A 144,179-nucleotide genomic window follows, 5' to 3' on the forward strand; every position below is an offset into this window, starting at 1 on the left:
CACCAAGTGAATATTTATTTGCCTCAATCACCACGTAAATCTATGTTTTATTGAAGGACGTAACAGCATTTAAATTCTATTAGCGATCTCTCCTAAAGTGGAGCAGATTAAATGAAAATCAATCTAAATTTGTCCTTTCTAAATGCCTATAGAGTGACATCCTGCAGTGAAATGTGAATTTAAACGTGCCTGAGGGCAGTGAAGTTGGAGTAATGACATTTTAAGTTGACTCTGATGAGTTTCTAATCTTTCGGCCTCCCAGATGTGAACCTCCAGATGAGTCACTTTAAAAGTATTTTAACACGCGTCCTGTCTTCGTTTCATTGTTAAGAAGCTCTGAACTTCCAGCTTCTGTCGTCAGGGAGCAGACGCCTCTCCGCTCGGCCTCTGGGCCTCCTCCCCTCCGCCCCTCTCGGGGGAGTTGTGGCCCACATTCGGGGCCTCCCCTGCGGACACCGAGTTACATGAACCTGACCAGTCAATCAGGGGTGGAAACAAAAAACCAGTGCAACCAAACACAAGCATCGCGTGCAGCCTCAGCCCTGAGCCAATAAACGCCTCCAAAGCATATGACATATATGACGTACGCACCTGGGATTACTCTGACTGGTTGATTACTCGTTACTTTATTACTGTTTTTTTTTCTCCATCTCACATCATTAGCTGCTATTTTTAATGTGCTGTTAATTATACTGCTACTCGCAGTATTACTGCAGCTATGGTCACCAGTACTTTTATAGTTTATTACATCCACACACCTCAGAAGAAGACTTTTTAAAGAAAAACTAGTGGGAAAAAAAACGACATCATCGAGCTAAACTGATCAATTTAACAGTAACATTTCTCTCATAACCTGCTGACTCAGTTACTTTGGATAACTTTTCAGCTTAAACTCAACCCACAGTGTGTTTTAAAACACACAAAAGTACTTCAAATGCTTTGAATCATGATTTATGTGAGTGGTGGAGGAAGTTCTTACATCTTTTTCCTGAGTAAAAGCAGCAGTAGCACAATGTAGAAATACTAATTACTAGAAGTAAGAGTATACACAAAATATACTAAAATACTCATTATGCAGTATGAGCCATTTCAGAGTCCTACATATAATATTATTGGATTGTGAGCATTGATACATTCATGTGTTCATGACTTAAATGCTACAGATGAATGTGTCTAATTTTAATTACTTCACACCCCAGAATAAAAAAAAAATCTTATCTTAACTAATAAAAGATATTTTAATTAATTTGTTTATTATACTCTCTATTATTAATCTGAATCTGCAAAGTAACCTGTAACTAAAATTATTAAATTAATGCAGTAAAAAGTACAACTTGTCTCTGTGCTGTGGAGCAGAAGTACAAAGGAGGAGAAAATGCAAATACTCAAAGTACCTCGAATTAGTACTTAAACACAGTACTTCACTAGATCTGATGGGTTTTACTACAAAAGAAAGTTCAGCTAAAAATTCTGTAACTACATTTTCTTCCTCTTCCGCCGAACGGACGCAGAGTCTGTGGATAAACACATAGTTTTCCTTTCAAAAGTTGAACTTCTGGACACAAGATGTCTCCTGTCTCCTCCACTGAAGCGTCCGCTCTGTGTTTGAAGCTGCCACGTGAGATAAACCTGCACCCGTCTGTTTTTGAGGGGATGGGAGCTGATCCTGACGTCCAGTGCGCTCCGATGATCTCCTCAAGGTTCAGATTTATTGATTTATTCCCTGAAAGAAAATCCTTGAAGTGTATTTATTGCCCCGCTTCACCTGTTGCTCAGCTTGCTCTTTTCATATCAGATGAATAAATTAATTAATAAATAAACTCACCTTCCCTTTGCTCTCTCCACACAGGTGATGACTCGAGTCCGCTTTTTGAGACATTTGTCCCCGTGTGAAGGATGTTTATTGGACAGCTGCGTGCTTGTGCCTGAGGACTGAGAGCTGTAGGCTGCATCGTGTGTCACATATATGCATCAGCCAGCCTTTATAGGATTTACTGTCAGTCTGTAGCTGCTTAAATCAAGTTTTAATTAAAAAATAAACATGTGACCAGCAGCTCCTCGAGGTGCTGTGAAGACAGTAATGCACCGGAGGAGTGAAATAGATGATATATGAATACATTTGATTTGAGCATGACTTTTCTACACTTTCCCCTGATAATAAAAAGAGCTTGAAACTCGTGTCACTGCTGCTTCTCGGATCCTGCAGACCTGCCTCTCTGCTGGCTTTCCTCTCAAGCCTTTGATCTGATGCAAAAAATGTGAGTCGCGCATCGTGTGTTCGGTGGTGGAGCAGCTTCCTTTTAGCTTTGGGGCAAAACACACTCGTCTCTTTCATCAATTAGCCTACCTCCCACCACGATGCAGCCCCACATGGAGTTTCCTCCCTCCCTAAAAACATATTTAGTTCAGTTCATGGGAAAACAAAACATCCATTTTTAAAGAGATTTTTCATCAACGTGACTGTTCTGCATTAATATTTTACTTGTGATGGTAAAGCCAAGCAGCGCAGTTTACACCACTGAGTCAGATGTGTTTGCTTGGGAGCGAATGAGCCTCAACAAATCTGTTCAGTCACTCTAGGTGGCGAGTTTCGGCAATTTATGAAATTGTGACATTTTGCCAAGCCTCTTGCACGGAAAGCATTGTTTCTTTCTTTTTTTTTTATTTCCCCCGCAGGGCATTATGAATAATTAGAGGCCAAACGCACAATCCTGCTTAAGGGACACCAGGAAAGACCTGCTCCGCGCTGAGGCGCTTGTGCCTTAATGCCAAACCATAAATCATAAGCAGCTGTGAGCGATCAATAATTCATATCGACCGGTGGCGCGCGGGCGACGTCCACTGGACTTCCTGGGATCGCCTTATTTCCAATATATATGTGCATATAATAACCAGATCCTGAAGTAAAGCAACACCGCACTGGAGAAATACTCAATTACAGGCAAAGTAACGCGTTCAAGCAAAGCAAAAGCATGAAAGTATTATCAACTAAATGCACTTAAAGTATTAAAAATACAGATGATGCACTTCTATATCATCAATTATTATTGCACCCTGCAGCATTTTACTGTTCTAACAATGTTTAGTTGAAGCATTTTGCAGCAATTTGCACAAATAGAAATATTCAAGGAAGGTGCAAGTACTTAAGCACAGTACTCGAGTAAATGTACTCCGTTACACTCCCCCACTCGGTATAATGTGATTGCATGTACATGTCCTTCTTGTCATCTCATCGTGCTGAGTGAAGTCTGATCAGCCTCTTTCTCTTGTTTAGAGAAATTTCAAATTAAATCAAATGTGTGCGTTAAAAAGGCATCAGAGGGTGACTTTAATGTCCAGTGCATTATGTCTCATTATGGGTTTCACAAACTCATTCTGACCCTTTTATTCATTTTTTTACCTTCACTTGTGGCGCTTAAGACTCGCTTTAAGAGGCCTTTAAGATAGAAATAAAGTACAAAGCATTGGGAACAAATAGGCTCCATCCTCCGTTCAGGAGCAGGTCCAGGGGAAAGGATTCACAGCTCGCTTTGGCTCCACTCACTAAGATCTGCTAAAGTCCTAATCAGGCCAGTTTGCAGAGTTTGAACTGGAAAGCCTCCAGTCAGCAGGTTTACCTCAGTTGAACTAAACGAGCTTGTGGGTCCGGTGCTGCGACCGCTCCGCCTCTGGAAATAATGTGAACAAAAAACTACACATGCAAACATGGTGAGGATGCTGAGAAATGACCGCAGATTAAAGCTGAAGACAGTTTGTGGTGTTTTGCATTGCTGGAAGTTTTAGAGCATTTTAGAAAAAATGATTAAAAAGTGATCATTTAAGGAACATTCAGATTGATGATGCTCAACTCCAAATGTTATTGGTTTAAGTAAAAAATAAAAAATAATATTTAAGTGGTTAAAATCTGAATAAAACTTTTTTAATATTCAGCTCATTTAGGTTTTTAATTTAGAATAAAGTCTGGATATATTTTAAGTGCGTGCGGTTTTAATTGTGCCACCAGGTGTTTGCAGACACAAGCCAGTGATGTGTCTGTTTCTCAGCCATTTGTCACACACTTGTTTCCACTTTCTGAAACACATAAAATGACACCAAAAAAACGATCAGCTTTTTTTTTTTCCTTTAGAGAAAGTTTTTGGAGTTTGGTAAGAGCTTGAAATAACTTGTAAAATGAGCGTTTTTGCCGCAGGACTTTGGTGTGGAGATTTTTTCTCTCCTCTCGCTTTTGCACAGTTTTCAGCTCCGTGCGCGGTGATGTTGAAGGCTGTGACAAAGCATGAAGGAAATTCCCATTTTCCCCTGTGGGAGCCCACGGCTGCCCGCTCACAGGAGCGATCTGCTGTAGTTTGCAAGAAGAAACGTTCCCAAGATTTTTATCGCTGAAATGATCCAGTGGATCCAGTCCTGGCCAGCAGATGACTTCAGGCTATCTGATAGAGTTTCTGCAGCCAAATGGCATCGCTGCCGACTGAGAAGATAAGGTGCGTTTGGGAAATGTTTGTTTCTGTGTTTAGTCAGATTTAATGACAACATAAACTTATCTTGAAAACCATAATGAATGGCCATTAGAACTACAAAGCTCTCCAAATGGTGCGCGTTCAAGGGAATATTTTAGTGTCATATCAAAATTACAACTCGAGTAAACCAATTTTCTCCACACAGGAATAAACACAGACTCAAGTGAACCGCAGAGATCAAGCTCAGGGAATATCACAAAGTGTTTTCCAAACTGCAGCAGACTTCTTGTGCAATTAAGAGCGCTTGGCTTTGAATGCTAAAGGAAATAGCTTTGCTTGCTGTTAAATGTCACCAGAAACGCGCCTGGAGCATAAAGTGACCACTTTGTTTTTGTTTTGTGTGATTAAATCCCTCTCAGTTTCAGCGATTTGGGATATCACAGGACACGAGTTTAGGTCAAACCAAAGCCTCTGCACAGAGTTCAATTTTCTGATTTTAATTAAACAAACTGAATTAATCAATAGTTGTTTACTTCACATATTTTTTATTTATTTCCCTCCAACATTATTTTTGTCCTCTTAGTTTAATGACTTTATGGCATTAAAATGTCCTTTTTTTGTTTTCACAATAAAACCAAATTATTTCAACTTTGACCCAAAAAGCAAATGTTCTCTTTTATTTCCCCCTGAGCCCCAAATTCAGAAATTATTATGATTATAATAAACTTTGTGAGAATCATTATTTTTAAGACAATAATGCAACAAGATGGGGAGCTTCATTAGAAAGATTTGATTTGTAGGCAAATTACTGGAAAAGAAAATAATAAGAAATGAGAAAATAATAAGAAATAAATGGATGCAGTGAATGGGGGTGACACAGAGCCACGTGCATAAATAGAAGTATTTTTAGATTTTAGTAAGTCTCGCTGAAAGCTAACTTTCTTTTTCTTTTGCTTTTCTGCTTTGTTGTATTCGCTTTAACCTGCAGGAGTCTCCCAGAAGGCAAGCAGCTCCTCTCAGACTTTTCCTCAAACCAGCATCACATTTCCATGAGCTCCTCAGTGTTTCTTGGCATATCCTCGCACCTCTTTTTACAGCAAGTTTTACGCTGCAACGGACTTGGGTCACGAGTACAAAGAGTGGTGTCTGCAGGAATTCCCTCAGGTCAGAGAGAAAGCTGTGTTTTGAGGACCTTCTTAGCAGCCTTTGCCTCACTGGCCTTTGACCCCAGCCAGCCCTCTTTAGTGAAGGAGCATAATCCACCTAACATGGATTTAAACAAACAGTGTAATCCATAACACTCAGCCGTTGCACACCATCTCATTCAGGTTATGAGCCCTGCTGCTGTTATGACTGCGTTGCTTGGAGTGGGTGATTTGTCTCACGGACTTTATTGTCCTCTGGCAGCAGGAGCGAGTTCTCGCTGTAATTTCACGTGTGATTCCCTGCAGTAACGTCGAATTTAAGTGGGATTGAGCTGCCTGTGTCCGCGAAGGTGTGCTCCCTTCGGTAACTCGCACACCTGCATCCTAACTTCGACGTGAGAAACCGTGGCCGTAAAAAAAACATGGTGGTTCAGTTTTCCCAGTGCACGGCCCGGCTGGCTCTCTGTGTGCTCCGGTACAGCTGTGTTTGTGGCCCTTGCACCTCTGCCCTCGCCTGCCTCCCCACCGCTTCAAGCCTCACTGCTCCCCCCTCCTTCCTTAAAAAAGTTCATCAATATTTTGGTTGACCTTTGACTTGACCCGCACAATTAAACAATGGGATTTTGGGTACACTAAATGGCCTGGCTTTGCTACAGAGGGCAGACTAATGAGAGGATGTCGTCTTTAGTTTATAGTTGAGTCCAGAAAGCACTGGAGCGGAAAAACAACCCGACGTTCCGTTAAGCTGCCTCACGCAAACTTTCAAAGCGGGGGCACTTGGAATCAGACTGGGCTTTCCAATGTCATTTACCTCACTCATATGGAAAAGCCGGCCCATGCACCTTCATCGCCTCCTCTCGCTTTATCTTGAGTTTTCTTTTTTAAATGTAGGTGCCTCTTAACTGCATTTCCCCGCCTGCTGTTGTGCGCAACAAGAGAAAAACACATTCTGCAGGTTTACATGAACAGATGTAGAACAGTGCTGACAGTACTCAGACTGCGTGTGTGTGTGTGTGTGTGCGTGTGTGTGTGTGTGTGAGGAAAAGGCTGTTTTTGTATGTTTAGCTGTGTTGTTCATGTACTTTTCCCTCGGCCTTGTCAGTGTTGCTTTTTCAGTCTCCCAGCTGGAGTAACAACTGACTGCTGAGCCACTTTTTTATTAAAAAGTCTGACGGTGGCTCCTCCTGACCAGCAGTCACACAGGTCTAAAAACACCTTGTAACTAATTATAGTACTGTACTTTAGTACATTTGGAGGTACTTTTGCATCGGTTTCATACCACGTTATACTTATACTCCACTAAATATCAGCAGCAAATATCCCATTCTTTACTCCACTGCATTTATTTGACGGCTAGAATTGCTATGAAACTTTGCAGATGAAGATTATATCTAAAACCTATGATGAGCTTATAAAATACAATACAGTGTTGCAGATTAAACCAGAGGGTCCTGACCTTTTCGGCTTGTGAATCCTTGAAATGAAGACAGAATATAAAGTAGTTTAAATCAGCTCCAAATCCATGTGAAAATACGGCTTGCAGTGATAATTATACAATAAACAGATATATAATACTAAACACTGTCAGGGGCCGTTCTGCTTCATGTCTACTTTATTTTGGGCACTTTGGTGGAAGGCTGGACGCCCTGGTAGCTCACCTGAACATGTCGCATACAGCAGGGCTGAGTCCTTACTGCAGCGGCTCGGGTTTGATCCCAGCCCGGGGGCTTTGCTGCATGACGTCCCCTCCGTCTCCTGCCTTTCCTGTCTCTTTCCAGCTGTCACTGTCTTAATTTTAAAGGCAGAAATGCCCCCCAAATAATCTAAAATAATAAAACATGTGGGATGTTACGGTCAACAAAAAGCAAAACAACAAAAACAAATGGAAAGATGAGGTAAATATTTCCAGTAAACTTAAAGACGAATGTTGCTTTCTTAGTGTCTCTGCACGTACTTCGTTCTGCACAGTGAAGCTCAAACATCCAAGCAAAGCAACAAAAAGACAAACACAGGGGGACGTTAAATTGGACTATTTTAAGGTTAGTAAAAATATGTATAGAACTACAGATGAACATCTCCTCAGCAAAATCATGTTTATTCATCATAGTGTGAAAATAAAATTTCTGGAAATGCACTTGAAGAGTTAACTGAATAAAGTATGAAAAATCCAATTGACGTTTATATTTTGGGGGGTGGACACATGCTCTCATGCACTCCTGCATTTAAAGAGCAAAACATTTTAAAATGCAAACCTCATAATAATGACATGGATGGCATGTATTCATTCAGTTTCTGTGTGCAGGCCTACATTCATTGATTTAGTGCTCGATGACATTCTTGTTTTGTCAAAATCAGCTCTTGAGTGTTAAAACGTTAAAGGCGACGCGCCCAAACTGCAATTCTGCACTCTGACGGCTTTCAAGAGTGAAGCTGAACAGGCGCTGCTCTGCACTTCAGTGATTTATTAGAGCATCAGCTGTGTGTTTATGTAGTATAATGGCACTGAATCTATCACTGCCATAATATTGTCACAATGGAAACCTGTGTGTTGTTACTGTTATATATCTGAATGCCAGTAATGCTGTTACTTGGAGCCCCTCCCCCGCCTCTCTATACAAACACACACACACTTCAACCCTATGGTGCACATACACATACTGGCTCCATCTCCATTCATTGGTTCAATCTTTCGAGGAACCTCCTCCCAGAGCGGCAGACTCGATATCTTTCGCTCTAATAATCTCTCACAAACGCTGCGTGTGGCTTCAGTGTCCCCGAGTGCTCTACGCACGAGATGGCTCGTATTGGACTCGCCGTGTGACCACGCAGGCAAACACACTGTCCACACTCATAAACAGCACCTCGGCTCTAATGTCCCTCCTGCGCTGCGCTCATATGTGTTTTTACATCACCATCTTGGCAACTTAGCAGCAGCTCTGCTGTTTGCCTTCATGTTATCCTGTAAAATAGGAATTTGCTCATCTTGAGGACGTGCATGAAGGGACTTTCCTTTATTTTGATCACGATCAAAAGCCCTGAAATATCACCTGATGTGTTGGATGAGGGGACGGCATGAGAAATAGCAGTGACAAAGGATTTGAGATGAATGGGTTTGGGAGAGGAGGACCTGCTGTGGCAAAAGCAGAGGGAGGAGGGCTGTGTCATGCACGAAATGTGTGTGCGTGTGGACATGTATTACTCATGCTGTGGGGACATAAATCTGTTTACGCAGTCACATTGTGGGGGCTTCCCTTCCTTATGGGGACAAAACGCAAGTCCCCATAACATGAATCATTCAATTTCAGAGTGAAGACTTGGGTTAAGGTTAGGTTTAGGTTCAGCTTAGGGTTAGAATTGGGCCAGTAGTGGTTGTGGTTGGGGTAAGCCTCCAGGAAATTAATGTAAGTCTTTGTAATGTCCACAAAATTGATGGAAATATGAGTCTGTGTGTGTGTCTGAGACGGGCATGCAGACACATTACAGGATTACGGATGTGATTTTGGACTCAGGGGGAGGTTAGAGGACCTGGCTGTCTTGGAGTGACAGGAAGCGGGGGGAGCGATGACTCGTGAGTCCTCAGTGCAGCCCTGGAGGAGTTTCACACCAGGTCAACAACAGCGCTCGGAGGGGAGCGACACAGCCCGCAGATTCCTGCAGACATGAGCAACAGGAAGATGAAATATTCGAGAGAGAGAGAGTGTGTTTGGAGAGTAAGGAAATGTGTCGTTTTTGGCCCATCGTGACGACAGCTGAGGAGGTTCAGACTGGATGATTTGCTGGTGGCTCTGCGCTCACTGGCGCTTTGCCCAAGCAGCGGGTTCATTACCACTGAGTCAGTTACAGCAGACTGACACCCAGACTGAAACGAGTACACCTCGCAGCTCTGATGAGACTGCCCTCCTCCTCCTCTGTGCCAAGATGGTTTGAGACCTCCTCTTTGTGATGCAGGCGGCTTACAGTCCTGTGACCTCTGGAGCAGGAAAAACACACCTAAAAGTGCTCGCAGGTTGTTTTTGCTTTATCCACCCTGGAGAGCGCATCTTTTTAAGTCTTCTCACAGAGAATCAGACAAATTCTCCTTTATCTCTACGTGCAGTTTACTGTAAAGACACTGTATCATAAAAGTTAGCATGTTTATGGATATCTATGCCATCAAAATGTGTTATTAATTAAGGAAATGCAGCAGAAAGTACAGTGGCTGGTATTACCAAACTTCATGCGCAGAGCAAATAAAAAGGTCCAATTAGAGCACAGAGCCATGGCGAACAGCCACACTGTCTGAACGGACGTGAGTGGATGGATCTGCACGTTCCTGTGAAAAAAAGCTGGAACTGAACCTTGAAAATTCGATCTGTCTGGAAAAAGAGGCTCCTCTGAAACAAATCACGACTTTGTTGCACATTACAGTGCACTTAATTACCGAGCAGAACCACTGTTTTATTGGATGCCAAGTTGGAAAAAGTTGTGGCTCTTAAACTAATAATTTAAACTAATATGTTGATGAAATGAGGTTATTCGCTTTCGATGAGAAGACTGATCCTCTCATGTGTGTATGAAGAAAAACCAAACTGCAAAAACAGCAATTTGTCATTTTACAGGAGGTTATGGAGCTGACTATTTCTTGGAGTCTCCACTGGTTGGCTGACAGAGCCAAGAAACTGTCCGACATATAACCCCCAATAAAACGGTGAATTGGCATTTTTACACTTTGGGTTTTGTATGAAATAAACAAACGAGATATAACACGGTAATTAGCGAGTTTTAGAGGTGCTTTAAGGCAGGTTTTGTTATCTTTGGACAGAGCCATGACTGCTGTTTCCAGTCTTCACTCTAAGCTAAGTTTGCCTGCTACTGGTGGTAGAGGCACGAGAGCGGTAGCTTTCTTTCTAACTCCACAATAAAGCAAATTATATTTTACATTTTTTTAAACTAATACTAAAACCGCCCTTTAAAGTTTTACACTTTGGTTTTTGTGTGGACAAATCAGATATGGTGTGTGAATTATGAATGCTAGTGGGTGGAGTATTTTGATCCAGGTTAGCTGTTTCTTCATGTTTTCAGTCTACGTGCTAAGCTAATCATGTGCTAAGCTAAGTCAGCTGATGCTGGTAGCTTCATATTTGGTGCACAGACATTGCAGGTGGTATCTCAATAACTCAGCAACAAATGAGCATATTTCCCAACATGTCAACATATCATTTTACCGTGTTTGCTGTGTGGATGCACAAAATAAAAAAGAAAATGTGCAAAATTCACTTTGCAGCAAGTGAACAGCTGTCCCATAAATGAAAACACGTGCATCCGGCCGTTTAGAGGCGAAAATGACCGAGAGCCGCAATTGAAAGAGGAAGTAACGAAGGTCAAAAAGTGATCTTTATTTTCTTAAGCATCCCTACTTCTGTTATTAGCCAGTGGTAGTTTCTTAACCTTTCTGGTCTTGAATCAAGGGCCTGCTCAGTTGAGTTCCCCCCCCAAATGGAATTAGACTAAAATTACAGCATGAGGTCATGGCTCCCTGGCAATGAACTGAGAGAAAAGGGGTTAGCAAAAAGATTTCAAACCTTTGAAGAGCATGGCTTGGTATAGAAATAATCATAAAAAATAAAGTAAATTATATTTACTGAAGTATGTCAGAGCACATTAAAGCCAGAAACCTCAAAGTGGGAGGACTATAGCAGGAGTTTTATGGAAGTGGCCAGTTTCGGCATTCTTGTGATATTCCCAAGGAACTAAAGATAGCAGGGCTGTAAAGCACACATAAATGCTCGTGTCCGACTAAGACATACATACAGAGCGAGGAAGTTAGTTAAAGTTTGTTCAGATAGCGACCTAAAATATCAGATGTGCTTCATTGTTTTTACAATCACGGCCGCTCGCCTTCTAATTACGTGATCCTGCAAAACGGTTGTGGTTCTGCGTAAAGTGAATATTGTGAGGACGGCAGCAAGTAGGAAACACCAAAAGGGAGGGAAAAAAATCATCACCGTCCTCAACTTGGTGTAAGAAGTTCAACAAAATGCCAAATTGTGTGCGGGTTATGATAGCTGTGTGTGCTGTTTTCTCATCATGCTGAGTCTGGTCTTTAACATCCTTAAAGTACAGCTTCCTTTGCTTTGCTTGTGGTTCGGCTTTGTCCAACGGCTTCACTTATGGGGCTTTTAAAACAAACGTCCTGGGGCATCATTCAAACCACAGTACCTTCATACGGAGCAGACTCTCTCTGCACGCTGAGATCTTTAAAAGCCATGCTGGATGTTACAGGAGGAGAGGACTGTACGCGTTACCTCATGTTGTATCTGCTCAGTTGTAGAAATGCGTGTTTTTCCTCAGCCGTGAGGAAGATTGTGACTCACCAGTTGTGTGACACGATGGGTCCCACAGAGCTGAGGTGGGTGGTAAGTTTGGAGGAAGGTTTTTAATGTGGCAGCAACAACATGGCAACACGCCTGCAACAACAGCAGCAACAACAAACAATGCTACTGCTGAGAAACAACACGTCATAATGATAATAATAATCTGTATTCAAAACCTTACTGAAGTCCAATGAGCAACGTTTACTTCAAAGTAAAAGTAAAATGTTCCCTGTTAGTGTCTGATGTTTGTGGATTAATATTACTGCTGAATTAATGTGTATGTTGCATTTTACTGCTGTGGATGTTTAAGTTTGGCCTCATTTTAACTATTATATATACTGTTGGCTAGTTTAATCTACAGCAATGCATCATATTTTATAAGATCATCATATGTTTAAGGTGTTGCTGTCCTGTGAGAACCACATATCTCTAAAATCTTTTCATGACTTCATAAAAAGCGTGTTTTCAGCTTTGTGACGATCCAAAAAGCACTAAATTTGGACATACATGCTTTTCATTGGACAGAAATGGTAAAAAAAAATTATAATCTTAAAAGTAACTAGTAACTAAAGCTGTCAGATGAATGTACAGGAGTAAAAAGTCCAATATATGCTTCTGAGAAGCATAAAGCTGTACGAAACTGCAATATTCAACTGAAGTACAAGTACTTCAGCTTTGTTCTTAAAGGACCAGTGAGTAGAATTTAGTCTAGTGGTGAAGTTGTAAATGCAGTGGCTGTGAAATTTGAAGAAAGGCAACAGGCCAGTGTTTGGCTTGTCCCTTCTGGGCTACTGTAGAAACTCCATGGAAGAGGAAACCTCCCTCTGTAGATATAAAGAGCTCATTCCAAAGTAACAAAAACAGAAGCTTTCTTATTTTCAGGTGATTACACATTAATGAAAACACAATTATTCATTTTAGATTCCACTCGTGACAGCAGATCCTCCTAAATCTCACACACTGGTCCTTTAAATAACTTGCCTCGCAGTAATTGGGCATCAATAATGAAATAAAGTCAGAGAAACCACATGTGGCAATTAAAGCATCAGCAGGCAGTAAGCGAAATATATGCAGAACATACATATGTGATATATAAATACAGAACTTAAACATGATGAGCTGTTTCAGAGTTCAGGAGCCACAACTGCCAAAGCTGAATTTAAGTTTAGCTGGTGAGACGGTTAGGGGGCCTTAGTCAGGTGACCACAGACAAAATGTACTGTGGGGCTTTGCTGAGTAATGGTAATTAAAGTAATTTAAAAATTGATTTTAATGCAGAGTGGGAGCCAGTGTAATGAGACGGAGTAATGTGAGCAGGCTGTTCTGGTGTTTGTTAGATGTCGTCTGTTCGCTCTCCAGTGCGCACACAGGACAAACAACCTCCAACAGAGATGAACCCAAAAAAACAATTCCAGCATGTCCGTTCATCACGATAACACTCTGTAATGGACCTGTGTTCAGCCGCTAACCGGCATCAGCTGGAACATGACAAAGCATTCAATTTGGAGTTTTTCAGCTGAAGCAGATACAGAACAAAGTCAGAAGTTTGGTCACACCCTCTTGTTCAATGGCGTTTCTGTTTATTATTTTATTGTTTTCAACATCGGAGATCCATACAGAAGGCATCAGAGCTATGAAATAATAATGAACAGGCTCGCCCTGTCAAAGGTTCATTCGTCTCGGTTTCTTCATGCGTTTCAGAGCATCCGTTGTGCAGAGGTAGTGTTGGCATGCAAGAAGTCCTCGGATTAACACAGTGAATGAGAAGGTGCGTCCAAACTTTTGCCTTGAATTGAACTTTTAACTCGTAGTGGAATATTTTCACAGTGTGGTTTTACTACTTTTATCAAGGCAAAGGATCTGATGTAGTGATACGGTGGTAGAATATCACTGAAATTACTTAAATGCATATGTCCATTGCTGAATCAGTATTACAGTAAATGTCTGTTGAGTATCTCAAAGGGGGCATTGTGACCTTCGACGTCAGACGAGGTTCAGACTGTCTAATCCTAAAGATTAGAAGACCCTGGCGTGTCTCAGTTTATTGAGAAATACTAGTATACCGAGCTTATTGGAAGTGTTTTTGTCAAGCAAGACCTCTGTAGCCTCTGTTGAGGAGACTTGGTGGACGTCTTAAGGTTACATTATGCAACACATACGAGCTAAATAAGAAGGGTCATACAGTAGAGAGGATGCAAACATGAAAATCAACTGGAAAACATGTCAAGGGATGGTACTGGTGGTGCTCTGGGATTAGCTAAACATTGAATCACCTGGCTGATGGCAGTGTGGGTGGTCGATCTATACGTCACACCTCGGTCAGGCTCGCACACCCTGCACACGTCCACTAAGCAAAGCACGGTGAATGTATGTACGCAAGCAATCCCACGCATGCTGCAGATTACTCACATCGTTCTGCGGGGTGCGTGTTCATGTGTCATGAGTTTGCAAATTCTTTCCAATGGATGTGGGTCCGTCTCAAGACATCGCCAAGCTCGTTCTGCTCTTTGTCTAATCCTGCACGTACAACTTCAATGACCTCAGCTGTAAAAACAAAGCGTGTACGCGACTCCTCCTCCTCCTCCTCCTCCTCCTCCTCCGCGCCCTGTCCTGCGGCAGGTCCCTGGAGGCCGGCGTTGGCGAAGGGGGAGATCGCAGGAGTCGGGTTCGGGGGGATCCAGATGCTTGGATCGAGGGAAGCTAAATAACTTCAAGGTTCACTTGGTTAAGCGCCCTAAGACATATTTCAACACTTCCTCCGCTCTCTGCCTCACACTCTCGGTGGGTGCGCCTCCACTGTATGTTTGTCTAAGGCAGTGTGAGAGAGTGAAAGTTTGTGTTATTCTTCAGCGCATATCAATCCTTCTACATTTATGCAGCCAGAAGGTGTCTCGTTGAAGCAAAGAATATCAGGAATCAAGTGCATTATGACGCCATTGTAGAGCAAGGAGAAGAAAAACAAACAAAGGGGTGAACAGAAATGTTACTGTGAGTAAGTGTGAGTGAAGTAGTTAAACGCTTCCATTGCTCTCCCTTTCTCTCTGCTTCTGCCCCTCAGGCTCCATAAAATGGCAGTGGATAGCGGGCCGTCCCTGCGGAGCATCACTTGCATAAACACGCGCTCATGAATGGCCCGCATTGAGCCAGGGCTGGAAGGGGATGCGGGGGAATACAGGGGTCACCAGTGGACCCCTCCTACTGGGGAGAGGTCACCACACTGACCGCCCTCATGGCAGCCAAAGACAAGGAGGATAAATTCTTTGCTACACCCCGTCTGCGCTCCTCCACCGCCATCAGCCTCCATCCCTCCCTGCTACACCCCTAAAGAGTGAATTGATAGCCCCATGAATCCCCCTGCTCTGCTACCGAGAGACTGATTATTTGTTTAGACTGGGAAAGCCATTAACGAGAGCGTATGAATCTGTCAGGCTGTTTAACTGTCGGCTCGAGCTTCTAGGAACTGGAAATCAGGTAACAATGGTGGAAAGTACTTTCATAGGTGCATCCTGAGCTGAAGAACAGGAAGTGAACTGAGCGTATTTCCAAAGGCCAAAATGCAAAAGCAAACTGAACTCCTGGTCAGTCGCCAGCATGGCGGTAATGTGATGAATGCATTGTGCAGCTAACGTTTCAGGCTTGTCTGTTTTTATAAGACAATGCTTTCTTACTTCCTGGTTTAGCTTGGATGGAGTTGCAGGTCAGGTTTGTCTGCTACCTGATGCCCTCAGAAGAATGATGCTGACAGGAAGGAATAGTTCGACAGTTTGGGGAAATATGCATGTTGTGTTAATGAGTGATCCTTCGAGGTGCTGGTAGGAGGGTTTGTTTTTATCTTGGACAGCGCTAAGCTAATCGTTATGTTGCTGAGCTGAACTTAGCACCAGTTTGCACCACATTCAATGTAAGTCATAGAGCGACAATTGGATTGCCTAAAAAAATAATTACCTGATGATGTGTCCAGAAACCTTAAAGACTCTTCTAACCTTCTGGATCCAAATGTCATTTCTAGCTGCCAGAGTTTAACCATACAGTTAAAAATTGCTCTTTTTTTGATTTAAACTGATTTTAACAAGTGATTTTTTCATCCATTCGAGCAGACGATTCTGGAGATACCTTTTCCATCCTTCAGGGTTTTCCGAAGATACCCAGGTATTGGGTACCTGTGTTGTGCTAAGCACAAACTGGGGTTAAGCTAAGCTAACTGGCTCCAGCTACATATTCACTGTCTTCTCAGGACAAGAAAGCAAATCAGAGTATTTCCTAAAGTATTAGTTAAAGAGCAGATGGATTTAAGTAGTTTGCACTGCAACTTTTCCTCCATGTGGTAACCAATAAAACCAATATTACATATGTTGTAATGCACAACAAATTGAGCCGTAATCTGTTGCAGGGACACATGCTTTTCCGGATAGATCTAATTTTCAGGGTCCAGCTCAGTCGGCTGCTTTAACCGATATTTTATACTTCTACATAATAAACAATAATATTGTACTTTTGACGCTACTTACCATCACTTAATTAATACGAAACATTATGAACTGCTAAATTCAATGTATTATTAAAGATTGCTGTAAGATACCCAGCAATCAGTCGAAACTGGCCCCACCTTCACCAGCTGCAGCAATGCAGTGATGCTAACACATAATGCATCACATATGATTCCAAAATGGACCATACTGTGCAGAATAAGTAAGACGTTTGTACTTAGATGACTTTTTGAAAGAATAATTTACTACTATTTTTACGCTGCTCTGCTGCTACTTCTACTTAGGTGAAAGATCTAGGTACGTCTTCCACCTCTGGATACCATAAACTAAGCTAATCTCAACTTTTATACGTATACTGTACTTCCAACCTGCATGAGGAGACGTAGAAAAGGTATTGATGAATGTGTCTGACTCTGGGAAAAGAGGAAAAACTTCCCCCAGAAAATGCCCCAGCCTGTTCAACAGTTGCAAACGTAGGAGGCTGGTTAAAGAGCTTTGAGGTACATGTGGGAGGAAAAGTCCCATAGCTAACAAATGACCGACGTTAGGATGCAAAGATTTATGCGCTCACTCTGTGACATCCTAGCACCATCCCACCACCACTACATTTCACCCCTCTTCCCTCATCGGCACACGGTAACCCTATCCCCTCTGGTGACGGGCAGAGAAATGGAAACACGCTGATCTGTGTAGCATATGTGCTCACGCTGGACCGAGACCAACATCCCGGACCCCCTCCCGCCTCGTTCCACCTGAGCGCAGAGTGACGGGAGAGGATGGAGAGATCAAGAAGAGGAGACCGGTGTGGCCAGTGAATCAATTAAGCTCCTGTAAAAACAAGGAACAGCACAGGCAGGGCAGAGGAGTCCCAGCTGTCAGAGCTGCTGCTACTGTCTGCATCCTGTCACTTGGATTATGGGTTTGTTGTCATGTTGGTTTTGTGAGTTTCTCTCATTAGAGAACACGTGGTGGGTTCCTTCTGGTGCCTTTCAGGAAATACACCAGGCCCTGTCTCACTTATATGTTCATCTGGCACCTAGCATCTTTGCTTTTAAAGCAAGAACTCACTCTGTAACCCAGTTTTGTTGAAGGTTTCCAAATGTATTATTCTATCATGTTTGAGTTGGCTGCATGGGTGCATGAATCAGTAAAGAATCAGCAGCCACTGAAGACCATCCAGGGCATCCTTTGAGAAACTTCCACAGCTAAAGAAACAAATACAGGCTTTAAACAAATTAAGATATTGTTGTCTTAGGCTGCACATACAGCAGACCACAGTTCACGATGCCCTGCATATGTTCAGCATAAAAATATTGTTCAAGGAAGATGAAAACATGTCAAAATGTTTCAGATGCTGTGTATAGTTCGGGGTCAAGTTGTTGCCATTCATTTGGCTTTTTTTCCCTTTTCTTTGGTTAATTGAAAAGAAACAAGGAAAATACAGTAGAGAGCTGAATGTGCATGAGCCCACGAGGAACACCTGACCAAACACTGCACATGAAAGGCCGGAGCTGACCCCTGGACTTCTTCTCATTATCTTCCAGTTCACTTATACACACCAGGCACTTATTCTCCTCAGAAAAAAAGATACCAGAACAGATCAAGGGGACCAATCACATATATTCAGGGATTGCCCAAAACTACAAGAGGAGATTGATAAAATCATGGGAATTGCAGCTCCACTGGAACCAGTGATATATCACGCGTACTCCTGCTGATCGCCATGAAAATAATCACTTTAAACTGGAAGAGGGAACACCCACTGACCACAAATCAGTGGTTGCAGAGACTGAAGCAGGTTTACATAATGATGATGGTAATCCTGCAACTGAGAATGGACGCTTTTCTACCAACTCCTATTATATTGTATCTGGATGTATAAATGATAACTTAATGTTATGACTTGTACTTCTAAATGAGGGTCCTCGCCAGTTTTTAGACATACTGACATAAATCCAAATTTCCCTGTGCCCAACACGCCCCCAAAGAAATTTTTGATCTGGGTTTCCATCATTAATTACCAATTTTTATCAATAATTACCTTTTTTTCCAGGAAATCTGTTAAAGTCCAGCATAAGGACAGTTTGAATTGTTTGAGAATTATCTATCTTCTATCAAAAAATGTATCTTTTTTTTTTAATAAGTAGACTATTGGCTACCCTGTGTGATGAATGAAATGAGCTTTGCATTTGTTTCACTGTGGTAAAGCACATGCTCTGCTTACGTGCCGTTTCCTGTCTAACCACCTTAACAGCAAACAGAGCGACAGAGATCAGACGTGGCCAAACAGGCAAACATTAACAAATATTGTCCTTGTTACTGACTAGTTACCATAGACTGTGTTATTATTAGCAGATGGAGCTGTTTGAAGCCTCAAGTTTGGCCGTCATCTTGGCTTTTGGTGCCAGAAGTGACATATTTTGGCTGGAAGCTGGAGCTGGGGAGGATTAGCATTGCTACGCTTCTATCCGGATTGACAGGTTGCTGTGGCAGCGACTTCTCAACTCCTCTAAAGCACAGCCTGCTGTATCACTGATTTTACCCTAAACTGGACCATAATTTACAAAATGGACATCATGCTGTTTATTGAAGAAGACTTAAAACAAGTGATTTTGACCATAAAGTCATTAGGAAAATGTTTACTGAAGTAATAAATGAAGTGAGAAGTAAGTTTGTTTTCTCATAGGCTTCTATACGATCACGCTTCTTTGTGCAACCAGTGGAGTCGCCCACTGCTGTAATTAGATGCAGACTAGAATAGAATTCACAAAGAAACACAAAATTTAAAGATTTTTAGTCAAAAATGATCAGAATCGTGCTTCTAAATCCCTCCTCGGGTTGTCACTACTGATTATTGGATTGTTTTATTGATTATTATGTTGTAATATCAACAGTGTGAACATGAAATGAAATTTTACAGTTGGTACAGTTGGCTGCTGCTTTAGTGGACACATCATCAGTATCACAGAGTCACTGAATTCTGCTAAAACAGATATTTTGCTGTTTGGAGAACTCCGCTCACATAACGATCGCACTGAATTACCGCTATTGGGTGGTGGTAATTAGTCTTGGTGTTCACATTTAAGAGTGTGTGTGCACTGAGGCTATGTGGGTGTGTAAAAGCCACTTTTCCAGCTTTGCCGTGTACGAGAGGGCAAAATGGAAGCATAAGTGAGCCACTCTAAGCATTGGAGATAAAACATGTGAAAAAGCGGCTAACCAGAGCGATTGCAGATTCAACTGGGATCCATGAAGTGAGTTCACATGATGGAACTTCAGTAAACACACAAGATGGACCTCTTTACTACTTTGTGAACCGTTGCAGTTTGTGTGAGTTGAGCTGGAGTGCAGCTTTTTGGTCCTGATCAGGTATATTTAGCTTGCCTTAGTGGGAGAATGACATTAAAATTCAGCCGGTAAATGTAGCCTGTGCTAACACTGGAGTTAGGCTACATTTCAGCAGGTCTGCGGCTCCCTGCTGTGCTCTGAATGTGTATCCAGTTACCTGCCAGTGGAGCCACTTCATATATCCAACAGAGATCCGCTCAGAATTGGCGGGCTTGACCACCCTGAAGCACGGGGGCCGCTGGACACCCCCTGTGTCGAAGTTAAACTTTGATAGAGGCCCCTGAAAATGTTGTGACTGGGAACAGGAAGTGCCTACTGCCTTGGGAGGAAGTATCAAATAGAACAGCATCTTTCTTCCACTTTGGTGAGATCTTGCCAGTTAGATGTTTTCTATGGTGAGTTTCACCACTGGCACTCCAGACAAAAGGAGGCTTTCAGCGGGACCTCGCTAGGATACACCGTGTTTTTACAGTTTCTCTCCTCCCTTTGAGAGAGTCAACATTGTTGTTGCACACTAGGTGTATGTTTTCTTTTGTTAGTCTATTGAACCTGTGGAGGAAAAAGAGGAAAATGGAGAAGGGGTTGGTGAAAAAAATCTTCCGTCAATCTCCAGAAAATGTCTCTAAAAGGAGTCTGGCTGCAGGCCACAGTGAGCTGCACATGCACACATACAGTAGATGTGGGGAAATGAACACTCAGATACAGATTCTGTATTTCCTGTCACCCCCCCCCCCCCCCCCCAGTAATTGTTCTTTTTCCAGGCATTACCGAGTCATGACTCAGAGGGCAGTTGACAATTTAAGAACGTGTCTTTCTAAGGGATTTTCCTCACCTCGACAATGTCATACATAACCATGCAGTGTGTGATCGGGAAATCAAAGCTCAGATCCTTAATATGTTGCAGAGGGTCATGGTTTTGTCTTTTATGTGGTGCACATTTTGGCAAAGGCTGTATCCAAGCTGGGGCCAGAAGGGTGCTTGTGAGTGCATCCTAAAACCTCTGGATCTAATTGTAGGCTGCTGTGCGAGAAGAAGCACGTATGTCAAATATGGAGACAGATTCGGGCAAACGTCCAAAAGCTCAGAGAAGACACAGCGACAAGCAGAAAGAGGTGGGGTGCCTCGATCCGACCACTTAAATGCTCAGCTCCAGGGTCTCCCTGTTCCCTTCAGAGATCATCTGCCATAGACACTTTGTGGTCGAGTCAATGAGGCGGAGAGCTGGAGAAAGAGGAGGATGGAGGGAAAGAAATATACAAACAGAAGGGAATGTTCGGGGGAGGAGAGGGGAGGGAGATTTAGGGAAGGAAAAGTGAGGAGTGAATGGGCCTACATGGGTGGCTTCCACTGCTGATGGGTTTTTTCTGCTCTTGAGTGACAAGGCCATCATCATTGAGAAATCAATGACATAACGCAGAGGATGAAGACTGAAATTTCAAACTTGGAAGCTGCTTGAGGAAGCCAGAGTCTGAACTACCCTCCACCTCATCTCTCCACCCATCTGCACACACACAGAAATGATCGACACACAAACAAGAGCTCCTCATCGATCTGGTTTGCTGGGTTTAAATGCATCCTGTATTTACTGTGAGTGTGATGCTCTGCGTTTGCTGTAGAGGCTGCTGGCGGTCTGTGTTTGGAAGCGGGTCCCGCTCAGAGGAAATGTTTGGGTTCTGCCTTGTGTCAGCTGCAGCCGTTGGTGTAGATTACCTGCGGGTGTCACGATGATGAACGGGCTGCTGCGGCTCGATGAAGTGTTTATGACCGAAAGGCGTTGTTGCATGTAACTAATCAAGCCTGAAACTGGTAGTCACAAGCAGTGCTTCTTTGGCAGACCACTCTGAACGGTAATGCGATGATGCTTAATGATGTGTAGGATGCAAACGGTCAGCGGATGTTGCGGTGACATCATGCAGCTGCTGGACTCAGAAGTCTTTGGAGTGACCAGGATTTGGGACTTTCCATCTGGCTGATACGCCGTGGCTGTGTGCAGCCAATTTTTTGTTCTATTTATTGTTGTAACCTAAGTAGGAGATGTCTAGGTAACCTCTGTACTTTGTTTCATGTGGACAGAATAATAAATTCTGCTGTAACAAATGGTTTGTTTCAAGCCGCCTGTTATTTTATCATCACATTCTGCACAAGCGTGATGGATAAGCTACGGGCCCCAGTTGTTTGTATGAGCGGATAGCATGCCAAAGCAAACACGTGCAGGGCTAAAAAAGTGAAAAATGCAGCGAGAGGCAGCAACATAATTCTGCAGCAGATCCCGGATCTGCGGGTTCACACTGAGGTGAGACAGGCAAGATGTAGAACAAATAAAAACACCCCCGAAAGCCTTCAGCTAAATAAATTATGTGCAAGGATGCGTAAGCTTGCACTTCATGAAGTGGTGAAAGCTCGGTGTTTCTCTCTGGCCTGTCTGGAGCGAGGTGGCCCAGAGCCAGAGTCTTTAATTCCTCTGTCAAACGGCACTTGATGCATCTCTACAGCTGTTACTGTAACTGTAAGTCTCACCATGTGTACTCATCAGTGCTATAAGCTGCAGGCACTGCACTTCCACCATCACTGTGCCCCTGCAGGGGTGGATCAAAAAGTGCTAAAAAACGAGGGAAGCTTTGTTCTCCTTTTTGTTAGCGAGCTCTGATTGGAGGACGCAAAGAAAGAAAGAAAGAAAGAAAGAAAGAAAGAAAGAAAGAAAGAAAGAAAGAAAGAAAGAAAGAAAGTTGTAATGGGTCAGAAAAAGAAAGAGCAAAACGATGGCATTACAAAAGGGGAAAAGCAGAATCTATCCCAAAGCCACTCTTGTGTAGCAGGTCCTTGCAATTCTGAGCAGCCTCTAATTAGGGTAGTATTCAGGGGTGGCATTAGTTCCCAAACTTTTTAATGGGGTGGAAAGCAGAGCTCCTTTTAGAGAGAGGGGATAAGTGTAGCGACTGTTCCATACACTGAATAGCAGATGTAGAGATTCTGCACCTCCCTGGGAGGTATTCACTCTTTTTACTCCTTTTTTTTTATTCCATTCTTACTCACCCCCTCTTCCAATTGCTCTCTTTTTCCTCATATTTCTCCTCTGTTTTCCACATTTCACATCAACGCTTTGTTAAAGGTTTAGACACATTATTATTGGTTCCAATTTAAATAAAATGATCAGAGGGAAAACAGCTGAGGTTCACTGGCTGTTGATCCAGGTGCAATGTCCCTGTGATTAATTAATCAATTAATTAACAGATGTACAAGAATGACATAGCTCAATTTCATTTTCATTATTTATTTATTTTTATATTATAAATTATAGGTAACTACTAAATATATTTAAAAGTTGTGTCAATATGTACAGATAGAAACATTTATTTTAATGCATCTTTGGATTGGAGTTTTTACTGATGTTCGACTTTAATGTTCGACATGAAAATGTTACACTAAATTACTTTGTATGATTTGTCCTATAAATAAAGCTCGTTATGGTAATGATGGTGGTTGTTTTTTATTTATTATTATAGAGAACAATAAAAGAAAGCACATAAATAGCTGGGTTCATCTCGCTGAGGACTTCTGGTTACACTTCACGCACCTGGGGTTGTAAATAATTGAACATTTTACAGAGGCATTATGAGGCCAGAAACATTTTTACTATTACACTGTTGCGTAAACTGTTTCAGCTCCAGTGATCCTACGGGTCAGCTTGTATTTATTATTTATTCATGAACAGTTTAAAAAGTGTGGTTTTTATATGTTTTCATATCACAGTATTTGTAATTTTAATGACCTTAAAATATGTCTTACTGCAGGAAAAACTTTTTTTATAGCACAAGGTCATAAATATGTTCAATTCCTGCTGTGTTGATGCTAAAAAAGCTCATTAAAACAACACTGATGCATATTAGTGTAAGTCATATATTATAGTATAATATACATATTTTAAGCATTCAGCAATAGTTGAACACATTTTTCCATTTTTACGACTGGACACATTTATTTTTCCTATTTCTCTTTTTTTTTCTTAATGAATTAATTTTTTACAGTTTGAATCCAAGTCCAACTTGTATAACTATTAAACTTATTTCCAGTATTTGTTGTCAGTTTTCTAACATTTATGCTGCTTTGTCAGCTGATGAGGTCAGCATGAGACTTATTATTCAGTAAGGGCCGGAAAGGTGTCCAAACGTGGGCCAAATGACCTGTTTAGTGGCCCTAAGTTTAGTAGCCAAAGTCTTTATGACTTCCTTTGAAATATAGATTATTCTCACAGCCCCGAAAGCCCAAACACATTCAGCCAAAGCCCAGTGTCGTTTATGGGCTGAGTGTTGTGCTTTATCCCCTCTCCTCATGACCTGTGACCCAGCAGGATAAACTGCTAACTGAGCTTCAGTCATGCTCAAGGAGGCTGATGCCCACATGATCCATGACATTTCATGAAAAGACCCTTTTTTTCACTGCAGGACTACCTACCTAATAAACTGCTGTTCTTAATTCTGTCCATGACAAAACACTCAATGGGCCGAGTTATGAGCTCCATGATCATAGCAGACTTTTAAAAATGGGGTTTAGAAGTTGCACATGCCTTTTTTTTCTTCTTGGTGAATCCATCAAAATCAGTATCTTTAACATTTTAGGCTCCTACGACTTTCTCTGCTCTTTATTTTAAATTTCATGAACCACGTTGTTTGATCAGTGTGCTGAATTATTCACTACATTTATTTCAGAGTGATCTGCACATTTGAATAATAATAATAATAATAATAATAATAATAATAATAATAATAATAATAATAATAAAGAGTATCGGGAGAGTTCTTCTGACAACCGTGTTGGTTAAACGTGTTTCTGTTAAGTTCAAAGATGTAAAACAGATTTATGGAGTTTGTTACTCTGGTTATCAGACGGCACCAGCACTCGGAAATGTGTTTTTAACCTACAATAGATAGATAGATAGATAGATAGATAGATAGATAGATAGATAGATAGATAGATAGATAGATAGATAGATTCTCGGTCGTCAACTGTGCGCGCACGTATTTTATGTTTGTGTTGCGTCTTTTTAAGTCTCTTATTGGTCAAAATGGGAATTTAGCCCATCACGTTTAACACAACAACGTACAGACCAGGCCTGGGAGGCATAAAGAAGCGAGCCTGACCCTTTCAAACACTTCCTCCATTCCTCCTGAAACATGTCCGCTCGGTGAGGTGTCTCCAAATGAAGTTTGTAAATTATTCAAAGGCCAGGACGCGCCCGGATACATGCATACATATTAACACTAACAGCCCCCCAACTATTATTTAACAAAAGAAGATATTATGAGAGCAATTACGCGGAGGCAATGCAGGTTAGAAAAAAAAAAAACTGAATTATGTTATGTCCCATAGGAAATCCTGCAGTGACACAGGGCCGTAAACACACCACGTTACAGAGAGGTGGTATTTCAGATATTCCACATGTATTTAATATAATGACTAATGCGCACTACTGGTGTATCAAACTGTATGAATCACCCAGCTATTTTATAGAGGCCAAAAAAACATAAATTGCAATTCACTATTGAGCACACAGTGTGAAACAGGACTCTTATTGTGATAGTACAGCCATGACGCGCGACAACACGAGTTATTATAACGCGTCTTATCGCATGAATTATTCCTGTGTTTCCCCTGTTTAACCTTCTCTATTTGTAAACAAGCCCATATACAGTAAAACTGACCTCCTTCCCTGCTGCTCTCTTTCTCCCTCTCTTCTCTCTCTGTGTGTGTGTGTGTGTGTGTGTGTGTGTGTGCCCGTCTGTCTCTCATTGCGTGTTACATCATCACGCAATAGCTGTCCTCCCGTGGCCTAGTGAACTGGCTCTAAGCGCTGCACCAATTTAGCTATCTACTACGCACACGTTGCTCTGAATCAGGGGAGGCAGACACGCGCAGTCGGCCGGGCGCACACATCCAGTCACGGAAGCAGCGGGGCTGTACAGTAAAGGGCGGTAAAGGCTGCATACACCGCGACAGAGCTCATGAAAAATGAAAGGGAAGAGGTCTGACACACGCAGCATCACGGCAGCACAGGTGTAGCAGCCCTGAGCTTCCGCACCTGAGTATTAGTTTGTCATTTACGGTTCTTCTTTAGCTCCTCTAATCACCTGCACACTGCGTAAAAGCAGCCCTCTTTTGGCTTTTTGTGCCGACGGCTACGTGCATGTTAAAAAATGTCACACTTCTTCCCGTGTGGGGAAATAAAGGCCAAAATAAAGGTGAGTCATCACCAAAAGTGGTCAGCGGATGAAGGTGGCTTTAACCTCCTCTTCATCTCCATCCACGAGCCCCTCTGGCCCCGTGGCACACCAGCGCGAGAATTTCGGAGCCAACATCTCAATTTTCTCTGGGGAAAGCTGTGCCACATGAGAGCAGATAATGAAATATTGGGTGAGGAGCGTTTTCTCAAGAGCCGGCCAGCTGTCACATCGGCACCGGTATAATCACCCAAAATACAGCCCCTGTCTCACCCCGCTGACACCTTCCTGTCCGCTCACCGTAATTACGAGGATGAGTGTGAGAGAGGTCAGGTGGACGCGCAGGCCTCGTGTGCGCATGTTCCAAAGTGTGCAGCACTGATGGCGGAGAGCGTGCAACATCTCAGCAAACTGATCACAAAATGCATAATGTCCCGTTTTTGAGGCTCGTGCCGTGCGCGCACACACGCCTTCCCAAACTCAAACTCTTTTCAGCCCCAGTCAAAGCCATGCAGCCAGAGCATGATAGCCTGTTTGGACAGCCGTTACTGTATCAGCTGATTCATCTGCACATCCCAATGTAAAGCCCCCAAAAAGTCACTAAACACCTCCAACTTCACGTTTTTGGCAACGTTATTTATCCTAATTCGCCCCTCGGCGGAAACCCTGGGGTGGCAGTACAGGCCCAGGATCCTCAAACTCATTTAAAAAATTCATTTCCAAACAAATTCTTATAATTATTATTATTTTTTTTTTGCAAAACGAAATTTATTCTTGTTGAAAAAACAAACTGTGTAAAAATATCACACTTCAATTACACAATACTTGCCAAAAATGTACAATGTTTTATTACTGAAATAAACACACACTGCATATTATTATTATAAATGTATGACTTTGCTCTCTGTGTTTTTTTTAATACAACGTTCAAATCAAAACTGTAAGAAAAAAGAAGTTTTGATTTGCCAAACTAATTAAAAAAAAACAAAAACATGGACGTGTTTGACACAGATACATTATTAGCCTATTTTTAAACATGTGATCATTTATAACCTGCCCGTTAAGTCGTTATCCTGAGACGCCCTAAACAGTGACTGAAACGAATTACTTGATGGAAAATACAAGGAAAGTTCGTGGTCAAAAGTCTGATTCACACCGAAAAGAAGGAACATAAATATATCTTTTTTAAAACAGCATGAATATAGGCACAAATAGTGTTGTTCATGTCCATCATTCAGCTGCGTGCTATCAAACAAACATACAAAAATAATCCTACCTTCAAAGAGGGGCGTTTTTTGTTTTTGTTGCTGTTTCTTTCTTTTTTTTTATATAGTTTCTTGGAAAGTTTGTTAAGACATTTAACAGCCGCTAGAGCCGCTGACAACTCTGTTCGGAAAGTTTTCAACCGGGTGTAAAACAGCTCCGGGGTGGACGCTCTGCGGCTGGCCGGCCGCTGCAGGGCCCAGAGAGGACGGTAAGACCGGGACAACGACCGGGGAAGTCCTGGAGGGGCTCAGTGACCCCCCGATGATACTCTCTATGGAGAAGGGTGACCGCTGCACCGGGGAGCTGGACTTCTGCACCGGGGCTGCAGCCTGCACGCTGGCTGAGCCCAGGCTGGAGCTGAGCTGGGGATAAAACCTACTCCTGGCTAAGTCCGTGGTGGTGGGCATCAAAGACGGCGCGGGGATAATGGTTCCCGTGTGTGAATGTGAATGCCTGGAGTGCTGCTGCTGCTGTTGCTGCTGCTGAAAAGCAAAAAGTGCAGAGTGTGTGTGGTAGGACTGGAGCTGGATGCCGTATCCTCCGCAGCCGTACGGTCCGTACCCGTACGCAGCAGCGGCGGGGATAAAGCTGTTGTGTTCCCGCAGCAAGTCCTGCGCCTGCTGCCGCTTGAAGCGTTTCCTCCGCCTCAGAAAGCTCCCGTTGTCGAACATATCAGCCGACTCCGGGTCCAAAGTCCAGTAGTTGCCTTTCCCAGGGTTCCCGGGCTCCCTCGGTATCTTCACGAAGCAGTCGTTGAGGGACAAGTTGTGCCTGATGGAGTTCTGCCAGGCCGGGAACTTCTCCCTGTAGTACGGGAAGCGGTTGCTGATGAAGTCGCAGATCTCGCTGAGGGTGAGCCTCTTTTTGGGACTCTGCAGGATGGCCATGGTGATTAAGGCGATGTAGGAGTAAGGGGGCTTCACCAGGGTGTTCTTGCCCGCCGGCTTGTAGGCATCCCTTGAGGAGGTGGAGCTGTCCAGGCACGGAGGAGGAGAGCCGGCCAGGAGGATGCCGTCGTGCATCTGTGCCACCTCGTCCACGTAGGAGCGCGTCTGGCCGTCTCCATCCTCCCCTTCGCCGACCACGTCTATGTCGGTCTCTTCCGAAAGGATGGAGGCATCCGACATCTCTGAGCTCAGAGTCATGGCTCACACACGGCTGTGCCCTCCGACGCCAGATGATGAAGACGATGAGATGCACCCTGCCCTCCCTCTTCAAAAACTCATATGAGGAGGGGGAGCGGAGAGGAGCACGTGTCGCCGTCGGTGAAAGATGTCCTCCTGTCTTCTCGCTATTTCCATATGTTTTCAGGGGAATTGGCTTTTTTTTATCGCCGACTGACGAGCGGCTCCGTCGATGCCAGGCTGAGAAATGTGCAGGGAAACCCGCAAAGGGTCCAAACCTTGACTCACAGAGGGGGCGGACCTTCTCTCGCCATTTATACCCCCGCCCTGATCACATGGGGAGGAAACGTCACAGAGGCGAATGAAAAGAGAGAGAGAGAAAAAAATTAAATAACAAAAAAAAAGGTCTTTGAAAATTAACTGTGAGTGGTTTAAAAAAAAAAAAAAAGTTTGGTGTGGCCTACATCCTTTTTAGTGGTCATTCATGGTGGCCTGTCGTCCACACTGATCTGAAGCTTTTATTCCACCCCAGTGTTTTGCGCAAAAATAGATTTTGGAAGATATATATATATAAAAAAAAATCTTTAGCAAACTCTAATTGCTGGTCTGGTCATTGCTCAGATCGAAGTGGATATTTTGACAACCGTTTTATTTATTCAGGCTTAGTTAGTGTGATGCATGAAAGGAGCGCGTGCGTATTTTAATACACAGCGTGTATGACACAACACCTCAAAAAAAACAAAAAACAAAAAACAAACCTGAGATTAAAAATTAGGTTGTTCCAGATTTTTTCCTTCTTTCCGGAATTTAAGGAATACCTGTGATGTTCAGCACGAATGCCTCCTCGCAGTCGTGCCTGAGACTGGTGCACCACATCCAGGCAGCTCAGTTTGCGTGATCCGGTAGTTATCTAGATTATCCGCGAGCCATTTGTAATGGAAAAGAGTCAGCTGTTAACTCGAATCAGTCACGGGTCACGCAGAGCATGCAAGCTCCACATACAAGGCCTCTGCCGTGCGTCCTGAGCAGGGTGCTGTGTGTGCGAGTGTGTGTGTCTGTGTGTGTGTAGACATCTCTATTCATTTTATTTTATTTCAGAGGGTTAGGAGGATGGGATGCATTAAAGCACAAAAAAGCTAAGAAAAAAAATCTCAAAAGGTTTTCAGGATAAAAGAAAAAGTGTTGATGTTCAGTGAGCATCGAGTGAGAACTGCAGTGTGTGTAGGCCTGTTAAAGAGCATGCTGGAAGAGAATAATCGACCTTAATTGTCTAGATTGAATGTTAAAATCGAGCCTATATAAAAGACACATTCATATCTGATGACTTTGCATTTATTATTATTGGGTTCAGTCTTATTAGATTAGTGAGTAAAAGTAAAAGAGGCAATAAAGTGTGAATACAGATTCTATTTTATTCTGATTTTATTGTGAAAAAATATCATGTTCTGCAGCTTTGCTTCCAAATGTGTCTGTTGTTGATGATTCAGGCTCATTTTGTTCTTTCCTTTTTAATATTATTATTATTTCTTTTTTGTTAATTATGTCAGGGGGCTCAGCTTAAATGATCCCAAATATTTTAGCAAAAGCAATTCAAACTATGTAAGCACATTTGCTAAAATATTCCACTCTGCTGAGTTTAACCAAATCATTTAAAATAAATAAATAAATAAAACTTTCTCAAAGTTTGTGCATTTTACTTCTGACATTTTCTGTCTTAAAATTAGAAACTATCAGCCAGCTTTCATGAATGAAGCAGGCCTGAAAACACGTGTGGACTTAAAGAAAAATGTGTGGCTCATCATGACTTTGCTTCATGCTGAGGGTTTGCTCAGGTACTGTGTGGCCCATCAGGAACTCCTCAGAGGTTCCCATTTGGCCAGCGCCATCTAGCGGCGGAGTTGTCTCACAATTAAAACGCTTAACGCAGAAGGTGTCACAACCAGGAATTTACTATGAACTGCCCTTAAAAGAACTCTTTTTTTGTGTGTGTGTTTTTGTATAGAGTTTGGTGTAAAGTATAGAGTTTATCTGACTCCTCGTGAAGCTCTAAACTGCACTGACTTCTGTAAATGATAATTTATTTTTATTCATAGGCCAATAAACGTGACTGTGCTGTATTGTAAAATTAATGAGGAAGAAAAATACAAATATTTTCAGTAATTTCTGTTTCCACTGGAGGTTATTTGCCTCGATTAGCCTGTAAATGGTTGAAGGCTTTGTTTCATTTATTATTCATCACTTCTGCCACTTTGAAATGTCAAACTAGTCTGCTCTGTCACCATATAATAAACTTTATATACATTATATTGATCATTGGTTGTTGGTTAATTGACGAAATATAATCTGACAAAAAAAAAACACGTCAGAGAAAGTTAGACACACTGGCTCCTCGCGCTTTATATGAATTAATTAGGTTGTTTTTAATTAGTAATTAAAAAAAAGTGAATGAATAAGTGTTGTTCATAAATGTGGAGAAGCAGGAACGAGAGGACTGTTGTTTTAGCTGAATCCGTTTTATGAGCCACTCACTTCACTGATGTGAGGCCACCTCAATAATCAATAACCAGCCGATACTGATTGTTCGATTATTTAAGCTGTGTCGTGTTTGTTCAGGAGTGAGGGCTCGTGCGTGCGTTTATCTGAGAACACTTCAGCCTCTGCTCCTGTTCTCCATTAGTTTTATTTCTCAGACCTGTTTTCTAATGAGCCATCCTGCATGTGGAAATCCAAACAGGCACCATCAAGCCTTCAGTTTTACAGCTGATCAGGACCTGCTCTGTGCAGCTGTGGCACGTGAAGCCTGGAGTTGCTTTAATTGTTCATTTAGTCATTATTTATAGAATCTGTCCAAAACTGAAAGCTTAATAAAGCGAATATTACAGAGCCGAAAGCAAACCAAATAAAATCTAAACACTCTCAAGAAGTCTTATTCAAAGCTCTGGATGCATCAGAAGAAAAGCATTAAATGAATGAACTCTGAGCCGACACTCGCAGCAGCAGCAGCAGCAGCAGCAGCAGCAGCAGCAGCAGCAGCAGCAGCAGCAGCAGCAGCAGCAGCAGCAGCAGCGCGTCGCATGTGCGCTGAACCGCCTCTGAAGTGTTTCTAAATTCCGCCTCTGCGATCCGAGGGTGTTTCCGTGCCACCGGGTACCGAGAAAGCACTTAGCCGTTTAAACGCGATCCCTGCCCGCCTGCTGCTCCGGCAGAACCCCCGAGTGTCACCAAAACCGGTCCGTGTGAGAGGGGAGTCTGTGGGCCATGTGATTAATGTGCATCCCGTGCAGAAAAGGCGAGAGCAAGCACGCGCAAAGACCCTGCGCGTGGAGCGGAGAGAGAATTTATACCCACGTAAAATTAAAATAAAAAACAGCTTAATTATTGTTAGATAGTTTCCCCGTTGTATTAAACCTCAATGGGAATATTTGGAAATACATAAAATGGTCAAAACGTGCTGAGGTTAGAAAAACACAGACTTCTGCAGACTTTTTGGTTTCTCCGTTTCTTCAAAAATGTGGCCTGAAATGTTTCATCTACCTTTTTAAATATTTCATATTTAGTGAATCTGACTCTCAATTGAACGATCAGAAATGTGTCACCTGAACACTGTGACAGGAAAGGCAATAAAGAACCGAGGCAGTGACACATCACTGGTTTAAGCCTCTTTAAGGTAGAAGGGGATGATTAAATACTGGTGCTTTTATTTTGTCTGTTATATCTAGTTGTTTATATGGAAAACATGCTTATTTGTTATGTTTATTTATTAATTTGTTTGTTGTTTCAGTCTTGTAGGTTGCTTTTATGTGCAAAAAGAAAAAAAAAAAGGAAAAACCTCCTCCACCACCATCATTATCATCAATATGTCACTGTGGTCATTCATTATTTATTTATGAGTTGCATGGAAAATAATATGGAATAGACGGTGGGATATGGAAAATAATACACCTTTAGGGGCATGCACCCATGATATGCCTTGCCTGACATATATGTGTGTTATTTTAATGAATTAAACAGCTGTTATGTTGTGATATCATATATATAGGCAATGGCTCCATTGGTATGTTCTAACCAATGTTTCTTTCTAGATTTACTGTGTTGTGTTATAATGTTCAATATCCTACAGAAAACTGAGAAAACTCTCAAGACGCTTTACAGTTTCTCAGCTAGCAGCACCCTCAATAGACCAGAATGCAATGCAGTCACAAGACTGGTTTATTATCTCTCCCTGACTCACGTCTGCTTCCTCAAGGCAACAACCTGGAAACCTTGAAACTACCTGAAAGGCAAACAGACAAAGCTGGTTGAGATGAAATGCTCACTCACACTCACATACACACTCACACATACACACAGACAAACCAAACTACAGCACATAATCTCAAGATAACTGTCGTAGTGCACCAAAACTTCACAGAAGGCTGATCTACCGGATTAAAGATGGTGGGAAGAAAGGGGGTGATTTTTCAAAGGGAGAGCGAAAGCTGATATCATAGCCTGCTGTTTGACCCGACGAGCACAGCACACTTACACTGGCTGCCGGTGCCATGTGCACATTTGAATATGATGGACATAATTTGCCTTTATGTGCTTATGCAGTTTATGAAGAGTAGAGCAAAAGCAGCATTTGATGATTTCAGCACAAAACATGTGAAGTTACTGTGATGAAATACTCCAATAAACAAATTAAAGAGCTATTTGGGCCATAAAAAGATATATGTGACTATAAATCACATCACATTTTTCCAAGCTGAAGGACCATTTTGTGTTTTTAAGCTTTAAATCTGATGTAGAGTCAATCCATCTGTTGAGTAATATTGATGCGCTTCAACAAGTGGATAAAAACATAAGTGTGTCCTCCTCTTTCTTGCTTGAAAAAAATATAAATGGTTAATAAATGGGGTCTACTCAAGCCCACCGATTGAACTCATCCATCTTTTAAAAGTTTTATAGCAAAAAGTAATCACACCAGTATAACTGGCGCTCATCATGACACAATTATCTCTGGTAAATGGGCTTTGTCCTGCAAAAACAGGCAGCATGCCAGCACCGCACTGTAAAATGCAAATTTTACCCTCATCAGCACACTCAGTGAGACACTGGTCTGGATGAAATGCCTTGTGCTCTGTCCACAGGTGCCTGTCCATGTCTTACGGCCACTCCACTGGTGACTGTGATAAATATAGATCCCTCTAAAGGAAGCTGCAGCCTGAGCCTTGAGCTCCTCCGTCAGCAGTGAAAACTGTGATCATTTGACAACATCCCATCAGCTGATTTATTCCCCACCCCTCCTATTTGGAATTCCACAAATGGCAAATGATCCTGAGGATCTTGTTGCCCTGAACAGGATCCCAGTTCCTCATCTTTGTCTGTTCATTGCAATGACCTGACAAAAGAGCACTGAAAATACCTGAATACAAGACTTGCTCGACTTGACTTCAGCCAGCAATCAGCTCACAGTAAAAGCCTTCCACTCTTGGAGGTGGAGAACCAGACAAAAGCAATGAATTAGATAAGGAGGCATTGCTGGAAGGCTTTTACAGTGCTGCAGCTGAATGAAAATTACCTTAATAGTATACAGACCTACTTGGGGTTGCCTTGTGTGTTTGTTGCTTGATGAAGATTAGTTTAATCTAATTAATTGAATGAAGCCTTCTGGCTATTTTTTTAATATGAATACTTCTCAATGTCAATTGAGTTGTTGAGTTGTCAATGTTTTGCCTGGTGAAGGTGTTGCCTGCGAAGATCAGCTGAGGGCCGTAAAAACCCACGCAGCATTGCGCTTTTTGCCGTACGTCACTTCCTCCCTCCTCTCTCGCTTCCATTTTGCTCCCCGCATGTGTCTGCTGTTAGTTTACAGGTCAGTGAGGAGCTTTAAATACCTTCTTCCCTGCACTGTCCCCCCCCGATCCGACGTCAAGAGGTAAACGAAAGCCTTTTCTGACTAGGTGGCTGAACTCTGCCGGGGTTTGACCTTAACTTCACTGGCGGTTTTGTGTGGCTGTGCGAGAGGCTGTGGGTGACAGGCCGGACACTCCAGTCTCCCAGTTAGCTAAGAAGCTAGCTAAAGTTAGCCTACTAGTTCTTTCACAAAAGCTGAACCACACCTTGTTTCGGTACAGTCGCTGGCTGAATTAGTCAGCAAATGCTAGCTTAAAGCTACCTGGCGTCACCTGTGGTGCTTTTCGCCCGTTTTTTGGCCTACCACAGCCCCTTTTTATGTGGCTTTTGGTTGTTGTCCACAGTACAGATAACATACTAGCTAAACTGCTAGCTTGCAGTAGCTAACGCGCTAACGCACCTAGCTCTGCGCATTTGCCTGTCCCACCGTTTGCTCCTTATCGGCTTTTAAAAGTCTGATTACCGCGTTGGAAACGGTCTTGCCGCCGACCACCACACCCACACCACGGCCTCTGCTCCCCGCTTGTGTGTGCTTACGTGTGTGTGTCGTTGAAGCAGGATTTCCCCAAGACTTCATCACTTGTTTACACCTTGTTTGTCACGAGTGTGCGTCGTTGCCAGTTTCCCAGAGACACAGGAAGAGTTTGTGAGGTATTAGCAGGCAGTGGCATCGTATGCAAATACTGATGCATGTATTAGAGAGCACATAATGTTTGGGTCAAAATCGGGATTTCTGTACTTGTTTAGATTTAGGTTTTGTATAGAGTAAGGTGTGTCTCTCTAGGCTGGCAAGGAAAGGTGAACAAAACTTGGAAAAAGTAAAGTAACATGTCTCTGTCATGAAGTAGTGACGAGTTATTGCATATTTATTGTAATACCGCGGTGGCTGCTGGTGTTGTGATTTGCCAGAGAGGCTGAGCAACGAAGCATAAAAACAAAACAGGCCTTATCTTTGTCATCACACCACATATCAGCTGCACCAGGTGTGTTTGCTGTCTGAAGGCTGAGATCAGGCACACAGCCGTTTAGAGAAAGCCCAGAGGAAGAGGCCATAGATCATCATCATCATCATCATCACTGGACGTCTGTCACAGCGTCCTCGTACGTTTTCCCTTTCCACACCTGTATCGTTTGTCTGCCGGCTTACATTTTCCAACAACATTCAGTCGATTGTGTTCACAGTGCTCGATGAGATCAGAGTCTCCCGATGAGCACACGGATGAGCCAGATCACTCAAAGCTCGCGCTCGTCACTAAATGCACTCAAGTGGCGCGAGTGCTTCATGAGTTCATCTGTGACAGCAGGCTGGCGAAGGAGCTGCAGAGCGTTCAGAGAAACTGTAAACCCTGTGTTCAGCTGCACGTCAAACATCTCAAAAGCATACGAACGATGTCAATCTGTGAATTAGTAGAAGAAAGGAAATGTGGTCTCACTAACTTTAATTTCATGCTTTTTGGTTATTTGTTGTGAGACAGCTGAGATTGTCAGTGTGGCAGTTCTTCAGTTGCGCATGTGCTTTGCTGTATTTTCAGCAACCTGCTGCAACATGACATTTTGTGAATCACCCCGAACGTGTTTTTCCTGTCTGGAAAGTGATGCTAATGTAATATTTGGGAGATGTACAATATTGTGGTATAACATGAGTTAATTTCTAAATAGCCAAAACGCTTGTTAAACCTGTAGGCCGTTGGTGTAAAGATCAGCTGTGCTGGTGACGCCTGATCTGATCTAATGTCCTTTCCTTTTTTCAGATGAAAGAAACAATAATGAATCAAGAAAAACTCGCTAAGCTACAGGCACAAGTGCGCATCGGTGGAAAGGTAATCGTCAAGATAAATGCTTTATCGCAGGTTACATGAAAAGTTGATTTCCTGCAAAGCGTTCTCTGCTGTTTTCTTATTGCATTTCTGCATGCTTAGTTTTCAGGGTTTAGAAAGAAAAAGGGTTAGAAAGGGGTGCACATCAACTATCATACCTACAGTTTCTGTTGCATAGCAGTGATCATTTAGCAGGACTGAAATAAATGGACAAAGCCTGGACGTTTCTGTGGATACAGAAGTTGATGGATTGATGTATCATTAAGAGCTGATAGTTTACTCAGAAATATGTCTGTGTGACTCTGTAGGGTAGCGCTCGCAGAAAGAAGAAGGTTGTACACAGAACAGCGACCGCAGATGACAAGAAGCTCCAGTTCTCCTTAAAGAAACTTGGTGTCAACAATATCTCTGGTATCGAAGAGGTAGGCATGAACGCTCATCTCAGCGTGGTTTAAGATGAATCTGTGTCCGCCCTGCCTGCGATCTCGTCGTTAACGGCGTAAAACTTTGGGCCGTTGCAGGTCAACATGTTTACAAATCAAGGAACAGTCATCCACTTCAACAACCCCAAAGTGCAGGCCTCCCTCGCGGCCAACACCTTCACCATCACCGGCCACGCCGAGACCAAGCAGCTGACCGAGATGCTGCCGGGTATCCTGAACCAGCTGGGAGCCGACAGCCTGACGAGCCTCAGGAGACTCGCCGAGGCCCTGCCCAAACAGGGTCAGGAACCGCTAATGCACGAACACGTTGAATCAAGTCCCAGTGTTGAGTTAAATCGCGCTGTAGAGTCACAGCTGTAGCCTGTGCTCAGTCAGACTTGTTTAAAGAGACGCTGGCCGCTTCTCACGGATCTTTTCTGTTCTCACAGCTGCGGATGGAAAAGCGCCGATCGCAACAGTAGAAGAAGAAGATGACGACGTTCCAGGTGAGCGCTTAAACGTCTCGTTCGGCATTACGCTCACAGCTGTTTGTTCCAGCAAAATACTTCAGCATGTCTCAAGCCGTGGTCGTCCGGCGTCCAACAAAAAGCTGCTTCACACTCGTGTTATCAGGCGAGGGTTTTTTTTGTTTTCATCTCCATTCGATAATCATGGCAGGTTTGTTGTCTTCTGGCCTGTGCGAGGGGTCACGCGAAGGGGATTCATCACAGACCTTACACGATGGTGCGACGCGGCGTTGTGTGTTTGAATCTCACGTTCATAATGTTTATAAGACCCAGTTTGCTTTTCTTTGGGAGTAAAATGGGCCAAACACATGAGGTTGCCATTACAATAATCTCAGCTTTTCCCAGGACTTCTCTCCCCGTAGCCTTACTTCTCACTAATTTAACAAACGATTACACATGTATTGAGCAATAGGAGCAGCCGAGGCCTGATGGCACAGGGTTAACAGCCCAGGCCGCCGTGTTGTTGTTGGACTTAAGTTTCCTTTTTGTTCTCCCACTGAAGGAACATGTTTACTCAGACCTTTTGGATTGTTTCCAGTTTAACCCTCGACCCCTCCAGCCAAAACTTCGAAAGGCGGATTTCTCACATTTCAAGGAGTAATTGCAGCCAACTTTTTGATGCTTTACTCCGCAATTTTTACAGCTGCTTTCAGTAGTTTTGAGGGTCCCGCATGCCGAGCACATTGCAGTCTATAGAAGAGAGGGGCTAGATGAGGAAAGGAAGGAGGATCACGTTACTCCCATTATCATGTTTCAGATAAACACAGTTTTCCTGTATTGTCATCTGGCACCTCTGAGAGCCCCCCCCACCCCCCGCCCTAGCCCCGCCACCCCCATGACTCAATCAATTTACCACAAAAATCTTCTGTTGTTTCAGATCTGGTGGAGAATTTCGACGAGGCATCCAAGGATGAGGCTAACTAGAGGAAAACGGACTCCCCGGGGTGTCAAACCTTGACAGGACCATGTGGGGCACAAGATGCTTTTCTGTCTTTGGAGAGGTGGGAAGTTAATCGTTAAAGTACCTGAGAAGATGGATGATCTGTCAACTCTTGGCTGTGAGCATTCTGTGACTTGTGCACCACCTGAACAAAGTACTTGCATCCTCTCAAGTGAATTATTTTTGAGTAATTTTCTAGAATAGTACTCTGAAGTATTAAGAGCTGGGGGTAGCAGTATTTTTAGCGCAAGGTATTTTAGTCCTCATTCCACCTCTTCTTTTCCACCAGACTCTCCAAACGCTTGTTGTGCTCTGTGTGTGCAGTCAGAGTGAGAGATTGTGTCTGAAATGTGGCGTTCAAGGCTCCCTGCTGTACATGTTTCCTCCATGTTACTGAACCATAACTCTTTGTGGCCTCGCTCAAACCACCATATCTGGAATAAACCTTTGCTACTGTCAATAAATAACCCAAATTTCTGATTTTCTTCTTCCCTCAAGTCTTATTTTCACAGCTGAAATAGTGCGATTTTCCTTCTTTGAATTAGTTAGGATGCTCAACGTTATTGTAGGACTCACTTCACTGAAAAACCTCAAATAGATCTGAAGGAAGGATTACAGTGTTTTCTTCTCACGCCTCATCAGCAGATGTAGGATTTCTCTTGATGCACCCATGAGCTTAAAGCATTTTCATCCACAGCATAACAGTGTAGATACAAGATGCGAGACATTATGATAAAATCAGATGAATAAACAGACAGAACATACAACCACAAAGCTGTGAAATATGTTTTGCTTTAGCCGTGCGAGCAGTGTGGGGGTGGCGGCGCGGCGCGGCTCGGCTGGTCGAATCCTGCTGACTGTGGTGATCTGACGTTTCCTCCAGTGCCACCATGAGGTCGACATTTGTGGGTTTTTGTGAAATGTCTCAGCTATTGGATGGATTGCCATAAAATTTGGTTCAGACCCTGTCAGTGACAGACTCTCCTGCCCTCTCTGCAGTACCCAGCAGATACTAAATAAGTGTATATTATCCCCATAACTGTGACTCCGTGAAATGCCTTTTCAAGAGATCTTTTAATTAAATAACAACTTCATTTCAATGACTATAAACAGTAGTTTGACCTTTTTGACTTGCAATCATAAATATCTGTACAGAGCGATGTCTTATACTGAGATCAATACAAGTTATTTGTTGACACAGACGGTGTGATTGGTAGAAAACACAGGCACCCTCACACAGAGGCAAACAGCACCACCGTCACCGTGTGGGACACTTGAATGAGGCATGAGATCACAGCACATTAGTATCACAACACAGAGGAACAAAACAGACACACTGTACGTCAATGTACAACACAATCCAGAATATTCAAATAAATAAACAGTACAACAGACAGCTTGGCAGCGTCATAAAAGCGGTCTATAACGTGTGCGTTCCCGTCTGTAGACGGATTTTCAATCCACCCACCGGAGTCTGCTCACTGTAGACCAGACAGCATGAAGTGAGGCGATTTGACGAATTACTTTTACTATTAGGATCAATGTGTAGGTTTGAAAAACACTTGCCGTGACAGGAAAAGGATGGAACAGCCAATGATGGCGTTTAATACAAGATTGGAAACAAAACCTCCATGCTTAGTCAAAGCAAACTCAATCCTACACTGCGTGTTGTGCAGTGCAGTGCCTGCTGGGTTGCAGTGAAGAACTCAACCGTACACGTCCGCTCTTTGAAGATCTGCCGGTTCGTCTCGATCAGATTTGCTACTCCATGTGCGATGTGGAAAAGTGCAGTCAAACAGTTTCAAAGAGGGTTTAAAATTTTAAATTCACACAGCTCAAACCTTCGTGTGCATCACACCGACAGCATGCCGTCGATGCGGTGCGACGCTGCTGAAATGTCACTGAACGGAACAAAATGTTCCCGCTGGGTGCGCTGCGTGATTGTCCGGAGCCCAGCGTTGTGCCTTTGGTATCCGTTTTCCTCAAGTGTCACGGTTCATTCTCTGATTCCCATCAGCAACTTCAGTAAGTGTGCCTCCATCACCTGTTGGACTAAACACAAACATTCAGTGTTTTAATACGAATGGAAACATTTTCTTCCCCAAGAGGTCGTCCTTCACCTCCACAAGGGAGAAAACCGGCTGTGTTTTTGGCATGATTGTGAGATGATTTATTGAGGAATTTAGAAATTTTTACACATGCTGCTCAAGGTGGGAATGTTGCGCCTTTATTAAAACGTACAAACACAGAATGGGGGGGCACTGTTATTCCGCCTTTAAACCAGCAGCGGATGGAATATTAGACCTGAATCAACAGCTGTGTTCAAAGGGTGACGCTGTTGTGTCTCACATCATGTCTGTTTTGCTTCTGGAAGGCTAGCATGTTATCTAAAATCACATGCCAACATATCTAATTATACTTCTTATACATAGTAATTTATGCGTCTAATTAACACTTACCATTCCGGTGGCCCATAGCCACAGCCATGTCCATCGCATTGAAGCCAGAATCTGACTCAATGGTAGGATCAGCACCACTCTCTGGAAGAGACACAAACATGCTGCATTACTGTAACGGTTCATGTCGAACACAACATTTCCTAAACTCAAAAGAACTGTGATGTTTAGCGTTTTTAAAGAAAGTATCACAGGCGGATATCCCTCACCTAACAAGATCTCCACACAGCGCACGTGGTTCCCGTGGACAGCGTACAGCAGAGGGGCTCCTCCGTTCTGAAACCCACAGAGCGAACATCACAACAGGCAGAACAGTTTGACACCTCCAGGGGGCGCCATTTGACAGCCAGAGCAACATCAAGCCCCCGCACGAAGTGAGTGAAGAAAATCACGTCATGTTCTACTTAACCAGATCAAATGGATGCGATAAAGGCTTCGTATTGTTACCCAGTCATATTCATTGACATCCACACCGCAGTCAATGAGCATCTTCACAATGTCAGTGTATCCCTTACTGCAGGCCAGGGACAACGCACTTTCCCTCCCTTTGGCCAGGAGGTTGGGGTCAGCACCCTGCAGCGAAGAACGATACAGACTGGTGAGTAAATAAAGCCGGCGTGCTCGATTACAATAAAACAACGAGACCTGGATGAAACAGCAAGTTTTTCGTACATTCTGGAGCAGAAACTCGACGACAGCGATTTGTCCATGTGCAGCCGCCCACATCAGCGGGGTAAAGCCTTCCTCATCTTGAAGATTGATCACTGTCTCTATTAAAATGATACATAAAAAGATTAAAAAATAAATAAATGAGGATTTGTCCAATCTTTACAAAAATTGTCACTATTTCCAACATTTTCTAGACGAAATTATTAATCAAGACAAAAAAATCTGCAGATTAATCTATGATGAAAATCACTGCTAGCTGCAGCTCTAAACATTATTCCTCTATGGCTTTCACACCTGTTTGACGACCCAGGTGGGCTGCCTACCTTGTTCAATCCTGCTGGCGAGAAACACCATTTCACCTTGAGCTGCCAGCTGATGAATGGACAAAGCTGAGAGGAAAAACGTGCATGTGCCCATTAATATTTTGACTTGACTGCTGACATGTTTAATAAGGTAAGATAAGCCAACTGTGGTACTTACAATGCACCAAAAGAGGTGTGGAGGAAACCTCGTTGCCGCGGTGTTTATTGGTGAGTGTGGTGGACTGTTTGATGGGGGAGAAATGTTTGGTGGTGGATGGCGTGTAAACATGGCGCACCTGTATGCCCGGGGAAGGTGAGGTCTGGATATTGCACTCAGCTGAAAGTGAAGGACAACGTTAAACTTGATAGGACGCTATCACAGGAAGGCTTAATTCAAATGAAAGCGCTTTATCGAGTTACTGTGACTTTAGAGGCAAACGGACGGCTTCTCTAACCTTTAAATAGAACAGAAGCCACCTCCAGATCTGAGTTGACCTGGTCCTGGATGTTCTTGCTATCCTCCTCGTTGAGCGACTTCACAAATCTGGAGCAAACGTTCATGTCAAAGCGGTTGGGCAGGATGAATTTGATGCCCATGGCCACATTTTGGGTGCCCGGGTCATCTCCCGTCGACTGCTCAGTCTTGATCGCACCCAAATCCGGCATTACACAGATCCCCTCCATGTCCTCAGAAACCAGGGGACACTCTGCTGTCCCATCTGAGGCTGACACGGTATCGTTGTCCATCCTCTGCTCACACTCCAAACTGTCACACTGAGGTTAAACTGAAACCACTGCACGCCTGAAATATGGAGACAAATCGGTGTTTAGTCTTAGTTAACATTAGCATGGCGCTGACATCAGGTCCTGACGTTAAATATCAAACTGTGTTAGCTACCAGTTAGCATGCTAGCTATTGTTATCGTAACCTTCCGTTGGTTCACTCACTCTGTGGCAATTACACTTGATGTGTTTACATTAAGCGTAGACGTGAAGAAAGACCATTTAAAAATAAAAAAAAAACAAAGACATTTCTTACTCGAAACTGCATTGTTTTACTTGAATTCCCTCATGCGGTCATTTCTCTTATTTCGGTGTTTTGATAAATGTACGCATGCGCACTTTGTCGCATCCACAACGGGGTGCATCCACAATTAACGTCCCTCTTTCTTTCTTTTCTTTTTTTTTTTTTTTAGTTCCGGAACCTTTGTATTATACTGCCATTATATTAACATAGCAGAATGGCAAAATAAGTTACCCAGAGTGCTTTTACATAAGGTGTTCTTGATATTTTCATGGACTTAATAAGGCAATCTACAACAAGTATTATTTTCCAATAAAGCAGTAACCTCATTAACAAATGACAGACTGAACAAATAAGACAATTCAATTTACACCTTATTTTAAACAGTTATCTGAAGTCATAACTGAGGCTGATAATTCTCTAAGAATCACACAGCAAGAAAATGTGTCATTGCTCAAATTCCCTAATTTTAACAAAAGTATACATATATAGTTATAGTATATACTATATAGTCAACACAAATGTTCAAGGAGCCCCAAAATAGAACTGTGATTCACACTACCCAGACTTGGTAAACTAACTTCAATTTTACTTTACTCTCCAGCAAATGGGAGAAATCTTTTATTTTCTAATTTGTCATTAAAGTTTCTTTTTATTGAACTTGTACAATGTACAAAACTTGTGCACAAACATAGCAAAATTCATTCTTTTCGTAAACTTAAAATACATGCAAACAATGGTGAACAAATATAACATACATCATCTATAATACAAGGGGGTAGAGTTTCATATTAAAAATAAATCATCTCATAAACAAAGGGACATACAATCTCACATAAAAAATAAAGAGTGGAAAAAAACTTTTAGACTGTCAAACATTTTTTGTGCTATTTTACTCTTTATTAACTATAAAGATTTTAAGTACAACTTATACTCGTTCAAAAAGGGAACAAAAATAAGGGATGATTGAAGTTCTATTTTCAAACATGAGAAATAAAAGAGACAAGGGAACTTCGTTGAGCAGAATACGGAAATGAGCCACAGTACCCACCGGAAACCATAGATATATCTATGCCGGAAACCGACTCTCCTGCCGTAAAGACGTCATGAGTGAAGTAAAGCGTCACACTGCCCCCTGCTGGCTACAGGTATTAATGTACATAGAATACAAAGCGTTAATGAGGTTAAAAATACTCACGAAATGAGCACTGAAATGAATTTAATGCGCTGTAATAAACGATAAGAAGGAAGAGGTACAACAAACAGTAGACGCATGACTATTTATGTTTTATATATTTTTGTTTATTTTCAATATATTTCAAGTTTGGTCATTTGAGTTTGTTTATTGATTAATGGACAATTTTCTTCAATACTCAACTGTCACATTTGATTTAACCTGTTAAAGAAAAGGTGAGTAATGATGTTATACTTAACTGTTTACTTACTTCTAAAGTGAGAGAAGAAAAGTATGTTTAAGTTGACTATGAAAGAGAGATTTTTTAAAAAAATGTTGTGTACTAAGAGAACTTTTGTACCTTTTGTAAATTATTTTGAAAATAATACATTCCCAATGAAGCTGCTGAAGAGGAAGCATTGTATTCCTTCCTTCCTTCCTTCCTTCCTTCCTTCCTTCCTTCCTTCCTTCCTTCCTTCCTTCCCTTTTCAGGGTGTAACATCAGCACACATCAGATGGACAGTCAGACCATGTCCCACCACACATTCAGTCTCACAGTCTTTGGACTTTTTAGAAAGATCATCCATACACAGACTGAACAGAACAGGTGACAATATTCCACCTTACTTTGATGCATCCAGGAAGCACAATACCTTGAATAGGATACTAGCCAGGGCAAATGGTCTGCAGTTTTCTATGCTGGATATTTTACCGGCTTTGTGTTCGTCTACTGGCACTAATAAGATAGACGGGGCACGGTGGTAACACTGTCGCCTCACAGCTATAAGGTCCTGGGTTCAATTCCTGCCTGGAGTGCCCTTTAGGGGCCTTTCTGTGTGGAGTTTGCATGTTCTCCCCATGTTCACCTGGGGTATCCTCCACAAAAAAACACTAAAAACATGCAAGAAGATCACCACCTGACCAATGGTGACAAAAAAGGAACTGGGTCCCCGGCGCCGCCATTGGCTGGCAGCCCACCGCTCCTGGATGGGTCAAATGTGGAGGAACAATTTCAGCAAAAGCATGGCGTGTGCATGTTGTGCTGTTGTGTTGACATGGGCGTGTTGTGCGGTGATTAATAAAGTATGTCTTACTAATAAAACAGACAGCACAGAGTCAGAGAATATGCCACGCATGATTAATCCAGACAAACGCAAAGCAAGTGGCGCTGAGATCCTGTGGCTAGCATACTTCAGATGTTCTGCGTTTTTTTGGTCAGAGCCACATGCTTTGTTCACTGTCAGTTTCCCAGTGGCTCAGCAGCACACGTCACCAGGTCTAATAACCACATCATCACCTTTAGGAACATCAACATGAGTGCTGCTCTCAGCGTCCTGCACTGAAAACACGATGAAAGCACACCACGTTACACCTGACCCGGTGTGAACGGCACTTTGGGGAGCATTTGAAAATGTATTCAGAAAAACAGTGACTGTAAAGGTGATGCATGTGGCATGTTGTTTGGAAAGCCTCCACACGATGGCAGTGTTGTTCGTTCAGTCTCTTTTCACTCTGAGTTTACCAAATGATGACACCACAGTCTCAAAGGTCATGCAGTGCATTGCTGCAAATAAGATGGGCTTTGTTCCACAGTCACATTATCTACAGTCCTCTCTCACTGTCTCCCAAACTGAAGGTTTGGGGCTTTAAAGAAGTGTCCATTTAGAAGACGGGTCCATAAAAATATATTATTAAGTTGACTGTTATTAACCACCTTGGATACAAACAAATCTCGTGGCTAAAAGTGACTAAATATATGTTTCCTGTGACAAATACTGACACAGTATAAATACACAGGAGATAATAATAACATCTGCTTAATGATATAACAGCGCAGAGCTCAGAGTTGTGTGAAACACACTTCTGAGTTCTGTTTCATACTGTTATTATCTCTGAGTCGACGTTTTCTCAGAAACACTAAAAATGCTGTGGTGGAAGAGGTACTATATGTGATAAGTCACAGTTTAAACACAATACTCTTTTACAAGTAAAAAGTATGAAGATTGCCAGCAAAATGTAATTACAGTATCAAAAGTGAAGCATTTTGTAAGCAGAGTCACACCTTCAGGGAGTTCTTTTATGATAGATGTGAATTATTGATATTGTAATGAGTAAGCTGCATTTTAATGGTGCAGGTGGTTGACTGAATGTCAAGTACTCGTGTTGTTGGTAATTGTTGCTTTTTATAGTCATGTACACCTACCTACTTGCACGTATATGTACGTAAGTACATTGCATGTTGTGTATTCACCAGCTGCTGTTCAGCTTTTAGCTGTATGTCTGTTTCTATCTTCCTGTAAATTGTTTTTGGCAACTTTCAGACGGAGTCAGATTCCTTGTACTTGTACACACACAGCAGGCCTATTTGGCAGATAAAGCTGATTTTGATTTAATATTCTGTTTAACCTGTAGCTGAGGGTTATGCACGCTTGTACTTGGGGGAAATAATGAAGTAATAACACAAGGCTCAGCAGTATAAAACAAGAACTTTTTCACTGCTTTCACCTTCACCAGGTTCATCCAATTTGTGTATCTTTCACAATAAAAGCCCTCGACATGGTGGCAGATTAAACTCACTCAGGACCTTCCACTAACAGGCAAATCTGACAAATCTCTGAAACGACATTAGATTTTATTTGTCAGTCACATGTTGTGTTAAGTAGTAACTCAAGCTGAGGAATAAATGTAGTAGAGACATAAAATATATATATATATATATATATATATATATATATATATATATATATATATATATATATAAAATATGGAAAAGTTACAGTCAAGTACTACTCTGAGGTACTTGTAGTCTACTTTACTTGAGTATTTCCACTTTCTGTTACTTCATACTTCTACCCTGCAACATTTTCGAGGCAAATATTTCACTTTTAATTCCTCTTTATTTATTTCAAAGCTTGGCTCACCAGTTAATTCACATTTTCAGATCATTAATACAACATGTAATTAACAAGTAAATGATGTTATATTATTATAGATAAGGCATAAAATCATTAAACTGAACTCCTCTGATCAGCTGCAACATTAAAGTGATGATTCAGTAAAGTGTGTTTTATTCTGACATAATCCTGCATTAGGAGTACTTTTGGTACACTGGAAAGTATATTTTGATGCTAATATTTAAGGTCTTTTACTCAGGTTACATTTTTGAATGCAGCTCTTTCACTTGAGTATTTATATTGCTAACATAACATAACATTGCTAATAGTACTTTTACTTGAGTAAAACTTCTTCTTGCACCACTGATTACACCATAAAGTCCAGTAAAAGTAGCGCATGTAAGGTGTGAAATGTCACCATGAAGTCATTATATAAATAAAAATACAAGCACGTGTCACATCACGGGAGCATCGCATCCTCCCGCCGCCGCTCCCGTCCTGCAGGCCCGGTGTGTGAGGGGGGGGCTGGACCAGAGGACGCAGAGAGGAGACGCAACTCCGGCGACACCCACAAACAAACTCCCAACCGACTCCCTCCCGGAGCGCACAGAGGACTGAAGCTGGGACAGACAAATGCGGAGGAAAGGTGGGGAAGGTGTCTTCTTAAGCCTCTTCAGCGGAGAAGCAGCAGAGAAACTTTTGTTCTTGTTTTTTTTTTTTTTTTTTTTTAATTTTAGATTACAAGTGGTGCGATTTCAGCTGTCGACGGATCGGACGGAGCGCTGCGGGCTGAGAGACGACGGCAGGTAACGACAGGACTGGAGGACTCATCTGTGGGGACAAGTTCAGATATCTTTTAAGGAAAGCTCGAAGGAGACGGCACCGTGCAGTCAGATCATCGAGGTGACACTCACTCGTACTTTTTTTTGGTTTTAAATCTGTCGGTTTATTGATGTGTAGAGCATGAAATGCTGGTGCGTTCATAGGTAAACCGTAAAACACGGAGCTTCAACGTGTCCATTCAAACCCCCGCTTTAACACCGCTGCGGTGTTTTTACTCTGGTGCGTTCACTGACCGTCGTTGACTGCAGGAGTTAAAGCAGTGCATGCCATTGATTGTTCTTTGAGGGTATGTTTGGATGCTGATGATGTTTGGAAGTCCTGTTGTCACCTCTTTGAAGCGAGGTCACATCCCATTATGTCTCACCATAGGGTATGGAAGAGGTGGCTGACTGTTGACACATGACCTTATTTTAAGATTTTTATATTTGTGTTCCTGTCTATATAATCAATAAGTCGTCTGAAAGAAAGTTTTCATGCCTTTTCATCTCAATGACACTGCTGAGAGATGAGCATCACTGTATTTCCGGGCACCAAGTGACAACGTTAACCTGTCGTAAGCAAAGAGCTGAAAGCAGAGCAGCACCTTTTCATCCAGCCTATAACTGATCGCAGCTCGTCATGTGAGAGGAATTAGATTATTCAATCATGCATCACCTGAAAAAATGTTCAGGACAACAGGATCAGCTTGTTCGCGTCTGAAAATATGTGCATCAGTATGGAGATGTCAGCGCGGGCTTCCTAAATGCTCTTTGACAGCGTGCGTTCTCTTGTTATGTGTAATCTCTTTTCTCACGCTCTGCTCTGGATCGCGTGGCCACCAGCCAGGTCAGGTCTCTTATTCACATCCAGCATTTCAGAGGCTGAAGTCCCGCCGGGGACAATGACTGACACCGATTCTTGTGCAAAGTCGAAAAACTGGACTCGGGATTTAAGATGTGTCCTTACAAGCAGCTCCGGCGTCTTATTTAGGTCACTGCGGTTTGCTCACGGATGACTCAAAAGTTGTTTTTGACCTTTGAACTCAAGAAGCTGAAATCAAGACGGATCTGGATCCGTCCTCTGCGTGGAGTCAGATTATGGCTTTAAACCTTGCGCAAACAAGAGCATAGCAGAATATGAACATCTGTTGATGTAATGGGGCGCAACCTGCCAGCCGAGCACAATGTTTATTCTACAGTGTGACACATAAACCTCCTGAAGTCCTGCTTTACAATAGTGTGACCCCTTTGAGACGAGCGGGATTAAACACACGGAAAGACGCCCAGGCCCGGGGCATTGCACTCCTTTATTGATAAGATGTCCTTTGGAGACAGTATTAGAGCATGCAAACGTGATAGTGATATTACTGTTAGATGCACACAAAGGACCTCATCAGTTCGTTTGGTAGAGAGTGAGCTGCTGTAACGACACTGGATCCTGATCTTGGTGTTGGTCACCTCTGTCATTTTATGGTTTTATTTTCATTTAATGACATAAAGTAATCTTGGGTTTAACCCAGATTCAGAGGACAGAACCTCCTGCAACTGGAACTGTGGTGTTAAATGCACTGACTTTATACACTTATGAAGCATACAATCAGTCTTTTAATCACCTTTTAAGTCATTTTTTCAACATGAAATGCCAAATATTCTCCAATTCCAGCTTCTTCGATGTGAGGAGGGCTGAGGTTTTTCTCTTTTTCTCTGTTTAATTGTAATATTTATTTATGCATACAGTATATTCTGGGTTGTGAGCAGTTAGTCAGACAAAACATGTCTCAAGATTTCGGCCTGTGAATGATTGATACACTGAGTGATTCATCGATGAACAGAGAAAACTATCGTCACATTCACTGACTGGGACCTGGCTGCGACTCACCAGCTCATGCGAGCAGCCTGCAGAGCTGACACCACTGTGCAGCTTTGAAGTCATGCACTATTCACAGCTGCGAGTGAAGTCACAGCGGATCAGGTGTGTGCTGATGATACAGTTACCCTTTCTTCCTCTGCCGCGTCCTGCCCGAAGAGCCGGACGTTGACTGTGCTGCAGTCAGCGCAGCTTCATCTGTGCGCTGATCTCAGTCGCCTGCAGGCTGGAAGCAGAGCCGGACTGCTTCCATCTTACATTTCACCGGAAAGTGACCTCAGAGTCTGCTGCGTTTGAAATCATCATCAGTTATCACCTGAGCATCTGTGTTCACCTGCTGCAGCAGTTTCTGACCAAACTGTTCCAGACTTTAGAAACAGTTTCGACGAAATCAATGCAATGCAAAAAACAGAAGAAGGTTGAAAAGTTTTTTTTATTATCTTCACTTTTCAGTAACATGACTGTTTCCTCTGCAGGCCTCTGGTGGATGGAGAGGAAGATGGAGGCGAACAGAAGAGAGGTGCCTCTATATGTAAGTGTTTCTCCAGTCTGTGAGCATGTGGTGTGTTGGTGGTCCAGTCGAGGGGTCTTTTGGGGTATTTTTCTGGGTGCGGTTGAACTCTGAGAAGCATTTTCCCATTTTCGAGCCAATCCTGTTTTTCTTTTTGCCCAGAATTAGAGCGCTCTAGTCTCTCCCTCTGTGCAGCGGTTGACTGGCAAGCCTTGTGTCGCAGGTGAAACCCAAGCCAGGAGGGTTTCAGTCCCCGGGGAGGCCAGGCCTCACACAGCCTGCTCCCCACACGACGCGGCCCTCTGAAAGCATGGCTTCCACTGCGAACACGGGAGCCAGAGCGACCCACTTTGTTTCTTGGTGCTGGAGGGAGCTCGGCAGCGTATGAGTTGAATAAACACATCTTTGTGGAAGCGTGTTAGAGTGCAGGCAGGACAGGTGTGTTTGAGTGATTGTTGTTTCATGACATTGTAGAACTCTGTTTCTCTCAACTACTTTCATTTCTTCCATCTGTCTTCCTTTTCTCCTTCAGTCCACCGTCTCTCTCTCTCTCTCTCTCTCTCTCTCTCTCTCTCTCTCTCTCTCTCTCTCTCTCTCTCACCCTCATTCTCCCCTGTGTGTGGAAGCCTGGGTGGGCCAGTCACTGAAGCGTTGCCAGATTTCTGGTAAGCAGAGTGTCTGCTTGTTTTGCTGTGTCACCAGTTTCAGAGGCGGGGGGTGGGGGGGTGGGGGGGTGGAGGGGTCCTAAACATTTGCCTCCTCTCGTTCATAGAGGCTGATTGAGGCCCAGTCTGAAACCCAGGCATGTGAATCATTACGAGCTCTACCACTTACACCTACACCTCTCCATTAAGAGGAAGTGGCGTCTCCACCCTCTAAGGTCACAGCTCAACAGGAGCAACTCTCACTGCTGAATGAGATCCAGATTTCAATGCCGGCTTTGTGTGGGCAAGCCACGGCACACTGCTGTCATATAAAGGCTGTTATTGTAACAGCCATGGTAAAATGTTATGGTGCACCTCCACAAATACAACACAGTGTCAGGCCCATAGCAGGCACTGTTAGGCCACATCAGTGGATAAAAGGTTGCATTGAATTGCAGGCAGAGAGTGTGGGAGTTCCTGCCTTTGAGGAGGTTTAATTGCGCTCTGGTGCGGGACTTCACGTCAAAGTGATTTTGTTCGTCCAGGTGTGTATGTGTGAGTTAAAGTGATCCCCCTGCGTTCATGTTCGTGGGCTGAAATGCGAGAAGTCCAAATCTGCTGCGAGAGAAAAACAAACAAAGCAAAGAAAAGAAAAACACAAACTTGTTTTTCAGTTTTTCGCCATCTCTAGTCCAGTGATCAGTCCACTGCTTTGGTTCAGACTCAAATATCTGATTGCATAAATTGTCATGTCTCTTGGCTTTTCCCTTAGTGCCACAACAAAGGTAACATTTTCAGTTACGAGTCCAAACCTCAGTAACTAGAAGACCTCCACAAAGGCCACTAGGCCACTCTTGTATGATATGCAAATGTGCAAGCGCAAACTTCGTCTATGCTGCCGCTTGGTCTCGAGAAGTTTAAACTTTTTTCCTTAATATCACTGGTGGAGTTTATTTCAGCCAGTTCACATTTGAATGTGGGAAAGAGGATAATGAGTTGCAGCTGTAAACATCTGCACCTTTACCTGGCTGCACTGTTCTGTACTGGAGAACAGGTGCTAATTAGCACATGGTAGCATGCTAACACACAAAACAAAGATGATCATGGTAAACGTCACACCTGCTACACATCAACCTGTTAGCATGACGTTAGCATTGTGCTTGAAGTCACCACGGTGGCTGAGTACAGTCTCTGTAGACCCTTTGTCTTGCTTCTTTATGGCAGCTATTACCTCAACGCAGCACAGCACTGTGTTCACAAACGGAGACAGATTGGCTTTATCCTTGTTCCATGTTTGTTCATTTGCTCGTACGGTGTGGCGGTGACAGTTATCACAGTGCTGTTTGAACTATTGGGTTTCTCTGTGTCGTGGTTTATGATTTTCTCCCTCTTTAAGTGCTGCAGCGATTGTGTTTGCCATGCTTTCCACATGTCAAACCAACAGACAGCCTGGCCCTGCCGCTCGTTTATTGATGTTTGATAAGACAGTCATTGAATAGCAAACAGCCATGTGATCTTAATACAGAGGCTTTCTCAAATATTGAAGACCTAAAACTTCAATATGAGTCTTAATAGTGATTAATTTCTGTCATTTCGCACAAAATTGATGCACTTCCTGGTACTATTACGCAACAATGAGTCTATACATGGCAGCTCTGGTCTTTGAAATGAAATGTTTGTGGCAGCACTCCAGTTTTACTGACAGCATTTTCTGACATGTAGACCCGTTATTAGTGTCTCATTTGCACAGCAGATTAAATCAGAGGTATGTGTCTCAGCTGAGTATGAGAAAAAGCCTGCAGCACAGTTCCCGCTATCACCCTCAAGACTCCAATCAGATTCTGGTACACAGTTTCTGTTACCCCCATATACTGCATGTCACTGTGGTGGTGTTTGACTGAGAAATATTCAAAGTATTTTCACTGGGAATCTTTGTCGGGGGTTTGAAAACGGCGTTTCTTCATGTATTAGCTTGTTTGAATGTTTGTGAAATCGATTGAGCGTGTGGAAGGTGGAGGAATGATCCGGGCATGTTTCTCAGCCCTCTGTTGATTTTTTTGAAGTCAAACCTCTCAGTTCTAATGATTTATAATGAGTCTTTCTGTGTGATTTTACACCAGGATTTCAGCACACTTCATTGTTCAATAACTTTTCTTATGGACACAGTATGTCATTTATGTTGGCTTCTCATCTTAAAACAAAAACAGCCCGTCCCCGCTGACGTCACGCTGTCTTCTCACGGAGAGGACTGACTGTTATTGGAGCTGTTTTTGTTGTTGCACTGGCAGTGATCTCGCTCCCCTGACGTCACCCACGTGTAGCACTCAGGAGATCATGGCAAAGAGCTCTGAAGCTGATGACTGCTGGTTTCCTGGAGACCACAGGCTGCAGATCTAGTGTTGTTTTTCCCCTCTGAATGGCCAAAAACATGAGGAGATTATAATCATGTCACCGGCGTATGCTTGGATGTGTTGTTCTACTGAAAACAGATATTAATACCCACCAGTTATTATGTTATATTAAGATATTCTACGGAGCGCAAATGTCTTTTAGATGTGTATCAAACTCCTTTTGCATTTGTGAGACACTTCCTCATGTTTATGTTCCATAATTAACTGCCCATATGGGAGGCGTGAAGTGAAACCACAAGGTGCTGAATATTTCATTGTTACTGGATCAGTTTGTGTCATGATAAGGCTGCAGGGAGAAGGTCACAGATCACATCTGTCTGACGTCTTATCGCCAGCCAGCCGTCCTCCTTCCTCTTCCCCAGGGCGCCGCTGATACAGTTAGGATCAAGCAAATTCTGTCAAAGATCAAATTGCACCTGTGTAAACCAATATTACCTGAGGTTGGGACAATTGAGTGGGAACTACAGCCTGCTTGGAGGAGGGAAAACAAAATCAGAAGATATTAAAAATAAGTGTTCACATATGTTTCTGTGTCTTTTAAAGGCATCTAAATCTGATAGTGGAAGGACAATTTCAAAGAATGAAACAGCAAAGATAGAGAACAGATGAAGCTCCTTTATGCTGGTATTATATATCAGAATACAACTTGTCCAGAAAGTCCCTCCAGTGCAAACGATGAATAACATGCAGTTGTTAAATTTGAAAACATAAAGATATTCAGTTGCATTTTAATCAAAGTGTAAAGTAACTACTGATGTCTAGCCGGCCTTGTAAGAAATCAGTAAGGCTGCACAAACCACAGCCTCTTATCTTCTTGTTAGGCGGAAAAACAATCATTGATAACATTAACAGTGATAAGTGTGCACTAAGTGGCACTGCAGCGGACCACTTAGTGCGCACAAGAAGCTGAGAAACTGCAGGGTGAGACTTCCATTATCAGTCCAGACCAGCAGCCTGCTGGCGCAAGAGGTCAGTCACATTTCCACCTTTGAACCGCTACAGACTGGACTCAAGCAGCGACTCTCGAAAGCTCCAGGAGTCCAGGGGCAAAGCAGTACTGATACCAGTTTGGAGGCTCAGTCAGAGTCGCAGACTTTATGCCAGCTCTATTATTGATTGGTTAGCCAGGAGCAAGATGGTATTTCCTTATGAGGTTATGTAAGATTACATTAACAAGATGCATTTTGAAAATAACATCATGTAGCCCTTATCTGTGTCCTTTTCCAGGCAGCTTGCTTTCTCACTGCGCTGGATCTAGAAGAATCCCAGAGTAGGAATCTGTTCATACTTGCATTCAGTAAATCTTAGTCTCGTATCTTGTTTTTATTGAACTGGCTGAGGGCGCCAATCTTGGTCTGACAGTCAGTCCATGTCTTCAGTTTTCTTTATGATCACATACCTACAAGACTAATGACATTTCCATCAGCCTCATGTTAAGTCCACATGTTCATGGGTGTGTTTTCAAAAAGGGTTTTTCCTCCTTCGCTCTCCAAAAAAAAAATTAAAAAAAATCCTGTCCACACAAGCACTGTTTAAAAAGGAAACTTTGTCCATATGAAAACACAACTGAAGCAATGTCAAGAAACCAACAGGTGGTGACATATCCAGAACCATGTTGGCCAAAACCATTTCAGCCAATCAGAACAAGCTATACCTTCAACTGGAGGCCTGACCACTAAATTCTGCTTAACTACCCGAAATTACTGCCATAATGAAGGCATGACCCATCTTCATCGTAGTAAGATTGGTAAATTCGTGACTGGGAGCATATTAGCATGTGGATGTTAGCATTTGCTGCAGTACAGCCTCACAGCTTCTAGTGTGGATGTAGACTCTCTCCTCCATACACTGTCTTAGCTGTAATTATCCACTGTATATGCATTTGTTCATTGTTCTTTCATCCAAAATGTTGCAATAATTAAGACTCAGTAGTCTACTGAGAAGCCACCAAATGCTGGCTGTCTTGAGAAATCCTTCATGCGTAAAGCAAAACTGACGTAGGCCCTAAAAATCCATTTTAACATGATGGATGCCGCTGCCTAAAGTATGGCTAACAGTAAAGACAAATTAAGGATGACCCCATCAGTCACAAGATAATACCCAGAACTGAGCACAAGAAAACAGAAGATAAGGATATTGCACAAGCGTGGAACTCCAAGTATGCGGTCCCTCTTGAACTTGAAAGATACACTCTGAGCTGACCCTCCTCTAAACGTCAGGCTGTGGAGAAACGAATGCTGGGCAGGGGAAGTAAATCTTGTGGTTCCCGTGTGTGGTAATCTGTATTGCTATTGAGGAGAAAAACATTTACTTTGTTATGTCAGTGATGAAGAGGCACCACTTTCACTCCTCCAGCATGTTGCAATGCTGATGTGAAACGCTGCAGAAACATAGCGGATGCAGTCAAACTGCAGTTTGGGCTCACGAACACGAGCTTCTTCTCTATGAAATCTCTGCTCCTCTCGGCCCTCCACGTCCTCAGCAAATGGTGGACTCTTTGGGGCGATGCTGGAGAAGGCAGGATTTGGATGAGGTCGATAAAAAACAAGGTCAGTGATGTAACAGAACTAATGAATGTCATTATGGAGGTGGATCATGAAGTAGACGCTCAGTGGGATGCAGCTCGCTCCCGCTGTGAGAAAAGAGGTTTTCTTTTCTCCCTGCTGCCCCATTTTTACTCCTTCCATCCAGCACAGTGAACCAGACTTAAACGTGTCAGCGGGGTGACACGAAAACACACTTTCCTTCGGGAGAAAGCTGCATGTTCAACGCCTCTTACTCATTTCACTTCCATTTTGAGCTATTACGATATCATAGCTCCGTGTGTGATGATCTTGACTTCACATTGGCTGTAAGTGACGATCGAGACTACGGATCATCCACTTCTGTTGTGTTGTGAAGGCACTTAAGTGTATTGATTTTCCTCTTCTCATCTCAGGGACAGGTGGAGGCCCGTGTGAGGCTACAAGCCAACGCTCCTGAAGATGCAGAGCTTTATGTTGTTCTACAAGGTTCTACACTCACACATGTGACGGCGGCTAAAAGAGGAGACGATGGGCTGACCCTCTGCTTCACAGCACCCGGTATGTCCTCAGTAGACCTCTAACAACGCTCAGCTGTCTCTCTTGCCTGCCACTGTCTCACTGCTCCCCACCACGCTCTATCTCCCATAGGCCACCCCCTTGTGGAAGCTGTCACTGTCACATCCTACTTCTACGCAGAGGACCAAGTCAAGCCGTTAGATGGTGAAGCGTCTCTTGACTACCTCAGGGACGTTGCCCAGGAGGCCGCAGAGTACCTCTGTGCAAACAGGGACCAGCTCGGCCCCCGGAGCTACCGAGAAGTCCTGAAGAGGTTTTCCACGTGGGCTGACGGGGAGCTCTCTGCTGAAAGGTCGGGCCGCAGCGAGGAGGAGGTGCGGCTCAGACGACGTTCAGGTGATGAAGCTGGCCTCAGGGAGCTGGATGAGAAGATCACGCAGGCCGTGGCTAACATGGATTATCCGCAGCGGTGGAAAAACACTGACGGCGAGCCAAGAGAAGGTAACAGGAAGTGAGAGTGTAACTCACAAGGTGGTTTTTACTGAGCTCATCTTGAAGCCCCCCCGGTGCTTGCCTGTTACCGACACTTTTAAAGCACACTCACGTCCTAGTTTGTGCTCCACTGCATCCTGAAAAACCACAGAGGTCAAATATCAGGGATTCCCCTCCGCTCAGCAGATATGAGGAAATCTGCTGGCTTTTTTTTTTTTTTCTTTTCATGGAGATCTTCCAAACAGCTGCTTCACTAAATTCAGAAACATGATCTGTGGTTTAACTCCGGTGTTATCTAGTCACAGTTTTGGTCTTGTTTGCCCAGGTTTTGAGATATCCGTCCTGTTTTCATGAGCTGGCCGGTCTGTCCGTTGTTCACAGTCAAGGGGACACTGTCGCAAAGATAAATTAATGTTGGTTTTTTTAACCCTTACATGCAGACATCATTCAGACCTACACGCTTCCACAAGGTGCTCATAAGTGACCTGTATTAGAATGAAAGTTTTTTGGTTCATAGTGAAAATATATCTTCATATTTTTGCTGATTTTCACACGAGCATAATTTGTTTATTCATCATTTTCATCATCAAACGATAACACTTGAAATTATTAGTGTGTGAGTTATGCCATTAAGCTGCAAGACTACTTAGGTATGGCAATCTGCAACATCAGCTAGCAGGCTAATGTTAGCGCTCTGTGGAGTAGGGTGATTTAATTATGACTGAAGATTTTCTTTTTTCATGAGTAAACCTACCAAACAGCTGTCAATTTGTGAGGTAAGAAGAGAATCACATTTAAGTTGTCTTGCTGTGTAGAATGATGAGGGGCAGCGGTAATGTGAATTGAGTCGTGGTCCACAGTAAATACTGCTTACACCTAACAAAGGTGACAAATCCCTCAAATCTCACAACCTCAGATATCCCAAAACTTGGTCCTTCAGGTTAATGTCATTGCAGCTGTGCTCTGGTGTTCAGGAGGTTTCAACCCGGACCTGAGCTCTGACTGCACAGCCCGACCCTTTGATCACATGACGAGCGGGACCAGCCAGCCGGCCGGACAGAGGCCGCTGTGCTCCAGAGGAGCAGCAATTACTGCCATTATGCCTTCTCGGTCAGATTAGAGTTGTCTTGCAGACCTCTGTGTCTATTAAATCAACTCCCACGATCCTCCTCTGCTCTGCACTCCTGCAACTCTGCACAGCTGTGTCAGAGCTTTGTTATTTATGATGTTTCATTTCAAAGCAGTGCAGTCTCTCCTCATCATGAAGAGAGGAGGGTGGAACACTCGCAGCATGCCAAGGCATTACTGAACATATTGAACATACTGTAGGTGCATTTTCAGTGAGATTTAAAGACATCACATGCCCTAGTATGGAAAGGTAGAGGTGGTGCAGTTCTACAATGTTTTTTTATTTAGCTTGCGAGGATAAAAGAAATCAGATCAATAAATGTAAATGTCCTGTTCAGCCTTCTGCTGATGGCTGCATACGCATGCAGGTTAGTGGGCTCATTAGACAGCAGTGCAGTGCATACAGTACATGGCCTGTTTGGAAAAAAGCAAATGTCCATGCAAAACATGGGCGAGGTTCAGATGCAAAGTGGCTGTCAGCCTCTTGTCCCTCAGCGCACTATTTACTGGTCTGTTTGACAATGACGTTGTTGTTTGCTGAACTTTGCCTGAAGAGCACGTTCAGCGTTCATTCCTCCTCTCAGTCGGATGAAACTGGGTCACAATTAACAGCGCCATTGTGGAGGTGACGGGCCGTTTCAGTTCATCTCAGGGCTCCGGGAGCAAATTGGAGGGAAAAGAGAAAATAAGAGTTGAATTCTTCTGCGCATTGTTCGTGCGTTTGAGAGATGGCACCATGGCAACCTTCAGCTCTCACCCACACTTACAGGGAAGGCCCGAAGATAAAGTACCTCTGCTCTCTAAAACAGCCTTTCATCCCGAGCGCACAGAGCAACAAGTGCAGGTTAAAGCATCACTCAGTCACAGCGAACCAGGATTGCATATACGCCCTTAAACGTACTGCGTCTGCTGCCTTAGACTCTCCTGCACACGAAGCCAAAGGCAGCAGTTTTACAGCAGGCGTTGACTCGGTGAAACATCCAGTTTTTCTGGCTCGTAATTTTTTTTAATATACTGCAGAACTTGCGTAACCCAGAGCGCTACATTCCTCCATCTGTACAGGTTGTAACTGTCTTACATTCCGTACATGTGCAGCAGACGATCTGTACGTCTCACAGAGCAAAGGCAGCATGTGAATGCCACACCGCGATCAACGTGAGCACTGAGGGCAGGGTTTGCTTTACACACGTCTAATTAGCCAATACTGGATTTTTGTGCCTGATGCTGATATTCGGGATGTACAGAAAGTTTTTTTTTTTTTTTTTTTTACATTAACACATAACATGATCAACAGTATTGATACAGATACCTCTTTTTTTTTCTTTTTTTTTTTTTCTTAAGGAATCGTGACCAAGACACATACCAAGCGGGCTATTTTACATTTGGAAAATCAATTTGTCAGCGCTCTCTGGTGGACAAACTATGTAATGCTGACACTGTTTAATTTGGCATTTCTCGTCACTTGTTGAATTATTTAGCCCATAAATGTGCAGGCGATTTGGACATGCACTCATCCACTGAGGGGCCCATGGCCCATAATAGAATCATGGTTTTACTGCTAATAAAAGTTTCCCACCCCCCCGGTTTGCAGTTGGGACAGAGCGTGAGGCCGAGGGGAACATGTGCGGGAATGTGGGAGCAGACAGGTGTCGGTGCTTGAAATGTAACAATGCTGCAACCTTGTGCAGGAGCATAAAGACAAGACACACACACACACACACACACACACACACACACACACACACACACACACACACACACACACACACACACACACACACACACACACACACACACACACACACACACACAGAGCAGGCCCACTTAGTTATGGCAGGCCACTCAGAAATATGTAAAGTTTCTTAATTACCTCAAGCTTAGTTTAGCATTTTTTATGATGAGCAAATATCGGCTGATGTATACTGACCTGGCTTATTCATCAGTCTAGCTATAAATGCTAGTTTTGAATATAGTCCATGGGCTTGCCACATAGCAGTTAGGTTGCAGATGTTCAACATGGTTCCTCATTGATTTCAGGTAAAACCACAGTTGACATTATGCCTCCTCCTGAACGTCATTCCCTCCTCTCTCTTTGTCTCCTCTCCAGCGGCTGAGCTTCAGCCTAAAGAAACCCTCCTTCACCTCGCAGTGCGCTTGGGTTTGGTCCATCTCTCCCGTTTCTTAATTCACCAGCCGAGAGGTCAGAGGGCATTGACCCTACCCAATCAGGAGGGGGACACGCCGCTCCAGCTGGCTCAGAGGGACGGACAGCATGCCATGTTCAGGGTGCTGACAGCGTAAGGCCACCGTTCAATCTGCTGTCTCGACTGTAAAGTACATATTTCGAGTAGTATGTTCGTCAGTTTATCAGTTAAGCAGCGCCCAGAAGCAGAAGAGGCTCCTATCTCATTAAATTCCCTCCATGCTGACCTCTCTTCCTGTAGTTTGCATTCTGATTGTGGGTCCTTCGTTGTCTCTCCTCGTTAGTCCTCCAGGCCCTGCAGTCGGCCCTGTTCCAGGTGTGTGGTGTGTGTGGTCCGACAGCTCCTGCATGCTCAGGTTTTGCCCTGCGACGGACTCCCTGACCCTGACTGTGCGACAGACACCCGGCAGCTGCCCTCAGGACGCCATCACAGTCCTCCGAGACAGACTGGGAGACCACGGCGTCCTCAAACTGGTGAGAGCAAACTGTTATCACGTCTATGATATAATATAGGACAGAAACGACTTAAATATTCCCACACGTTCTTGCACTTGATGTAACATCTGTTGCTGTGGAGATAAGGCCATTTGCACAGGTTTTGTTCGGGCTTGCGTAAACAGCGAACCCTTGACTCTCACACTCTTTAACACACAGTCAGACATTTTGATAAGAGTTGAGCAACGAACCGCAAACAAAACGCTGCAGCTATTGCAGCTGGTGAGTCAGAGGGTGACATGAGAAGGACAGACAGGATGCAGAGACAGTAACATGTCCACAATGAACTTCTTGCTTTGAGTCATTGATGCCTTTGTTGTGCGACAATGTGAACATAAGATCTGTTTGTGCTCCAGATCAAAGTTCTCAAAGCCGATCACGAGGTAGACGAGACATGCAGAGATGAATTCCCTCCTAGTGATGAAGGTAAGGTGACTTACACTGGACACTCTGCACCCTCAGACTTATTTGCCGCCATCTGATATTGAGGTTTGGTTATCAGTGAGTCAGAGATGTGCCACGAGCTGCTTTTTGTCAAAAATTTCTCAGTAGAATCAGTGATTTTTGGAATAGATTGCATGATCTTCACACAGGATTCAACTATAATCACTGTAAATAAGTACGACTCAGTTGTAATCTAGAGTGTGTTTACCCACGATGCTCCTCCATGAGGCAACACCTGCATACTCCCTCATGTGCCGCACGCTAGCTGTCACATGGGTGTACCAGCTGTGTAACATAAGCTGCGACAAACAAACACCACACACGCACACACACACACACACATGCAGTGACACTGGGCATCTAATTGGCAGTAATTTGGATCATCAATTAATATTCTAATTCACTTACAAAGCAGCTTCTCTGTGCTGATTTCCTCTGTTTTATGTTCATGGAAATTGAATTTATTTTTGTCATTTTGTCTGAGAAAACAAACTATTAGAAGACGTCCCCCTCGGGCTCTGGGAAATTGTGCTGGGCCTTTTTTTCCCAGCTCTTTTCTTTCACTTAATGATGAACAGATTGTTCAATAATAGAGATAATAATGAGTTGCAGCCCCGGTTCTGCCGTCACAGTGGTCCCTGCGCTGAGGAGCGGTGGAAAAGGAGCCACCACAGATCCACTTGAGCTAACGTTTGCGTGGTCAGACATCCATCACTTCCAACCTAAAGAGACTAAGAAAACACTTCCAGCAGACACCATAAAAGGCACCGTCTCCTTCTCCGTCCTCCTTGCAGAGTACAAAGAAAACTTAAGAGGCAGACTGCTTTTTTTTTGTTTTGGTTTCTCCTGAGGTGACATGCTCAGCCTGGCATGCAACCACACACACACACACACACACACACACACACACACACACACACACACACACACACACACACACACACACACACACACACACACACACACACACACACACACACACACACACACACACTACCTGCCACTACCTTTTCATTTCTCTGTCTGTCTCCTCCTGGCATGCACACACACATTTGGTAACTCTCAATTAACCCGTGGCCACTGTTTTTGGTAGCCATGGAGATGGCAGATGGCAGTATCGACTCATAAACAGAAGCAGGAAGCGTACCTCTGTATTGACCTTAACCCTGGCCCGACTTGCGGCAGCCGTCCATTAATCCTCTCGAAATAACAACCTCACGGCGGGGAGTATGTGCTCTTCCTCTGGACCTGCTGCTTTGCACGAGCACAACATCTCACTGGCCAGTTTTCCATTCCTGGAGAGTCGAGTCATATCCAGAGGACCTGACTCCTCTTGGGAGTAGGAGGAGAGTATGTCATGCATCAGCTCCTGGTAAAATATTTTTATTTTGCACAGGCATTGGGAAGGAGCTCCGGGTGGAAGAGCATGTGCTGGTGGACAACGTGAGTACACATACACACACACACACATGTGGGCTTGTGGCGCAGAGCGTGTTGTGTGTTTATAGACTTGCCTCTTCGGTTCGTTGCTGCCTCTTTGCATGTAACGTGTGTCTGTGTTGTTTTAAAGTAAACAATACTTGAATTTCGCTAAGAGCCACGCTTCCTCTGTGTGTGTCTTTTCCTGGTTTGTCTGAAGGTTTTTGAAGAACAGCTTGTTCTGTCTTTGGACGATGAAGATGATGTAGAAGAGTGCTCGTCCACATTATCTGGTAAGACTTCGCTTCTTGCTCTCGATCTGTCAGCGTCAATCTAACGATCTACCGGAAGGATTTATGATGAATGAGTGATTTATTTTCTCAACATCTTGGCCTGGCAAGCACATTAGCTACACATCACGACAGAATAGTTTCCATTTTTAGTATTATGGCAATAATATTTAAGCATCTGTCTTCCATTGCTGGAGAGTGAAGTCCTCCAGAGGACCTGATGTTGTGCTGTCAACACGACTCTTCTTTGGAGGAGTGTGAGTATGTCGTGCAGCAACTTCTGGTTACACATTTTTATTTTGCACAGGCATTAGCAAGGAGCTCCATGTGGCTTAAATGATGGAGCAGTAATCCATAAAAAAAACAAAAACAACAACAACTACATATTTGTGGCTGTTCGGAGCAGCAGGGTGTGGGAACAGCACATAATGAGCTGGTTGAGAAGCCCTGACTGGAATCCTTTCTCTTGTGGCGCTGGCACAATATGCAGAGCTCTGTTTTGAATCACGTCATAGGAAATCAATACACATTACTGCTTCACCAACGGGGATCCGCTTCTGTCTGAGGCCGATGGGCTTGTGGAGACAGAGGGGACAACGTGGTGAAGGGCTGCTGCAGGAGGACGCAGGTTTGGTACACGAGGTGCGCGCTCCTCCAGGTGAGCTGACTCCGACGAGCGGTTTTCTTTGGTTTTTGCTGGATCTTCAGGCGGTGCGGGTTGAGGTCTTTGCCCGTTTGGCTTCCACTCTCACTCACTCTGAGCGTCCAGGAATCTGCCCTGTCACTGGGACAAAGACAGGAATGGGGTCAGGCTTGTCCCACTCAGACTCTGTCTGAGCTTCGAGATGCCCCCTCTCTGGCCTGTCGCCCTGAACTCCCCTCCCCCGACTCCCCCTGGACAGTGGAGCTCTGTGCTTGAATCGAGAGGGGGGATGTTAACAAGCTCAAATGTCGGAGGCTTACAAAAGCTGACATTTTAGGTGAGCCTCATGCGTTCACCCTGAATTCTCAGGGCTGTATAAGCTCAGCCAGCACAAACGCTCAGTAAAAACTTTGAGGATGCTCAGATGTTTGAGGCATCGCCACGGTTACTGTGAGTGCTAACTTCCTGTGTGTTGTTGTGGAAGAATGAGGAGTTTGTTGTAAACTCTAGAGGGACTCTGCTGCTGCTGAACGGAGCCCGTAAACATTGTGAGCATTAACTGAAGTGTGTGTATGATGACGCGTGCTGAGTGACGCCACGGGGCCGTTGATCCCAGTGTTTCCCCCATAAGCACACTGCAGATCCTTCAGCGTTGCTCAAGTCGTCAAACTCACTGCAGAGCTGAATATTTTTGTTGTGATGAGAGTGCCTCGAGGTCGCTGTGGTGCAAACTTGTCATTCAGAGTTATTGTTTTTTCCAGATCTGTTGAAATGATCGTGAGGCTTTTGCCGGTTTCACTGACATAACTCAGTGTGCGTCAGTTATTGTTGGAGCTCGCCGGTGTGACAATTAGTCTAGCAGCTGAGACCGGAGCTGCTTCACTCTGTCGCCGTCCTCTAAGCTCAACAGAGAGCAGGCTTTTGTGTCTGCGTGTAAAGAAACCTGGCAGATAGAGACATACAGAGAAAAGACGTATGGAAGACGTCTGCCTCGCATGTTTCAGCTCCATGCTGGCGGCTTCGCTGTGTGCGAGCAGCAGGGAGGAAATGCCTCTGTGATGCCCAGGATTTCCCTTACATTAGTGCAGGCATGACTGTTCAGACATCAAAGTGTGGGTGGAAAGGGCACAGAGAGCTATGAAAATGGCTCCTCATCAACAGAGGTAATTTTCCACATTGTGAAAGTAGAAATACCATCCACCACCCAGTGGTACATATAACTGTACATATACTGTACACATTTACTTTACTCAGGCACTTTAAGTACATTTGTAGATGCTTTAATTTGACTTTATTCTTCTCTGTAGACCTACTTGTACTTTTCAGAGAGAAATATTGTACTTTTTATACTTTTTAGCTGCACTCTATGCATTTTAAAACTATGGTTACTAGTTGCTTCACAGATTAAGATTTTATGTACCGCAAAATGTGTATGGATGAAAATACCCAACAGCACAGAAAGGAGTTAAACTTAGCTCCACCTTGACCAGGTTTAACATTAAAACACTGGTTACATGTTAATGCATATAAATCCATTCTAATATATGTGATTCCCATGTTAAGCACTTAGCTAGACAACAAATTTACAGGCATGCTAACAGCTCTGTGAAGGCAGCACTGCTTCAAGCTGAATGCTAATATTAGCATGCTAACATGCTCCCAACATACTGCTGTGTAGCAGGTAATGTTCAAGTTGCAGCCTCTAAGGCTGAAAGTGAAGCCAGGAGGCCTGATGATGGCGCTCTGCATGCCATCCCTAGCGCATCGCAGCTAGCGTGGCTAAAAAGAAAGACGATTGTGCACTGAGGAGGTTTCAGTGATACTGATTAACACTGGTTTTAAAGAGTTCAAACACAATCCAGATGTTGAAATCATGTTTTTTTTGTTTTTTTTTATCTATTTATGAATATCACAAAGGGAACGTGTACATAAATATCGTTAAGCAAATAAAAGAGAGCAGAACTCAACTCAAGCCCACAAATAATTTTTTTTTCCAGGCTGCTGGTGATGTCGATATGCGAAAACAAACCTTTAAAGGTCAAACAGGGAGTGGGTGTCTCATCGCGTTTGACATTTAGGCAATGAAAGATCAATGAATTACGGCATAATGATCTCAAATGACTACTACAGAATGAAAGAGAACACAAGGCTCATCAGAGCTGAAGTAAATCTGATTTGATCGTCCAGTATTACGACATGTTTATTTTCTGTATCTGCTCGAGGTTCTCTTCTTTATTATTGATGTGTTTTCGTGGTCCGCTGTGAGACAGGGACATGTCTTCAGATATCTGGAGAGCTGCTCTGTGTATCCCACCAGACGTTTCAGTATCTGGCTGATGTTGAGATGAATAATGGTAATGAGAAGTGGCTCCTCATCGTGTTCTGCGGCAGTAAATCATCTGACGGAATAAAAACAAACTCCTAGAAGTTTGATTATAAACCACACTGGAGCTTCACTGGGATTGTACTGTGTGTTTGTTGCAGTTAACGGGCATCCCATGCAGCCCAGTGCAGCCCAGGACCAGTTCACCCAGCACGCTGCCGACCCTCTGCTCTCCATGATCAGCAGTGATCCGACACAGGTCGTACCACCTGCCTTTACTCCCACAGTTAGCATTTAATCTTTGCTTTTTTCATTTATGGCTTCCCTCTTTTGCCCCCCTCACCCCCCCACCACCTCAGGTACAAGATGCAGACATCAAGTACAGCGTCAGTGGAGTGACCGGGGACAGCACGGGGACGGACGGCGGGTTATGGGACACGGTGGACTCAGACGATCTCCTGCTGGCCACTGACACTCCTCCTCCCTACTCAGAAGACTTCTACCCCCCCTCTGTTCACTGCTCGCCCCCGCTGTCCCCCGCTGACCAGGCCCTCGCCAGGCTGAACCGCCCCCCCTCCTTTGAGCCGACCCATCAGGGGGAAGGTCCGGCCATGGACGCCTGCGACCTCAGGTATTAGATATCTTTACGTTTCCTCCAATCAGAAGGCAGCGTCCATGTGCTGACCTGGTCTTCCATTCCTCCAGTCCCAGCCTCGTGGCTCTGGAAGTGGACAGTGAAGAGGACAGCACCGAGCCAAAGTCTCCGCTTTCTCCGCCCTCGTCAGATGTCGAGAAAAGTGAAGACAAACCCTTTCCTCCCTCCCCTGATCTCACGTGCACTCGCAGCCAATCTGCATCCTCGGCATGTGAACACGGCACAAAGGTGAACCACCACCTGAGGCTCTCACGCTTCCGTCAAACACCGCCTCTCACATCAGTCTTATGCTTCCGTTGGTCTTTTTCCTCGTCCAGGCTTTGGGCGACCAGGGGATTCGACTGCGTTCCTATTCCTACTCGTCTCCCAAAATCAGTCTGCGTCCTGCTCGTTTTGCCCGGGACAACCACGCTTCAGACATCACACCTGGTCAGTAACACTGACTGTTCACTCCTTCGCATAGTTAGAAATGTCGTCTAGTCACATAACTAACAGGGCTGCCGTGAACTAACTCCACTCGTTTGGTGTCATTTATGGGGCAGTTTCACAAGACGGGCTGGTGCAACAGACTGTTTACATTTTGTTCATTTTTAACTAACTTTCACCTGAAAGCCTCACCACTAATATAACTGCAGTCAGCTCCCAGTAAATGCACGTGCTCAAAGAGATCTGTTTGTCATTTCGGGAAATACTCCTATTTGTTTTCTAAGAAGTAGATAAGAAGAGCAAAACCACTCACTTGTCTCTTGTACAGCTCCGATTCCAGAAAAGTTGGGCTGCTGTGTGAAACATAAATAACAATGTGATCATTCGCTGATCCGTTTGTGACATCTACTCAACTGAAAACAGTACAAAGACAACATATTTAATGTTTTACCTTCTCAACTTCATTGATCTTTGTAAATATATGCTTGTAATTTGATGCCAGCAACACTTGTTGTATGAAGCTACAGCATGAAGATGTTAATTGATGTTAATTAAGCCTTTTTCATTCACACACTAAAGCAGAGTAAATAAACGATATTGTGGTTTTATGGGGGGTATGAACCTCACTTTTTCTTGAAGTCTGGCTTATAACACCCCTGAAAAACCACAACAGACAGACAGAGAGAGGTATTGATCTTCGCCTCAAACTCCAAGAAAGCAAAGAAGCAGATTTCCCAAAGTGTCAAAAATGCTTGAACACTTTCCTTCAGACAGAAGAGGATTTTAGTTCTTCTTTGTTCAAATATCCACGCTGAGCCCGCAGCACTGCAGGAAGGCGTGAGACGAGCTCTCCCTCCGGCTGTACGCTCTGACACATTGCAGCCTCTGTAGTTGATGTGTGAGCCGCCCTCTGTCCACTGTCCCTGTAGATGCCGTCCTCCACAGTGTCAACCACAGCCGATCTCTCCTTCAGGCCCTCTCTCTGTCTAAATCTCTGTCTCTGCTCCACCCTGGTAGTAAGTACTGGACACCTGCAGCCGTCACACTGAGGCGCTAAGGCCCAGCACATCCGGCACGCCGCTCATGTGTCTGTGTGGGGAGTCAAGGTTATTACTGCAAACCCATTTAACTGCTGAAAATCAAAGTTTGGTAACATCTGACTTGATTCAAAGACAAGAAAGGCATTTTACAACCACTATAAGCAATATTTTTGCATGAACCAAATATAGGACTAATAATGGGACTAACTCAGTGAGAATTAACACCTGATGCTGCTGTTTCCTTTGTTATAGCATGTCCATAAACACACACACAGTTAGCAGCTAGCTGGGGAAAACAGCAGAGCTGACACCAACTGCTGTTTTTCTTCTCCTCATATTAAATTGGTGAAGCCGTAATAACCTTGAGGTGTGTTTGCATGTCTGGCTTTCATAATCGTGACAGCCTTGTTGTCGTCAGTGAGCGTGGGAGAGATTGCATTAGAAGTAATGAAAAGGAAAGCTGTGAGGGGTCATCGCTTTGTCTGTCTGTGCTTTCACATGTACTCTTCTGTCTTTGTATCGTACCTGCAGATCATACTCTGCATATCAATTGTGAATGTGACAGACCTCTTTACATGTTACATGGAGTCTGTATGAATGTATGATAATGATTCACTGAAACAATCTGAAGTGAGAGTGAAGCGTCCTTCTTTGTCATTTTTGAATCACTAAGAATGAATCCTCCTGTCTGAATTCATCTTTTTAATGGACATTTTTGTGATATTTGGCTTTTCTTGTCTATTTAAGTGTTTTCAAACAATTATTTGAACAACTTCTCTTCATCCTCTCTGTTCACAGAGCAAAGAGCGTCCAGCATATCAGAGCAGTCACATGAAAAAAGGTACTTACGCTCCACTTTATTTTTATTTAAGTCTTGTTTGGATGACATCTTCCAGTTTCAGTGTTTCTCCTGATAATGGATGACTCAGTCGATCCCACTGGCCCTCGCTTACAGACTGTATGTTTCATCAGATATGTAATCCCCGTGCTAGGAGCAACATATGACGATGACAGGTTGCTTAGTGACAGTTCAGTGAAGTCCGCTGCCGTCCTTCATGCAGCTCTTTTGTCTCGCCTGCTGTTTTGATGCTCTGTGTTTCTCTCCTGGTCATCACGGCGGCGCTGACGTACAGATACTAGCGTGACCCTGAGCTGCTTCCAGCCCTGTTTCTGTACAATGCCTTCGCTCTGTTGTTCATCTGTGGCTTAGCGTCATCTCGCCTGAAACTTATCTGTCAGACGCAACCAGCAGGACGTGGATACGTCACAACGCATGATGAAAGTACTGCAGGTCACAGAGCACAGGCTGGTTATGAAGTACTGCACAGCAAGCAGTGAAGGGGACGTAGAATACAAAATACAGAGTTTAAAATCAACTATTTGTACGTTTATACAAGAGTGGAGTACAAAAAAAAAACAACAAAAAAAATAATATTGCCAATTGCTTAATTGGAAAGCCTTTTAATACCTGACCTGCTGGTTCGTCTTTATCCTCGTGTGTGTAAAGTGCTTCGTCACTGTGTTTTAAAAGTGCTTTATAAACAAAGCTTACTGATTAAAGAGGTTATCGTTTCCTCTTCCTGCCCACTCAGCCTACATTCAGTGCAGCCATGCCAGCTGATAGGGTATTTCCTCCGCCTTCATGTATAAATACGCTAACTGACCTGCCACCTCTCAGTCGCTCCCCCTAGTGGAAGATACCAGACAGAATGAGGGATGAAAGAGTTTTTCCTCTTCTGATCTTTTTGATTGTGTGTGACCACGCGTCTCCTCTGCCTCTCATCGGTATTAAATGGTCAGTGTGTGTCTCCGTGTGTGTGTGCGCTGTTCTTCGCAGGGAGTTTAGGTTCCGTAAGCGAGCCCAGTCAGCTGACGACGAGGGCAGCGTGGAGCTGGCAGAGTCCCTCCAACACCTCACCCTGTCTGAGTTCCTCAAAGAGTATGTGTGGGGGGGCGAGCCCCGTTTGAGCGTCTTTAACCGTCCACTTCAAACAAACGCTAACCAAAACTTACAGCACGTCTACCACCTGACAACAACCGACAACCTCCTCTACTTGTTCCTTTCCTTGTTTCCTATACTCTCCTCATCTCCTCTCTTCATCTTATTTCATCTCCGCTCCTCCCACCTCCATCCTTTCCTTGTCTCCTATCATCTCCTAGTTTCCTCTTCTATCTCTCCTCATCTCTTTGACTCTCGTTTTTATTTCCTCTTGTCTCCTTCTCTTTGTTTCCCCTCCTTTCCTTCCGTGTCTCCTATTACCTTCTTGTCTCGTCTCCTCATTCTGTCTCCTCTCCTCTCTTTCTCCCATCCTCTGCTTGTTCTTCCTCCTCTCATTCCCATTTTCTATTCTGTCCTCGTCTCCTCTTCTCTCCTCACACCTCCATCACTTCATTGTCTCCTATAATCTCCTTGCCTCCTCTCCTCATTTCATCTTCTCTCTCTCCCCTCTCTTCTCCTTCTTTCCTATACTCTCCTCCTCCAACAGCAGAGCAATAATTCATTTGTCTTTTAACTCTACGTGCAGAAAAAGTCATTGTTGTTTTGCATGTTTCCAGCCTCTAACAGTTCTAATACTCATTTTCATTTACTTCCACAGCAGAGTTGCAGAGAATAAACACATTTTTGCCACCTTGTTGTGACTAACAAAAGATTTTTTCTGTCATCACAATTAATTTTTTTAACATTCAAACTACACACTATGCAATATCAGATGAAGTAGTATTTTTGGATGAACTGTTGCAGTTTGAACTAACCGAGGCCGTGAACCAGTTATATGCTTGTGTACTATGAGCACATAAGAATCAACAGCTGCCAGCATGGAGACAATCAGGCTGGCGTGAATTCGCCAACTAACACGTCTGCAAACCAACAACTGTACTGTTGTCGGTTTTAAAACACAACTAAAATGGGACGAACTGCACTGATGCTGTTTTAATTTTCCTTCAGAATTGAGGAGGAGGACTTGGATAAGTACAACATCCCAACAAAGGTGGAGTCAGAGAAATACAAAGTCATCCGTACCCTCAGTTTTCTCAAGAGCAGGATGTCCAGCACACGCAACAAGACCAAGGTAAAGCACAGCCGCCCGTCACCAAACACTCAATCTAAAAGGAAACTAGAATATTAGCAGTGACTGGGCTAAACCTCGTCAAGTGTGCCGGCTGATTGAAGTTTCTTAAAGTATTCATGGTATTGATTATTATACCACTTTTCTAAAGGCCTGTATTCCAGGTCTAGACTCAGGTATGGAATACGTGTCTTTCTGCTCTCTGGGAAGACTCAACCAGGAAACGCTTCTGGGAATAACTCAAGGTCGGAGCGACAGACCAAACATGGTGTCCGGCCTCTTTCTTTTTAATGATTAATCCTGTGTTGTAAAGTCAGCACAGACACTGGAAGCCCTCCCCGACCTGCATCTGTTGTTTATGCTTCGCTCCATTTCCTCGTCAGTGGACTTTCTTATGGTTTGGGCAAAGGCGGGGATTCCTTCCAGGCTCATTATTCACAGAGTTTACTCTGCAAACAGAAACCCGACGAAGGGCTTCACACAAACGTGAATTAAGGCCCGCTTTGCTCGGACTTCGAAGCTGTGGTTGTCAGTCACGTTTTGCCCGTCTGCATGGCCTCTTTGTTTACGCCTATGTCTCTGGCATGGTTTTCCAAGGGGAAGGGGAAGGACAGAGAGGCCAAGGACAGGCAGCTGAATGGACATCGCTTCAACACAGGCTCCTGTTTAGGCCCCAACGTGTGTGTGGTGTGTGAGAAACCAGCATCTGGAAAGGACCTGCTGCACTGCTCCAGTAAGTCATACTTTAATGTACTCATGTACTCTGTACGTACATGTACCTGTACTTTTTCTTTTCTCCTCAGGCTGCTTTTACACTTCTACTCCACTTTTTTATTCCACTACATTTATCTGACAACTTCAGTTACTAGTTACTTTTAAAGCACACACACACGTCAAGAGCTTCTAAAATGTGACGTTTTATTTATTGTACAGCTGGAACGACAAACATTTCAAGGTTCAGGCTTCGCACATGTTTGATGACATTTCTCACGAGTTTTTACAAACCAAACAATCAATCAGTTAATCAGGAAAACAGCATAAATTAAATAATAATTAATTGCATTCCTATTAAAAAATGTTCAAAATGAGCTCCACTTCAACCAACTTCAACAGTAAAGTCCTGCTTTTACATGATTATATAATACAACAATAGCCACAGGGGGCTTATATTCTTAATATTTTAATACGTGGGCTGCACGGTGGTGCAGCAGGTAGTGCGCGTGCCTCACAGCAAGAAGGTTGCCGGTTCGATCCCCGGGTCAGGCGGGGCCTTTCTGTGTGAAGTTTGCATGTTCTTCCCGTGCATGTGTGGGTTCTCTCCGGGTACTCCGGCTTCCTCCCACAGACCAAAAACATGCTCATTAGGTTAATTGGTGACTCTAAATTGTCCGTAGGTGTGAGTGTGAGTGTGAATGTTTGTCTGTCTTTGCATGTGGCCCTGCAATCGGCTGGCGACCGGTTCAGGGTGTACCCCGCCTCTCGCCCATTGTAGCTGGGATAGGCTCCAGCCCCCCGCAACCCCAAAAGGGATAGGCGGTATAGATAATGGATGGATGGATTTTAATACGTTTTCCTGATTATTCTTACATACTTTTAATTCCTGCATTGAAAATGTGACTTGTAGCAGAGTATCTTTAAACTGTGGTCGAGTAGTTTTACTTAAGTAAAAGATCTGAGTACTTGCTCCATTACTGCATAAAGCAAAGCAGCTGATATTTGTTTTACCATACATAAACTTAAATGATCTTTTTTCCCAGGCTGCACTGCTATCGTCCATAAGGGCTGTAAGGACTCTGTCCCCCCATGTCTGAAGGTGAGTGCTGTCTTGAAATGTTGGAATAAAAGTGCTTTGAAGTGCTCGTCCTACTGGAGCCTGTCCTTGTGTCAGTTGTTTATATGCTGTACCCTCTCTCATTTGTATTACTTAGAAACTTCAGGATAAGTATGCGGTCGCCATGGTGAAGAACAGGACAGCATCCCTCCCGCAGAGTGAGTTCAGACCACGACGGTCGACAGTCCTGCTGTCAAGCACTCGCAGTGCTGCGGGTGACAGTTCCTGTTCCCCTGCGGTCGCGCTCGGGTGGTTATTGTGAATTCTCTTTGCTTCTGCCACAGATTTCACTGTGAGAGAGAATCCTCCTCAGTGCGTCATCCCCATCTCTACCTCGCTCCCCATCATGGCCCCCAAGGAGAGGAAAGACACTGCGACCCAGTCATGCCCCCTCTCTGGGAGTTTTCCGAACAGCGACAGGTCGTAAAGCTCTCATACTTCGTTAATGACGTGAGGTGATATTGGTAATTACTCTAAGGCTTATCCATATTCTGCTCTGTGTAACAGTCGACTCAGTGAGAGCTCAGAGATGGAGTTTGATGCCTTGAAGGTGACCAGCCGATCAGAAGAGCTCCTGCCGACTCCACTGTCCTCCACCTCCACTGACTCGTCCTTCGGAGAAGGTCAGTGATGAATGAGGCTAAATGTTGCACATTTCCATGATCAAATGACTAAAAAGGAGCAGATCAGTTTCCAGTTTTAGTGTGTAGAATACTGACATTACTTCAAGTTGGGCTGATGTATTTGTAAATGTGTATTAAGACTCCTTTCAGTACATTAAGCTGAGTGAAAGTTCTGAACGCTGATTCATGACACTTCTGTTTCTCCCTCCACAGACTACGTGGACGCACACATCCACAGTGACATGTCGGCCGACGCTGTGGATTACGAGGCCGAGTCGTGGAGTCTGACAGTGGAGCACAAGTTCTGCAAGAAGCAGGACAAACGAGCTGTCAAGAGGCAGGATGTTATCTACGGTAAGCAGCTGTGAGAAGACCACTGGAATGTGTCGTTTTCTGCCAGCGCCTGTATTTCATGCATAAATTTGCTGTAACCACACATCATTATCATAAATTGTCACGATTGGGTAACTGATGAGCTCTCTGGTGCGATGTAATCCACGCTTCTCTGTGACTGTTTGAACCCGTGATGCAGAGCTGATGCAGACTGAGCTTCACCACCTTCAGACGCTGCACATCATGGCCGAGGTTTTCCGGCGAGGTATGAAGGAGGAAGTGCAGCTGGATACGGAGGCGGTGGAGCGTGTCTTCCCCTGTCTGGACCAGCTGCTGCTCTTCCACCACGCCTTCTTCGCCGCCATGAAGGAGCGGCGGCACAGCTCCGCCCGACCACAGGGACACAAGAACTACCTCATCCAGCGAATAGGGGACGTCCTGCTCCAACAGGTCAGCTGGTCTCTTGGGACTACTTTTCTCTGCGGTGTAATAAGATGGAAACTAGTGACGCTGTGGATCAATGCATATGTTTCTGTGCAGTTTTCAGATGAGAATAGAGAGAAAATGAAGCAGGTGTATGGAGAATTCTGCAGCCGTCACAACGAAGCCGTCAGCTTTTTCAAAGAGCTCCAGCAGCATAACAAGAGATTTCAGAGCTTCATCAAGGTACTGAACTGTATCCTGTTTTAACTCTAATAACAGTCTGCTCAGGGACATGTAGCTGAACTGTTGGTGCTACTTTTTCAAGCAACAAGGCAATAATTCTTTGGTGAAGCGGAGGGAGATCCCAGAGTGCATCTTGCTGGTAACCCAAAGGATTACAAAGTACCCGGTGCTGCTGGAGAGGATCTTACAACATACTCAAGGTCAGTCATGTGCTGCCCTCTGCTGGCTGCACGCTCACAGGCAGCGTTTCAGTTGAAAATGTTCAATTAAACAAGACGCTCTTCCAGTCTTCATGCGTTTCTCCGTCCTGACCCCTCAGAGGAAACGGACGAGCACGCCGACCTCTCCAAAGCGCTGGCTCAGATTCGGGAGGTGATCGCAGCCGTGGACCTCAGCGTCAGCGAGTACGAGCGGCATCAGAGGTTACAGGAAGTGTGGCACCGAATGGAGAACCGCAGCGCGGCCAAGCTGAAGAACGGTCACACCTTCCGCAAGCAGGACATGATGGGGCCTGGACAGACGCTCAAGCACCAGGGCCTGCTGCTGTGGAAGACCGCCACGGGCCGGCTGAAAGGTGACGCCGGCATGTACTTCCTGTATGTATTGTTTGCATGTTATTTTTGCGCCTTTTTAACACGTTTTCCTGCTTATCCTCATGTCCACAGATGTTCTGGCGCTGCTTCTCACAGATACACTCATCTTCCTGCAAGAAAAAGACCAGAAGTATACCTTTGCCACTGTGGTACGCACTCATTAGTTACATGGGATTCATCTCAGAGACGAATACCTGCAACAGCAATCAGCTGTGGCTCTGTTACGACTCTACACTTTATTACCCGTTCAGTTTTAAGTTCGTTATCAGATGAAATCACATACTCTTCACATTCTATATGTTTCCTCCATCATTACTGTGCTTCAGGATCAGAAGCCTCCAGTCATCGCCCTGCAGAAGCTAATAGTGCGAGAAGTAGCCAATGAGGAGAGGGGGATGTTTCTGATCAGCGCATCAGCCGCTGGCCCAGAAATGTATGAGGTGCACACATCATCCAAAGAGGAACGAAACACCTGGATGAGGCTCATCAGAGAGGCCGTGGAGAGGTGTGTTTGATGTGTGAGGAGGAGGAGGAGGAGGAGGAGGAGGAGGAGGAGGATGTTGAGATGCACATCCTTCACTATTTGTGAACTGTGTAATGTTTTCTCTGCTCAGCTGCCCTGAGGAAGAAGAGGAATACACGAGCGAGTCTGAGGAGGAGAAACGAGCTGCTGAGGCTCGTATTCAGAAGATCCACAAGTTCCAAGGTATTTGGAAACCTGTGACGTCATTTCTGTGTTGTTTTATATTCATGCCCTTGACTGTTTTCTGCCCCCGAGTTCACACTTCACGATGCTTCATCTGTGTGCATCAGAGAGCCTGTCGAGCCGGGACCAGCAGATCTGCTCCAGCCTGGAGGAGAAGCTGCAGGTCTTCGCAGAGCTCTCTGCTCTGAGTGGGAGGACGGACGCTTCGCCGGCCGAGGCGCGACTGCTCGTCCAGCCGCACTCGGAGGAGCTGCCCCAGGCCGCCGTGTTGCTGACTGCAGCTCTGCAAGAGGGTGAGACTGAAAAATACTGTACGCTGCAGGGCCAAACAGATGTACAATGCTTGATTTTAGAAAACACGGAACATGAATGTGAGGAAAAAATAGATATTAAATTGTGGTTTGCAAGATTTTCTTACAACAGTGATGCTTTACTTTGAACGCGTGGTTTGTATTCATAAGTATTAGACAAACAGAAGGACAGCTTTAAGTGTGTATTAATGTACAATATTTGTCAACAGTTATTACTTTCTATACAATGAAGACATATTTTATATTATTCCTACTGTGTTTTACTATAGAAGTATACATTCCTATATATACTTACAGATGTCCACAGGAGAAGCTGTAATACCTAAATGAACACTGTAAAACCCACATTTCAGTGTGTTATAAACCATCTATTAAATGTTTATTAATGCTTCTAGCTGCTAAAAAAGGGGCTGCTGAAGTTAAGTGTAGTATAAATTAGTGGTTAATGTCAAACATCTTTCAATGTAATGATAGTTATTTTCCAGTATTTCATATATTGTTCACGTAATTATCTAGAGACAGAGGTGAGTTTCTTCACAGTTTATGCCACTGATTGGTTGCAGGGTATTTTAAAGGTGGTAATATATGTGGTATGATTTTTCTCAGGTATGATGTGACAGCAGAGCAATCCACTTCAACTTCAACTCATGATCTCTCAAACAATGTCTCATGAGCATAAAGATATTAAAGGGCCAGGCTCAGGAAATGTTGAGACACCATTTCTACCAGCAGCATTTGTTTTGTCCCTGAGGACCAAGTCTTAGTTTCACATTTGCTCTTTTTTCTTTTGCTTCCCAGCTGAGAACCTGAAAGCCACTCTGTCATCCAGGGCCTGCTGTCCATCGAGTCAAAGCTCGGACTCGGACACGGACTCCGTGTTTCCTGTCAGTCCTGCTCCACCTGCGCAGCCGCCCTCAGACTTGGAGGCCTCACCTGAAAACCCAGAGGGCAGCGAGGGGAGCTGGACTGAGGCCTTCGTGCTGGAGTCCCCGACTCTTTTGCAAAACACAGACTACAATGACATCAACATCAAGGTACAGCACAGTTTCTAGTATCTAAAATGTATTTAGCTTAGAGCGATTCTTGTATGACCCTATCATATAAATAAAGATTGCGGATTAAATAGGTGTTTTTGAGTTAAATATTGATGCAGCAATTTGATATAATGTTTTTCCATGACTGCAGTTGTGGTGGTGGAGGTACACTCGTATTGCAGGGGTATTATAGGTCATTACAGCCTCTTACAGCCTGCATCTCAACGTCACCTCTCCATTTCTTCACAACTGTGGCTCAAGATTGCCAACAGTTGTTTTAATAATTCAGTGCAGCCTATTAGAATTACATTTCAGTCTTAATGTGATGAATCATTGATAAGCTCATAATAAAGGAAGAGGTCCATTTAGTTCCCAACGGTATTGCGCCATTAAAAATGGATATGGAGACTTATTCCAATTACCATGCCAGCGTTGTGCTACCGTTTGCAGCTTTTTGTGACCTGTGAGGTAAATGACACCAATAAGAGAATAATTTTCTTATCAACTGCAATGTGATAATTTAACATCGAACAGTGTGCTAGCACACCTTGTGGCCTCAAGGGGGCGCAAATGCTGCATGAATGCAACTTCAAATCTTGCCTCTCCATTCGCTTCCCATGAAGTGTTTTGACTTCACTGTGAGTAGACTGTAAAGTGTTACTCAGCAGCAGCAGAAATGTGACATTTCCATGAAATCTTCAGGCTTGTTAATCTGCATGCCGTGTGTGATTTTGTCCATTAACAGGTTGCTCAAAGTGTCCAAAGCCTGACCCAGTTACTCTACAGTCTGCAGGTGAGTGCATTACTCAGGAAACAGCCTCTTCTTCTTCTGCTTCCAGCCCACACTTCTACAATTATCTGATCTGCAAACCAGCAAACAAACCTCTTCTGTTCTTACTGAGAACAACATGCTACGTTAGTATCACACTCAGTGAAGAAAAGGCTTTAATGTGCCTGTACGCTCCGGCTGCAGTCAACGGGAGCAGCTCTGCGCTCGGCTGTTTGAAGCCAAAGGTGGTGTGCAACAGGAGGGAGAATCCTACTGATCTTCTTCCTGCTTAGAGACATATGAGGGTCTTTTGTTTCAGTGTTCACACACACACACACACCTACACACCCACACACATACACACATACACACACTGTTCAGGATTTGGTATAAAATGTAAATTTGTGCACAGAGAACACATCTGTAAATTTGCATCAGGGCATGTGTGTGCGCACTTTTGCCTGTATGTGTGAGGTTGATGGTTTAATCTCAATGATATTTTCATATTCAAAGTTATTGTGTATGAACCTGATGACCGCAGTCCTACCAGAAGCGGTGGGATCATTCACCTTATAAAGAGATCCTGTTGTCTAACACCCAGCAGAGCCTGATCATGATTTCCGTTTCATTTTGCCATTCAAATCACCTTCTCCACAGCGTGTTGTGAGGATGCTCCTGTGGTTGAACTGATGGCAGAGCCTTTGCATTCTCATGAAGCCCATCTCTCTGCCTGTCCCCTTCTGTGCCAGGCCACAGTGACCATCCAGGACAGCTGCTATGAGGTCCAGAGGCTCCTCCTCCAAGAGAGCGGGCGCCCCTCCCCCCGGGCCCAGCGGCCGCACCTTCCAAGCGTCCGAGGCAACACCTTACAAGAACAGGAGAAGCAGCGCAACTTAGAGAAACAGAAGGAGGAGGTGGCGGCGGCTCAGCGGCTCCAGGACCGGCTACGCCAAGAGAGGGAGCGCTGGGAGAGGGAGTGCCAGGCCAGGGAGAGCCAGCAGGGGGAGCAGGAGAGCAGACTGGAGGAGAGGGAGAGGCAGTGCCACCTGGAGGCGGAGAGGCTGAGGCGGGAAAGGGAAGAGTTGGACGAGCAGCTGGCGGAGTACCAGCAGAGCCTGGAGCGGCTCAGGGAGGGCCAGAGGAATGTGGAGAAGGAGCGCGAGCGGCTGGAGAACCAGCAAAAGCTGCTCCAGACCTGGAGGCACGGCCGGCAGAGGAGTCTGCCCACCGAGATTCCTCACATGGTCATCCCTCTAGATGGGCAGCAGGTGGGGGGGCCACACAGCTGACAACTGTTTCTTCTGTCTATGGATTTTCAATAACTTCTATTTAACTGGCGACGTTAGACGCTCAGTAATGCTCCTGACCGAAGCCCTTGACCCATACACGAGTGCGAGGTAGATAGGAAGTGTCAATGGAGTATTTCTTGGCTCAAGTCATTAATGAGAAGCTTTTCTCAGACAGCTATCGGCCTGAGTTACATGGGTTCACTCATTTACACTCAGCCGCTCAATCCCCTCTTGATATACGACCTACGATAATGAGAGCAATTTCAGCATCATTTGTCTTAGTGCTCCAGCAGCTCCGCTCACCAATAAACATCTTAATGATTAATGATAATTAAACCGCTGCAAATAAAAGCTCCGACAAAATAATTAAAACCAGAAGCACGCAGCCCAAGAAACCAATCAATCGTGTCGGAAAGGACTTAAATTATCAACACTTTGTTTGAAAAGCACTACAGTGAAATGTCCCCCGCAGCTGGAGGGCATGGAGGATAAAGGCTGCACTGTTCTCCGTGCCCTTTAAGTCTCCATGTACCTCATGTGCACAGGCAGCGGTGGTGAAACCAATATAGCACATACATGTACGTGAGCCTGTGCTGGGTAGGGCTCAGTTCAGCAGGTGCGACTGTTCAAAAGACGCACGCAGAGAGCACTCGAATGGACAGACAAATGAGCAGCCTCGGCTTACGATATTCCCTCTCTCCCTCATTAATTTACACGCCACCTTGGGCTTTCACAGGCTAGACGTGATGAAGCTCTCTTCGCTGTTTGCAGACTTATTTATTTCCATTCATCTATTTTAGTCGGTGTGGAGGCTGCTCTAACAGCAGCGGTCTGACAAAGCCGTGCGGAGGCAGCGGAGGTCCTAATGTTCCCATGCTAATGCTTTAGCCAGAGGCAGCGGTTCACAGGGTCAGTCAGATCGAATGACGTACACACATATGCGCACACACACACACCAGCTCTCAGGTCGTTTCTAATTAGCTGTGTTGCCTCCGCTCAGCAGAGGAAAGGAGGCCATGTTGACGTGAAGATGGGACAGGGGGAGAAAGGGTGTTAGTAGAGGACAGGAGGAGCCTGAAGCAAGCTGCAGCATGGACACCTTTCACAGTACATTCAAGGGTCAGTCCACCCAAATGACTATTTTTCCACTTACCTCTAGCTGTATCTGACCATGCCTTTTTAGATTTATTCATCCAGGGTTTGAGATATCCACCTCTGACAGTTTTGCCTCTTCAACAGTCCAATGGAGAGTTGTTCGTGATGTTCAAAGCATTGAAAAATGACAGCAAATCATCTTTTCACTCATTAGTCAGGACAGTATTCCCTTTTAAAAAAAACAGTGAAGCCTATTCAGAGTAAGTAATTTTTCAATGCTGTGAGCATCTAAGTGAAATTCCATTCACTTCTATTGTATGTGGAGGCTGAAATGGCAGAGATGGATATGTGAAAACCTGGCAAAAAAAACCTAAAATGATCTACTGTACATATCTATTATCTGGAGATGTATTATACTAGATACCACTAGAGGTAATTGGGAAAATTGATTTTGAGTGAACCGCCCTTGTAATTCTTTTTAATTAGCGTTTTAGAGAAATTGATCTGAAGGTCTATTAACAGGTTTTACCCGTTGAATTATAAAATGTATTCCCAGCTCCTTCATGCAAATGCATCAGTGCATTTCAAAGGTGCATTGCTGAATGCGTTCACATGTGTAGAAACTATCCAATCATCATTCTTGCATTAGAAGCTCTCATCCACTCGGGAACGTGAGCTTCATCTGAATGTCTGTTCGCAGTGTTTTCATCCTTCTGTTGCTGATGTGGCCATGGTGTTTGCTCTCGCCCTCAGGACTCGGCCCAAAGTCAGTCCAGAGACCACGCGGGTAACGGCTCCGTGTTCGTGAACGAGGCTGCGTTCGCCGGCACCAGCGTCAACAACCGTCACATCCACCACAAAAGAAATGACCCCAGCACGCACAACTGTCTCAACACCCTGCTGGCAAGATCCAACAACAGACAGACCCCCATAGCTAAGACTCCCCACGGTCCACACTCAGACTCCCAGGGATGGGTGATGGGGACAGGCTACCTCTACAGCCCTGCAGGAAGGCTGGGGCTGCAGCACATGCCCGCTGGTAAGAATTACAGCCAAGTTCATGGATTATCATCTGTTACAGAGGGGATGTTTAAAGCAAAACACAAAATCGAATGCCAACTACGACTCAAATTCTCATTTTCTGTCCAACAAACAGTCCAAAAGCCAAAGATATTCAGTTTACTCTCATGTGAAACTGTTTCTGCTGAGCTTTTATCTTCTCACCTCTTAGAATAAAGCAGTCTACATGTGTCTTAGCATCACATGTGTCTATCAGTTACAAGTCTGACCCCAAAATTTTCTCACCCCATGTTTTTGAGGCACTAAGAAGTGTCTGATATTTCACAAAAAAGCAAAAATTCAGAACACTGTAGTCTTATCCCTTTCAAGGAAGTGTGATCCCCTTAGATTGAAATTGTGACCCATTTAAGGGGTCTCTACCCCCAACTTTGAGGTAAAAACAAGGAAATTTCCAGCGACTAATCAATTGATTGGCTAATTGCTACAGCTCTAGTGTAGACACAATTTTGTAAAGATACCAACTTTTATAGCAGTAAAGGTAGAAACGACGGCTACAGAGAAGCAGTGAGAACTAAACTACATGCTTTTGCATATTAATAAGAAGATGTTTCAAGATGTTTTTTTGCTTTCAGATAGCATCTGTGAAGGGAAATTAGCCAAGAAAAACCTGCTAATGAATGCCTGAAGTAGCTCAGTTACTAATGTTCATTGCTGGTTATGTTTAATATCCTGATCTTAGTGGCTCTTATTGGACAGTCGTGCGCTGTTGTCTTACTGTCTCTGCTGCTCAGCATAGGTGACAAATCTGCTACCTGTGAGAATGTAAACAAACGCTCTGCCTGCACTGGTTTCACCCTCATATGTACACACACTCTCTGCTCTCAAGGCTGGTGAGGCCTTGTCTGTCCTTCGTCTGAGTTAATCAGTGTCTCCTGACAAAGAAACCCCTCCTTCCCGCCACCTCCACCTGCACCAGCAGCCAGCCGGGGCCCTCGCCTGCCAAAGGAAAGGAAAAATCAATGGTTCCTCTATCGACTGGCAGGGCAGACAACGGCATGTGATTCACAGTTCACAGGCGATGGCTGACTGATTGGGACATCGATCTGTAAAAATCTTTATAAAACTCATTACAACATGACTTGTCATCGCATCAGGCGAAGGGGGGGGGGGGGTGGCACTGGGAGGGGAATGAGAGATGCGGACACGCATTAATCTGCGTTACCCTCAAGAGGTGTCAGCTACATTCTCACGTTCGCTGTCCCCATTCCGAACCCAGTCAAGCGCGAGCTCATTCTCATATTCAAGGCAGGTGGGGAAAATTACAGGTTGCATGCGTCCCGACCCTGAGCCTGAACTGCTGCAGACGTTGACTTCCTGGTATTGTTTACCAGCTCTAGCTGGCAGCACAATCTCTTCCTCATTGATCAGCTTATTAACCTTCTCTCGTTATTGAGCGCACACGAGCCCCAGTGAAACCTGAGTCACTTGTTAACTAGCCCGGGGTGTATGCTTGGCTGCAGTCTACAACGCAGGGTGCGTTCCAGCTACCCACAATGCATTCCTCAGTGGATCCCATGAGAGTCTACGATGACAGTGAATAATGTTCCCCAACCTTGACATAATTTCTCATTAGACTTAAACCTCTGTATGGACTCATTTTAGTATTTTATGTGCAATCTCCGATTTTAAGCCCTCCTTTGTGACTACATGCTGCCTGGTATGTGGAGGAACCTGGTATCTCTTTTTCTTTCGTGTGAACAGACAAGTAATCTCTTTGAAATGCAAATTGTCCATTGTGCCGTCAGTCACACGGATCAAAATATGATCTCACTTCTCATCCTCACCTGAGCATGTGAAGATTTCTTCTCATGCACTCACTCACAGAAATACACACCCTTTTTTCATTGAATGGATCTCCATAATTTGCCCTTGCATAATGTAATCTCGGGGAACCAGTTGGATGGAATTCTCGGAAACGATGTCTCATTGGATGAGTCGTGTCAGGTTTTTGTTCCTCGCATTTTCACACAAAGGATGAGAGCATCGTGAGAGAGGAAACTGGTGCAGTTTGCAGCATGTAGCTTAATTCACACCTCGTACAGTATGCTGCACGATGCACAGACCTGATCTGTGACTACTCACAAAGCGTCCGGCTAGAGCATGGCTAAACTATACTAAATAATGCTCAGTACTAAGATCAAGACTAGAGTAGAGTCTTATCAATTGAAACTTTTTGCTCTACCAAAGCAGGAAATTTGTCTCACCAATCAAGACAATAAACACAGTACAAACAACAGACATAAACTAAATATAATAAACATAATGGATCAGCAGTTCAGCAACATATGCAAAAGTTGGTGGCATTCTAAGAAAAACTGCCTCAAGTGATGTCACTTAAGTCAGAAATCTGGGGGTGTGGCGATACAAAGCTATGGTAAGCTCTGCTAGAGGCTAACAGCTACATTAGCTGCTACTAGCATAACACACCTGAATCTCTGACTGAAATGTCAGCAGTTGAGGTGCATCGTGGGTAATGTAGGCTCCAGGTTCGCTCTCCTCAAAGCCACCAGAATCCATTGATAGAAACAGCAACTTCACCAGATCATCACATAAAACACACGTTACTCACTTGAGTTTTTTACAAGGAAAAATTACTGTTTCTGTCGAGGGATATTTTCTGCTTTGCAGGGAATGTCGTATGTAGAACCTTTCAAATGAGCTCCTTTGTTTTCTAAACTGCCATTCTTAGAAAATAGACCATCTCATGCCAAATTATCAGCATTTTTCTGCACCTGAACATTACCATCCTGCTGTCACATCTCATTGATGTGGACAGGAAATAAACCCTTACATTCAGTATGATCATCAATGTTTTGCTCTTCAAATGTTCTACAGTCCTAAAAACATGCTGTTTTCTGTTGTTTTCTTTAACTAGCCTTCATCTGCTGTCTGAATTGTAACATATTAATAATGCTAAAAATCTTATTACTCCATGGAAGAAGCTCTCAGACAGAGATTGAGTGTTTGTCTCATCTGACTGCACACTGATGTCTCATCTATCAGAGCCCAGGCCTATATGGTGGCTAACAGAGCTACTCTAACAGACTCTTATATAATTAATCAAACAGAGACGCTTTCCTACAGGGACACAATGAGGCAATTTATAGTTCACGCCATCTGTTACCATGACAGCACACCTGCCTTAATGCTAGACAACATCCACTATGCACACAAATGTAAGAGAGCAAGCACAGACACACACACTCTCAACCACACACCGCCTATAAAAACACATCCTCCCTCAGATCTCCTATAATTGAGTAATAATGTTATTGATCCTCAAAGGGAACATCACTGATGCTGGGTTATAATATGTTGCTCAAAAATACTTCAGCAGCGAGTGTGTTTGCCAACTCAAGGGTTTAAATCCTTGTTATCTCATTGAAGGCTGCTCTCCACAAGATTTTTCATCCCTCCCTCCGATCCCTCGTTTCCTCATCCCTTCTTGTTAGCCGTCAAGAGCGAGGAGGCCGGTGTCATCGCTGCCGATTGATTGTGTTGACAGAGATAATGATAAAAGTGACGCCTCTAAGTAGAGGGGGAATGATGGATAGCATGAAAATCTTTTTGTTTTCATTCTCCGTCTCATGCTCGGCTGCAGGAGGGAGCGGCGGGCTGAGCTGCAGCAGCTGTGGCTGATCTATATGCAGTTAGTGATTAGATGAGTGGGCTAAACAATTAGACTGAGCTCATTAAACAAGTGCTACACGTCCCATCCTGGTGATTATTTATCAGTGGTTAGTAAATGATGAAGTCTTTAGTTTGAATGTGGTCAGTGATCAGCATCTGTATTTCTTCTACACTGAGTATAATATTTGTTTTTGTTTTTTTTGTTTTTTTTTTTGCATGCCCACTCAGATCATAACAGTCACAGCTACATTGGGGAGAGCTGGCCGTCCACAGCAAGCGGAGCTGACCCGTATCCGGTGCTCCCGCATCCCGCTGACCATCAGCTGGACCTGGGTGCGCAGGTTTCCATGGAGACTGACAGCGGCGGCGAGGAGGGCAGCGAGGAAACCATTGTGTACCTCTGAATGCTGACAAATTTCAGACTCCCAGCAGCGGACCCAGCATTTGGAAAGAGATAAAGCTGTTCACGAAGCGTCAGGGTTGGATCCAGGGTCGCCTCAGAGAGCTTTTTCATTTCCAGTCTTTGCCATGTTTTTTTTCTATCTGAAAGATCGTTTTGTGTAAAGTTACTGGAAACACGGAGAGAGAAACATAGAGACACACAGGTTGTTTCAGACTGAATCTCACATTTGTCATGCACCTTAGCTTGAGGCAGCACTGGGTGTGCAGTGTCTCCTTATTTTCTGGATGTTTTTGTGTGTGTGTGTGGTCTTTACTGACTGGGTCCCTGCAGTAACACCTTTCCCCTTTTCCCCGACTCTTCTTCTTACGCTCCTTCCTTTTTCCCGCCCTGCATACTGTATCTTGTCCCTCGAGTGCTCTATTTATTAAATTTACCTCAAAAGGAGAAAAAGCGTCTACCCAATATCAGCAAAACATCAGGCTGCATGTCTCTAGTGGGTGATTGTGTTGGAGTAAACTGCCCCTCTTTCATTTATCAGACAGGCTCTGCTTATGTAGAAGCCGAGCAGAACGTGAAGCACAAAACATTAGGATTGAAAGATGAGGTGTGACAGCGTCAGTCCCACGTTTTTAGACTCCCTGTCTGTAGCCATTTTTTTTTTTTTTCATCTGTAGCACGTTTTTCTTGTTAAGAGAAATAAGCACAGATGTGGTTTGAAGAGAGATGCTGCAGCTGCGCTTATATGTCAGTTTTATCAGAGCCTTAAAGAAAAGCATGTTTTGAGCACAACTATCAGGAGAAGAAGTGAAAGGAAGCCGTGGCGCAGGAAAACATGTCGGGTCAAACCATTTTAAGCACCAGTAGAATTATTGCAGATAACACACTTCTTTCACTCGTGTCATTTTTTCCACTCTCGCAGCGTGGATGCAGAGGATGACTTTGGTGATCTAACCCTAAACCTGACTGAGTTTAACAGTCATATTTTTGAACAAAATGTTTGGAAGGACCGTCATGAAATTTGGTTGAGACTATCATGGCCCACTCAGGGAGTTGTAGTATCTTTGGTGATCCTCTGACAAGCGTCTGCTTTGGTTTATGACCAAATACCCAAAAAACAAACGACGTTCCCATCAGCCTCAGCTGTACTTTGAGCTTAGTGCTAATTAGCAAACGTTAGCGTGGTAACACCCTAAAGCAAGATGGCGAACGCGGTAAACATTATGCATGCTAGCACTGTTATTGTGAGCATGTTAGCATGCTGACATTAGCATTTAGCTCAAAGCACCCCTGTGCCTTACTGTAGCCTCACTTAGCCCCTACACGGACTCTTCATCATTTTCTGTCCATCTTCACTTCAAACAAGCTGTAAAGAGTTGAAGATACTGTCCCTGAATTAGCTTAACAAAGTACCAGAACAATATGAATTTGCCTTGTCAATAATACTTGAGGCTACTATTACACTTGAATATTCATGTGGTCTATTTACATATTATCTCTGATGGGCATTTTTATGTGTAAAGAAGTCTCTGTGCCAAATCGTTAGGTGTCTCTTGATGTTTTTTACAGATCCTAAAAAAGATAAATTTGCTTAATTACTGTTGTAGTTTGCTAATGGGCCAATAAGGCAGTATGTGTCAGTATTTTGATATGATTTTAGTACCATGTATATATGTTTGTGCCTTTATTTATTTAAAACAGTACAAAGAGTTTGAAGGTTTTGAAGTACTTTGTGGAGGGTTGTATTGTACATATATGTGTTTGAACAGATGAACAGGTGTGTTTCCGTTCACTCGTCTTGTGTGCTCAGACGTGGCTGTGTTGATAAAATTCCTTTTACTGAACCTGAAAGAGTGCTTTGTTTTTCTTTAGGCTGTGAAACGGGGCTCTGTGGAGGTGTCGGTACAATAAAAAATTGGTTGAAATACAAATACAGTGTTCAGCTTGGGTGCAAGTATCACCTCCGTTTTATGGTCTGAATGTGAGGCGTCTCCAGCAGTGTAAACAGATGTGTGAGTGAGCTGCCCGTTCAGTTGCCAGCAGTGACAGGTGGTAGGCCAGGTGCATGAATGTCAATGACTTCCTGTCCGACTGCACCTCTGAATCGCAATCACAAAAAACACATCAGGACTGGATAAATGCGATTTGCTGCGTAGCAACTAACAGCTTTCTCACCAAGCTTTTGGGTCATTACATTCCTTAAAATTTCTAAATATGCTCAAGACTTGCATGTGTATAAAGACAATCAAAGCCTGTCTCTCAAGTATACGGCTAAAAATAAAAACAGAGACCTCAAATGGAGCTCTCAGGCTTTCCCTGACAGCAATTGTGTTTCATATGCTCCACCTGTGTCTCTGTTGCTCCTTCCTTTTTAGACATAAGAGCAGATGTCTGAGATCAACAGGATCCCTGCTCTATCCTCAGTGCACATCTTACTATTTCACGAGGTGCTGCATACAAATGCTGCCTCCATTCCTTGTCAGTCTTTTGTGAGTTGTAACTTATTAAATTTTGCTGTATGAAATGTCATTTGCAGGGAAATTGTATAGCGGGGCTGTCAATGCAGGAGAAAGAAGAAATATTTTTGAGAATGCTGCTACACGACCGGGGAAAAGGAGCTTTAGTATTCCTATAGTCCACTTAGAATGACCAGAATGCACTGGGCCTGCGCTGTGCTGCTAAACGCTCCAGCTGGTGGGTGAGGCACTGCGAATCGGGCGATGATCGGTTTTGTCTCGTCCATTTTCAAGCAAGGAAAACTTTACCATATGACATCTAAACAGGACACTAGAATATGTTCCTGAAAACACTTGAGGTGAGAAATAGGCAATGCAGTTATATTTGAACAACGCTGCCTCGCCTTCCCTCTCTGGATGCGACTGTCCATGGAGGCGGGAATGCAAAAAACACAAATGTACAATATGTCGTTTGAACAGCAGCCTCAGAGTGGTCAAATGTTGTGGGGAAATTGCCAGCAAATCAGCAGGGAGCTCTGGTGCAGGCAACATGGAGGGAAGTTTCCCTTTAACTACCTATTACCATGTATTCATTTGAATAACTACACTCAAGCTTGATTAGACCTTACTCTTGATTAATCAGCCCCTCCTATTTCCAGCCTGGTGAATGAGGTTAGAGTGAATGAGAGATCTTTTTATCTAACTCCTCTAAGCCATCTACAGCCCACAGAAATACGTGTCAGCTTCTTTGATGCTTTTAATAAATACAGTCTATTATTTACATTGATTTTGATGGTCTGGATATTTCTGGATTCTGGTGTTAATATTTACTTCTAACTCCAAGGGCAGTGGTACCAAAGACCGTACTTTAAACTGACTCAAGAAGAACTGATTTAAATCCTTTTCACAAGAGACAGACTACTTGGTAGCATATTTGAGTGGAGTAAAAGGCTAAAAATGACCAAATGAACAAAATCTGAGCAAGCCGTGTGGAAGACAGAACAAAACCTGCGTTCACACCCAAATTCTGAATCATTTAGATTAAAGGGTAAACAAACATGAATTTTCTCAAATGCTATTCAGACCTTTGCTTGTGCCTTCTTCTTCTTCTATTACTACTACTGCTGCTTTTCAGTGTCTCAAAGGATTGATTTTAAAACACTCAAGGCCAAAAGTACCTCTCTCATCTGCTTCAGCATTATGAACTCCTCCAGGCCTCTCAGGTCATCTGGGACTGGTTTACTTCCAAGGGTTAGAACAGAATACAGCGAAGCCGTCGTTAGCTTCCCAGCACCACAAATCTGGAACAAACTTCTGGTGGATCTGAGGTCTGCTCTAAATCTAACCTCTTCTAAATCAATGTTTTTCTGTTTACCACTGCTTTATTAAGTTTGAGGCTATTTTTGCACTGTAACCACACGATAACTCCTCCTGACTCCTCTGGCTGATATTCTATTTTTATTTTATCTCATATCTCTTTTATCTCTTTTAAATGTTTTCATGCATTTTTATACATTTGTCTGTTGTTTCGCTCTGATCTTCCACACAAGAGCATGTGGAGATGTAGCCAGACCTCAGTTTGATCCTCTTTGTACTTCTGGTAGCCCTTCAAGGATCAGTTATGCTTATCATCTAAAATTAAGGTCACACACTTCAATCAGCTCTTTCTGAGCCCATAGTGGGACACCTCACCTGATCAGCTTTGAAATGCTTTGTATGCAACGACTGCTAGCTTTTGCCATGATTTTATGGACCACATATATGTGTATAATCAAAACGTTCCTGTTTTATGTCCCTCTGAATGTTTTTGAGCTCTGGTTAAAGGAAACCTCTCAAAGGCACGGCTGTTTGAGTTTGTGTCTGACAGAGAGAGAAGGCAGAAAGGTTTAGAGAGAGACGGGAAGAGTAGATTTTACTATCACACAAGCCTTTTGTGTGCATGTCATGATGCGCCTTTGTTTGTCCGTTTGGTGCGCTCATACAATGATGTAAACGCCAATCATCCATGCGGGTATTTCCAGGTCAGATGACAGTCTCTGACATCATTCCCTGCTAACATTACTAAGTTATTGATTGAGATCTCTTCTGGCTCTGTTGAGAGTGGAGCCAAAGGTGTACGCTGCACATTGAAATAGCGTTAAATACTTAATAGCTCTTTAGCGTTTCACTCCCTCGGCTTCAATCCGTGCTGATTCAATAACCAGAAGTAGTCCCTTCCTCATTACACAGTAAAGAAACCCCAGTATGCGATCTGTCTCCCCTAGTTGTTTTTTAATGACCACCGTGGAAGGTAACCAATAGCACCAAAGGAAAAACCGATAAAGGAGAAATGTATTATCGCTGAGTCATCTGCCAGGGTGAAACATGCATTGCTGAAGCCTTTCCCAAGGGGAAGTGTAATGATTTCTGTAGGCGCACAGAATAAACCTGCCCAGCCCAAATATAAATAACAGCCATTAAAGCTTATCCCAGTGAGGAATGCTTTTATGAGAAACCTGAACAATATACAGCACATATACAGGTTATTAGATTTCTCTTGGGGGTGAAATATAGTGACAGGCTAGACTCAATATATATACAGACCGTTCACAACCGCAGCCAGAGGAGAAAATCTACGCCGACTGTAACAACTTACTGCATATTTGTTTAACTATCAACACTTTGCCTGATTTATCAATACATTTGGTGGGACGAAATATTTCAGTGCAGATTCAACAAAGCTGATAAGGGATCTTTGCAGCCTTAGCAAAGAATGCAGAGATACTTCTACAGGGGCGTTATAAGTGACACATCCTCTGATCTTTACTTTCGACCTTGGATTTCATTGGTCTCGCTCATCACTTCTCCTGCAGCTGTGTCAAAGCCATTGCTGTTTACCCCAAAATAAATGCGGCGCTCACACATTAGACAGCTTCAATGTCACAGCTACAAGTTGGAGCCTCAAAGCAGTGGAATGCAAGTTCACGCCATTTCTAGACATTCTTCATCATGCCTCTGATGAGTTAGTGAAATGTACATTTTGCAGTTACAGTTGGATCCTGCAATTAAACCTGAGATTGAATGTCTCTCCAAAGGCAGATAAATGGAAATCACTCTAGAAACAGAAATGAATAGCTACCCAAAAATTAGCTACTGGGATTTATTTACCTTGTTATTATCAACTCTGGTTGACACAAGCCACCTGCGTTTGTTTGCTTTTCAAACATTTCCATACTATGTAAAGCCAAGTTGGATATATGAGAGCTTTGGGAAAAAGACATCCATCAGCTGAACAGAGTCACGACTTGGACACTGGTTTTACGAGCTGGAAAATGGCAAATATGTTCCCTCTGTGTGACGTGAACACAGCATTTAATAGGCTTGCCAACATTGTTATTATGAGACTGTTTTGTGGATTTCCAGCAGCCTAAATAAGTCTAAATAAGTTCAACAGCAACGCACATTTATCCAGGGGCACCACTGAACTCCAAGTTACTTCATACATATACATCCATCATCCAAAGGGTAAAGGCAAGAATTATCTGAAGGATTACCAGATGTACTGACAGGGCCCTTATCTGCCACATCTGACACACATCTGAATCTGCTTTCCCAGACTGAGGCGTCACAAAAGCTGACGTTAAATGATGATATTGCAAACAGAAACACACATACAGTGTTTTCCCTCACTGTAAAACACAATCCCAAACTGCTCTGGGTAAAGACATATTTTATGCTAAATGTGCAGTGCCTGATTTTTTTGGCCCCCTAGGTACAGCAGAAACAGCAGTGAACACACCGCAGACATATTATCACCTTTTAAGTTATAGCAAACTTGTGAGCGAACAATATTTGCACCTCCAGCAGATACAGAGCATCATTAGCATTCATTCAGAGTCGTGTTTGTGTCCACTTGAAGAATGCAAAGTCCAATAATGACTCTCTTTTTAGCTCCGCTCTGGTCTCCTGAGGGAAATATCTGGCTGTTTAGCTGCTAAATGTTCAACTATAGGCATGCAACATACTGAGGGTTTTCAGGGTTTTTTGCTGAACGAGAGCAGTGAGGATGAATCCAAACAGGAAAGCTGCAGACTGTGAACAATACGATGAAAGATGCTCCTAGACTCCGCTTCAGAGCGGAGGGAGACTGAAGAGTCAGGCGATAATAATCACTGGGTTTGTCTAGAAGCTAGCTACACACATCCACATTATCATCTGATCCATCGTTAATGCAAAAGTATGTGTTATAGCGGCTTCCAAGCCAAGTTTGATTTTTCAGAGCTTTGGGAAAAACACATCCCAGTGCCCAATGCCCAGGTCGTAAGTCAGAGTTACGATGGGCATTGATTTTAAAAGCCGCAAATTTGCAAATAAGTTCCTTCTGTGTGCCATGAAGACAGCGTTTTTGCAATTACTTCAGGCCTGCATGTTCACTCGATGGCCACAAAGTTCGGCAGTGGCAGGGGGTTAACATTCGGTCGTTTAGTAGTGCTGGGGATGTGAACTGTTATGATATCATTAAGCCTGTTTCATCAGAACCACCACTGCACTCCAACTAAACGACATCAAACAACTAAACGACATCTTCACAGTGATGGTAATAATTATCGTAGACATTAACAGAAATACTGACAAGGCACGTTTCTGCCACATCTGACGTACATCTGAATCTCGTTTCCCCCGAACGAGGTGGGGGCGTCACTTCAGATGAAGTAGGAAGATGATAAGACGCAGTGGAAGGAGACAAAACTTATGCATGAGCCCTCACAAGGGAAAAATTCTACTACCAGCTACAGGTGAAGAAGTATTTCATATTAATGTTATCGGACAGGATATGCCAAAAGGAAGTTGGAATTGCTAATTCGTGGACTTCTAATAGATTCTGAATCCATCACACTGCCAGAGGGTGAGCACAAATCAATAAAAAAAAGATCCATATCCACACTGCATTTCTCTTCTATCATTTTCTCCCTCCTCTCATCGACACTTATTTTCCATCCGCATAAACCTTGAAACTCTGGTTGGCCGACATTTTTTGAAATGTTCACGATTTGTTTTTTAATTGAGTTTGAGGATAGTGTTTAAATGCATGCAGCATCTGTCATGGCACCTGTTGGAGGCTTTGCTGCCATGAACGGCGTATTATTTTTCATGTTTCTGTCAGAGCGTGTTCACCGCCTGCCGTCCTGTCAGCACTGCTCCATTCTTTCTGTCATCAGTGTCATCAGTTGTTCCTGTGATGCTGTTGGTGACACAGCGTTACAGGAACGTGTGTGTGTGTGTAAGCTTGTATGTGAGGGAGAAAAATGTATTTAATCATGTGTGTGTGGTTTAGACATGAAAGCACAGTCACATTAGAACATCAGCTGTCTTTCACAAAGTTCACAAAAGGAAGGAGAGACGATGTTTTTCCAGCAGCGGTTAAGTGAGTGCAGCCATTTTTAAATGCCTCCTTTAATTGCTGTTTTAGTGGTTTTGCACTGGGGGGTGGGGGTGGGGGGGTGGAGGGGGTTGAGCCGTCTTCCAGACATACCGATACACGCCAAGGGCCTGTACCTGTCAGCACTTGAGGGGTGTGTGACATGCATGCCATGCCGTTCGTGAGAGCGTGGGGATGAGCTGTTCACTGTGATCCTGCACCGTGACAGCGTGGTCGTCCTCGACAATGGGCTCACTCATTAGTTCAACCCACCCACCTGCTTTTCAATGGGACCCTCATTTTCCTGCTTTGTCCTTCTAAATTGCAGAGGGCTGTCAGCTGTCCATGTGTCGTGCGTGTGAGAGGCAGTAGAAGTACCGGGAAATGGATAATGGACAGGTAGGGTGTTGTGGGCGTTTGAAGCTATGGGCCAAGTAATGTAACTTCAGAGGTGGATGCTGAATAATAAAGCAAAACTAATGTCAGTGTGTGTCCCAGTCACGGGCAGTAAGGCCTGTTTGATTATGAGAAATCAGCTGCATGGTTGTGCACACAGACACACAGATATGAATCCCATATTTGCTTTTTTACTCAAAAAAATTTGGATGCATGGCTTTTACTTCTAACAGAGTATTTCTACACTGCGGTATTGCTACTTTTAATTAAAAATGGGGTTAGTAACGTTGGAGAAACCAGCAGGAGCAACTACCATAACTGTGGTGGGTCAAAGCTAAACCAGGAAGTTGTTCTGTAAACTGTGCTGGATGTCCACAACAGACACTTTGGGTCACGGTTTTACTGCTTTTCCTTCATTTGTCTTCTGATTAAGTTTTGCTGGTATGTGGCTGTATTAAAACTTTATGTTCACCTGAGTGTTCATGTGTCTTGCGCTGCCTAATGCTTTAGCTTTGTCACCGCGTTCCCAGAACTAAGCAATTAGCTTGGTACAAGTTTATCATCATCAAAATGAATGATGGCAGAAACTACAAAAAAGAGCCCAGATTGACATAAACTGGGGTTAAACTTCATGGCTCATCTGAATGCATATGTGTACTTGCAATTTCTTGTCTCTAATTGAGTGTACCTTTGTGTTCATTGGGCTCACCGTGAGCCCTTTAATGTCCGTCTTTCACTCTGCTTCTTTTTGATAATGTCCTTCCCGACATCAGAAGTGGCCACAGTTAAAAGACGGCGTCCCGGCCCTCTTGGATGAACACTCGGTCATTAAAATAGGTGAAAACAAGGTCAGTCCACACCTCCATCTGCCCGTGCACAAAGAGGAACAGACAATTATAGCTTTCAAGGGTCATTTGCTGTTAGTCACGGGCACAGCAGCTCTGCCTTTTGATCAGCCGAGAAGGCTGGAGTTAGTGATGCTCTGTACGCTGGCTTTTTAGGCCACAGCAGATTAAACAGGTTAGACACCCGAAGCCGAAATGGGTCATCACGCTTTTCCTTTGACCCACCAGTCAGATGAAGAAACTCATCCTCAGTTTGATACTGCTGAGAGGAGCCAGATGGAAAAAACTTCAGAGATTTATGTGGAGGTCATTTGTTTGTCAGTACACACTGACCATCCTGTTTCTATCTCACATACGATACTGTGCATATTACACAGCCCACAAGTTAACACCTAAGCTGTAATCACATACTGTACAAAGCCGAGGAGTTAAGCCTGCACACCTTATATGAGCCTCATGTTTGAAATGCAACACTACATCTGGCGCTCAGATCGCCGTGCGTCACCTTTAGCAGTGGAGCGCATTACATCAACCAAACAAAAGACTAATAACAGGGCAGCGAGGAAAACACACTCTTGTGTCCTCCCAGTGATTAATGTTAAATTAAAAGCTGTATGCACCAGTTCAGGATGGGAACGAGCAGGCAGAGAAATCCCTACCTTTCATTTAGATGCTCAACAACATCACAATGCCACTAAAGGTTAGGCAGCCAATGCTAAACAGATAGCTTGCATATTGTTTGTATTGCAAAGTGGGATGATGTAATGCTGTGTGTAAGCAAATGGCTTTGCTGTAATCTCTCTCTCTTTCACACTCTCTCTCGTGGAATAAGGAAGCACAGAGACCATGTGCAGATTACCTGGAAAACTGAACTGACAAATGATGATGGACTTCTAATACAGTGGCATGTCAGGGGCTTTGACAGTCACAAGGTGAAAAACAGCTATGCGAGCAGCAGAGTGAGGCTTAACATGGAATGATTTTAAGTAAATGCTAACATGCTCAAAAGGGCATTGCTCTAATATCGATGAATTAGCGGATATATAAGAAGAAGAAGAATCAGAGGGACAATCCCCTTTATTTGTCACACATCATACACGCTTTTAAACGTTTCATCATGTGTCAGAAAACCCTGCCATCAGAACATCTGCTTTCACTTTTAAGTTCTCCTGAATGATAAGCATCTCTGCTCCGCAACATTTCCTCTGAAAATTCCTCTCCACACCTGAAGTGTGGCAAAGGTTAAACTCATTTCCTTGTTATGCCGTGGTACGTCTTTGCCAGCCAATGCCAGTGTTTGTGTGTTCGTGTGTGCGTCGTCACATTAAGGCTAACTGATGCCTGTTAAATTATTTTGTACACAACCACTGTTGTGGTGAAATTAAATTGCCTGTTATTAATGGCGATTACCGGCCTGGAAATGTAAAATGAGAATCTAAACCTAATTTAGATTTTACGTCCTGGTCGCAGTGTGGTCATCCTTTTCCATTCCAGTCCAGTGCTATTGCTTAGTGAGAGTCTGTCAGGTGCAATGCCTTGGACACAATTTTTTCTTTTCATTTACAGTTCAGCTGCAGTTCAGCTTTAATAACCTTTAAGGCAGTATATTTGGGTCGTGCAGGCCGCGGTCCACACACTCTGGACGGGCTTGTGAGATGATGCTCATTTGGCTTGATATTGACGCTCCATGTTTTCAGTCTTTTGATGTCTTTGATGTGATTCTCCTCCAGAGGAAACTGCTGCTCTTCCCTTTCCACCCCAACAGAAGGAGAAAACTGCTCTGAGCTTGTCTGTACACACACACACACACACACACACACACACACACACACACACACACACACACACACACACACACACACACACACACACACACACACACACACACACACACACACACACACACACACACACACACACACACACACTGGCAAACACATACACAGTTATATCCATAACTCCAGCAGTTGGGGCATGAGTTAAAAGGATTTGGTCTCATTAAAAGATTTTAGGGGATATAGAGGAAGAGGGATCAGACTTTATTTGATAGCCTGGGGCTGGGGAGTACTTCAATCACAGAACAATTGCTTTAAAATCACAGCCTCTCTCTGTACGAGCTCTCCCCTCCTCTCAGCCGAACTGCTGAGGCTCCATGTTTGTTTGTTGTTCACACTGCTATATGTGATTGATGTAGCAGCGTTGTGCTGTGAGGCAATAATCAAATGTTATTTCTCTTCAATGGAAAACACATTTCAAAGCTCTGTAGCAGGGAAACTGGTATTTTCAACACATTTACACATCAGTGAGCGGGCAACAGTTGCTCTCAAAAGCAATGATGGATGCACTTCCCCTTGCAGATCCACGCAGATTTCAGCTTGTTCATCTTTTTTTGGATTCTTAACAGGGTTACTGGAAATTATTCAGTAGGTTTTATTTGGCTCTGTTCGTAATCCTTAGACATGATACATAAGTCACTGGAACTTACAATCACATAAATGGGTCAATGATCCATACTGGGATTAATGTTTCTTGTTAATAAAGAGTATGCAAGCAAGAATTACACAGAATTTACAAAAATCATTGAAGCTGATGAGGTTAAATATATTGTCTTTGTATTGCTTTCAATTGAGGATTAGCAAATTATCACATTCTGTTATTCTGTGATGCATTTATGTTTTACACAACTTTTTTGCAATTGCACTAAATTCTGACTTGAATTATTAATTAGGCTACAATTAGTGTAGCGTTGAATGTTTGGGTAATAATAAAAAACAATTTTTAAAGAAAAGTAAATGAGATAAATAAAGCGCATGGGGGGGAAGAAAACTGTATTGAAAAAATAATCGTTTTGGCCCAACCGTGCACAGGTTTAACAGTATTATGATGAATTACAGTGATTAAAATACCCAGAGACTGTTTTGATGAACGCTGTGAAGGTGAAAGCTAACTTGTGCAGTGAGGTATACCTCACAGCGAATGCTTTAGTGGAATGGATTAATGATCTTGGGTGGGTAGCAGTGTTAAAAACACACAAGCGCACAATGTTCCTTTTCTTTTTCAATGCGTGAGGCCAGTTCTGTACATGCCTGAAGCAATTTGATTGAAAACTTTGTGTTTAATCAAAGTACAATGTTGTGTTACGGAGCTGTGAATCAGACGCTGGCAAATATTACCCTGCAACGGCCGAGAAAAGAAAGGGAACGAGGGAGAAAGCCGAACGTACAGTACAATGCTTGGCTTTATTTCCATACAAGTGGGATGCCAAAATAAACAGTCGACCTGAGAGTTTGGCTTCAGAAGTGGATTAACAGCTCACAGGATATTAGTGATGCTGGAATGACCCAAGAACTGTGAGAACCCTTCTCAGTGTCCTTGCAGACAAACAGTGGGTGTCTCTCTGGGAAATTAGCCAGTGGCCGTTAGCTTCAGTGAAACCAAGAGAGAACAAGAGATGTAGGTGTTGGATCTGTCTTGAATAATTTGCTATAAAAAAAATCTCCTGGTCAGAAATGTGTAAACGGAGATTAGTTCAGGATGGCCAGCCTCTGCAGGGTCCTGTCAAATTTGATATGTTCGCCTGTTTATATGTTGTATTTTGGAGCAATTGCAAAACCTAAAAGAGGTAAGCGGAGAACACTGTGCGATGATACGCTGCTCGACATGTCAAATTTTGGGGGGGGGGGGAGGGGGGGGTTTGTATTTTTCTGCCTTTCCTTCCCAGATTGAAACATTCAGAAGTTCCCATTTCCAGTTGTTGGTTGAAAGCTACACTTTTTATCGTTTCACCAGCTGGGAGACTGGACTGGACTTGGAAACCGAGTCCAAAGACCTTAACAACAAGACAGTTAATTCCTCAGTGCTTCGACCCACAGGAGGAATGTGCTCATCTGGAGTCAAAGCAACCAAAAGTTAAAGTTATGGAGAGATAATCTTCATCAACATGGACTGTTGGTTGTTTTTGGTTACACCCACTGATCCAGTGTTCTCTTTTCTGCCTGAGCACGTGTTATTTTAGCTGTTTCATGTTCAGGAAAACGTGAACATCTTTCTTTTGAACCCACTTGAACAAAAGACCAATGCTGCTGTTTTTCTAGAAATGTTGCTGCTGACTGCTGCTCAGGAGGGTTATGCATTAAAGACAGCATTGGTGATTTCCTTTCTCCTCATGTCCTTGAGCAAGACAGTGAAGCCTAAACGGTCCCTGATGGCCAGCCAGGTGCCTTGCACAGGCAGAACAGTGCTGTCGTCTGTGCTGCATATTATCACGTTTCATAGGCTCTGTAGCTAAATGGAATTCAGGCCAGACAGTCAAAATTTAAATAACTAATTTAAAATATGATAACAATAACTTACTTCTCCAGACAATTGGGAACAAACTGTTAAACACAAAAACAAAAAGAAGAGTTACCACTGTAGACGCCAGAGGTCTACTTTAAAACAAAAGCCTGATTTTTCCACCAGCAAAAAGCCATCAGCCTCCTCTTTAAGGAAGGTAGCCTCGTGGGTAACCTGAAGCCTGATATGTGACGTAGACCCGCAGGTTTGTTGTGGGAAGTGAGTTTATTCTCTGCTAGCGTAACACATAAACTCACTATCAATTATTCCTGAGTGAGAAGACTGAGAGAGGAAGTGAAGCAAAATCCATTTACATAGTTTGCTCCATTATCAGTGATCAGTGGGTCCTGTTGGACAGGACCTGAATGCACCGCCGGCACCACAAACAGGTGTAAAAAGGGACAGTGAGAGAAAAGCCCCTCCATGCCTCTCACCACACTCACACAGACCCCTGACACACCACGAACCCCTGAGCCTGTATGAATTTTAATCACAGTAGCGTAAAGCAGTGAAGTGCAAATTCAGACACAGCGCCACAGTTATCAGGCTAGCGGCAATTTAAGAGGCCCAATTAGTCGCAGGAAGAGCAGCGGATGAGTCTCCTGTTAGGCCTTGTTTTTGCTGACGAGAGGCGTGCGACAAAGGTCAGAGAGCTTGCTATACACCCATTTTGGTTAATTAATCTGAATGATTTAAGATGTGTGACACTGTGTTTCGCCACTGGTCGCTGTTGCTTACATTTATCTTATAAAAGTACAAGTAATTAATTTTAATGGCAGTGAGCTAAGACCCTAAATGCATGTGTTTACCACGAGAAGGCCTGAAACACTTTAGGGATGGAAACCCTCCCCGTATGACTCATGCATACGCTTAACTTAGTGACATTTAATGAGGGAGCAGCGTTTAACACTCACGGGATGCCCTTAAAATACCACAAATAAGACTTTGATGTACAAAGTTAAAGGCTATTAAAGTTTCCTAACACATGGATTCTCATTTAATAACAAGTGGACACACACTTGGCCAGAGGGGACTTACCTCTGGCTGTTTTGGGCTTCATTAAAAGGCCAGTTCACCCAATTTACAAACAATATATAATGCTATTTGGCTGAAATGTATTATCATGAGTACTGTGTAATTTGTGTCAAATGTTGTCAACTCCTTCAGCTGAGACTCCTCAGCTATGCACCAGCACCAGGACGTGGTAATCCTGTGAGTATATGCTAGAAAGCAGAGATGAGCTGTGCTGTCTGGAGCACAAAGGGGCATCTGCATTTCATTATACCCAGAGAAGGTATGGAAATCCAATAGCAGTTGTGCCTCTCGGGGCGTGTGAGTGTGCTTGCATGCACATCCACACCTGGCACACATTACATATTTCTGCTGTTTGCGCTTGTTAAGAAAAACAGCAAACAGACAGTTGTGCGCCAGTGCGGAAGAGCGTGTTCGTGTGTGCATTCCTGCGTCCTTATTAATGGCTGCTTTTTTTTTCCTTTCTCTTTATCCAGGGCAGAAGTATGCAGCGCAGTGGTGCAATGAAAACCAAATGTATTCATGAAGGACATAATAATCATACGGTGGAAAGGAGAGGAGGTGGGAAATGGGAACTACTCCTGAATGGTGATGGGCTGCTGCGTGTCCTTGGTGCCACCGCGGCTCAGAGGTGGATACACAGATGGATGCGCTCACTCTGAACGGGGTGACTGACAGCGCCTGTATCTGTCCATGTTTAATTTACACGCCAGGCTGTCCGCGCTGATATCCTCAGTGATATAGCTGCCGCCGTGGCGACGGAGAGGAGGGGATAACTGTTTAATTGTGATTCATCTGGTGGCCACTCATCAACATTGCAGCTATAAGAGAACAGGCCGGCTGGGGGCTGATGATGGATCATGGGTAATGAGAGTGTGAGAAGTTCACGTGTCATACAAGTCATCAGCCCCTATTTCACCTCCTTTGGGTTAGTGAATCACCTCCTCTTGTGTTGAGGGAGAGGGGAAAGCAGCAGAGGAAAGACCTTTCTGTTTAATTTGTGTGTGAGAGTGTCGCCTGCGATCTATCAGCTGGTGGAAACGTCTTCCCGAAAGCGGAGTCAGAACGTCAGATGGAGCTCAGGAACAACACAAGAGTGACTCACTGCAACGGGGGCGTCATGTCTGGGAATATCCTCAGTCATGACCTTTCACTCCCCGAAGATATTTACCCCAAACTTTTCAGAATGACACCTGATTGTGACCTAACTGTTATCCACACGTACACAGGCGACATGGAAGACATGTTCTTGTGGAGATGGAGGGAGATGGGGGAGGGCGCATGATAAATCATGTCAGGAGCACACAAGGATGAGAGCGCGGTGCCATCGATCACCTCTGCTGTGTCATAGCGGCGCATTTAATGAGAAAATCTGGACAGACAAGGGGTGGAGACAGCAGTCTGTCACTGTGGGCGGCTGTCAATCTCTTTCAAATCCAAGCACTTAGCAGACACTCTTATCCTCAGAAATTTAGTACCATGCAGAAAGATCTGAAATAGCCTGGCCAAATGTTTTTGCATGTTAAATCAAAGTAGATACAGTATACAGTGTCATGATAAAACAAGAGTTTACCTCCATGAGGAGACGGCCATGTAACTCTGTGCTGATGGATTGCTGATCATGACTGGTTCCTAGTGAATTTGGCTGCAGAACATTAAAGGATCCTTTTTTATTACAACTTAGGAGTTATTTTTCATAGCTTGCTTTGATTTCAGAAACCCTGTTATAATGAAGTATGACATGAGAAGAAAGACAGACAGTCAAAAAATCAGACAAAGCAGTTCAGCCGGATGATATAAATGACTTAATCAGGACATAAACTACTGAAAGCATGCTGTCAATGTTGAACCAGGGTGGTCTCAAGAGAACATTTTTTCCAAATGAGTTCAGCAGAGCAGAGGATTTGTTTAAAACATGTATGAACGCCGCAGTTTTGTGCCACATTGGGCTTATTTCTTGTGACGGCGACACATTCCCAGAGGTGAGCAATTAACTTGGTGTGCACAATGTTATCAAAACCAGTCAGAACAATGGCCCAGCATGTCAAAGGAAACATCAAAGTTGTAACAAAGGGGAATTATCCCTTAAAGAATAACGCTGGTAATATTCTGGTAATATATTTTTTGTTTCATGAAAACAACACTACATTAGCCCATCCCTCAATACTCTCCAATTCCCCTGCACTCACCACGAGCCCACTGGCTCCTACTGAAGACGAGAATCTTTAAAAACTGATCACAAATTAACACTTTCATTTTTAAAAAAGGTTAAACAATTTCACAAAACTTACTCAAACAGGAGTAAATAGTGTATTTGTTGGGATGGACGGATTTGGTGCTCTTGTGAGTAGATAGGAATAAACTGTCCAGAGACACAGACGATACTTGTTAGTAGGATTATTCCATTACTTCAGTTTTGGTCTTTTAATAGTTGGAAAAAAGGTGAAATATTACCACATTTATCCTTTATTGAAGTCAGGTGCTATTCAGCTTCATTGCAGTGATCAGCTGTATACAGGGTTTTACTGTAATAGCTCACATTACTGCAGTTTGCATTAAAATGAGAGTAATTTTGCATCTGTGACGGCCTTTTTGTGTCTAAAGACTGCTTCTGTCACTCCAAGTTGGGGTAAATTATTTTAATGAGGATGAAAGGGGAGTGCGGTTTGGCATTGTTAGACTCCTTTTAAGCCAAGCGGCCATTACTGTTGAGGGGAATACAAAAAGCCTCGAGACCAATGGCCAAGAGGACGTGATGTAGTTCAAGCTCTGCTGCCTCAGGGGAGCCTGTATTGGAGAGGTTTTATTAAAAGGGAGGGAGGATAAAGAGAATAACATATAATGTAGAGCACTTTTGACAATCTTATGTGGTTCAGGTAATAGGATCCTGCACACCTGTGTCTGTTGTGCAAGTGGAAAATTAGTTTTGGGGGAGTCATTATAACAAGAGCTGCTCTGTGTTTTTGCCTTCATACATGACAGAGATGACATACGAAAGAGGAGCAGTAATTGCATTTTTTTCTGCCCCCTTCTCTCCCCCAGTTCATATTACGGGAGAAATATGAGAGGGCTGCTGCTCTCGTGAAGGGTCGTCTGTGGCAGCTTTGACAGCCAATTTAGTCCTGCAGAAACAGACCTCTCCCTCCAGCAACTGGGTGTTCAAGCTGTCACACATGCACCCTCACAGAAAAGACCCCTCTCGTCTTTTTTGACCCGATCGCCCGTCCTTTTCTATCTGCCGTAGTCTTGTCTTGATTACAGTCAATTCAGATTTGTTGCTATAAACCCTCTTTCACACCAAAGCAGGGATTGCTTTTTTCTTCTGAAGCATAGTTTCTGCACTTGGCTCCCTGCTGGAGTGAAAGAAAAAAAAACTATATTGGATTTATGAAGACAAAAAAATCTCTAGACTGATCACTGTGGATGAAGACGAATGGTTTCATATTTTGGAATTTGCTGGGGGGTTTTTTAGGGGGCTTGTGGAGCCTTTCTTACACTGTTGAAACTGCTGAAGTGCAACAAATATGGAAAAGGTCTTAAACTTTGAAGCACAGTTTGGCTATCTGCCTTGTTTTGTTGAGAAAGGGCGATATAAAACTTCTACTCTGACTCTTTGATGATTTACTTTCTCTTGGCGCTGTTAGTGTACAGATTTTCAATTTCAATCCCCGTGAAGAATCTTAAAGGAATACTTCTGCAGTTAGGTAAATATGTACATTAGATCTTTTGTCTGAGTTAAAAAGAGAAGATTTATGGCATTCTCATGACTGCGCATCAACTGTGGGAGCTAGAGCCAAGAGTCGACTAGCTTAGCTTAGCATAAAACTGGATTCAGGGGGAAAACAGCTAACCTGGCTCACTCCAATGTCAAAAATACGCCTAAAAGCATCTCTAAAGCTTAGCAATTAGGACACTGTATCTTGTTTAATTACTAAAGTCGAGCACACATTAACTAAAGATACAGTGTTATTGAGTAAATTTCATTGGTGAGCTTTAAAGGTGCAGGTAGCCTTAAAGTTACCCTGGCTATTCTAGCCTCTATGCTATGCTAATCAACTCCAGCTGTGAGAGTGGCGCCAACCTTTTCATGAAACAAGCAAAGGAGGATAAATGCATTTCCCAAAATATGGAACGCCTCCTTCCAAAGCTGAGACGTGTCTTGTCAGTGCTGTTATCCTGTACAGCCTTTCTATCACAGCGTTGCCCTTCTGGAGAGGCTGCATAAATGTATGAGGGATGACATAGAGATACTTTGCCTCAGCTGGGTACAATGATGCATTAGAAGTATAAGTCACTGATTTAGAGATAAATCCATTTCATTTGCAGAGCCCTGGCGACGAGATGAGATATGGTCATAAGTTTATCGCGCTGCTTCGTGGCGGAGTGTTTGTGCCCACTTCAGCTGCTGTAAATCAACAAGGAGGTTAGAAAAATCACAGCACTGCATCAGATAGCTTCCAGTCCTTGGCTAACCTTCACGCTGACTGTGTGTGTGTGTGTGCGTGTGTGCTCGGCAGAGAGGGTCTTTGTCTTCTATGCGTATACATTAATGTGCACAGTGAGAAATTAATATGAAGCTTTTGATATTTCACTGTCAGGCTCAGTCTAACCCCAAACAAGCGAGGCATCATCACTAACGCTCTCCTCTCCAGGTGTACGTGATGTAACGCATTAATTAACCGCAACACACACCCACTGCTATAGGTCAAAGGTCAATGAAAGCACAAAGCACCCTGCTCTCAAAGGCACCACTTACTCACTTAGCCTTTTCAAAGCTGGTACATGTGACTGCGGCTGTGTACTTATGTGCAAATCAGCACACATTGCCAACATTGTACATACACTGACTGATACTGGCACAGACACACACACACACACACACACACACACACACACACACACACACACACACACACACACACACACACACACACACACACACACACACACACACAACTCCTGCAGTATACCTGGGTTGGGCTTGCCTTTTAAAGGATGCCTTTGTTTTTTGTTGAAAAGAAACACAAATCCATGCCACACGTGAACATGAATAGCAGCATTAAAGCCGTGCATGATCTTAACAAACACTCTGCACAATACACGGGCTGCATTTAAATCCACACCGAAACAAGTTTGAGGTCAGGAGTCAATACGCAGTGAGAAAGATTTGGTCTGTACAACGCCATTGCACTAAGCTCACCGGAGCTCTGCTGAGCTGCAACTGATCATGTAAACCCTGCGCTTGAGAATAGAGCACGAGAGCTTTACTCTATATCAAATAGCACAACAGCTTTCAGTGCTTTACTGTAATGCAGTTTTTTCTTCAATAACTTTGCAACAATACACCCAGGCTATTGTGGAAAACATAAAAGGCTTTCTTGTTTATCCTGCAGGCAGATGGATCTCAGGAGAAGTTACAGTACAAACTGGACTGTGCACGGGCTTTCTCTAACCCCTGCAGTACTTTCCATGTTCGGAAAGGCTGACAGGAAAGTCAAACCTGTTGGGCTGGCACACAGATGGCGACTGCAGCCCAGGGCTCTCTCTCTGCCCTGAGCAGGAATGTACCTGCACCGTGCCTGAACAGCTCGAATATAAAGGCCTGCTGCTGATATCTATCGATATCTGACACATGAGCCAATGGAAGCATCTACATTTGTTTAGCTGAAGATCACTGAAGATGAACATAATCTGAACATTGACACAGAGCATGAAGTCTCACCTCTTGAAAAAAAAAAAAAAAAAACAACGGATGAGAAAGACTAACTATAGTGACAGAAAGAAAGAAACCTCCATTAAAGCAGTCCACTCATAATGCATTGCACTTCTATAACACTGTGGCATTCATGATGGAAGGTTAAAAAGGATCAAAATCGATGATGCAGGACAAGCAGGATATATTGATAATTCCTTGTCAACCATGTTGCCTACATCACCCATAATGCAACTCGAGCAGTTAAGTCAGAGATTCAGGTGTGTTATGTTAGCAGCAGCTAACGTGGCCTTGAGCAGGTTGGTAACATTCGCTCTAACTCCACACGCCCAGATTTTGTGAACCTTCAAACTTGCAGTCTTCAGCACCAACCAACACATCGAAACCACCCCAGCCGAAGCATCGACAAACATCTCTGGAAAACTTCCTCATCCTCAACACCTGAACGGTTTTGGTTACAAGCTCGTGGCGCCAGCGGCAAAATCCCATCTCAGGTAAACGAAGTGCAAAATCCCACTTGTTCATGTCGGTGCATGCAAAATTACTCCCTATCTACGATATAGTGCGCTATGTAGATTCATCCACTATATCGTGCACTCAAAAATTTGAAATGCAATAAAATGAAAAACATGGCATGTGTGCTACTTTCTGCTAACAATTCCACATCCATTTGTAACTGCGATTCTTCCACTGTCAGTGATTCCGACACAAATTGACGATAATAATTGTCTGAAATCTCAATGTACTGCTCACGATTGAGCACAGCACAGTGCAAATACAGCTGAAATGAAGATGTTTACTTTTCCGCATTAAAAAGTGTCGTGATTGTACAAAACATTTTCAATCAAGCAAAAACATTTTTCCATGTTTCAATTGACCGTCGCACTTAGGAGCGAAACAACTTCTGCCTAATTTGGAGTAGTTTCTCAGCAGGATGTGTGGCACAGAACAAAAGCCGAAGCAACCAGAACAACCAGGTCACTGGAGTGTGCAACAGAATCTGAATAAACAAGCGGTGAGTTGTTAAATACTTCACATGTGTTTAATCAGGACGGGACAATAGAATATACTGTTGCACCCTACCACAAGCAGTCGCCCTGCAACCTCTCGAACGGCACACAAAAGAAAGACGTGATTACAAAAGGCAAGGTAGAGCGGATAATTAGTGAGCGCTCGGCAGAAACAGGTTTTGTTATTGTCAGAGCTCGAATGTTTATTATCTGCTGTGAAGTAAAGTAACCTGTCAGTATGATTGCTCAAAGTCATGCTGGCTCAGGCACAAACAAATGTCATTGTTTGGAGAAATCGCATAAATTCGGAGGCACAAGCAGCTGCCGCATATTCAAATTAGCTCCATCAAACAACAATAACCACCCACACATGTCTGCAGTGCAGCTACGAGGACGGACGGAGAGGGAGAGGATATGTTTTGCTTTGGGTATTTGTCAAATCTTGTTTTTTGAGGGGTTATAATTGCCTCTGAGAAAGAGAGCAGACCCTGTGCATTATGCTACATTCATGGAGCTTTGTTGACCAGAGGGAGGCTAAATGGACAAAATGATGCTTTTACAAACATCTCAGCGGTTTTCTGGAAACCTACAGCTGCGGCTCTCAGAGAGACAGCTATCACCACAGAGCAGAGGTGCCACGGCAGTAGTTCAAGCTATTATCGACCTCCGCAGCACAGCTCGGAGCGTCCATCCGTAATGGTACAGAGGAGAGATTTATCTTTTTAATTCTACTTTTGTATTGGCTCCTGACAACTCTATTCTGCCATCCGGCCAGAGGTCGCAGACAGCACGAGAAATGATCCCCTCCTTCTCTTCTGAAGGTGGTTCCACATGCAACCAGCTGCAGTGTGGTTTCCTTTATTTATCATGGTTGTCACTGTGGTCAGCTAATAAAACAGCTCGTGCGCAGTTCACACAAGGAATGGATTTCAAAATGGGCGCTATGAAACTGCCCAAATTAAGTTCCACTGGAATAACATATATAAATTCTCCCAGCCGCTGCGTTTACAGCTTCAAGAAATCCAGTTTTCATGCTTTGAGCGCTTATTAGAAATTCAGTTCGCAATTGCATAAAACAAGTAAACTTTGATGTGAGGTGTTAAGGCTGTCGTGTTTCCTCTATATGCCAGAAGCTAGTCAAACACATTTATTTGGAAAATGTGTGTACTGTGAACCACAAGGCCTTTAATTGGTGATGTAATGCTTTTTTTACAGTCACGCTCTCTAAAACTGATCTAAGCCATGACTTCATTATCAGGATTCCAGCAATAAGGGTGGATGGTGCAGTGAGGTAATTTTCTGCAATGTGGCTTTTATTTGCAGCTGAATTATTAACAGTGCGATGTCAACCACTCCCAATGAGACTGTCGCATTTGTACGAGAGAGAAGCAGATACTGTGGGGTTTAAAATGATGGGTCAGCTCATGATGTCACCAGATCTGTCAGCTCGCACCGGCTGACTCAGTCAAGCCTGCCAGGATTCGGAGCTGCATCACTAAATGAATCATACTCTGAGCTTAACTCGCACTTTCAAATCTCAGAAACTCTCATGAAATATGGATGGATGACAGTATTTTCCACATCACTCGCCACTGCCTTCGGTGTCAGGGGTACTTGTAAAATCTAGGGTCAGAGGTTGAGCTGGTTATGATAAGACCGCAGAGGGGAGTGTAATGGACTGTCATTCAAAAGGCAAGAGCACGGAGAGCTGTGAGACCCCCAGATAAGGGAGCTCAGACAACGCGCTGACCTTTTTCAGAGCCGCCGTCCAGAGGACAGCGAAGGAGTCAGCTGGTTCTGAGTGACCTTCAGGCTGGCCTGGGCTGTATTCATCTTTCTTTATCGCTTTCTTTGTCGTCTTTGTCTGAGGTTTGCATCAGTCAGAGGAGCAGGCTGGGTCACCTTCTTTGTTCGACAAGGTAAGATGAATAAATACATGCACGGGAGAAACCTTGTGGAGGCAACGCTTCAGGGACATGCAGCTATTCATTTGAAATAACACAATGGGGCATTGCACAAGGAGTTTTCTGATCATTTCAAGACTGAAATCAAATTTCAGTGACTCGAGATTCTCTGGTAAGAAAAACACTTGCATATTATATTGTATATCACAACAATGACTCGAGTTTTGATGTGAAAACAATATGAAAGGGGTCACTCGCACTGAATCTGCAGCTCCCCTCAGCTTTGTAGTCTCAGCTCTTTGACCTGACGAGGTCAAAGGCTCCAGCAACACTTGCAGTGTGAATGATTTAACTGTGTTTTGGCTCACTCTCACCACTCTCACCGCATCGCTTTCCGCTGCAGCAGGCAGCTGTTTTCAGAGGAAAGGCTCTAAAAACCCTCCATGTACACTACCCGCTGAACACCAAACGGCAGAGAGAGAAAGTTAGTGACTACCTCATGAACATAGTGGAGAATTTAGCAGCTGAAGAGCCGAATGTTTCCCTCTGGAGCTGGTGCAAAAACAGAGCTAAAATAGACAGAATATTGGACTTATGTTCATCAGGTGGCCAGAAACAGAACTCTAAATGAATAATAATGATGTTCCATATATGCAGAATGTGCAAATAAGCAACTATTTCACATCAGGTTCACCATATCAATTTAAAAGGTGATATGTAAAATGTGTTCAAAGCTTGTTTCCATTGCCCACAAGAGGCCAATAAAAGCTGACGTAGGAAACTCACACATGAGTTGAATGCAGAATTAGTACAATGCACTGCTCAGATTTTGCTGGCTTCCAGACTTTCTGTTTGCTCTTAATCTATATTCCCATTTCAATCAACCCTCCGTATCCATTTCCTTTCACCTAAAAAGAGGAAGGCACACCACAATGTTCCAGCTCCAAATACAGTCAGTGCTAACTGGGGTCTCACCCTCCTGACCTCCGGGGTCACGGAGAAGTGGTTGTACGTGCAGCAGCTATTTATCAGTTTCCCCTCTTGGCCTGTTGCTAAGCACTCGCAGGCTGTTTCCATCCACCACGCTGGGACTCTGTTGATCAGGAAATGTAATTCATTTCAGGAGGCAGACCGTGGCACACTGTGTGGGGGAGAGGCAGCTCATTGGACCTGATGGATGGAGGGTCACAGGGACGCTGACAGTTCGGCAGCCTCAGTATATACATGAAAGAACAGATGACCCTCAAAGGCCTCACCTTGACATACTATCAATGATTATTTCCCCTTGATTTTTAGATATTTTTTACAATTCAGGTGTGTGCGATATTGTTGGCAACAGTTTAACCTTTGAAAAAAGTTTTTAATATGGTTCCTAGTGAATCTATGAAACTGCCCAAGAGGAACATCAAATCAATATAAGTCTACAAAAATACAAATTAGAGCGTTGTAGCTGTTCAGCTCTGCTGCTCAGCACGCGCACCGTGTTAACAAGAGAACACCCACTTAACTCTCCTTTTGTTCACATTTGGAGAAATGTTTCTGTGTGATGAACGAGCTCAGCGCACGAAAACGGAAATAATGAAGGAGGCACGATGAACTCGGAACACACACCATCGGCGGTGTTAATGTCTATTAAACCCTGTCTGATCTCGCTCAGTGCATTAAGCATCTTCTCTGTGATGTTAAATATAAGTTAGAGCAGTGATAGTGAAAACTTTAAAGCCATAAAACTCCTGCTTACTTACACATTAAAGGCTAAGCAACAGGTGTTTCAGAGTATATGGAGGCCCTTCATTAATTACGTCAAGGACTTAGATTTAATATCAAGTGAAAGACTAATTATTGTGGACAATGCAGTTTCTGAAGTTGTGGGATATTTTTATTTTTCCTCTCAATACTTGTATTTTGCACCCTTGGTAATTAATCTCCACTTTGTTTAAACAGAAGAAGTACTTTTGTTGTGTTTTTGCTGATGTTTTTCATTTACTCCTCATTTTTATTCTTTGTTTATGCAGAAATTATAAGCTGTATTAAATGAGATGTGAATGTAAAAGGATACACGGTGTTAAAAATGTAAATAAAAATACTGTTGGGGGAAAAAACCTCATGATGAAACACCTAAGATTTTAAGGCAAGTTTTCAGGTGCTTTGGATGATATTTGTGTGACTTGGTGTCCTGATATTTCCTACTGCGAAAAGTGTCTCCCATTTGTCGCCCATCTTTATAGCAGCATGAAGCAGCCTGCACTTATATCATGGGGCCATTTTCAAACAAATAGCAGGTTATAAGGAGCCCCATCAACTAGGTTAAAAAAACGCTTTTGCTATCTGCTGTCTATGTTTTCATCAGTTCCTGGAAAAGTTCCCACATTGGAAAAAGTCTCAAAGGTCAGAACTTGGAAGAACAACGAACTGGCGCTTGTGTCGCAGTATGCTGCATGCTACGCCCACATAAACACAGCAGAGACAGGAAGACATCAGTGCTATCAGAGCTATATGTCTGCTATATCTCAGTGTTGTCCTGACTTTAATGATGCATCACTGCTTCACATTAACTATGGTGGTTTGTCTGATCTAGCTTAAATAGCCAATTACAGTATTGAGGCAGCTTTATGGCAGTTCAGTTCTCTTCAACCTGCAGCCTTGGACTATCTAGTGAGGCATCTTTAAGTTTTCCTGTCTGCTTATATGATCACAGCACTGGAGATTGATCAAAGATAAAAATCTGTCGCCAAACTACAGCATGAAGCGTACAGGCCAACCAGGCAAGTTACGCAACTTTTAATCTAATCATCAACCTAAGCAAAGTTGTTTTAATTGCCTTCACTTAATTGCTAACCTTTATATCTGTCTTCTCTCTCTTTCTTTTGTGGTATCTATTAGTGTGAAATAGAAAGAGGTGCCGCAGTGTTTTTGGCATTTCAAACCAAACCCATACGGCTCCTTGCATAGAAGACAGATAGATGATGCCTTTCAAGTCGAGGTAATTACATTTTTCCACAAACACACCATCCTCTCGCTAAGCATAAACGATGGAGGAAGTGACTGATGTGTCTGTTGATTGGGTTCAAATCAAACAGTCTTTCATGATGCTTCTAGCTGTGCCTGGGTTCGCCGCTTGTGTCTGTGTGCATAAAATCGTGCACCTCGTTGACTTGAGCGAAACTAATAAAGTGACATTCTGTGTGGATGCTCACTTTGAAGACTCCACTATCTTCTTCTTGTGAGAACTGTTTCTCTCTATCTCCATGTCACACTCTGTCTGTGGATGTGTAGAGTAAATGAAAGTGTATGTGCCATCTGTGAGTTTCTTGAACGCTGTTCAGACAGAGCATGAAGGCTTTGTGCATCCTTCTCTGTAATCCTCGTGTCAAAAAATAGGCATGCAATCTGTGCACCTTGTCAGCCATGTGCATTTTCACAAGGACAAAACTACTGATTTGCTGCCACTGGTGATTGGGCAGCACATGAGGATCTTATTATGCAAATGAAATGGGGGGGTAGGAGGGTGGAAGTGTATCAAGCTGGCCTTGGCCGCCTTCGCCTCCGTGGCCCCACCCTTGACAGCACCCCTGGTTATACTAAATTACTGAACACATAAATCATACTAACCTGCTTCTCATTGGTGAGGTGTCTGATGTCAGATGGAAGTGATGATGATGATGATGATGATGATGATGCTACTTGCAGCTAGTTCTCCAGGTTTTAGCAGAGCTGAGTCCTTCCAAGAGTCAGTTCTGGCTCTCAGTAGTAGGTTGTTGCTATTCAGTTCAGTGACTTCATGTCGCAGGTTGTCAGGCACATCAGCGGGCTGGAGCCTGAGGTTCAGCTCTGAGAAGTTCTTGGTTAATGTCCACCATGAAGGTCAAAGCACACAGACACTTGCTATCACTGAGTGTCCACCTCCGGTTTTCCTTCGTCTCTATGAATCATTCCAGACAAACTGCCACTCTGAAACAGTTAGCAGCTAGCAGCTACGCAGCAACGTGGCACAATTTTTCCTTCTGAATGGGGTTTCAGCTTCTTAGCTTTTAGCTCACTCACCACAAAACGTGCCTGTATAACACTGTCTCTGTCAGAGTGCGGTCTTGAGAAAGCTGCTTGCTGGGCATCCAAACTCCGCAGCACATTTGTCCTTGCGGCTAATCCGGATTAGCATGTTTGTAGTTGTAATGACGCTGGAGATTAGCATTTTTCATCACTGCGAGCTCGTCCTAACAAACGAAGTAACAAACTAACACATTGGCTTGAGTCTAACTTCAACCAAAGAAAAGGCGTTTGTCCGTTTCTCTTGGAAAGCGCGACACTCAGCGTCTACTCCTTTTTTGTTGACAGACGCCATGATGGATTGACGTGATTTCAACCGCTACTTGTGTTGCCTTCAGGGATCACTCGGAAGAAATGCGACAGTCTACAATTCTTTATCGCTGAAAAATAGTTCAGGCCGAATGTGCTCCGTTTCTGCGGTAGCCAGTAGTATCAGTATTCTCATCGAGCCCTCCATGTATTTCCTACAATACTGAACTTTTGCTGTAACCATACATTAGTTGACATGCTCAGTGAGAATTTGAGAATCAGGAACGTTCAATGTCAACATTCTCATCTGAGCATTGAGTTATTGATGTCATGCATCGCTGTGTGATTGTGCCATATCATGGTGTATGTCTTTGCATGTGCATGTAGCCACGTGCATACTTGTGTTTGCCCTTGAATGTGATCTAAACTGCTTCTCCCAGACTGTAACAGCTTATCGTGACCTTGCAGTCTCTTGGCAGCAGGTTGAGTAAGTGCTTCATTATGAACAACCAGCAGCAGCAGGTCCCTCAGTGGTACACACACTGTCCACCCAGGAGTCTAAATCACCTGAGCATATAGGGAAAGCATTTAAGCCGTCTTTAATAATGATTAATACACCTCCACCACAACTCAAAATAGGCCTCCAAACACCATCATCCATCACCAGTATGAAACCCTATCCTCTATAACGCTTAAATTACATTCATTAGTGAAGCCTGCGGCACAGCGGCTGCCTGGGAGGTAGCCTGGGTCGTGGGAATTGTTCCTATATTAATCAGTTATGTGATTGGAAAATAAAACTACTGTAAATAAATTGGGAAAAATGAGAGTGGGAGCTTTCACGACAAATCCAGTAAATATTGTTACCGAGCAGCAGAGCAGATACACCACACTACACCAAAGACCCGCGTTTGCTAATACAAAGCTGACCCACGCAGGACGCTTTCACAGCATATCTGAAGACCCGTGACGTTGCTCGCTGTGTGGTCGGCCAGTTAATCTGTCACTGACCTTTTTATCAAGACGTCTGCATTGCATTTTCATGTTCAAGTCTGACCTCGAGTTAATTATGGCTGTTTACAACTTGGTGTGAAATCTTTCTCTTATTCACTTGCACACTCTCCCAAACACACACAGACACACACACACACACACACACACACACACACACACACACACACACACACACACACACTGATCCAGCATCGATCAGCCACAAATATACCTGTGGCTATATTTTCCCTTGAAGTGGTAAATTTGATGAATACTGAATTTCAAGCAGTCAGCATGGGATTAAGGGAGGAATGCCTCGTGATTATTTGTAATCATTCTCTCACTACTATACACAGACACACACACACACACACACACTCACGGAAAGACACATGAAGAAACAAGCACATGATCGTTCATCCATCCACACGTGTTTTATTAGTGGGATGCGCTGGCTCAGTTTGAGTCAAGCATTTGTAACACCTGGTGCATGATGTGGCTTTGTCTCTGGAAATCAGAGCCTGATGTGATGTGCTGCTGCTCGTGCTAAATATGCAGAGGAACTGGCACTGAAAACATCAAATCCCAGATTTTTTTTTGATTTCGTGTTGCTGATGGTGAAATAAAGAAGCAGAGTCGAAAAAAAAATTGGCGTTAGAAGAATAGTTTGACATTCAGGAAGTACTTGTATGAGCTCTCATGCCAAGAGTTAGAAGAGATGATTTATACCACTCGCATGTTTGTGCATTAAGTATAAAGCCAGATCCAGGAGGTGCTTGGCTTAGATTAAGGCTGGAAGTAAGGGGGAACATTTAGCCAAGCTCAAAAGTCAAAGAATACGCCTAGCAACACCTCTGTAGCTCACTCATTAACATGTTGTATCTTGTTTGGTTATATGTACACAAACAGGAATGAGAAAAATCACATTTTTGAGGTTTTAGGGTGAGCCAGGTGCTGCGACTTCCTGCAGCCTTGTCATCATCCTGACTTGTTGTGCTCCAAGAACTGGTCACAGCACGTAAGTAAAACATTTGACATTTCTGTATGTGTGTAGATCAAATAAACAATACAATGTGTGCTGGGGGTATATTTTTGAACTTTAGAGGGAGCCTGGCTGGAGCTGTGTCCCTGTGCTTCAGTGTCTATGCTAGGCTGAGCTAATCGCTTCTTTGCTCCAGCTCTCACGGACGCTATTTACAGGTGGTGTTAAAATGAAATTTGGAAGTGGAAAAATTAATGTTAATGCGTCTTGATCGGAATGGGATCAGATCTGCCTGGCTACAGGTAGTCTGGCTCACATTGTGTTCAGATTTTAGGCGGGAGCAAATGCAATCTGTGCAACATGCTGGCATCTGCAGGCTACACAGCATAACATAAAACATAAAATATAGTTTGTTGATCGAATTTAGAGAGAGAGCAAATGAGAAGGCTGAAAAGAGACACAAGTGTGCTCTGTGTCATGAAAGCACCAAAAAATGAATTATTCAACAGAACTGCATGAAAAATGACAGCAACACGTTCAGGAAAAGAGTGAAATACAGTAAGAAATAACTGTGTGTAACTTCATGTGTGCAGCTGATCTGCTGTTAGCATGGTATATAATTTATCCAGTCTCAGAGTTGTGCTGCCTCACAGTGGAACACATTTTTTATACAAAGGAAGGAATAATTTTAATGTACTACATTTGCTAAATTTACAAGAAGGGTTTTTCTCTGGAAGACAGAGATCCGATCTCAGTGAGGACAACAAGAATGCATTGCAAAAAAAAAAACAGGTCTAAACACAAAGACAAACATCTTAACACCAGATGTGAATGGGGTGTGAGACATGGGTGGAACAAATCTTCTCACCAAACTCAAGGGAAGAACGCTAATAAACATATTCCTTGAGATTTGAAGCATTTGTCAAACATTTATCTGCACATTTATCTCACACTAAAGACTTTTTTCCATTTTCAAACATCTTATTTTTAGCCTTTTCACAAAACGTCCAGACATACCAGCAGCCCTCTCATAGCTGTTCCGGGAATCACGTTGTGCTGGTTTAATGGCGTCTGGCTAAATATCACATCCAGGTTCTGAATTCCTGAACTTCATCCTGAAACGAGCGATAATGATGCAGCACACACGGAGGTTCAAACACCGCAGACTCGCAGAGCGGCTCAAAATGAAGTGAGCACAAAGCCGGAGCTTTCTAGAAAAATGCTGAGGAGGTCAGGAATACCTCCCCGGCAGCTTCTGAGGGTGTTGTTCTCCTCTTCTTTCATCCTTCCTCGTAATCCACCCGGAGAATTCCTCAGAGGTGTTTGAGTAGATTGCCACAGCTGTGTCGCCTTTAGCCCTGGGTGGTTTGACACCTCCATCAAACCCACAAACACTGGCCTTGACACACACACACGAGCACACGCACACACGCACACACACACTACATTCACCCTCTTCCCCCGTCTCTTCCCATGACACACTCAGACAAACACAGGCCACAACACAGGCGTAAACTCAATGGAGGAGATTCGCTCACACAAACAGTCATTTGTAGGAACATGTGTATAAACATGCAAACACACACTCTCACACTTTGCTCTGCAGGAATGTCTCAGACCTGTGAGCTTTGACACCTCTTCCCTACTTTTCGTCTGTCGTCACATACGCACACAGACAGCTGGTCTTGCTTGTTGAATACTATCTTGACAATGAGTAGAAGCGTCTGCCGTGTTGTCAGCTGACGCCAGTTCATCTCCAAATCACAGAAAGTGAAACTGACTGACTGGGTTTGTTGCTCTCTGTAAGCCGCTCAAGCTCCCATGTGGTCCTCCCAACTAGTCAGGCACTTTCTGCTTTGTGCCAGGAAACCATAAAAAGTATTTCCATGTACAATTTAATGCAGCTCTCTGTTGCTGCGGCCCATAAAGGGAGCAGGCCGGCCTCCCTGTCATTACCGCAGATGTGTTAGGTGACGTTTCCCCGACGTAAACATGGGAGTTTCTGTGCCCGAGTGATGAAAACTCTCATCATGTGACCACCAAGAAGGGCCGATGTTTGAGCTGCTGCTGCCATGGGAACAGACACTTGTTTCGATAGCAGCCACGTGGCTCTGTCTCCTCCTGATACTGTGGAAAACTGAGGCGAGTGAGTTATTAGTCAAAGGAGACAGACTTATGCAAATCAGGCAGTGCATACGCAGATACATATCATCATCACTCGATGTTGCGGTCCAGCATCTTATTCAGCCGATCGGCCCCCTGACTCGTCAGCAAAAATGCTGAAAGGGAGCATTGATTTAGAAATAAACCAGGGGAAGCATCATTGTGTTTGAATTGCAAATGCCATGCAACGTTTTCTGACTCGATATGCAACACAGGAACAAGAGTGTCAATCTGCTCTCTGCCGCTGTGCATCTCAGACTCCAACGCCCAGAGAGGGAATTACCAAGAAGCTGGATGTGGTTTCTAATGAGCAAGTAAATTACAGGGAGCTGGTAATAAAGAATAAACTCAGAGTGCAGAGTTTAGATAAGGCTGAGCACATGACTTATGTCGAGCTATGTGCTTCAACCACTGTTTTCCTCATATGAACATCTTTGCAGCAGGTTTTTGTGGTTATAAAGTTTATGTTTGATCATAGTTGATACCATAACACCCAGTTTGTGTCTGTGGTCACCTTCACGCTAATGCAGATATATTTCCAGTTTGAGCTTTCAGGCCCGCAAAGCCGCCGATTTCCAATCTTCACAGATGCTGTAGCTGTAGCAGCAACATTAAAAAGTCAATTTTCTATCATATCTTTATGTTCATGCTGTCAGACCACAGCACATTTATCGACCGTGGGTCTCGGTGCAGAGTAGCTGTTAGCCTCGCTTAGCAGGAAGCATTTACGACCCTCAATCGAATGATTATTTAGTACTCGTGGAGGCATTTAAAAACAGAAACAACATCTGTGGTATGTTTTTACCTTTATGAAAACACAAATAAGTGATAGTCAGAGGCCAATTTTAATCCCATCACTATGTATAGTGTTGTTAGCCGAAGAAGAGGGAGGTTTTAGTCCTGAACTTTCATCTGAAGGCTGTGAAGTGTGGGCAGAACCTTGTTTCAAATTTATCCGCATTAGTGTGGACTTGGCTTATAGGCTGCCGCTGCGCAGTGTGAAAAACAACATGCGCAGAGCGAGATAATCCCTCACAATAACCACAAAGCCGTAATTGGCTTTTCCGTTTCTGTGTTGTTGTTATTTTATTGCACCTGAACTGTTTTCATGTCACTGCACGCAAATATGTTACGCTCTGCTTCCTGTCAATCACCTGACGCTCACAGGAAGAAATGGAAAATAATCCCTCATACCTGACAAACAGACATGTGACATGAAAACAGTATAAGTACAAAATGTACAAAATGTACATGTCAATGTATCAGAACGTGGTCACGAATATTATCACTCACCTTTTCCCACAATATTCGCTGCAGGAGAGCAGAGCAGCGCTCACACGCATCTCTTCACTGGGTGGGAACTGGAAGTGGAAAAGACAACACAATCGAGGATCCCTCTCTGACCTCCCAAGCAGGGCGCAGGTCACCACCGCTAGCAGCTGTTTATTACTGTGAGATTACCGGCGGAGAAATTTGAGCCCATTTTTCCTCAACATAACTTAAAAGCATCACGAACATCCCATGTGGAACCAGTGTGTGCTAAGAGAAACAAACACGGGCTTTGTCTTCATCCCACAGTATCCATATGCACTGATTCTGTCCAGACATACAAGTGTTTGGATTTTTTCTATGCCATGAATTAAATATGAGTAACATTCATCCGGCGTAGGAACCTGGGAAAATAACCTGCGTGCATCTCTGCTGTTGCACTCTTGATTGACACTTTTCATATTACTTCTGGAAAAAACCTGACTGCACTGTCGTCGGCGGAGTGTCGTGCTGTGCCAGTAAAGTCTCTGCAAGTGTTTTCAAAGGATCAGTCAGAAAATCTGTCTGTCTCAGTTCATAATCTTCCCGAAAGCACCGTGGAAATGAGTTGAGGACCCGTCATTTCCTACTTTCATGTTTCTGTAAATGTGGTGTGACACAGGACAAATAAATTATCTCACCACACATATGTCCGACCACTTCTCCACAGTGTTGCTCAGATTATTTCTCTGAGCATGCTCCTCACATCCTGATCCACTGCTGTGAAAGTGATTGAAACAGCTAAAGGGAAACAGGAATGAGATTTGAAGATTGGAGCAGGATCACTTACCTCACAGCATTACAGACTTTTCTAATATGAAATGTCCAGCAGCCGCACTGCCAGATATTTGATAATGTTCAGAAGCAAAACTCAATCAGTGCAAATTATTAAGCAGCATTACTTTATTAAAACAAAGAGCCCTTGCTCCCTCAGGCCAATTACTTTTAAAACTGGCGAGGCGTTTCAGTGTTTACTCGCTGTGTTCAGCACAAACAATTTATTTTGTGCTGATATTAACTTAAGTGCAGCAGACATCTCCAGTGGCTTAGGGCTTTCATTTATTAAAATGCATATGAGTGATTTCGGAGGAGATCTCCGCAAATTATATTTCCACAGCCAAGCTCAACAATGGCAAAAGGTTATTTTAATTATTGTGAGAGTAAATCAATGTGATCTTGATATTAAGGGACTCTGAGTTTGTGATGTAAAGCATTTTAAAGTGCCTATGGATACCCAAAAAGTCCAATTAAAATACACATGGAACAGTTTGCAGAAGAGGTCATCATTGCTTCTTTATTCCTTCTTTTATTGGCAGCTGCTTTCACTGCACGCTGATCCATCTGTCTTGTCTTTCACATTAATATCTATAAAATGAACCCTTCATGCAACCTTGGCGAACATACCTTCACTGAATAACATGTTAATCTAACTATCAGCAGGAATTCCATGAGACCTCTTTCTACAGGTGCTTTGCCTGATTCACTGAATCACGAGGATGTAAATATCACCAGGCTGTGTAACACTCTTGCAAATTGGCTCCATAAGGGATAACTGAATATGAAGACGTTGTTCAGATATGCACAGATAATTTGCTCATCGCAGCAGTAATGCCTTTCCCACACTCATATTTTCATCCACTTTTAAAGCAACTTTTATTTTCATGTCCTCACATGGAATGCAAAAAACTCAATACGGCCAAACGACCTCTTATGGCCTCAATAACTTTCTCATTTTTCATTGTAGACCAATATTATTTTCATCTGGGCCTCCTCCCATTATATAAATAAATTATGTATGGCCCATTTCGTTTCTGACATATATTTCCATTAACCCCTTGTTCTATTTCCATTTCTTATTAGTTTCCACACAGACCATTAACAGTTTAGCTTATTCAAATACAAATCCTGTTTCATTATTTGGTTCATTTATGTCCACGGCTCAAATTCATTTAGCTGTCAGCTAAACTTATAGATACAAAGAACATAAATGGCAGCAGAAAACAATTTAATGCAGAAGATGAACCAGGAGAGACGTTTTCCAACATTTTCCATGATCTGATACAGAGAGCAGCTCATCCTGTTAATTAACAGCTCAAGCATATAAAGCTTCAGGAAGTCCCCTGTTTTTCATAAGTAATGAAAATATAGTATTAAACAATATTATCAATACAGTACTGAATGATTCAGGTCCCTTAAAGGCTCAATCAGGAGCACTGCTCGGCCAGTTATTTCAGTTGGTGCATTACTGTGATTATGTCTTCCTATAAGCTCTGACTTGCCTGAATATGCTCGAGCAAAGAGGCTGAAAAATAACTTTCCATCTGGATATTGAATAAAGTATATTAGAAAGAGATCAATAACCCAGTAAGTGGGTTTTCTGGGGTCCCTTGGCTGGCCCTTTATGGGCGCTCTGGGCCCAGTAGGGCTGTTTGGTGTTGTTTACAGCATGCTGGGTGACTGTAGTTCAACATCTGTGTTGTTGCTGGGTACACCAAGTAAAACCGCAAGTCAAGACGCTCCACTGCAGCAAGTACGGGTAGACAGGTCCAATTTCATGCTAGTGAAAATTAAATCTTCGGAGCAGAACGGCTGCCAACCCCTGAGAGACGAGCCGAGACAGAGGAGAGATCCTGCTCCCAAATGCAATAAATGTAATAAAAGCTAGCTTTCATTTACAGTGAAGTAAGGAGCTCCTCGTGGGTACGACCGGTTCATTATTCATAATTAACAACACGCCAGCTATTTATGTGAATTTTATACTCTGCTCATATTTTTTACAGCCTGTTTAGTGCTTATAATGCAGATTTTTACCTTCAATTGGCTGTATTGCTTTACTCAGTTTGACCACTTCCAGACTGCACAGTGCCATATTTACATATATTCAAATTTAGGAGCTGCTCAGTACAATAATGAGCTTCTCAGTGCACACAGAGAGCCGCAGTTACTGGTGAGGGAGTGAAGGGAGGAAAGCATTTCTCATTCACAGACGGTCTGGGAAACAAACTAATAAGCTCAGCGTCGAGTCTCCGGGCTCCCACCATCATTTTATTTACTACAACAATTTTTGCTCCCTTGTGAAGGCAGTTTTACTAAGAGTAGCAAAACACTATTTCACTTTTAATGGTTACCTTTGGGCTCAGGATTGAGTAGTCTTCACATAATCATTCGTGGGCATGTTTGTATTGTTTATCGATTTTCTTCCACCCTGCCTGTGCTGGGAGTCTGAGCCAGTCATACAGTAGCAGGGAGCTCACTGAGATCCTCTCCATATATACTGCATCTAGTTGGTGCCTGTTTGAGAACTATTGATTGGCAAAAGCATAATGGTTGCATCACCGAATCAATGCTGACTCTGAACTGTACAAATGAGGCACTGAGATAATTCAAGAAAAACGAATAAAACATAAACCATTAAGCAGTCGCTCTGAGAGTAGATGGAGTGGACTATTAGCTTTTATATGGCAGTCTTTCATTTTCAGTGCTGGAAGTATGCTCCAAATACAGTGAAAATCGAATTTGCTTCGTTTGCACAAGCAAAGAAAATGTGGGTTTGCAAATAAAAGGAGGCGCCATGTTTGCCCTCCGTCGCCACTGCGTGCACATAGTTGCATTGATGGTAAACAGTGTTCAACATGCAGGATGACTTCCAAAGAGTTACAAAGGAGGACAAAAACTGTGCTCTCTGGTGCTGCCACGAGCCCGAGATTCTTCACCACGTACGTGTTATTAATGAACAAACCTGGAGTGACAGTAACTCTGCTGGGATTCGCTCATAGTGCCTCATGCAACCAGCCTGTCCAACGACTATTCTGCTGTTACCTCTGGAGAACGTTTTCATTCAAGGATTAAATAAATGAGTCTGAATACATGGAAAGTGTAAATCCTCGCGGCATAGATTTGTCGTTCTACAACAAATGAAATAACTCTTTAAACAGTGTTTTACCGCATACAAACCCCCCCGTTCATGATAGAAATGGGTGGTCAGAGGGTTCAGTTATGCAGCCAAATAGCTATATCTTGCTCCTGTGTTTGCAGTTCTCTCTCGCCGTTTGAAGTGGGTAATGTGCTTTTGGTTGAGGCCCAAAGTCTTGATGGTAATTACCTTGCTCTCTCTGACTCTCATAATTTCATGCCTCCGGGGGGCCATTACAGAAGCCTCTACATCTAATTCTGCTGAATTAAAGAAAGAAAAAAAGGCAGAGAAATATGCTGGAAGCACTACAGCTCATACTTAATGTCAAGAGACGAAAGAAATGAAATATTTACTTTTGATTGCTTCAGAGGAAGAAAAATTATGTGGACTATTTCTTGGCCGTGACCAGCATCTTCCTGGAGTCTTCGCTGGTTGCAATTCAGAGCAAGTCCGACACATAACCCACCGTAAAGCCACAATAGGTAGGCAGGCTTTATTACCATTAGACAGAGCCAGGCCAGCTAGGTCCCCCGTTAGCAGCCCTTATGCTAAGCTAAACTTACATTTTTACAGACAAACACGAGACTGGTATCAATCTTCTCGTTTGTCTCTCTGCCAGAAAGCAATTAAGTGTATTTCCCAACATGTTGGGAAGAGATGCCTCTCTGTGTGTGAGAGAATATGTTCAGCTGTCAATCACTGATGTTTGTGCTGTTATTTTCCCTTCAGACACATCTGGATTTTCAACATGCCTTTTCAACTTCTGTCTTTAAATCTGCCTCCTGCTCGAACAACCAATTGGCTGCTTTGGTGAGATTTGGGAGGTATGCATGTTGGCCTCTGTGGTTACCCATAATACCCTTCTTTGTGTAGATCCATGCACAGATTAATTAAGAATAATCCCTGCATTAGAGTGACTATCTGACTAACTATAATAATGTGCAGTCATTCATCATGATCATCAACATCAGTTGCACTGCTCAGTATTAATTAACACAAAATAATTGTAAGTACAACATTGCAGCAGTAATGCAGAATTTTTTTTACAGTAAAATAAATTTAACTTCCTTCATAAATTTCTGCTTTTTCAACACCTCGAGGTGGCCCCTACCTGAGGCTTAATGCTTTCCCAAGAAGACAGTTTATCAGGATGAATGACAAGCGTTCAGGTAGAAACTTGATCAACTGACAGCGAGGAGGGCTGTAACATATGGTAGCATACCTCATTCAGTCAAGGCCAGTTGAAGTTTCCATGTCAGGCCAGAGCGACGGAAACATTCAAGCCGACAGTGTCGACACAGGAGGCGCAGCAGAGCAGCAGCTTCATCCTCCATCTGTGTCTAAACATGATGCATTCAGGCACAGTGTTGAGTGTAGGTCATTTGTGATTTGGCAGTGCTTGGAGCCCAATAGGAGAGGGTGGGGCGCAACAAACACATTTTGGATTTGGCTAAATAGTTAAATTTCGGTCAGATTAATTATTTTTTATACAACCAACATACACACCCAACAACCAACATATGATGGATACGGTTTGGTTGCTGTTTGATAGATAGATATCCATACATCTGTCCATCTATCCATCCCTTGTCTAACCATCCATCATGAATGAAAAGATCAATACATAGATGGAGGGATAGACAGGGATGGTGGATATCTTGTCTTTCTTTCCATCTATACAGTGGATGGATGGCTTGGTACCCCTACAGGTCTGTTTATCCATCCATCCATCTACTGGATATTTAAATGGAGGGACCGATGGGTGTAGATAGATGGAGTACATCCATCTGCCAATAGATTGTAGATCCACATGTCAAAATATTTATGAATATTGATGAGATACAGTGTGTCAAAAAGTTTATTTTGGTCCACAAAGTAGGCAGCAATTAAAAACAGCATAGGTCTGCAGGTACCATGGTCTAACCCTAAGCCTAACCTAGTCCTCTGATCGACCTGCAGCTATCCACATCCCTGCAAGAAACACACAGAACCAGCTTATCAGTCATTCTGTGATTATTATTTTCAGGTGCTTATACACTAATGAAAACACACTTACGAATATTATATTGCATTTCAACAAATGCCCCTTTCTGTTGCACCCTGGTGTAGAATATGGAGACGATCAGGAATGAAAGCTGCTCGTAGCTTGACATGCTATATGAAGGTGTCAAAATAAAGCAAGCCTTACACATTCCTCTACTTCTCCTTGAGATAATATCCACTGTTGACATATGCTTTGAAATCAATAGAAACATGAGTGTTTGAAAGTGATAGTTTAGTCTGTGTGCTGGGGAGGAAGAGAAGCAAGAAATGGACGAGGATGCTCACTCTCCACTACGGCAGCGCAGAGAGCCAGCAGGAAAGTTTGTTTTCTAAATGTTGAGCCATTTGATACGTCTACAGAGAACATTCATCACCTCAGACAGGGTTATTATCCTCGCTATAGCAGTCGGCAGAGAAGGAATGCAAATATATAAATTATTTTTCAGTGTAGTAGGGACTTCAGACCTCCCAAACATCACCTCCTTGACCGCATGCTGCATGACTCAGAGTGAGTCATTTGCAGAACAGCTCATTGGTCAGACTCTGAGGATATCCTGAGTCTGCTGAATATCATAACAATTATATCTGACTGCTTTCATTGAGGTTCAAACCTGGGCTAACCGTGACATAACCCTGACTGTGGCTGCAGCATGTCCTGCTTTAGTAAGAGAGATCTCACAGCTCTGCACACTCATGTTGAGGCTTGACATTTCAGTGGCAAGCTTTCCTCATGACATAGAGGGAAATGTTGATTCTGTCATCATGTGAAATATTTACAAGACTCAATGTGAGGAAAGATGCTTGAGCTGATGTGCAGCGATCTTTCTGTTAAGTTGGAAACCAGCAATCAGTTAGCGGACAAATGTGTTTACAGAGCGGTCTAAACCATCCTGGTATCACCGTCTCCGCTCGCGCTGAAGGTCTCCCCTTAGAAAGTAGGCTACCTTGAAAAGTCAGCTGCCTTCATGGCTCCTAATATAATGTATTCATCATGCATATTCATAGCCCCAGCAGTGACAGGCAGGGGAGAGAGTTCATCTTGTGATCAAGGTTGCTCCCAAATGTTGATAATTTAGCAAACTACAACATAAGGCTCTCTGTTTAGACTCTGCTTGTGAAACTAATTTCTTTCTACAGTCCTTCGCTGTGTGTCCGTACCTGCATGTGCATTTACATCGCATACTGGAATTTCTGCCTGGATGAGCTACATTCAGCACGTTAGTCTGCACTCTGGTTAACCAAACTAATGAAGGCAGCTTGATTGACCTGGGCAGACATTTCTGAAATTACTGCATTATGCATTAAAAATCATATCAATAGTAGCACTCACAGATGAGACCGAGCTGCAGTATTCATGCAATATTTTTCGGTCCAAGCCTTTGGAAAGTCTGTCTCCTACAACATGTGCTTATCTTACTAAATTGCCCTGCCAAATGCATTTTGGAGGAAGCATAATTGCTGCCTGGATTACGTTCGCTGGCATCTTTTCTAAAGCCGGGAGGTGTGACATCCCTCACTCGTGAGTCACAGAAAAGAGGTTGGGGTAAGACTGCAGCTTCTCGGCTCTTGGGGTGCCAGTGTCACTTCTTTGCTCCACCATTTTGGTCCAGACTGAAACATCTCAACAACTATTGGACGGATTGGTACAAAATTTTGTACAAATATTTTTGGTTCCTGGACGATGATGTATCGGTGAGGTATCCTCACTTTTTCCATCTAGCAGTCCCCATCAGGTCAAAAAATGTAAGTTGTCCAGTACTATAGTTTATGACCATATATGATGGATGACAGCCAAGCTGTCCTCCATGTCAGTCGATGACTCCCACCCCCTCCAACACACTCACTGCACTGAGGAGCTCCATCAGTGACAGGAAGCTACATCCAAAGTATGTGAAGGAGCGGTATCGTAGGTCATTCCTTCCTGCAGCTTCAGACTACACAGCAAAAACTTATCTGTGCAATAATCTGTGCAATCCAACCTGTAACAGTCTGTAAATACTGTTTAGAATTTCTCAGGATGACGTTTTCTTTTTATCCCACTCTTGTATATACTTATTGTTTTAATTTGTATGCTCTTGTTACACTACTCTGTCTGCTTTATTGGTGCTGTGTAAACTGGAATTTCCCCTTGTGGGACTAATAAAGGAATATTGAATTGAATATACCTGAAGTATTGGTTTGAATTACTAATTAGATTCCCGTCATGCTCTGCTTTACAGCTTGCATGGCTGTAAAGCATGAAGCACACCAGCAGCAAACAAGTGCAAATGCTTTCAAGGTGAGCGTTTTGTATTAACATTAAAGACCTTGAAGATTCGTCCAGTCTAGATGTTTCCTCATTATTTTAATCAAAAAAAAAAAAAAGCAAAAAAAAGCAAAAAAGCTTGCATTTCCTGATGCAAATTAGTTGCGTATCAAAGTAACATTTATCGCAGGACAAAGGGTTGCCGAGCCATGAGGGAACTCTCAGGCCAGTAATAAATATGAAATGAACCTGTGGTGATTGGGGCTTTCTGGAAACAGCCACAGGGCTTCATTTAGTCTAAAATGAACAACCCTTGCAGCGATTGTCTGGTGGACATCAATCGAGGCACTAATGGTCTCTCTGGGTTCCTTTCTAGTGACAACACTGACTGGTCTGACAACCGTATTCTCTGAAGACCTAATTAGCCTGACCATTAAGCCCAAAGGATGATGGAAAGAGCCTAAGAAACTGCAGTGCAACAAATATTAGACATCTTGTGCACTGGGGAGGAAGGAGGAGGCAGTTTGATGCTTCATTTCACTGGAGGGAAATCCTGTATGGATTTGTTATCTCAATGGATATCAATATTCAGAGTTTATTCCAGTTTAATGAATTATCTCTACTGTGTTTTTTCATGTTGCACGCTGTTCTTTGCTGCCAAACTCCATCATTGTTATGGATGAAATTGTCCTAATAACCTCTCATAATCCTCACCACAGGGCAAAAGTGTGCATTTTAAAAAGTAAATGTGTGTGTGTGTCAGGAGGTGGAGGGAGGGAGGGAGCTGAATTCCTTTGAGGCGAACGAGGTGGGGAATTCAGGAAAGGAAAAGAAAAGATGTAATCCCTGAAACACGCGAGTGCTTGACATAAACAAACATGCTGGGAGGATTTCAAAGGGACGGCTGCTTGCCGGGAATCCTCTCATGTGCCGATGGGAGATAAGGAAGCAAATGCAGTGCAGAGAGGTACGAACACATACTGTCTGCCCACACACACAGCGCCTGTGCCAGGGCCTTTTCTCTTTCATGTGTTATCAGGCAAAGATTCGGTTGTTTGTTTACCGGCAATTTCCCTTGTCACCAGCTCGCAGACTACGTTCACATCGATGCCAAGCCAGGAATGTAACCGTGTAACAGGGGAATTTCCCCACGCTTTACTGATAAGCTCGGTGAAGCTTGCCTTGTCTTGCATTTGGAAAACATCTGTCGAATTCTTTGGTCGTAATGCAAACTGTGTATGCTTCTGTCAGCGTGAGCTAACAGGCATGCAAGCATGCTGCATTTACCTGTGTACATGTCAGCACAAAAATACAGGGGGTGGCCATGGTCATATGGGCGACTGAGGCTCTGCGTTATGCAATCAAATTAAACAGCCTTCAACAAATATAACATTGATGTGTTTACACACAACAGGTGCGTTCCAGTATTTTTTGTTTTTAAGAGAATTTTTGCACCCTTTCACACCTTCCTCCTTTGATCCAGATTTCTTGACTTTTCAGTTTGATCTGAATCGAAATTACAGGTGTGAAACCTCCCCTGTACCGCAGTCCAAGCTTGGACCCACACAATGAGGTGGACTCAAGTTGTGCCGGGTTTGGCTCATTTCTCGTATTTGGAAAAGGAAAAACAAGGCGACAAAACAGTAGTACAGTGGCACATAAAAGATGGATCTATCTATCTATCTATCTATCTATCTATCTATCTATCTATCTATCTATCTATCTATCTATCTATCTATCTATCTATCTATCTATCTATCTATCTATCTATCTATCTATCTATCTATCTATCCACACACACACACATGATAGATAGATAGATAGATAGATAGATAGATAGATAGATAGATAGATAGATAGATAGATAGATAGATAGATAGATAGATAGATAGATAGATAGATAGATAGATAGATAGATCTCTTGGGATATTGCAATATTGATATGTATCAATAATGCAATGAAGCAGTCCTTCTCTAATGTGCATCAATGCCAGCAGCAACAGGCTAACTCATTCAGAGAGATACCATGTTATGAACAGTATGGTAAACAGTATGCAAGAGGAAATATTCAAATATATTTCAGAAAAGATTGAAAATGGATGTCAGTACTGTATATTTCACCTTCTTATAGAAAATGGATTTTACTGTCCATCCAGATTAGAGCATCATTTCTCTGAATCTACTTTGATGTTGTTGCAGCTGCATGTTAAATGTTTGGGAAAGCTTTCTCTGGTGTGAGAGAGATGACGACTCGAGCTCGGTGAAGTTCGTGTCCCAGGTGTTGTTGCTGTCGACTGAAATAAAAAGTCCAGGGCTTTTCTAAAGTGCAGCATGTGGGCAAGTGATGAGTAATTCAGTGAAGTTGGTGGACAGTCCACGGAAGGAAAACTTTGACCACTCGTGTAACTGTTGTTGTCAGTTCTTCCGCACCTTCATGGGTGCTGCTGGGCTGCTGGAGGCTTTTCATCACAGCCACAAAGCAGAATCAGCAGCACTTTGGAGCTGGAGTACACAAAACTCTCTGATTTAAGCCTCCTGCAAGCCTGGGACCTCCTGATGCTGGGAACCAGCCTTGGGCAATCAGTCTTGACTCTACCAGTTGTCCATTATTTACCACATCACTGCAGATTGGAGGGGAGGATGTGGAGTCAAGTGCGCACTCCAAAGAGCTCAAGAACCAAACTACCAAGAGATTGGTTAACTGTCATTCCCTCAAAAGTCTGTCAGAGTGCTGTCGATGGTTATGCAGGGCCGCCGTAAGGAGCTCAGATTGTTAAAGGCTTTGAGGTTTTGTGGTTTTCAAACCCACAAAAACAAATTCTGCCTTTGCCACTGGCAGTGCTCCTGCAGCCGGCTTGCTAGAGCGATTATTCCACAGCGCTCCGTCCGTCGCTGACTCACACGTAAACACACCTTAAAAGACTCTTACAGATAATAACTATAGTTGTTAAGCAGGCATTTGAAGGCACACTTTGTAGGACAAAGACAAACATTCACTTGCGTGACCTCAGACTTATTCAGTGAAATTTTGAAGAGCAGTGACAGCAGTTTATATGTACTGAAAGATGCTGCAGTAAACAACTTAAAGTCAATAATGCAGCAAGATAGGCACGATGCAGGGAGCTGTAATAAAGCCAGCAGATAAAATAAGAGGTATGGATGTAATGAAATACGAAATGTCAAATCACTGTGAGATTTTTCTAAAGATGTGCTCGCTATAGCTCTTTAAAAACAATTACAAAGATAAAAATGCATCACCGTCACGTCTGAACACAAAGAAATTGTCTAAATCTGCATCTAAGATCGAACACATTCGGCTTAGAGAGATTAAAATTGACTGAAGCATGAGGTTTAGCACTAATCTCTTACAGGACGGTTCAAAGACACAAAGAGACACGAAAAAGAAAACGGTGATAACAGTAATAAAACAACTCTGCTGAGAGGAAAGGAATGAAACAGTGATCAGGTCTCCTAATGTACCCAAACGGGTCTCTTCAGCCTTGAATTGAGATTCAAACGTGGCATCGAAGAAAAAAACAAAAAAAACTGCTCTAATGTGCAGCAGATTAGAAGCGTCTGTTTTTCAGCCTCTTCTGCTTTGCTAGAAGAGCTTTGACCTCATTTGTGTTGCGCTGGAGGAAGCTTCCCCACTTTATTCCCTGAACTTTTGGACTCCATAGGCGCAGATGTTATACAGTACAGCATTCCAGCTCGCCTGGTATTTAAAATGTTAAAGAGATTTCCATTCTTTCCTCCCAAACCACAGTCATTTATCTTTCTCTTCCTGCCAGCTGATCTCTTCCTTCCATGGTTGCCTGACCTCTCCTTTTTTTCCCCTCCACTCTCTACGTTTCACTGACGGCGCCTTCCTCCTTTGGAGAGACGGAGAGCTGGGATTTGCAACCTGTAGCTCAGATGTTTCTCATCGTAGACCTTGTTTTCTCATCAGCTCTGATCAGCACTGGCTTTAATCTTGGATGTCACTGTCAGTCTGGGGGCTGCTTGTCTTATGGTTTATCTGATTCACCACTAAAATCCTCAAAAAAACTCTTGAAAAAGCAACAACTGAGGTATATCTTCTCAACAAATCAATGTTTACACTGTAAAGATACATGAACCTAATTTATTTTTGCAATAAATATCACATTACTGTGCTCACAGTTACCTGAGGCTTTCCATTGAACTGATCACCAGAGTCGGACTGTTTACAATAGCAACAGCTAATGATGTTAGCAGAGAAATCATTACGCAGTCATCGCTGTGCCATTAATCTTCATATCTGCAGTTCTGTGGGTGGACCGATAACGTCACTGATATTATTGTGAAGCAGACACCAAAGAATGACCCGGTCGTCCTCTTGAAACCAACAGATTAAGATGGAACTGACACTTTAATTGAAATAAAACAAGACAAATGAGGCGGATGGATGCGGCGGAAAGACGCACGTCATCTGGAAAGCAAAGATTTGTAGAGCGTAGCTGCATGTGGGGAAATGTACTTTTGAGTCATCTCATTTGAACCTGGTAAGCATGAGGCAGGAAATAACACTTTGAGCTGCATTTTGCGTTGTTGTGTTTGCTTTTATGAATGTTTTAGAGTCTCGATCGACTTCCTGCAGGTCTTCCTCCGTGTTTGAACAATTGAAGCCGTCTGTCAGCCAACTCCGGAGCAGAGGCACAGCGACTGTCGCGTGGCTTATCGGGGCTGCCAAGTAACGCCAGCTGACATCGTGGATGTTAATTAAAAGAACTGCATAGCATGTTTCTAGACGGCAGCCCATCATAATGTAGCTAAAACACCACCCTGTTACTAAAGGTGAAAGAAAATAGAGAAACGGGAGTGTAATGCACAACGGCAGCTTCTTCAGGCTTCTGAAAGGAGATCAACTCTCTGACAAGACTGTATTTAACAGCCATCAGTGACAGCATGTAGCTAAATCCTTGACTTTCTAGAAGAAAAATGCTTTTCAGATACAGTTTTAACATAAACTGTTGGCTATCTTTAACCCAGCGTTGTATCTCTAATGGAGGCATGATGTAATGTTCGCTGTCATGTTCATCAGAGAGACGTGCGGCTAGTTTGAAGTCATGTTTACACTCGACATTAATGTTACTTCATTTTCACCTTGCAAGCGCTTTAATTTTCTATTTTACACCCATGCGAATGTTTCATTTTCATTCATATGCGAGCCCATTCCCTAATAAAAACTCCTTTTACAGATATTTTTACCCACTCAAAGCCCCCCACTTGTCGCCCGGGGCACATGCCCACTTTGCCTATGAGCTGATCCGTCTATGCATCCCTTTCATCCCAAAGAAAGTTTCTGAGGAGCTTTTTCAGGCTCTGCCTCTGGCCTCCACACTGCACGCATGAACGGGCTGAAAGTGATTTACTGATGCAGCTCTGTTGATTCAAATCCTGATAATGCAACATGTTTGTGGATTGTTTGTGAGATCTTTTCTAATGTTTGTGTTCTTGAAAGCACCCGTGAACCGACAGATCCATGTGTGGCCACAGCACCATGCGTAGCTCTGCTCCTGGGGCCTTCGCTGACATACAGTTGAATACTGAATACTTTCTGGTAATTTACTGTTTCAGATTTTGCTGATCAATAGAAGCCTTAAAAATCTGGTACATTAAATTACATCCGGCATTTTCAATCCCCAGATCCTCCTTTTCTTTCTCATCTTTTCCAGCCTTTCTACACAAAAAACTGCCCCCTCTTATCAGGGTTGTGAAGACGATTTCTGTATTCATCGCAGCACTCTCTCCATGGGGTTCCTCTTGATTTTCCTCCACTAAGCACATGTTAGTCACATTCAGTATCTTCTGTGATAATTGCAATGCTGATGACACTCAACTCTACCCTTCTCATCCTTTTTTAAACACTGCTTGATGTGCCCTCTCTAGTCGACATCCCCAGCTGGATGTCTGCCCTCCACCTCAAGCTCAGTCTTGACAAGACTGATCTGCAGATCCTCTGTAGACAAACATCCTCTGCTCTCTGTCACCATTCACATCACCACAATGTCTGCTGTCAAGGCTAACAAGTGTCTGGGTCTGAGCTTTGACAACTGTCAAGGACCAAGAAATTAGACTTGAGGAGTTTCTGGTAGGATGAAAAAAGCAAGGATTTCATTTGTCTAGCAGAGTCGGTCGTCAATATTTGATCCAAGAGTTTCAGTCAAACTGTCTAAAGTTACTTTCTCTCACTTTCACTGTGAAAATCTGAAGCAAAAATATTTCAGAACATCATTCCAAATATGAACAAAGCCAGGAGAAGACTTTAAACGAGATGCTAGTGCCTACAGAGAGTGCACTCGCTTTGTAGATTTCACATGAAAATGTTAAAGCAACATTGACATCTCAGCCACAAACATGGCTGGAACAGCGGTCGGCTGCTGTCACGCCACCACCAGCTCCTCCTCCAACTGAAAGAAAACTCATTTTACATACGGAGGTGTCCTAATCTGATCTATGTCACTTTAATACTTTGGATATGATACACATGAAACGTACAATGCCAGCATTTCACTCTGGCAGCTCGGCTGTAATTTCACCTCCTCAGCAGCTGCGATGCGGATGGATGGATTATTATATTAAAGGCTTTCCGTATAAATATTCATCATTATTGTTCAGGGACACATTAATGAAAATTTCATAACTGAATGCTTTATGAATCTTTTATGTATCTGCTCAACGAACAGATTATGATGTTAAATATAATGAGGATTACTGTGCTGTGTGTTTGCGTGTTTTCTAAGTGTGTCTGTGCATTTTCGACCAAATGTCCTCCTGTGTGTGTTGCATGTTGTCAAGAACACACACCTTCCTGTATATGTGGTGCTGGTTTGGATGTCCCATCAGTCCTTGAACACTGACCCAATGTCCTGTATGTGAATCGGCCATTTCTCCAGGCTCTGACAGCTGGGGGGCAGGCGTATCGCTGCCTGCCCGGGCAGACAGCTGCTCCTTTCCCCCGTCCTGCCTTCTAACAGTGGAGCCTTGTGCGGCATCCACCTCTCCTGAATGTCAGCACTCATGTATCCACCTCGCGCTCACATCACAAGCTCTAAACGCTTTTTTTTTTTCTCTTCAAGGCCCCACCCCACCCCCGTCTTTCTCCCAGAGGACCGGTCTGTTTATCTGTCGCACATTTGCACCTCTCCTTTGTTTATGTTTCCCATCATCTCGACTTTTTGCAAGAATGCTGGCAGGTTATAAACTTCAGCGCTGCAGTGTGACAACGTATGCGCATGGTAAACATCTTGCAGCCTTGCACATCCAGACATGACATTCACCAGCTTATGTTACATAATGAAGAACACCCAAGGCTTTTAAGCTGTACCTATAGATTTGTGCTTTGCTAAAAAATAAGAAAACGCTTTACCGCTGCTGTCATTCAGACATACTGTACAGTATCTGTTTTTAAGCTACAGTGAGAGCACTTGTGGTATTGGGTGGGTGTGATATTCCAACCTCATATTTAGGAATGCAGTCTGTGTGTATTTTTGTTATTAAGGAAAATTATCTCGTGGGCGAAAATGAGCACCTTGGACATGGTTGAACTTGCGCTCAGAAGCATGACACCATGTCAAGTCCGGCCGAGGAATGCTGAGGAATACTAATGCAGGAGGCACTTCAACTGAGTTAGCGTCCCACATCAAGACGTGAAGGATGGCCCGATCCCGTCAGCTCGTCTTCACAGGAGAGGGCTGCGGGAGGATCAGTCACACTCTACTTGCAACATGACTGATCTCCGGGGTCAGAGGGCAGCGCTGTAAAGGCTCTGAGTGGAATAAAGATGCAGCAGTGTGGTGAAATGCGGTGATTTATCCCTCCGCATAAATATGGACAGCGAAAGATGCGGATTGAAAGAAAATGGAAATATCAATCAGGCATAATAGAAGCAAATTAATCCCATCACACTCAAGGTATTTTTTTCAATTATGGCAAATGATCAATTAATCTATAGTGAAGTCACTGATGAACACACACCATCATATATAACGTTCTTAATGGAAAACACGACGCGAATTCAGCGGATGTGTGTGTTTTAGCAAATTATCTGCTGCTGTTGGAACAATGCAAATGCTAATCCAATTAAACATGCAGTGACAAACATGTTTCTTTTCATGCACGGGTTGATCTTTCATCTTTTCATGTTTGAATGTTACATGTCTCATTATAACACATCCTGTCACGGAAGTGTGCGGAAACATTCACAAGGTAATTTAATAATTTCTCACCACAGATATTTGGTTTGTTTGCACAAATGAACAGAAATCCACTGCAATACAGATCAAACTGACGCTCGGGTTTACTTTGGAGTTAGGTTGATATTTAAGGCTTATACATCCCGTTTCTCCATCCAGTCGTCCCAGTGATTATTCTTGCCTGGAGCTTGCATATATTGCATCATATGGATGTTATTTTAACTAGCAGGAGCTAGTCTGACGCTGCGTTCAGTGCATGTGAAATGTTTGTGGAGACATTCTGCAGACGGTGACGGTCAGAATCTTAATAAGTAGTGACATTTAATCAACTTAATTATATCTCGTCTCGTCTGTATTTTGTGTTTAGCGCTAAATAGCAAATGTTAGCATGCTAATGCATTGAATTCAGATGGTGTACATGATGAACATTGTATCTAAACATCGTCATTGTGAGCGTGTTAGCATGTTTCCGTTTCCGTTTGGCTAAAAGCCCCACTGTGCATAAGTATGGCCTATTAGCGCCGCCAGCATGACTTTAACCTGAACATATGTGGATCTGCCTGCAAAAATCATAGAATTTCCAAATTACTGAATGATTAGTACATTTAACACAGTTGGTCAATGATCAGATAAGTGTTTGCAAAGTTGAATTTGTAGTTTTCTTGTGTTTCTGGCATTGCTGTCCCCTTGAACAGCATATATTCAAAACCTGTTATCTTCCTTCCTTAAGCTCAGATAATTTGCATTGCCCCTGCCCACACAGAGAGCAGGGTGTGAAAGAAATGATTAGAGAAGAATGAGCGCTCAGAACCTTGAAAATGCTTGTATGTCAGGCCGTGTCTTCAAACCTTGATCTCTCTTAAATGCAAATCCTCGCCAGAGGTCATGCGTCTTTCACGCATGTGAGAGCATGTTTCTTCAATTTCAGACGCGCTGAATGCTTTTAAAAACAATACCTTACATACTCCTCAGTATGTGTGTGGTTGTGTGTGCGAAACTATGGTAATTATTTTTGTCCTGTGTCTTTGTGCATGACAGTTTGGTGATTTGTTTTGTGCCAGTACCAACTGGTTGTTCCAGCTCTTTCAGATCTCTTATTAAAGGAAGCGTCTTCATGTGAATGCTGGTTTCATCATCTTCCACACTTGTAAGAGACAATGCTGGCTCGCTTCTTTCAATGGTGCACTGAAACGTTCATGTGTAGATCTCTGCAGCGGTGTGAAAAAACGCACATGTCATCATCACTGTGTGTGTGATTTCCAGGATGACAGTGATTTATTGTGTTGGCAGTTTTACTGCACATCCCCCTCTCTTTAATTCTTCCTCTTGCACTCTCTTCCCCTCTCTAAACCTGCGTGGCCTTTCCTTTCACATGTGGATTTGGAATGTAAACGATCACCCTGAGGGTCAAAAGGAAAAGGTCGCCCATTTTCATGCAATGCTCAATATGCAAATTTCAAGGCAAATATCAGGATCTTGCAGCCAGCGGGCACACAATTAAGCCACTTGGATTCCTCAGTGCGAGCGGTGGTGGAAAAAGATGGTAATTGCTTTAATTTCTGCGAGTATATCCTCTCACATACCAAAGCTAAGAGTTAATGAAGCACATACTGTAACGAGTGTGTAACTGTAAAAAATCCCTCTCTCTGCAGAGATGTGATTTCGCTCATTTCTATGGTGCAGCAGCTGAAGGAGGAAAGGGATTGTTTGCTTAGTGTTTGCTGTCACTCGTGTTTATGTGCCAGTGTGAAGAATTTCTCTGTTCCCCCAAGTCAGTGTAAAGCTCAGGTGCAGGGAGGTATGTAGTTGTGTGTTTATGGAGCTTCCTGCAGAGCAGATTGGGGTAATTACACATCTAAGGCCCCTCATATAACAACACGCTCTTTGTCCCACCGACAGGGTGCCTATAGCTGGGGATGGGGTCATGGAGTGCGTCCAGACAACAACAGTCCAAGGATCAGATTTAGGCCTCTGTCATTGGATTCAAGACACACAAACGGAAACGCACACAGCAGGTGGATGAATGTGCAAACACAAAGAAATGTGTGGTGCATCGTGAGTACACACAGTGGTGCAGGTAAATTTTTCAGGAGAAAATTAAGTTCAAGGGGAAGTCTCCTCTTCTCAATTTTTCCTCCACGTGGCAATACAGAGGACGAACTCAAAGGGTGGTTGATTTCAGTGCAGTTGATCCACTGTAAACTTTCCAATAATGCATAAAATCTTGTTTGCATTCTGCCCTGGAGGCCGTCAGTGGGTGGAATTCAAAGTGCAAATGTCAGAGATGGGGGTGTAATCAAAGCAGGAAAATGAAAACATTGAGAAACTCAGTAAAAAAATGAATGATTCCAGTTAACATTCCCCGAAGACTTCACATTCTTAAAGGTCAGGTTAATACTGTAGGAAGACACGTTGCCAAGAAGATCCTCAGTTTTTTTCTGCCCTAACAAAATACTGTGTCACAGCTCGGTGGACCTAAACAGACACTCCATCCCACACCCTGACTTCAGCTGGCACCCACCACCTCCAAAGCACAAGCACAAGCCCACATGGAATCACGACATCGAGTCTGATAATTAGCAGTTGAGAAATTTCTTGAAAACACAGGAAAGTTACGTAATCGTACCAAAAACAGTTCAATCAGGAGGACGAGGATGCCAAACTCATTCTTGTCTATTATTCAAGATTACATTTCATTTGTATGTGGTGCGTTAAAGCTGCTGCATTAGATATGAGCACATTTCTTTCCAACTGTATCATCTAACAGCGGCACAGTTAGTTCAGTTTTTTGGTTCAATCGATCATGGCATCGTTGTCCTGACGGTGATGATCAAGTTTGTGTTGACCCAATGTTGACCCTACATCACAAATTACTGCACTCAGAAAATCACCAGTACTGCTATTAGCATCCATTCACAACCAGTGAAACAGATGAAAGGATGCAGAGTACTGCAGGAATTTCTCGGTTTGTATAAGACAAAATTGGCTCAACCCTGCTGCAGTAAGTTAGCAGGAAATGGAGACTGGACTGTTAAAGCAAAGTCACTGGACAAGAGAGGGCAGAGGCCTGTTCTTTGAGCTTTTTTAAAGTAAATTGGTGTAAACAGCTCACAGGTTTTCCCAGCAGTGCTATCCAGGCGATATGAGGACGCTGGTGAAACCTGTTGGCTTGCAGCCGTCCGACAGTGAGGGGGTGAGGCATAAGGCAGACCCGATCTGACACAACACCCCCTGAGCTATCAACGGTGAGCCAATGCAGTTTTAAAGCACCGTCAACCTCCATATCATCTCCCTGAAGTGCAACAAAGAGTGAGTTTTTTTGTGCCCAGAAAGCTTTGCCCTCTGCCACCCAAGACAATGCTGAGCTCTCCTGGACTTCCCTTTGGATTCATCCATGCACGAGTCACTGACCGTCTCTGCATGTGGAGTGTATGTCTCATACATTAGGGGGCCACGTATAGAGTGTAGCAGCATGTAGGCGTCAACAAGCATTAGTAAAACCTATCCTCTTCAACAAAAGCATTCGATTTTCAGATGGAGACCTGAAGAAAGCCTGTGAAAATGTGCCTCCAATTTTGGCGATTTTCATGTTTTCACTTCAATCGAAGAATTACATGCTGCTCTGCGGCTGGAGAAACCTCTACCGCATTTGGTCTTATGAAACCCTTTGAAATCCCACTGGATAAACTGAAAAATATGTTTGGTGGTCACGCTTTCAAAAAGACAGCTTTTCTTTACTCCCGAAAAGTTCGAATTTTGAAGGGTTTTCACTCGGCAGCGGTGACGTGAGCTATTCCAAGCTCTTTGAAATGGGATGGACGCATTTGTGGAGGAAGAGCGTCATTTGTCCGATGGTTGCTGTCAGAGTAGAGACAGATGAGACACGTGCAGAAGAACGAGACAGGACAGGAATTTTTGTCTCACATGCAGAGTTTAAATAGAAAAGATAGAATAGAAAAGCAGTCAAGGATATTTGTTTAATGGTCTGCAGGCATCCTGTTTCGCCACCCTCCCAGCTGTCCGGGGGCACGGGTTGTTATGACAAGAAACACCGCAGAGTTACGTCAGCTGTCCAAGCTCTGTACCATCATGATACGTCTAATGGAAACACAATGATGCCATCGTAATGTACCACCAACAAGCTGTTCCAAGGTCTCAGGTTATAGGGTCAGTGGGTGAAAACGATCCTGACGGGTTTAACAGAAACGCAAGAGCACATAAATCAGATGAAAGGAAAAACAATAAGAAAATGGAAAAGAAAAGGGAATTGGGCGACGGTGGCTGCTGCTTCGTATTCATTACCCCCCACTTCTGGGCAGGTGGCTCTCACAATAAGGCCTGCTGAGTGAAGTACTTGTGCGAGATTAATAGTTGCGATAAGGCTGTAATGAGAGACCGAAAGGGGGAGGAATAAAGAGGCGTTGGGGGCAGAGACACAATACAGCAGAAAGAGACGAGAAGCAATGCAAGAGAGACGAAAGAAACGGGGCAAACTTTGAGAGGGAAACGCACCTGGCCGCCTGCCAGCGGGATGTCAGCGGTCTCTAGATTAGTGGCTATACGTTACCCCAGCCTATTAAAATATTACGCACACTGATTGATGCTGACAGCCTGACCAGAGGGTAGTGACTGTGTGGGCAAATGTGTCTGTCTTCATTTAGGCCCCGCTGCCTCCAAATCCTATTTCTATTGCCAGAGTCCTGCGAGCAGCACGACTGTGGATTTCTTGAGGGTTTCTCAGACAGATGTTTATGAGAGGCACTCTTAAAATCAACAAAGAGGAATTAAACCGTTGGCGTGCCTTCCCGCCCTACAAAGGCGCTGACTCTCTTTGTGGAAATCAATTTGCAGGCACATCGTCCCGCTTAATCACCGCGGTTCCTCTTGCAGTTAGGAGCCGAAGTCATCGGGGACGCCGGCGCTGCAGCACAATGAACTCCAATGACACATGACCGTCCTCTCTTGTAATAAACTCCAGGGATGCAACTCCACCACCACCCCTGTACCTCCACCCCAGCCTCACACACACCCATTTGAACTTGAAAGCTCTGTCGGCCAGATCGGTAAATAATTACAGGCAGCCAGGCAGGCAGCGCGGTAATTGAATGTACAGCGAGTTGAGATATGGTGATGGACAGATTCCCATTAACCAAATCCACCTCAGTGCAGTTCTCCTGAGGGCAAGTTATGTTCAAACAAAGCCTAATCCACCTACAGAGAAGTCTGACGCCCACGACGCCAAAGCCAACAGAAAGACAGTAAGAGCAGCCTGCAGCGTGCACGGTCGCAGCTTGTCCTTGCTGCTTTATATTTCACCCTTGGCCAGGCAGATGTCACCTGCATTAAGTGTGTTTCTGCTGAGCTTTGTACTTGTGGGCGTGCAGCTGACTGAGGATGTCCCCTCCATTAAACAGAGACATCATCTTCAGTGCAGCCTTTCGCTCTGAACACTTTAGCATGCGACTGTTTGATGCGCTTGTTTGAACTTCCGACCTCGTCCTGGCGAACCCGTTTCAGCCGAGCGACCCTGCTCGGGCCTCGGTGGTTGAAGGGAAGGAGCGCAACACATAGATGGTCCTGTCATGCCGGCCGTGAAGGGCGTCTCATTTACCGCTCCGCTGTAGATTAAATTCTGGAGCCTGTCATGTACAATGGCCGTATTATAAGCTAAACGCAAAGCTGATTAATGTGAGATGTGACCAACGGAGAAGAAAGCCCTGACTTCATTAAAGATCTAAGGGTAGACAAAATAATGTGAACATATTAGGGAGCTTAAAAATGAAACATGGACAAACAACACCGTCGTCTTGAATGTCATATTTCTGCTGTTCCAGTTCGTCTGAAGCAGATTTTCAAGGAGAATGTCGAACACTTAAAATGACAAGAGCGCTGTGGCGTGCTTTTAGAGTCCTAAACTCAAAGCGCAACCGTGGCAAATCAGAAAATGTTCATATTAATCATTTGATAAATGCTCATGTGTGGTTTGTCAGCGGCCACTGGATGCGAAAATGTTCATTATGGGTCGTTTTCTTGTTCATGTAGGGGGACTTTTTTGGTTCATTTTGCCACGTTACTGTAAATCTTTCAGAAGTTTTTTTGAGAGGTGCAAATTTGCACTTTGTACACACATGATTGAGGTCTGTATGTGCACAAAAAAACCCCTGTGGTTTTGCTGGTTTAACCTCATATGTGTAAATGCATGTGGTGGAGAATTCATCTGTCTGCACACTTTTGTTGAAACCCGCCTGTGGAGCCTGTCTGAAACTGTATTCCAGTGCGTGACAATAGTAAACTGATAGTCGAGAGTCTCTCCTGTTTCCCTGTGGGACCCATTAGAAGCGACGGCATTAAACTCTCAAGCAGACTCAGACGCAACAAAACATCAACATCACAAAATACACAGAAATCTGATGAGTTTGGCATTTATATTTCCTCCTTATTTTGAGAATGAGTGTTGTTCTGTAAGTTGTCACTCATTCTCGCCATTGAGCACTCTAACACTCATGTAATTATGTTGAAAAGCAGCCAGAGTCGACATTCACAGTAACAGTCACTGAAACCAGTCAGTGTTACAGTTAGAGATTAGTGGGGAGTATTGTGAGCAGCAGAAGTCGGTGTTTTCAAATGCGGGTCTGTTAGTTGTTGTGATTATCCGTGTGTGTGAGTGTGTGTGACTGCAGAACAGATGCTGATGCTCACACTGCCTTCCATGTCCTGTGGGAGTCCCTCATGTTTATTTCAATAGTTCTAGTATTGCAGAAGCGTCACCTCACCTAGCGTTCTTAGGACACAGTGCAAAGGTCACACACTTTGTTGTGTGTTTCTTCGTGTGAACACACACGCGATCATGCAACACTGTTCACACCGGTGACTCTATGAAGTGTGTTAAGTACGTGCTCATTGACTGTCAATGCAATCTGAGCATGTCAGGATGCTTTTTAAAAGGCCAGTTGACCCAAATTTTAAAAAGATCCAATTTTCCTCTTATCACAAGTGGTGTAGTTTGTATTCATCATCTGATTTTAAGAAATCCAGCTCCATTTGTGACCCTTTAGAGTCAACTGTCCACTGTGAGTGACTGCTAAACCATGTGGTGCATGCTCGCCTGCACTTTACTTTTTACATTTTGTGCTGCTTCAAACTTTGAAATATTGCACTTTTTACTCAACTACATTTTTCAAAGCTTAATTTAGTTACTTTGCAGATTCAGATCCATGGTAGACATGTAATTAAGATAAGACTTTATTGATCCCTGGGGGGAAATTCACAGACTACCCAGCAGTACATAAAGCGATTGAAATTAGCTCCACCTTTACCAGCTGCAGCGTTAAAGTGGTGCACACATTAATGCACTGATAATTATAATCTCAGTTATGTATATTCTTCTGAAATGGGCCATTGTGCATAATGAGTGTTTTTCCATTTTGTACTTTAAGTGTATTTCATGCTGCACTTACTAAAAGGACCAGTGTGTAGGATTTTTTTAAGGTGCAACAACCTGAATACCCCACCCCAATCCCTCCCTTTTACTTCAACTTTTACATTGTGGTACTTCTACTTTCACTAAAGTAAAGATCTGAGTACTTCTTCCAGCACTCCTGCTTATGCATAAGATATTTGTTTTGGCAGAAGTGATGGAAAAATGCCTGCAGTGGTTCTTTGATGAGCGGCCCTTGCTGAATGGCGAGATGCTTTCCTTTAATCATTCAAGCTGTGAATCAGGTGGACATGGGAAGAAAGGGCTCTAAACAAAAACACAAATGAAACCTAGATTCCAGGCATAGCTCAGTCATGCGAGTCCTGAGTCACCACAATGGGTGCGCAGACATTAAAGGCTGCAATTAAATCCCTGCACGCCATTCAAAGCGTCTGAGCTACCGGCACGACTGGCTGCAGGAATATCCGCCTTTAAGCTGCAGTGCAGGATGTGTGTTTAATTCAGGATAATGTCTGGCTCATCAGCTTAAATCATAATGTAACTTGCCTGACTGAGACACTGCTGGAGGTTCAGCACAAACTGAATTCTGTTGCAATCATCCAAAACACTTCAAACTGTAAGTTTCAGAGTCAAACTGAAATTTGAATTCTCCGGATATGAACAGCTATTATGCAGATTTTTCCCCCCATTTTTCACTGAAGATAGAGTTTCTTTGGCATACATTTAGTTCACCTTGCTTTTAGCTGATTCCCACAAGACAATGTTTTTCACGTTAGATCAACACCTCCTGAGACACTGACGGCTTTCAGCAAGACCCTGCAGCTTCAACACTGACATGTAGTTATGTATAAATCACAGGTATGACAACACATCCTCATACCTAAATGAATGAGTAGGACAATTGTCATTGACTCCCACAATCCCATCTGTTCCAGTTGAAGAGTACCAGCGACAGGCCGATACCAGGTCTTCGTCGTTAATGACTACCTTCTTTGCTCCCGTCATAATTTCTATGACCATTAGAGGTCCCTGCTGAGCAATTAATCTAAATATAGGTCTTAAGAACCTATTTTCAAGTCAACCTATATGGTCATTTTTCTGGTGACGACAGGCTCAATATGACTAAACATCCGCCCTGCAGCTGCTGATGGTGTGGCTGCTAGACTTTAAGTAATATTCCAAACTATTTTTAGCACCTTCCTTCACAGATATTACGCATATCAAAGTACAGTACCGACGTAGTTGGAACCAAAAATCCACCCCCCGAAATATTCTGATTTTGACCATTTATCGTTTTCACGTCGTCCTGGTTTGCCTTCTGGGTTTTTGCGAACATACCAAATGAACCGATTGCTTTTCTCCTGCCTGCTTTGCAAACCTCAGGTGTCAGAGTGTCCTTGAACACACTGGTGAGGTTTTTTAAATGGTCCCGGCTCGCGACTCCATTAAAAAATAGGACAACAAAGTGCTGACTGTGATGGATTGCCTATCACAATCAGAGTTCAAGGCGGTGCAAGCTGAGGAAACGCTCTGCAGTTAGTAGCTGCTCGCTGACCGTCTCTGAGCTGTTTGTTTACCTGTGTTTTGTCCTGTGACCTGTGTTATTTGTGCCGTCCAGGTACTGAATGTGGCATATTTAAATGTTGCCTTATATTCAGTCTTAAAATCTTAGAACGGAGACATTTGTTTCAGGAGGTTTGAGAGGACGGCTTAAGGAAATAACACTCAATATACTCCTTTGTAATATGTTACACCACCGACACAAATTCCTGCACCATCTTCCCATGTTTTATATGTCCGTGATGAGACTATATTGCTTCAGCATGGATTTGCTTAAATTATATTTCATGTTTCAACTGCTTCTTCGAGGTCAGTGTGTATCTGCTCTGTCTGTGTTTACCCAGATAGAGACGAGAGGTATGTTCAACCATCTTGAGACATCTGCTCCATTTCCAGCCAACACAATCAGGTCAGGAGGAGTCGGGACTCCAAAACCTGCAGGGGCTCTCAGATAGCAGATCAACCTCTATGCAGTACCTGAGGGACAGATAGCAGGAATTCATGGGGATTCAGGCGACTCTAATTATAGGTCTTCTCTCCGTGTGGAATGTGGATGAACCATCCAAGTGTGCTGATACGTATACTTTTGGTGACCAAAAAAAGGAAAACGAGCGAGAGGGGGAGTCGAGCAGAGGGAGAGACGGAGGCAGGAAATGAAGGAGGGACTAAACTTGACAAAGATGAATGTGGGAAGCCTCCATTTATCTCTGAGCCTCTCACTTAGATGTCCACTTGAATACAAAGATGGTGAAAGGAAAAGAGGATGTCAATATGATATCAATATCCTCACCAGAAAAATGAGCTCAAATGATGTACAAATGTGTGACTTTGATACAGAAACAGCTGTTTGCATCCCAGCTCCTGGCAGCTGTCAGTGTTCATGTCTTCAAATCATTACCCCAGTGTTTTTCTGACCTTAAACAAGGAGTTTTTATTTTAACCACAATCTCGCTCCATCCCTACCCTCAACCAAGTTTTAGTTGCCAAACCTTAACCATACAGGGAAAGTGGCAGATCTAAACGCATTCATATGAATCATTTTAGTACGGATCATTTGACAGGCAGTGATGTTTTTTTCCAGCATTTGGGGACAAAGTCCACAGTCCAAAGGTACCGAAGGTTCGAAGAGTTTCTCAC

General features: G+C 43.5%; 4 protein-coding genes across 5 annotated transcripts; 2 read left to right on the plus strand and 2 right to left on the minus strand.

Moving 5' to 3' along the window:
- Positions 1-26,834: 26,834 nt before the first annotated feature.
- Positions 26,835-28,677, minus strand: foxd1 (forkhead box D1). The gene has a single exon (XM_070989080.1). It carries the CDS (start codon positions 28,414-28,416, stop codon positions 27,364-27,366), a length of 1,053 nt encoding a protein of 350 aa, XP_070845181.1. The 5' UTR covers positions 28,417-28,677; the 3' UTR covers positions 26,835-27,363.
- A 5,514-nt stretch (positions 28,678-34,191) lies between these two features.
- btf3 (basic transcription factor 3) lies at positions 34,192-38,476 on the plus strand. Of its 2 annotated transcripts, none has more exons than XM_070988819.1 (6): positions 34,192-34,249; positions 36,042-36,110; positions 36,416-36,529; positions 36,629-36,830; positions 36,979-37,035; positions 37,934-38,476. In XM_070988819.1, exons 2-6 carry the CDS (start codon positions 36,042-36,044, stop codon positions 37,978-37,980), a joined length of 489 nt encoding a protein of 162 aa, XP_070844920.1. In that variant the 5' UTR covers positions 34,192-34,249; the 3' UTR covers positions 37,981-38,476. The 2 variants fall into 2 exon arrangements, with proteins under 2 accessions (XP_070844920.1, XP_070844921.1); XM_070988820.1 differs by having other exon boundaries at positions 34,201-34,312.
- Positions 38,477-39,051: 575 nt separating this feature from the next.
- On the minus strand, positions 39,052-42,553 carry ankra2 (ankyrin repeat, family A (RFXANK-like), 2). Its single transcript, XM_070988818.1, has 9 exons — positions 42,463-42,553; positions 41,879-42,225; positions 41,602-41,760; positions 41,445-41,510; positions 41,125-41,222; positions 40,900-41,025; positions 40,662-40,728; positions 40,456-40,536; positions 39,052-40,048 (listed from the first exon to the last, which is right to left on the minus strand). Exons 2-9 carry the CDS (start codon positions 42,168-42,170, stop codon positions 39,993-39,995), a joined length of 945 nt encoding a protein of 314 aa, XP_070844919.1. The 5' UTR covers positions 42,171-42,225; positions 42,463-42,553; the 3' UTR covers positions 39,052-39,992.
- Positions 42,554-49,681: 7,128 nt separating this feature from the next.
- Positions 49,682-84,892, plus strand: arhgef28a (Rho guanine nucleotide exchange factor (GEF) 28a). Its single transcript, XM_070989378.1, has 35 exons — positions 49,682-49,735; positions 55,708-55,852; positions 55,943-56,311; positions 59,538-59,727; positions 59,918-60,107; positions 60,485-60,554; positions 61,969-62,015; positions 62,212-62,284; positions 65,409-65,506; positions 65,607-65,878; positions 65,953-66,130; positions 66,220-66,331; positions 67,258-67,344; positions 68,167-68,209; positions 69,206-69,307; positions 70,316-70,439; positions 71,034-71,169; positions 72,194-72,249; positions 72,365-72,425; positions 72,552-72,687; positions 72,775-72,890; positions 73,104-73,244; positions 73,423-73,673; positions 73,764-73,889; positions 73,972-74,089; positions 74,209-74,463; positions 74,555-74,631; positions 74,809-74,987; positions 75,097-75,188; positions 75,296-75,481; positions 76,298-76,533; positions 77,279-77,326; positions 78,052-78,570; positions 80,440-80,725; positions 84,625-84,892. The coding sequence occupies exons 1-35, from the start codon at positions 49,691-49,693 to the stop codon at positions 84,798-84,800; spliced, it is 5,340 nt and encodes a 1,779-aa protein (XP_070845479.1). The 5' UTR covers positions 49,682-49,690; the 3' UTR covers positions 84,801-84,892.
- The last annotated feature ends 59,287 nt before the right edge of the window (positions 84,893-144,179 follow it).

This window comes from Chaetodon trifascialis, chromosome 20, assembly GCF_039877785.1.
Source record: "Chaetodon trifascialis isolate fChaTrf1 chromosome 20, fChaTrf1.hap1, whole genome shotgun sequence".
Classification (NCBI taxonomy): domain Eukaryota; kingdom Metazoa; phylum Chordata; class Actinopteri; order Chaetodontiformes; family Chaetodontidae; genus Chaetodon; species Chaetodon trifascialis.

Bases quoted from the DNA above. Each gene is read 5' to 3' on its own strand.
- foxd1 (XM_070989080.1), bottom strand. From the start codon at position 28,416: ATGACTCTGAGCTCAGAGATGTCGGATGCCTCCATCCTTTCGGAAGAG.
- arhgef28a (XM_070989378.1), top strand. From the start codon at position 49,691: ATGGAGAGGAAGATGGAGGCGAACAGAAGAGAGGTGCCTCTATAT. The intron at 56,312-59,537 runs GTAACAGGAAGT...TCTCCTCTCCAG, and splicing joins TGACGGCGAGCCAAGAGAAG to CGGCTGAGCTTCAGCCTAAA. The intron at 72,250-72,364 runs GTGAGTGCTGTC...TGTATTACTTAG, and splicing joins CTGTCCCCCCATGTCTGAAG to AAACTTCAGGATAAGTATGC.
- btf3 (XM_070988819.1), top strand. From the start codon at position 36,042: ATGAAAGAAACAATAATGAATCAAGAAAAACTCGCTAAGCTACAGGCA. The intron at 36,111-36,415 runs GTAATCGTCAAG...GTGACTCTGTAG, and splicing joins AAGTGCGCATCGGTGGAAAG to GGTAGCGCTCGCAGAAAGAA. The intron at 36,831-36,978 runs GTCAGGAACCGC...CTGTTCTCACAG, and splicing joins CGAGGCCCTGCCCAAACAGG to CTGCGGATGGAAAAGCGCCG.
- ankra2 (XM_070988818.1), bottom strand. From the start codon at position 42,170: ATGGACAACGATACCGTGTCAGCCTCAGATGGGACAGCAGAGTGTCCC. The intron at 41,511-41,601 runs GTAAGTACCACA...TTTTCCTCTCAG, and splicing joins CACACCTCTTTTGGTGCATT to CTTTGTCCATTCATCAGCTG. The intron at 41,223-41,444 runs GTAGGCAGCCCA...TCATTTTAATAG, and splicing joins CGCCAGCAGGATTGAACAAG to AGACAGTGATCAATCTTCAA.